Genomic DNA, 126,829 nt, shown 5'->3' with positions numbered 1-126,829 from the left:
GTTAATTTGACTATTCTCTCATCATCGATTTTATTGACTTGTTTCAAAAATTGAAGGGCTATCTGCATAGTTGTCTAATCTTGGTGGGGCATATTAACCTGTTTTAATGATACTTCTGAATCACTATAATTAATGGAGAAAAAAACATTCAGTGTACTTTTAACAGAGCTGAGATTTACTTCAAAGTGCATTCCCCGTATTGCTTACACCTATCAAATTGTTTCAGATCTGCACCCGTGGAGGGGGTAGGTGTCACGACTTCTGCCGAAGTCAGTCCCTCTCCTTAATCGTGCGGCGTTCGGTGGTCGACGTCACCGGTCTTCTAACCATCGCAGATCCACCTTTAATTTTCCATTTGTTTTGTCTTGTCTTCCCACACACCTGGTTTCAATTCCATCATTACATGTTGTGAATTTAACGCTCTGTTCCCCCCATGTCCTTGTCTGGAATTGTTTATTGTAGTGCTTGTGCACGTTATGCTGGTGTGTAACGGGTTTTGTTTACCATTGATTTATTGTTCTGTTTACTGTGGTTTTTGTTTATTAAACTGAGCCGTTGTAAATCAGTTTTTGCTCTCCTGCGCCTGACTTCTCTGCTGCCAGTACACACCCCCTACAGTAGGGTTTCTTCTGGACATGGCCTAACTATACTGGCCCAATAAGCACATTCCCTAGAGCAGGAATCATAAATTAGATTCAGCCACAAGCCAATCTTTTCTTGAGCGGATGATTGGGGGGCCGGGACGTAATTCCAAATCATTTGTAAATTAGCCGCAAGAAGCCAAAACAGACATATTACTAAAACATAATAATTTCAAACTTTGCTTACATTTGTAGACAATCACGTGTCTCTAAATTATGCGTGGGAATATTGGGAACAAATTTCCAAAATTAAAATGACTTAAGCTGATTTCCTGGTGTTTTTACAGAATTTCATGTTCTTTTTTTTTTAAATGTAATTTTACCCCTTTTTCTCCCCAATTTCGTGGTATCCAATTGTTAGTAGCTACTATCTTGTCTCATCGCTACAACTCCCGTACGGGCTCGGGAGAGACAAAGGCTGAAAGTCATGCATCCTCCGATACACAACCCCACCAAGCCGCACTGCTTCTTAACACAGCGCGCATCCAACCCGGAAGCCAGCCGCACCAATGTGTCAGAGGTAACACACCGCTAACCTTGGTTAGCATGCACTGCGCCCGGCCTGCCACAGGAGGCGCTGGTGCGCAATGAGACAAGGATATCCCTACCGGCCAAACCCTCCCTAACGACGCTAGGCCAATTGTGCATCGCCCCACGGTTCTCCCGGTCGCGGCCGGTTACGACAGCCTGGGCGCGAACCAAGAGTCTCTGGTGGCACAGCTGGCGCTGCAGTACAGCGCCATCCGGGAGGCCCAGTATTTCATGTTCAACAATAAAAAAACAAAAGAAAACTTGGGGGGCAAAATAAAACCACCTTGCATTTCTGTCTGTAACATTCCTAATATGCTGCTGAAACATGTCCCAGAAATGTGTATATTTACAGTACCATGTCTGTACTTTCTCACATTTTCCATTTAAACAATGATGATGCCAGGTATACCAAAACAATACACAACACAGTTCCATCTCCAAGTTTTAATGTGGAAAAACAGACAAATTGCAACAGAATCACTTAGGACAAATCACAGAAATCACAATATGTTAAATCTCCAATCTGCAGTTGCTACATCCATTTTTTTTACTTTTAAATGAATAATATACATGGTATGTGGTGTGGATTTCAAGAAGACAATCGAGAGATGCTCAGCTATATTGAATGAATCAATACTGATAACATATCAGAGTTAGTGGAAATGTGGTCATAATTCGTGCTAAAGGGGTAATCCTACAGATTCCCATCTTTCAATGAGAAATTAATTTGAATTAGATCAGATAAGGGTGTTATAACTGTTGCCAAATAATGACATTAACGTACATTGCTATGAATGCGACAGTAGAGTGACTGCCAGGTCTTGAATCCAGGCCGCCAGCACCAACTACAAGCACCCTTATCGCTGTCCCAATGAAGGATATTTCCAGGGTATGTGCTTATTGGGCCAGTATAGTTAAGCCCTGTCCAGAAGAAACCCTAAACCCTTCTCCCTAGACACTTGTGTAGGTCTGAAACAACTTGATAGGTGTAAGCAATGGGTGTGAATGCACTTTACAAGTAAATCTCTGCTCTGTTAAAAGTAAAGGACCGAAAATATTTTATTGATCATAATGTTTCAAGAGAATCATTAAAACAGGTTAATATGCCCTACAAACATTATACAGAAGGCCCTTAAATTGTTGAAATAAGTAAATCACATCAATGATGAGAAAATAGTCAGATTAACTGATACCTTACACAGATATGGTGGCAAAGCAGGTAGATCAGAGTACTGTGATCAGAGAAGCTGTAAATTAAAATCCCAGGTGACAATGTTGAATAATAATTACTGATTTATTGAACATGCAATGTAATCATGTAGAGTACCAGTGAAAAGTCAGGACACACCTACTCATTAAAGGGTTTTTATTTATTTTCTACATTGTAGAATATTAGTGAAAACATCAGAACTATGAAATAACACATATGGGATCATGCAGTAACCAACAAAGTGACTTGTTACTTTTATTTCTTATTATTACTCATATTTTTTTAAACTGCATTGTTGGTTGGGGCTCGTAAGTAAGCATTTGACTGTAAAGTCTACACCTGTTGTATTCGGTGCATGTTACTAATGACATGTTATTTGATTTGAACAAGGTTTTCCAGGAAACACAGCTTGGCGCCTGCTACAGTACTTGGCCAGGTATTGTACTTCAACCGGTATATTCTTACTCGTGTGATGGGAAACCTAGAATTGATAGGGGCATAAATTAACAGGTCAGGACCTATTGGCATAACAGGTCAAATGTAGGCTAAGGTTTTGGGGTGGAGGGTTAGTGGCTGTAAAGGAGGGTCGACCCTGGTTCAAGTCCATCCCTCACTAGTTGAATAAGAAAAGATGCGACCTTATCAGCATATTTGTAGAGAAAGATTGCCTTAAGGCTAGCTAAATCTAACTCTGTTAATTAACATTTGGCTGAGGGGAGGAGGTGGCGATGCAGACACTATATCGCCCGCTAATACAGAACTACTAAAGGCCCAGTGTATTGCTTTAGTGAAAAATATTTGTTCAATATTTTTTTATTCTGATTTTTCAGCACCCCTACTTCCCGAGGCTATGCTTATGTCCATTTACCAAGCTAGCTGCATGGTTGGGTAGATTACTTTCTAAATGTAATCTGTTACAGTTACTAGTTACCTGCCCAAAATTGTAATCAGTAACATAATTTTTGGATTACCCGAACTCAGTAACATAATCTGATTACATTCAGTTACTTTTAGATTACTTTCCCCTTAAGAGGCATTAGAAGAAGACAAAAATGTACCTTACCAATTGAATGACATCTATTGAAGGATAAATCCATGTTAAAGATGACATAGCTGGCAATATATGGACGTTACATTTTACTTTATGGGTTGGTTATGTAGGCTTCTATCTAACCCATCGTTTTCTACTACGTACAATAATATGATTAAATTAGATATTTACATTAATACATAGAATTTATGTATACATCCAAAAATGGATGTAGCAACTACAGATTGCCCCTTTAAGTCTATCAAAAGTTTGCGAGTTTTAGCACGTGTCCATCAGGACTATTTTTTTTTATCAGCATGAATTAGATTGAGCAATAAAAGTGGGGCTTTTATTCCATAGACTGGGATCAGCTCTATGCAGCTGTTGCAAGAGCGCATTTTTCACTGGCTGTCCACTGGTTAGAAAAACTATGACTGATAGGTAGATTCAACTTTTTGAATTAAACTATTCAATAATAGTTCAAATACTCACTTAGATTTGTGAACAGCCATCCACAACAACCACAATCCGTAAGGCGCAAATAACTAAATGAGAGCGCAGCAGTGTGATTCACATCAATGCGCTATGTAGATATCAATAATAAGTTATATCCGTATCACCGTAGACTACACCACTGCTGTCATCCTTACCACCAAGCGTTTATTCAAATTGGATAATCTTTGGATGCCGACAGCAGTCACACCATTGGAAGACATAGCTTGGACTGTAGCCTACAAAAGCCTATTCCTGCTCTTTCCCCCGATCCATCAAACACATTTAGTGTGTCATCATATTGGTCCCTGACTTGTGGTCAGACTCGTTCAGGTGGAATCAATTTAAACTTGCGCCTTTTTCAAAGCTGATTTGAATGTCATTGAGAAAACAGAGAAGTGTCAAATATTTTTTTTTGCAAACATCCTTTCTGAATTTAAAATTAATACTCGAAGTAATCATCTCATTTTTCAAAAGTATCTGTAATGCGATTGTATTTATTTGCTGGTAACGTAACGGATTATACAGCTACCGTTTTTTTTGCAACCCCTTACATGATTACATGTACTCCGTTACTCCCCAACCCTGGCTAGCTGCGATCTGAATTGAAAATCCCTACATTTAAAGCCTTATTTTTTATGATCCATTAGCTACAGTTGAAATCGGAAGCTTACATACACCTTAGCCAAATACATTTAAACTCAGTTTTTCACAATTACTGACATTTAATCCTAGTAAAAATTCTCTGTTTTAGGTCAGTTAGGATCACCACTTTATTTTAAGAATGTGAAATGTCAGAATAATAGAGATAATGATATGTTTCAGCTTTTAATTCTTTCATCATGTTCCCAGTGGGTAAGAAGTTTACATTCACTCAATTAGTATTTGGTAGCATTGCCTTTAAATTGTTTATCTTGGGTCAAATGTGTCAGGTAGCCTTCCACAAGCTTCCCACAATAAATTGGGTGAATTTTGGCCCATTCCTCCTGACAGAGCTGGTGTAACTGCGTCAGGTTTGTAGGCCTCCTTGCTCGCACACGTTTTTTCAGTTCTGCCCACAAATTTTCTACAGGATTGAGGTCAGGACTTTGTGATGGCCACTCCAATACCTTGACTTTGTTGTCCTTAAGCCATTTTGCCACAACTTTGGAAGTATGCTTGGGGTCATTGTCCATTTGGAAGACCCATTTGCGACCAAGCTTTGACTTCCTGACTGATGTCTTGAGATGTTGCTTCAATATATCTACATAATTTTCCCTTCCTCATGATGCCTTCAATTTTGTGAAGTGCACCAGTACCTCCTGCAGCAAAGCACCCCCACAACATGATGCTGCCACCCCCGTACTTCATAGTTGGGATGGTGTTCTTCGGCTTGCAAGAATCCCCCCTTTTCCTCCAAACATAATAATGGTCAATATGGCCAAACAGTTCTATTTTTGTTTCATCAGACCAGAGGATATTTCTCCAAAAAGTCCGATCTTTGTCCCCATGTGCAGTTGCAAACCTTCGTCTGGATTTTCTATGGCGGTTTTGGAGCAGTGGCTTCTTCCTTGCTGAGCGGCCTTTCAGGTTATGATGATATAGGACTCGTTTTACTGTGGATATAGATTATTTTTTCCTCCAGCATCTTCACAAGGTTCTTTGCTGTTGTTCTGGGATTGATTTGCACTTATCGCACCAAAGTACATTAATCTCTACGAGACAAAACGCTTCTCCTTCCTGAGCAGTATGATGGCTGAGTGGTCCCATGGTGTTTATACTTGCGTACTATTGTTTGTACAGATAAACGTGGTACTTACAGGCATTTGGAAATTGCTCCTAAGGATGAACCAGACTGGCGGTCTGGCTGATTTCTTGGCTGATTTCTTTTGATTTTCCTATGATGCCAAGCAAAGAGGCACTGAGTTTGAAGGTAGGCCTTGAAAAACATCCACGGGTACACCTCCAATTGACTCAAATGATGTCAATTAGCCTATCAGAAGTTTCTAAAGCCAACTTAGTGTATGTAAACTTCTGACCCACTGGAATTGTGATACAGTGAATTATAAGTGAAATAATCTGTAATTATTTTCTGTAAACAATTGTTGGAAAAATGACTTGTGTCATGCACAAAGTAGATATCCTAACCGACTTGCCAAAACTATGGTTTGTTAACTAGAAATTTGTGGAGTGGTTGAAAAACAAGTTTTAATGATTCCAACCTAAGTGTATGTAAACTTCAGACTTCAACTGTAATAGAAAATAATGCTTCAGAAATGCACAAGGTGTGTTAACTCTAGCTAGCTAGATACAGAGTATTTGTCTTAGAAATAGACAGATAAATGAAGGCTCTGGCTACATAGAGCTAGAGGTTTTGAGAACCAGAAAATGACATCGACTCCAACCACACATTCCCAGACTATGACTTTGTGTGGTATTTAGACTCCAAGCGAAGAGAAAGGAAATGCAAGAGTTCTAGGTCAGTCAACTCGAGGCAAAAAAAAGTGAAGATTTGCAAATGTGAATTCACATGGTCTGTACTCATTTTCCATTTCCTAAATCAAGGTATTATGGAAGCAGGCTAAGGAACAGGAAAGGAAGCAGGAGCAGAGAGAGGTGGTAAACAGAGAGCTGATGGAGAAACCTCTGAAGCAGAACTTGGAGCTGGTCTGCAGACAGGAGAAAGACCTGGCAGGAAGCCTCTACTAGGCTCTGCAGTAGGATATTATAACAATCATCAAGCGTCCTGTCAATAACTGTTTTTGACCATTCACCGTTGCTCCCAACCTAGAATATTACATTTCCCAATAATGTGTAATGAATGTGCAATATTAATGTAACATGAATGTTACAAAATTAATATGTAAATTGTTTGTCCCTGTGTGTGTGAAAGAGCTGCACGCTGAAGTCAGCTGTCCAGAGGAATGGAAGATACCTAGTCAGTTGTACAACTGAAATGTGTCTTCCACATTTATCAGAGTGGTGCAGAAATCAGAGAGGTGCAGGAGCTGCCTTAATCGTCATTGACGTCATCGGCGCCCGGGGGACAGTGGGTTAATTACCTTGCTCAGGGGCAGACAGCTAACTGTCCAAAATAACTTTGTTTTTGGTAAATATAGATTTAAAATAAGGTATTATTAACTGAACATCAACAACAAATATACAATATTTTTTTTTATGAACCAGAAAATCATTTATCAGTTATATGTGGCTGTTTATAAAAGTTAGCTGGCAAATATAATAGTCCTGTTTTCTGGAATAGCCAACAGCTTGCCATTTACACAAGAGAGGTATACATTATGGAATTATGTTTCCATTATGGAAACTGGAGGAGAACCTTGGGCACGAGTCAACTGTTTGAGCATTGCCTGGACGACCTGCAAATCTCAACACAACTATTCACCCACATTCAGATAGATGGCCATATGTCCTGATGTATTGGCAGCATTAAGGGATAGGCTACTATCTCTATCTTTTCACTGTCTGTCACATTGTGTGACATGACATGTCATGTTAGACTGAAACTGGATAGCCTGGTCCCAGATCAGTTTTGTTTTGTATAGCCAACTCCTGTGGTCAATGTCATGCCATTTTTAGGCAAGACAGCCCAAACTGATCTGGGACCAGGCAATCAATTCTATGCAATGCTATACTATTCATACACTCACCTGTGGTAAAACAGCGCTCTCCTTGCTTTCCACCTGTGGTCTCACTCATCTCTCTGCTGTCCTGTCCACAGAAACGTCTTCCTGACTCAAGCGGAAGGACTGGTACCCTCTGACTCCACAGAACAGGAGACCATCATAAAGAAGAACGCTCTGCTTGGTCCACCATCAGGGGATGACAATGTTTTTTATATTTTATTATTATTTGACAAATCCTTGTACAAATGGCAACAAAAATCTGAACTAAAAGTACCAGTTACAATGAAATAATTAAATATGAATTATTACAAGTTAACAAAACACAGTTAATATACAAAACAAAGCTATCTTTAACTGTTTAGCAGGCGAACCAATGCTGGGATGGCACTGCAATGATCACTCTCGGCTCGATTTAGGATGTCTTTCCAATTGAAATTATACAATATTTTTTTGTTGTTGCTATAAGTGATGACATTTGTCCAATGATGCCAGTAGTGTTGCTCCTTGACTCGAAGAAGGGAAGAGCACAAGAGGGACAGAGTAGTGACTCCTTGTGACTTTTGGAGTTTGTCTGTGCAACAGTTGCTGCCACTGTCTTGACAAGCATATAGCATAAATATAAATATGTTAGCCTTTCTGAAATACACTTACAAGTTTCTTTATCATCTGATATTGCAACTTCATCTGTGGAGTAGTGCCCAGATGATACAAATTTAAATGATCACAATCGTCTGAAAAAATAATATGAATATTGATAATGATCAATGCACAATTTCACATTTGAAATGGGAAGCATAGCGGATGGGCAAACAGAAATATACCTGATAATTTTTGATCCACGATTAAACGTAAAAAAAAATGACGACGACAATTGTCCTATGATTGTTTTACTAACCAATCTGACCATAAGTGGGCACCAGTGTGGGAACGGGAAGCCACTGAGTCACACCACCCTTCCCAAGACTATTTGGCAACACTCATTTCCCTCGGAGACAGCATGACCTCTCAGCTAAACTCAAGATAAAAACTTAAACCAACAATGGCTACCACCAGTACGTTCCTCTCTTGGAAAATTGTGCTTTCATTTACTGAGCTTCTAATTATTTTCGACACCGAAACTCTAAACATTTTTTTCTCCATGTTGGGTACTGTACGGGCTTTTTTTTCAGTCAATAATTAATGTAATTTGAACCCCCTCCCTCCTCCCCATTTCTAATGATTTTCATGGTTCCCACCAGACAGGGTAAGCAACAGCCCCGTATCTCCCTTCCACCCAGCAACGGAAGCATAGCGGTCTCAGAAGCAGGCCAAAGAGCTGGAGAGGGATGAAAGGAGCGGCAGCTGCAGCGAGGCATCCCACGGGCCAACAGAGGACCTCAGTGTGCTACTCTACGGCAGCCAGACCCACCTGCAGGCAAGACCCCATTAGGTCCTCCTCGGGCCATTCTTGTGTTCAACACATCAACTGGAGTCAAATTATAATTGATGTCTAGACTATGGGCGTATCTCAATAATCATATGGTTTCCTCTACTTGCTTTTCCTCCATTTTCTTAGTAGCCAAAGTCCAATAGAAATATAAAGCTGTGCTGGCAGCCTCCAGTGTCATCTGTCTATGGATATATAGGTCAGCCTCAGCTGAGGGGCAGCACAAGCTAAAGATTACTTTGTTGTTTGGGTTGGGTGTTCCTTATGCGTGCTGCTAAATTGGGTTGGGGGACCGAGTGAAGCAGCGGTCTAAGGCACTGCATCGCGGTGCTCGAGGCATCACTACAGACCTGGGTTTAATCCCAAGCTGTATCACAACCGGTCGTGATCGGGAGTCCCATAGGGCGGCGCACAATTGGCCCAGCTTCATGAGGGTTTGGTCAGGGTAGGCCGTCATTGTAAATAAGAATTTGTTCTTAACTGACTTGCCTAGTTAAATAATGGTTAAAAATCACTCCTGATTCACTTGTGATAACACTTCATTTGGGAATTTCATTTTACCACAGTATTGACGAGAACATGATTTCAGTATGGTGCTAAAACAAAGTCATGAATGTGACATAGAACTTGGCTATCCTTTAACAAATATGCCATTCATTTTAGACTCAGAAGGTATTGAATCAGACATTCAGCTCTTTATTGAATCCTCCCCCCCATAAAAAGTCCAAGGCACAGAGGCTATGGAGAGTGAAGGGAGGGACGGGTGGAGGGAGAGCCTTAGGGATTGCCTCTGTGCCACTTCCATTTGGCAGTGGACACAATCGGGAAAGAGTAGCAATCTGAGAGTAACAATGTCTTTCCTTGTTGCGATGGGAAATCTCAAGCCAAACAGGATGCATCTCTTATATGGGACTACTTCTCCCCTTCTTTCTCCCTCCCCACTTGGTGCTGTCCAGCAGGGATACATGCACCTGGGACCTCTGGAGCAGAAGCCGAGTGTGGTGGGCCCTTCCCTATCCAAGACCCCGGCTCCGAAAGCTCCTTCTCAGCCCCAGGGATGCTCCAGGCTCCTGAGAACTAGCCCCCAACTGCCCACATCATTTAATTTATTTATGAACCTTTATTTAACTAGGCAAGTCAGTTAAGAACAAATTCTTATTTACAATGACGGCCTAGGAACAGTGGGTTAACTGCCTTGTTCAGGGGCAGAACAACAGATTTGACCTTGTCAGCTCAGGGATTCGATCTAGCAACCTTTCAGTTACTGGCCCAGGCTACCTTCCGCTACCGGCTACCTGCCAGCTACCTATCATCCACAAGAGGTTCAAGTAGCCAGGCCAAAGCATGGATACACACACACACTTTTGTAAATCTAGCATTGGCCTCATGTTGGCATCAGAGACATGTATTCCCATTAAACATGCAATGAAACTACAAAGCAAGGATCCGGGAATGCTTTCTTAAACAAATATGCCACATGATGCTTCACAGGGTTAAATCTGCCCTGGTTATAACCTGGGGGGAATTAGAGCAATTTATTAGTCTCCCTCATATAAAACCCATCTACCTCATTTGGCCACTCGTGTCATGACCTGTATGTAATACAGTGGATTACAATGAATTATTATTCATCATCCATTCACATACACCCACACAAACTCAAGAAACTGGGGCAAAATACTATGTGGAGAAAAAAAAAGAAAGAATTAAAATAAAACCCACTGGAAACTGCACTTTATTGGAAAATCAACCAAAAGTCTGCATACAACAATTTATTTATATTTAATATAAACAAAAATATACTCTGCAGGGACAATGCAGTAAATATTTGATGAATAGAATAACCTTCAGGTTCTGACCATCCTGCACATATCCTTTCCATCATGGGATAGGCTCTCTTCTATATACACACACACACACAAAGCACCGATCAACAGTGTTCCATTTCTCCCTGCTTAACTGGACCCTTCTGCCCACTTACCAGACATGGGATCAAATACTAATTTCACACTTTCTGTGCTTGATTGAGCTCGTCTGGCTTAATGGACCAATTGAATCGTCCCAAAACTGCTAACACAGCATATCTGGCACTCTAGACAGGCTAAAGCAAACAAAGTATTTAAAAGATGTCCAATAGTAGCTGAACCCAGGTCTGCCACTTACACAGAACTGACCTTCCAGTGACACAATCACGACTTTTCCCCCTGCCTCCTGTGAAGATCACCTCCCTCTTTCCCCCAATCCCAGTGCCGGTCTATGTAAAGATGGCCCCGAGCCTGAAGGACACACTGCACATTCAGGTTGGAAAGGCAGCCATGTAAAATAAACAACATGCCAAGCGTAAAGCAGAAATGCGGATCCATCTCAATGCCGCCGAATCACAAATGTAGTGCTTTGCTAGTGCGTGAAAATGTTCCCTTGCAAAAAAAGAAAAAATACCCTAGCTCACAGAATTGACTGTATTGAATGAATACCCTTGTTTGACGTCCATATCACCCCTTACACATGGAGGGTTGTAACTTTGAGCCACAAAGAACTGTGCTTGACATTATGCCAGTTCAGTGATTAGAGCTAAACTGTCTGTTGACAGTGAGTTACATTTTTTCATCTTTATATTAACTATTTTTTACTCTCACTCTCAAACTCCAATCATACAATCAATCATAACCATGTATAAACCTGAATACCTCCCACAAGGAAGAGTTCAATGACATTATTTTTATCCCCCCCCCCCCCACACACCCCATTTCCTCCATGGGTAATTATAAATAAATACTAACAATACACAAGGAATGTCTACTGCAAATGTAATAACTTTTTTGAAAGAAAAAAATATTGAAATCATGGTATAAAACAGAGGTTAGCGTTACTAATCAGTGATGGTTAAATTAGATAATGCACGATTGATGATCAGATCAAGCAATTCTTCCACTCGTCCCACTTGAACCCACGTCCTCACCCCAAGAACATCAAGCTGTGTGTGATAACCCACTATTTTTATACATAACAGCAAAGTCAAATTATCTCCCTTTCCACACCCATGTTTATCTTTTACAGAAGACAAATGGGATGAGTGATCCCTGTAGAGGGGTCACATACTTTCTCATAAGACAAATTACAAAATGGGATCCTTGTCCTATGTATACTTGACACGTCTTGGACATGGCTTCCTCCCCTTGATTCCTTCAAGTCCTTTCTTATTTGGGCTGATATTCTCAACGATGAGTAAAAACAGAATTTTACTTGAAAGTGAAAGTTTAGCTGCTTCTTGGTTTGCCTTCAGAGGACAAAAGCCTCCCTTTCAGGTTACATGAACTGCATCTGAGAGAGAAAGAAAGGTCATGCTGAATACAGTCACTAAGACGGGTTATCATTCAAAGCATTTGTTTTAGAAAATTATTATGCCAAACATTCATACTCCTTGCTTTCCTTGATAACAAATCAAACTCTTTCACAAACATAGGCCAGAATACAATAAAAAAATAATTTGATTGTGTTTTTTAATGAATTTTTTTACACAGGTGTTCTCAGCTGTGTGTTTGATTTGCACAGCAGTGTCCATAATGGAGGGCATTGACACTGATTCAGGAATCCCCAGTCCCGTGTCATGACCTGTTGAGCGGTCCCCCGGCATACAACAGGACTGACTATTCTTGAATCCAAAATGCCCTCCATCCAGGACATACTGCTGGCCAAATCCAACACACCTGAAATTGCAGTGCAGAACAATCTATTGAATTCTGGCCTCATTTAGATTTAATTTGATGCAAATATGATGTATGCAAACAAAAAATGTAAATTGCAGCATGATAAACATACATATAGGGCTCCAGTCCACTCTGGAGAAAATAATCAACATATTTAGCAGTCTACATTTGACTTAATTAACTGTGTTCATTTTTTTTTTAAACAGTGGCATTTAACAGTCAACTTCCACAACATAATTTATGCAAATGTTGATTTGATATTTGATGCAAACCAAATTGGGCTGTGTTTTAAAAGAAATGTCTCAAAGGTTAGTCAAGTGATAGACATGGTTTAATAACAGTACTACTTTTATTACACTGTCAAAATGTCACATGGACCAATGTACTTTTTGAAAAGTGTTGTTTCGCAGTCTCGGTCAGACTTCCGTGCAGACATGCAAGGCATCTTACAGGTGGTTGAGTGACTATAAAGGGAATGACTGAGCCAGTGTTAGTTTTTGAAACACAAATAAATCAACAAACTCACTGTGTACACGACAAGCGGAGCAAAAGTTTGCAGATATGAGCATGCAGCACACACGCCAAGACGCACACAGGACATGTACCTAAAGATGTTCTACAAGAAATCCTTGAGAGAGAGCTGGGCAAAAGGGTCCTTTCCTGGTGCTCTGAGAGGACTCTGACTGGAGGGACTAGAAGCTGCCGAGGACTAGTTCAGAGAGAATGACAGGGTCAGGGGAATGGAGGAACAGCTAAAGAGGGAAAAAGAAATGGGAGGAGGGGAAAACCTAGCTACAGATATGAAGGGAGTAGAATGGAGAGAACAAGGTCAGGTCCAGAGTGTAGCTGCCTAACATGTTCAGTGTGGAGGTAAAACCTTACAACTCTTGACATGAGGACAGCAGATCAGAGTATCGTGTCAGAAAAGATACCCTGCTTCCCCAAAATATATTCTCCTAAGGTTGCTACCATTCTGATTTAGAGCCTACTGAAGAGATGACAGGGATGAGGGTGTACATATCCATAGAGACTTACAGTAGTGAGTGCATGCATACATTTTCACAACATCACTGAAATGGCATGAGGGTGAATGTGGAAGCGCATTCTGAATAGAAGTCCCAAAACACAGAATTCCAATTGCCCTCCGGAAAGGAATCTTTATGCCACATTACATCATTTAACAGTGATATATGGAATACCTATGTGTGTATTCCAATACCACTTTTATGGAGAATGGGTTGTGGTGCTGGATGCTTCCTGCTGACAGATTTTTCCATACATACAACAGGCAGACCACCTCAGTGGGAGTTAATTTGGCCACAGAATCAGACTTAGATAGCAGAGATCAAATCCAATTTTGGAATTAAATTTAAATAAACTTGCCGAATTTAAATGGATTGACCCCATTCTGATAGATACTAGTTCAAGGACGTGGACAATTTAGCCAGGCACCTCTCCTCAGAAAGCAAGAAGATTTGGGATCTGCTCCAGGGTGAAATTTCCCCTATGTACAGATCTATGATCAGCTTCCCCTCACCCATTCCTAGCCATAGCCATTAGTGGGGGAAATTCTAAACTGATCCAAGATCAGTGTCTAGAGGGCAACTTCACCCTACTCCTTGGCATCCGTTCAGATGAAAGCTCCTGGGGAAGGGAGTAGAATGGAGAGCACCTGTACCTGTGCTCCTGGGGCCGGGCCAAAGGGGTTGGCCGGCCTCACAACCGGTTGGCTGTACATCATGGTGGGTTGGTTTATCATGGCCATGGAACCCATCTGGGGAGGCTGAAGAAAGAGAAACAAGCAAACAAAATTAAAATTGTGAAAATCAAAATGACATCCTGCTGAAGAAATGGCCATCATTCTGACATAACTGCTTGTGTTATTCCAGTGAGACATGACGGGTTATGTAGTAGTACGATTTCTCAAGTGCAGTGGAATTTGAACAGAACAAAATAGTTTAAGTTCCTCGGCTGATTTCACTCTGGTGACTAATTAACTGTAGTTCAAATATACAGTAGCTCCTTAATGAGACAAGCATTGGGCAGTAAAAGTTAACCACTACAGCTGAATCAGCCCATCTTGTGATGCATGGCATTGTCAATCATTACAAGACATCTGTCACTTTTCCATTTGATTCGTCATGAACCCTTTGGCTCGTCTATGGATGTAGAAATTAACGAGACCATAGTTTACACTATACTGTGCAATACACTGCCACAAATTGGTCCGGGTGTTACATGCTTCAAAAGCCAAACAAACACTGATTAAAAACATAAAAGGTATTCCCCATAGAAATATAATGAAAAAACAATGGCTTAGAAACCTCTATCCCTGGCAATTTGACTGGTAAAATCATGGGTACACTCACAATGGCTACCTGGTATTGAAATGCAATTATTTCCATGGTAATGTAGGAATGTTCATTCAAATGATGTGGCTCATGCAACGGAATATTTTTTGCAATATCAGTTGAGTTGAATCAACAAATCACAGCACATATTGATGGGTACACTTCCTGTTTTACTTCCTGATTTGCACCTATGGCCGTTATTCCATAATTGCCTTGAATGTGGACGCCTGTTCTATTTATTCTATGGTATACATGCGGTAAAGAGGTCAATCAAACCCGACCAAAACAATGGAACTGCAATGGAAACGGTGGGGGAAAGATCCCGAACCTCCTTGTTGCCCCCCCAAGCAAAATTTGCCTAGTTAGGTTATTGTTTATATGTGTATTTTACACTATGTTGAGGTAAAAATCAAAGTATAATGCTTGTAAGGATGTCAACCCCAATATATGTTCATGTGATCTTAATCAACTGCATTACAGTTAAAAATGACTGACTATCACCACCGATTTCCAAGTGCTAGCTTTGCCACAAGCATATACGAATGGGAGTTAGCATTTAGCAGTCACTTCTTCTAAACCCAAAAAAGGGACAACTTACAAATATTTTGCAGCGTAAACAGCCAAATGTATATCCAAATCAGACTGTAGTAACCACATTGTGGGCCTGTTACAATACATCAATCATAACGGACACAGTGGAGTGGCACTTTGGTCTGTAGCTCTAAGCAGCTCTTTAACCACCCACAACATCACCGCCGCTGACAAGAACACCAGCTCTCTCACCACCACCAACTCATCAACACATCACTAGAGTTGGGCTCTGATGGTCATGGAATTTCGGTTATACGATTATACATTAATTGTGCCAGCCCTACACTGGAAGTCAACCAAATCTGTGCTACTGCAGTATTATGCTGGTGAAATAGTACATTTTAATTATTGTAAGGACTTGGCCTTTTAGCTTCTTTAAAAGCACAGGAATGGTCACCTTTGCATTGGAAAGGCCTGTATTCATAAAGTGTCTATAAGAAGGAGTGCTGATACAGGTTCAGGCCCCCTCGGTCCATTCATTATAATCTAAAAAGGCTAAATTGATCCTACTATGATACGCTTTATGAACCCGGAACCTGGAGTGAACCAGTGTTAAAGGATTTCTTTTTTTTTGCAGAAGTCAACCTAGCAAACAACAATTGTCATTGGTTCAAAGAAAGGGGAATGATAATTTCTTTCTGACAAACAGAAGGCTTAGAGATGTAAACAACATCAATTAATGTACTGAATGTGGTACTCACAAAGCTCCAAAAAGGTCTCCTACAGTATGGTGCAACATTCTCAGAACGTGTAAAAAATAATGTTAGATATACAGTACCAGTCAAAAGTTGATACACCTACTCATTCCAGGGTTTTTCTTTATTTGTACTATTTTCTACATTGTAGTATAATAGTGAAGACATCAAAACTATGAAATAACACATGTGGAATCATGTAGTAACCAAAAAAAGTGTTATACAAATAAAAATATATTTCATATTTGAGATTCTTCAAAGTAGCCATCTTTTGCCTTGATGACAGCTTTGCACACTCTTGGCATTCTCTTAACCAGCTTCATAAGGTAATCACCTGGAATACATTTCAATTAACAGGTGTGCCTTTTTGTGGAATTTCTTTCCTTCTTAATGTGTTTGAGCCAATCAGTTAGGGGTGGTATGTATACAGAAGATAGCCCTATTTGGTAAAACACCAAGTCCATATTATGGCAAGAACAGCTCAAATAAGCGAAGAGAAAAAGCAGTCTATCATTACTTTAAGACATGAAGGTCAGTCAATCCAGAACATTTCAAGAACTTTTAAAGTTCCTTCAAGTGCAGTCTCAAAAACCATCAAACGCTATGATGAAACTGCCTCTCATAAGGACCGCCACAGGAAGGGAAGACCCAGAGTTACATTTGCTGCAGAGGATAAGAGGATTCAGAGGATTCATTAGAGTTAACTGTAACTCAGAAATTGCAGCCCAAATATATGCTTCAGAGTTCAAGTAACAGACGCAGCTCAACATCAACTGTTCAGAGGAAACTGCGTGAATCAGGCCTTCATGGTCGAATTGCTGCAAAGAAACCACTACTAAAGGACATCAATAATAAGAAGAGACTTGCTTGGGCCAAGAAACACGAGCAATGGACATAAGGCAGGTGGAAATCTATCCTTTGGTCTAATGAGTCCAAATTTTAGATTTTTGGTTCCAACCGCTGTGTCTTTGTGAGACGCAGAGTAGGTGAACGGATGATCTCCGCATGTGTGGTTCCCATCATGAAGCATGGATGCAGAGGGAACACCCCCCTATCCACATCGATGGAACAGTAGTGGAGAGGGTAGCAAGTTTTAAGTTCCTCGGCATACACATCACAGACAAACTGAATTGGTCCACTCACACAGACAGCATCGTGAAGAAGGCGCAGCAGCGCCTCTTCAACCTCAGGAGGCTGAAGAAATTTGGCTTGTCACCAAAAGCACTCACAAACTTCTACAGATGCACAATCGAGAGCATCCTGGCGGGCTGTATCACCGCCTGGTATGGCAACTGCACTGCCCTCAACCGTAAGGCTCTCCAGAGGGTAGTGAGGTCTGCACAACGCATCACCGGGGGCAAACTACCTGCCCTCCAGGACACCTACACCACCCGATGTCACAGGAAGGCCATAAAGATCATCAAGGACAACCACCCGAGCCACTGCCTGCTCACCCCGCTATCATCAAGAAGGCGAGGTCAGTACAGGTGCATCAAAGCTGGGACCGAGAGACTGAAAAACAGCTTCTATCTCAAGGCCATCAGACTGTTAAACAGCCACCACTAACACTGAGTGGCTGCTGCCAACACACTGACACTGACTCAACTCCAGCCACTTTAATAATGGGAATTGATGGGAAATGATGTAAATATATCACTAGCCACTTTAAACAATGCTACCTTATATAATGTTACTTACCCTACATTATTCATCTCATATGCATACATATATACTGTACTCTATATCATCGACTGTATCCTTATGTAATACATGTATCACTAGCCACTTTAAACTATGCCACTTTGTTTACATACTCATCTCATTTGTACATACTGTACTCAATACCATCTACTGTATCTTGCCTATGCTGCTCTGTACCATCACTCATTCATATATCCTTATGTACACATTCTTTATCCCCTTACACTGTGTACAAGACAGTAGTTTTGGAATTGTTAGTTAGATTACTTGTTATTACTGCATTGTCGGAACTAGAAGCACAAGCATTTCGCTACACTCGCATTAACATCTGCTAACCATGTGTATGTGACAAATAAAATTTGATTTGATTTGATTTGATTTAGGATGTGTGATGGTGCTTTTCTGGTGACACTGTCTGACTTATTTAGAATTCAAGGCACACTTAACCAGTATGGCTACCACAGCATTCTGCAGCGATAAGCTCAAACCAGATGGAATGGCGTAGTGGGACTGTCATTTGTTTTTCACCTCCAGGCTGTGTAAGGGTTATTTGACCAAGAAGGAGTGCTGCATCAGATGACCAGGCCTCCACAATTAACTGACCTCAACCCAATTGAGATGGTTTGGGATGAGTTGGACTGCAGAGTGAAGGAAAAGCAGCCAACAAGTTCTCAGCATATGTGGGAAATCCTTCAAGACTGTTGGAAAAGCATTCCAGGTGAAGCTGGTTGAGAGAATGCCAAAGGTTTGCAAAGATGTCATCAAGTCAATGGGTGGCTACTTTGAAGAATCTCAAATATAAAATACATTTGGATTTGTTGAACACTTTTTTGGTTACTGCATGATTCCATGTGATATTTCATAGTGTTGATGTTGTCACTATTCTTCTACAATGCAGACAAACATTTTTTTTTTAACATTTAAAAAAATATAAAAATCCTTGAATGAGTAGGTGTCCAAACTTTTGACTGGTACTGTATATATAAAAAGGGTTCCGAGGCATGGCTTCATGAGATTGAAAAGATAAACCCCCCCAAACTACTTACCATTCCATATGCCATCATTCCCGTCGGCGTCGTTGCAGGGAAGGCCATGACAGATGGTGCCTGAAATGACACAAGCAAAGATGATCACTCAATGAACCAGGACACTTTTACAGAAAGTTAGTCATCTTATATGCAGTCAGTTACATGCTAGTTACAAGTCTCTTTGGATAAAAGCATCTCCTAAGTGGCAGTGCCTATATAAAGTCTAGGCCCCCTCCATAAAAATGTATTAACTAAAATGGTTGTCACACAAGATTTCATCCCCTTGGTTTACGCAAGCCTAAATCAGTTCCAAAGTCTAATTTGGCTTAACGAAGTTAAATTATATGGAATCACTCTGTATGTAAACTGCTCTCGAGGTCATGCCACAGCATCTCAATCGGGTTGAGGTCAGAACTGACTGGGCTACTCCAGAAGGCGTATTTTCATCTGTTGAAGCCATTCCGTTGTTGATTTACTTCAGTGTTTTGGGTCGTTGTCCTGTTGCATCACCCAACTTCTGTTGAGCTTCAATTGGCAGACAGATCGCCTAACATTCTCCTGCAAAATGTTGTGATAATCTTGAGAATTCATTTTTTCATTGATGATAGCAAGCAGTCCAGGCCCTGAGGCAGCAAAGCAGCCCCAAACCATGATGCTCCCTCCACCATACTTTACAGTAGGGATGAGGTTTTTATGTTGGTGTACTGTGCCTTTTTTCTCTCCACATAGTGTTGTGTGTTCCTTTCAAACAACTCAACTGTAGTTTCAACTGTCCACATAATATTTTGCCAGTAGCGCTGTGGAACATCCAGGTGCACCTTTGAAAACTTCAGACGTGTAGTGAACAGCAGTGGCTTCTTCCATGGTGTCTTCCATTCTTGTTTAGTGTTTTACGTATCATAGACTCGTCAAAAGAGATGTTAGCATGTTGCAGAGATTTCTCTAAGTCTTTAGCTGACATTCTAGGATTCTTCTTAACCTCATTGAGCATTCTGTGCTACGCTCTTGCAGTCATCTTTGCAGGATGGCCACTCCTAGGGAGAGTAGCAACTGCTGAACTTTCTCCATTTATGGACAATTTGTCTTACCGTGGACTGGTGAACATCAAGGCTTTTAGAGATACTTTTGTAACCTTTTCCAGCTTTATACATGTCAACAATTCTTAATCTTAGGTCTTCTGAGATCTCTTTTGTTCGAGGCATGGTTCACATCAGGCAATGCTTCTTGTGAATAGCAAACTCACATTTTGTGAGTTTTTTTTAATAGGACAAGGCAGCTCTAACCAACGTCTCCAATCTCGTCACATTGATTTGAATCCAGGTTAGCTGACTCCTGACTCCAGGTTAGCTGACTCCTGACTCCAGGTTAGCTGACTCCTGACTCCAGGTTAGCTGACTCCTGACTCCAGGTTAGCTGACTCCTGACTCCAGGTTAGCTGACTCCTGACTCCAATTAGCTTTGGAGAAGTCATTAGCCTAGGGGTTCACATACTTTTTCCAACCTAAACTGTGAATGTTTAAATTGTGTATTCGGGCAAGAAAAATACAATAATTTGTGTGTTATTAGTTTAAGCACACTATGTTCATCTATTGTTGTGACTTACATGAAGATCAGATCAAATTTGCTAACAAATGTATGCAGAAATCCAGGTAATTCCAAAGGGTTCACATACTTTTTCTTGCCACTGTGCACACACATGCATGGTCCCTCAGTCAAGTATTGAATTTCAAGCACAGATTAAATGACAAAAACCAGGGAAAGCATAAATTACAAAAACCTTTTTGAAACCATGAAGAAGGGCAATGGTTGGTAGATGAGTAACAATAACAAATCAGACATTGAATATATCTTTAAGCATGGTCAAGTTAATAATTATGCTGTGGATTATGTATTAAACCACCCAGTCACAAAGATACAGTTGTCCTTCTGAACTGAGCTGCAGGACAGGAATGAAACTGCTCAGGGATGTCACCATGAGGCCATTGGTGATTTTAAAACAGCTACAGAGTTCAATGGCTGTGATGGAAGAAAACAGAGGCTGGATCAACAACACTTTAGTGACTCCATAATTAACAACCTAAATGAGTGAAAATAAATAAATATACAGAATACAAATATTCCAAAATATGCATACGTATGCAACAAGGCACCAAAGTAATGCTGAAAAAAAAACAAAAGCAAAGGAATAACATTTTTGGCCAAAATGCAAAGCCTTATGTTTGGGACAAATCCAACACAACATCAGAGTAACTGCCTCCTTATTGTCAAGCATGGTGGTGGCTGCATCACAGGGAGAGGATTTCACCTTTCAGCAGGACAGTAACCTACAACACAAAGCCACATTCACACTGGAGCTGCTTACCAAGACAGTGAATGGTCCTGCTTGAAAATCTATGTCAAGACTTGAAAATTGCTGTCTATCCATGATCCTGAACAACTTGACAGAGTGCTTGAAAAATCTTTGAAAAGAATAATGGGAGAATATTGCACAATACTGGTGTGCAAAGTTCTTATGAGACTCACCCTAGGAGACTTACAGCTGTAATCACTGCCAATTGTGTTTCTAACACCTATCTAATGAAGGTATATTAGTCTTTTATTTTTCATTCACCTTTTTAATATTAGAGTTGTGTATGTTGTGTAGATCGTGGACAAAAACATGGCAATTACATCAATTTTAATCCCACTTTGTAACACAAAATGTGAAGAAATCCAGGCGGAGTGTCAACTTTCTACAGGCACTGTAACTTAGCATAAATAAATAGTTTCATATTCATGTTTAGTTAATGAATCACTTTTACAAAATAACAGGTGCAAACTTAGTAAATTTGGTCCTCTCCAGAAACAACCCACCTGATCAATGTTCTCTTTGTTCAGCTCTCTGACAAGCTACAATTGTCCAATTCACATGCAACACGTCATACTCAATGCCTGCCTGCTTCCACTTTGGCAAGGCTAATGGAACATCTGGGAACCATTTGTTGCATGCTTGTCCTTATTTCCCCTAGTTTACCCTTACAGTGTATGTTAGGGCTAACCAGAAGAGCTGTGTGGGAATCTTAAGCACAGAGAGAGCGAGAGAGCCCTGAAGCAAGAAGCTGTTACTTGCAGGTGCAGAGCTGCTCTGCTGAAAAAGACAGAGGGAGGCTTTTATAGAGGAACTGCTAGACTATCACACAGCCCCCACAGTAGTAAGTAACAAACCCTGATTTGTTCAACATCACAGGCATTCAGTTGCATGAAAAAGGCACACTTGTGAAGGAAATATTTAATCAGCAATCAAGCCATTGAAAAGGGTCAGAATTATGGATGTACAAAGAATAAATGTTGGGGTAATTACAGTCGGCACTTGTTTCGAACACCCAAAAGTCCTTTTTCCAACTTCTCACTTTGATCAGAAATGCTTTGCATAAAAGCATACTCAGCAGGCAATATTTCCGTCATTGCAGAAATTTGCTTGAATAGTAAAATATGGGAGGATCACCAGATACTATTTAGAACGACCAAATGGAAAGCAGTCATTTTCAACAAAAGGAGGTGATGTGCGAAACATTGACTGTTGGTGATGTTATCCGAGTTAAGGTAGAATTTTATACAAATCAGGGGGTGATAACCAAATCGGGATAGGGTATGTCTCGCTAGCCAGCTTTGACACTGTGGTAGATAGGCTTCCAGTCAACATGCTGTTTTGCACCCTGTTCAGAAGAAACAACCACGAGGGGAGAATGAGGAAAAGCCTTACGGCAAAGTAATATCTGGTGAAAACGTTTTAAAAAAGAAAGAAAAAAGTGTGAGTTATCAACCATGTAGTTACCTAAGATCATACCCCAGTTTATCGTTTCAAACCAGACTTGTCCGTATCAATAGACAAATATACCATGGTCTTTCAGTATATTTCCATAAGCGTTCACTTGATAATAGCTGAAACGTTCTTTTGGGGGGGGGGGTTCTGAATGTTAACCACTCACAAAACATGCTTTTTTGGGGAAACCCTTCACTTGAGTCATTAGGCTTAGATGAACAAGTCTTAATAATGATGTTTGAAAGTGTTGTGAGCAGGTGAGATCAGCTTACGGAAACTGAGTTTAATAACTAACTGAGTTGGGGTGGCCTAGTGGTTAACAACACACACGAGAAGGGCACCCAGTGGCTAAAAATGTGTTCTTATTGTAGAAATTCAGATATATCCTAAAAATTTTCTCACGGCTCACGTCATGTTATAACTGTCATGATGTCACACCAGTCATGTAATTATTATACAGACAGTATGTGACCCTCGTGACGCAGGCACTGAGCAAGGTGTGACCAGAAGTTCAATAACAAAATACGACAAAGGATGTTTTTTTTCTACAGTAGGTCTAAGACTGTCCATGGACACTTGTCCCATTCTAATGGTCTACAGACATGTTGTCAGACCTAGTATAAACCAGCCTCTGGAGAACAAAGGGCTGCAATAAGGAGGAGAGGAAAGCCAGGACAGGTCATGCTGTGGGTTCTGTGTTAGATTGAGGTCAACAGGTCAGAAGAAGCCCATGGTGCAGACCACACCGGTCAGAGAGAACACGTGGCTGGGTGAATGTGTGGGGTTAATACCAGGCATGCCAGCTTTGGTCAAAGAGCAGGAAATAGTACAACCATTGAGACTTACGTATTGTGGGAAATGCATGCCGTTCTGTATTTTTTCCCCAGGAGAACATTTATACAATGCAAAAGACATTTGAGAAACAGATTAGAAAATATTGTAACAACAATGTTTAGTGAACACAGAGCAAAACCACACACACACACACACCATTGGTGCTTTCTGTCCATATGATCTGAATGCATCAGGAACTTAAACCAAGCAGTGTTTGTGTTGGATAAACAATTCCCAAAGCAGATGAGGAAAAAGCACATTTCTTTTCATAAATCATATTATTTTATAGGATCCATTAGCTGGCACTAATGGTGACAGCTTGTCTTCCTGGGGTCTGACAAAAGGAAAAAGACATACAAAATACTTTACAATTTACATATACAGTGTATTCTGAAAGTATTCAGAATACCTTGACTTTTCCCACATTGTTACATTACAGCCATATTCTAAAATTGATTAAATTATCCCCTCCCCTGACGCTTCAAAATTCAGGCCAAAGAGTTCAATCTTGGTTTCATCAGACCAGAGAAGCTTGTTGCTCATGGTCTGAGAGTGCCTTTTACTGAAGAGTGGCTTCCGTCTGGCCACTCTACCATAAGGCCTTATTGGTGGAGTGCTGCAGAGATGTTTGTCCTTCTGGAAGTTTCTCCCATCTTCACAGAGGAACTCTGAAGCTCTGTCATAGTGACCATTGGGTTATTGGTCACCTCCCTGATCAAGGCCCTTCTCCCCTGATTGCTCAGTTTGGCCGGGCGGCCAGCTCTGGGACGAGGCTTGGTGGTTCCAAACTTCTTCCATTTAATAATGGAGGCCACAGTGTTCTTGGGGTCCTTTAAAGTTGCAGAAATGTTTTGGTACCCTTCCCCAGATCTGTGTCTCGACACAATCCTGTCTCGGAGATCTACAGACAATTCCTTCGACCTCATGTCTTCGCTTTGTCATTATGGGGTATTGTGTGTAGATTTATGAGGAAAAATATTAATTTAATACATTTTAGAATAAGGCTGTAGCGTAATAAAATGTGGAAAAAGTCAAGGGGTCTGAATACTTTCGAATGCACTATATTTAAAAACATGTAGTGTGCATCTATCAGTTACACACACAATGGGGCAAAAAAGTATTTAGTCAGCCACCAATTGTGCAAGTTCTCCCACTTAAAAAGATGAGAGGCCTGTAATTTTCATCATAGGTACACTTCAACTATGACAGACAAAATGAGATTTTTTATTTTCAAATTATGGTGGAAAATAAGTATTTGGTCACCTACAAACAAGCAAGATTTCTGGCTCTCACAGACCTGTAACTTCTTCTTTAAGAGGCTCCTCTGCCCTCCACTCGTTACCTGCATTAATGGCATCTGTTTGAACTTGTTATCAGTATAAAAGACACCTGTCCACAACCTCAAACAGTCACACTCCAAACTCCACTATGGCCAAGACCAAAGAGCTATCAAAGGACACCAGAAACAAAATTGTAGACCTGCACCAGGCTGGGAAGACTGAATCTGCAATAGGTAAGCAGCTTGGTTTGAAGAAATCAACTGTGGGAGCAATTATTAGGAAATGGAAGATATACAAGACCACTGATAATCTCCCTCGATCTGGGGTTCCACGCAAGATCTCACCCCGTGGGGTCAAAATGATCACAAGAACGGTGAGCAAAAATCCCAGAACCACACGGGGGGACCTAGTGAATGACCTGCAGAGAGCTGGGACCAAAGTAACAAAGCCTACCATCAGTAACACACTACGCCGCCAGGGACTCAAATCCTGCAGTGCCAGACGTACTGGCTTAAGCATGTCCAGGCCATGTCCAGGCCCGTCTGAAGTTTGCTAGAGAGCATTTGGATGATCCAGAAGAAGATTGGGAGAATGTCATATGGTCAGATGAAACCAAAATATAACTTTTTGGTAAAACCTCAACTCGTTGTGTTTGGAGGACAAAGAATGCTGAGTTGTATCCAAAGAACACCATACCTACTGTGAAGCATGGGTGTGGAAACATCATGCTTTGGGGCTGTTTTTCTGCAAAGGGACCAGGACGACTGATCCGTGTAAAGGAAAGAATGAATGGGGCCATGTATCGTGAGATTTTGAGTGAAAACCTCCTTCCATCAGCAAGGGCATTGAAGATGAAACGTAGCTGGGTCTTTCAGCATGACAATGATCCCAAACACACCGCCTGGGCAATGAAGGAGTGGCTTCGTAAGAAGCATTTCAAGGTCCTGGAGTGGCCTAGCCAGTCTCCAGATCTCAACCCCATAGAAAATCTTTGGAGAGAGTTGAAAGTCCGTGTTGCCCAGCAACAGCCCCAAAACCAAAACATCACTGCTCTAGAGGAGATCTGCATGGAGGAATGGGCCAAAATATCAGCAACAGTGTGTGAAAACCTTGTGAAGACTTACAGAAAATGTTTGACCTCTGTCATTGCCAACAAAGGGTATATAATAAAGTATTGAGATAAACTTTTGTTATTGACCAAATACTTATTTTCCACCATAATTTGCAAATAAATTCATAAAAAATCCTACAATGTGATTTTCTGGATTTTTTTTCTAGTTTTGTCTGTCATAGTTGAAGTGTACCTATGATGAAAATTACAGGCCTCTCATCTTTTTAAGTGGGAGAACTTGCACAATTGGTGGCTGACTAAATACTTTTTTTGCACCACTGTACATGTCAGTACATACACACAAGTAGCAGTACGATTAATATTGATCAATGCATTACAATTTTGTGATCAGAACTTTGGATACTATAGTAAAGAAATACTTATTCCAAACAAACTTACCATAGTGGCAGGGTTCCATGTGGTAGAGGGAGCACTCTTTGGTTGCCAATTGTATCCACCTGTCAACTTCTTCTCACCAGGCTGACTCCAATGAATATCACTACATAGGAAATGGAAATGGTAATTATTTTCATTCAACTGCAATATATCAGTATGGTAAAAAATTATAATTAGTCACTCCAGTTCCGTTATCATTGCATTCTTACTTTTTTGCCACACCATTGCCAATTCCCAAATCTAAAAAGGAGAGAGAATACATTGTTAGTTGAGCGCATAGTGCCGCTGACTTGACCATCTCTCATTAAAATACACCAAAAGAGATAGCATGTGACACTTCATCTGGCAGCTGGTCTGCTAAAATGTTAAGTATCAATAGCACATGTGCAGCAGACCATTATTTCTAGCACACCAAGACAGTCGTGAAGAGGGCACAACAAAACCTATTATATTTGGCAAGGGTCTTCAGATCCTCAAAAGGTTCTACAGCTGTACCATCGAGAGCATCCTGACTGGTTGCATCACTGCCTGGTTTGGCAACTGCTTGGCCTCTGACCGCAAAGCACTACAGAGGGTAGTGGGTACAGCCCAGTACATCACTGGAGCCAGGCTTCCTGCCATCCAGGACCTCTACACCAGGCGGTGTCAGAGGAAGGCCCAAAAAATTGTCAAATACTCCAGCCACCCTAGTCAAAGACTGTTCTCTCTGCTACTGCACGGAAAGTGGTACAGGAGAGCCAAGTCTAAGTGAAAGAGGCTTCTAAACAGCTTTTACCCCCAAGATATAAGACTCCTGAACATCTAATCAAATGGCTACCCAGACTACTTGCATTGCCCCCCTTTTACGCTGCTGCTACTCTCTGTTATTATCTAAGCATAAGTCACTTTAATAATTCTACCCACATGTATATATTACCTCAATTACCTCGACTGACTGGTGCACCCGCACATTGACTCTGTACCGTTACCCCCGTATATAGCCTCACTATTGTTATTTCCCTGCTGCTCTTTAATTATTTGTTACTTTATTTGATTTATTTAGGTATTTCACTGTAAGGTGAAACAGGTGTAACCTGTTGTATTTGGCGACAAGCAAAATGTGATCATTACAGTATGGTGGGAGTAAGACCTAAGGAGCGCGTTGATGATACATACTGCCCACAAGGTTGGCCAAGGACGAGTCCAGGTCATCCGACACCAGTTTCCCAAGCTGCTGCCCGTTTGGGATTAGCCCCTGGCTGGGCGAGGAGGCCACTGTGGGTTTGAGGACACCACCTAAAACATTATTAATAAAAAAGGAAGAAGGGTGGGAGAGGGAGGGAGGGTGTAAAAGACAGAAATCCACAGACGAAACAGGAAATATGATGTGGTTAACGTGAGCAGTGGGAAGCAGATGTCGCACGTGAAAATGACAATAAGTTTGCTGGCGCAGTCCAGGGCTGAGGAGTGTGTCATCAACTCACCCAGTCATGTGCCATAAAACAGCCAAGGCCCAAAGTGTGTGTTCACCCAATGGACAAGGGAGAGAAACAAAACGATGGTGAGATTGTGAGTGAAGCACCCCAAAACCCACACATTAGATACATGTACACCACCGGTCAAAAGTTTTAGAACACCTACTTATTCAAAGTGTTTTCTTTATTTTTTACTATTTTCTACATTGTAGAATAATAGTGAAGACATCAAAACTATGAAATAACACATATGGAATAATTTAGTAAACAAAAAAACAAAAAAAAGTGTTCAACAAATCAAAATGTATTTTAGATTCTTCAAATAGCCACTCTTTTCCTTGATGACAGCTTTGCAAATTCTTGGCATTCTCTCAACTAGCTTCATGAGGTAGTCACCTGGAATGCATTTCAATTAACAGGTGTGCCTTGTTAAAAGTTAATTTGTGGAATTTCTTTCCTTCATAATGTGTTTGAGCCAATCAGTTGTGTTGTGACAAGGTAAAGACACGAAGGTCAGTCAATACGAAACATTTCAAGAACTTTGACAGCTTCTTCAAGTGCAGTCTCAAAAACCATCAAGCGCTATGATGAAACTGGCTCTCATGAGGACCGCCAAAGGAATGGAAGACCCAGAGTTACCTCTGCTGCAGAGGATAAGTTCATTAGAGAGTTTCCAGCCTCAGCAACGGCAGCCCACATAAATACTTCAGAGTTCAAGTAACAGACACATCTCAACATAAACTGTTCTGAGGAGACTGTGTGAATCAGGCCTTCATGGTCAAATTGCTGCAAAGAAACCACTACTAAAGGACTAAAAGTTCCAACTGCTGTGTCTTTGTGAGACGCAGTGTGGGTGAACGGATGATCTCCACATGTGTATTTCCCACCGTAAAGCATGGAGGAGGAGGTGTTATTGTGTGGGGGTGCTTTGCTGGTGACACTATCTGATTTTAGAATTCAAATTCTAAATAATATTTTAGAATTTGTAGCGATAAGCCATCCCATCTGGTTTGGGCTTAGTGCGCCTGTCATTTGTTTTTCAGCAGGACAATGACCCAACACACCTCCAGGCTGTTTAAGGGCTATTTTACCAAGAAGGAGAGTGATGGAGTGCTGCATCAGATGACCTTGCCTCCACAATCCCCCAACCTCAACCCAATTGAGATGGTTTTTGATGATTGGAGCGCAGAGTGAAGGAAAAGCAGCCAACAAGTGCTCAGCATGTGGGAACTCCTTCAAGACGGTTGGAAAAGCATTCCAGGTGAATCTGGTTGAGAGAATGTCAAGAGTTTGCAAAGTTGTCATCAAGGCAAATGGTGGCTATTTGAAGAATCTCAAATATAAGATATATTTTGATTTATTTAACACTTTTGGTTACTACATGATTCCATATGTTGTATTTCATAGTTTTGATGTCTTCACTATTATTCTACAATGTAGAAAATAGTACAAATAAAGAAAAACCTTTGAATGAGTAGGTGTTCTAAAACTTTTCAGTAGTGTATGTGTATATTCTCCACTCTTCACTATACACTTTATTGAGCACCAAAAGGCACTTTGCTGACAAATGCACCTTTCTGTGATGTACTTATGACTTCGTAGGCATAACTACTCAGGGGCAGAAGGCTATGTTGAGAGAAGTTGAAATGGTGCCAATACTCATTTCCTAAGCTCTTCCATTTCATGCAAGATTAGACAATGTGATGGAGAATTGTTACATTGCAGTGAGAAGATGAGGACAGCACTACCCTGACTCTTTGGGTTCTGTTCATGACAAACTGTCATGTTCCAGGCCCTGGCCGTGGCAGTGAAAGAATCAAGAATGTATGGCTAAAGGAGCTCGGAGGCACCGGAGCAGACCTTGCCAGTTATGAAACCCGCCATGTGTCGAATGACAGACAGGTAATTTAAAATCCCTGAGGGAAGGCTGCGCTTTCCCATGCAAAATAGCAACAACAAAAATAAACATGAATGCTACTTTTGGAACATTTCAAAGCAAATCATTCATGACCATATCTCATGGGGGTACATTTCCTCAATCATTGATCAAGCACTCACTGCAAGTATTTTGAATTCCTTTCCAAAACATCCAAGCCCAGCGATGGCCCATGAGGTGAGACGCCCCCAGTCACGAGGTGAGTTGGGCCCAGTGGGCAGCAGTGCGGAAGTGATCTAATTGCTGATCCTAGATCTGTGCCGAAGGGTAACTTCTATGTGGCACTTGTGCATGTGAAGAGAGGGATGGGGAATTGGGAGAGATCGGGGAATGTATGATCCTTACCAGCAGAGTCAACATTGTTGGCGGAGGCTGAGTTATTGCCAAACACAGAGTCAAAGTTGACGTTAAGGCCTCTGGCGGTCTGGGGCTGCGTGGTGGAAGACACTGAGAATCCTGGTTAAGAGGAAGCAAGAGTGTTGATATTAGCTGAGGCATTAATCGAGCTATAAAGCTTTCTGATGCAAAACAGAAGTCTTTATTTCGCTTGTTAACTTAAGTATGATGGTGCCGTCATCTTTGCAGACACCCTTCTTGTCCATTTAAACATATTCTGTACACCCAATAAGTTTTATTCAGGCCAGAGAGTAGACAGGGGGCAGTAGGAATGGCCAGCCCCAGGTACCTACCTCCAAATAGACCAGCTACAGCAGAGGGCTCAGACTGGAAGAGAGGAGTGGTAGGGTATGATGCTGGCCCACAGAAAGAGTCTGACACAACCAGAGGCAAGCAGGAGGGGAGAAAGGCAAAGAGATGTTTTAGAAACAAGATTAGAAACAAGATTAGAAATAACGAAAAACACAACAAATGAAATGTAGTATAGCTCCAGAAAAGTAAGCAAGAAGATCAAGTCAAATGATATATATCTAGCTCAGCAGTTTGAGAAAAAGGAAGAGAACTAACATTTTTTTTAAAGCCACCTCAAACAAAACGCAAAATACTCAAATGTTAGCACTAAAGGCAAACAGCAATCAGGGAAGCAACTAGACTAGAGCAAACATGAACCCGGTGTAAGTTCAGGGTCCTATGCTTCCAGGAGTTTTCAGAAAACAGGTCAGTCAGGTTCCCGGTCATAGTACCTGAGACAAACTGCTCTATCCGCACTGTGTGCTCAAGATCAGATGCAATGGAAGAGCTCGAAACAATAAAGGGATTGTAATGATCTGGAAAATTAAAAATACAATTCAAATTCAAATCAACAATGTGGATTGTTTTTCTTAACACTTAAAAAAAAAATGCAAAAAAAAAAAAAGAGACAGAAGTTGTAAAGTGACATGCGACGAACACACATAGGTAAGGAAACGTAGTGAATGTAAATATTTTAAGGCCCATGCTATAAATAACCTAATCAGTCAGCGGCCTGCCACGGCACACAGTCAAACAAAAACAAATATACAGTAACAGCAAGGTTTAGTTAATGGTGCTAGCAAGCTTTGACAAGGACCACACAGCTGAAATGCGTCAGCTTAAAAAAAAAAGCATCATAAACTTAAAACCTTGTACAGTGCCTTGCGAAAGTATTCGGCCCCCTTGAACTTTGCGACCTTTTGCCACATTTCAGGCTTCAAACATAAAGATATAAAACTGTATTTTTTTGTGAAGAATCAACAACAAGTGGGACACAATCATGAAGTGGAACGACATTTATTGGATATTTCAAACTTTTTTAACAAATCAAAAACTGAAAAATTGGGCGTGCAAAATTATTCAGCCCCTTTACTTTCAGTGCAGCAAACTCTCTCCAGAAGTTCAGTGAGGATCTCTGAATGATCCAATGTTAACCTAAATGACTAATGATAATAAATACAATCCACCTGTGTGTAATCAAGTCTCCGTATAAATGCACCTGCACTGTGATAGTCTCAGAGGTCCGTTAAAAGCGCAGAGAGCATCATGAAGAACAAGGAACACACCGAGATACTGTTGTGAAGAAGTTTAAAGCCGGATTTGGATACAAAAAGATTTCCCAAGCTTTAAACATCCCAAGGAGCACTGTGCAAGCGATAATATTGAAATGGAAGGAGTATCAGACCACTGCAAATCTACCAAGACCTGGCCGTCCCTCTAAACTTTCAGCTCATACAAGGAGAAGACTGATCAGAGATGCAGCCAAGAGGCCCATGATCACTCTGGATGAACTGCAGAGATCTACAGCTGAGGTGGGAGACTCTGTCCATAGGACAACAATCAGTCGTATATTGCACAAATCTGGCCTTTATGGAAGAGTGGCAAGAAGAAAGCCATTTCTTAAAGATATCCATAAAAAGTGTTGTTTAAAGTTTGCCACCAGCCACCTGGGAGACACACCAAACATGTGGAAGAAGGTGCTCTGGTCAGATGAAACCCAAAATTGAACTTTTTGGCAACAATGCAAAACGTTATGTTTGGCGTAAAAGCAACACAGCTCATCACACTGAACACACCATCCCCACTGTCAAACATGGTGGTGGCAGCATCATGGTTTGGGCCTGCTTTTCTTCAGCAGGGACAGGGAAGATGGTTAAAATTGATGGGAAGATGGATGGAGCCAAATACAGGACCATTCTGGAAGAAAACCTGATGCAGTCTGCAAAAGACCTGAGACTGGGACGGAGCTTTGTCTTCCAACAAGACAATGATCCAAAACATAAAGCAAAATCTACAATGGAATGGTTCAAAAATAAACATATCCAGGTGTTAGAATGGCCAAGTCAAAGTCCAGACCTGAATCCAATCGAGAATCTGTGGAAAGAACTGAAAACTGCTGTTCACAAATGCTCTCCATCCAACCTCACTGAGCTCGAGCTGTTTTCGAGCTGTCTCTCGATGTGCAAAACTGATAGAGACATACCCCAAGCGACTTACAGCTGTAATCGCAGCAAAAGGTGGCGCTACAAAGTATTAACTTAAGGGGGCTGAATAATTTTGCACGCCCAATTTTTCAGTTTTTGATTTGTTAAAAAAGTTTGAAATATCCAATAAATGTCGTTCCACTTCATGATTGTGTCCCACTTGTTGTTGATTCTTCACAAAAAAATACAGTTTTATATCTTTATGTTTGAAGCCTGAAATGTGGCAAGAGGTCGCAAAGTTCAAGGGGGCCGAATACTTTCGCAAGGCACTGTAGCTGTGGTCATTAATGGGAGATGCCATCACCGTTCCTTGTTTTTTTAATACCAAGGATCTACAACGACCAAGATAAGCATTCCTGAAAAACCTTTAGTAGCAGCAGTACATCTAAATACCACATCATATACCGTATGTAAACACAAATTGTACGCACCCACACACACAATGTGAACAGCCCCAAACATTCACTGTTGAATTCTATATTCCCCTTCAGAATACTGGAGTTCTGAAGCAAGCACTTTTGACTCTGCATCAACTCAAGGGGCAATCTGCAGTGCTACATCCATTGTTGGCCTTCAGTCATATGTACCCACTGAGTCTTGAAGAATATACCTTAGAAATACCTCATGAGCTTAGTTTAATTTCATACCGCATCAGAACACAAAATAAGCGTGTTTTATTTACTCCAATGTTACTCCATCATGGATGGTCAGTCCTTGCATCCATAGCTCTGTCTATTAATTTGAGAGTGGTTTAATTTCTCCAGCCACATCTCTCAGCTCTTTACGAAAAAAAAGGGGCGGGGATTAAGCTTTTGCGTTATTGTTTAAATTGCTGATTGCCGCTTTAGTATCACTTTTGAGGCACACACACACACACACACACGACAAGTAATGGTGCAAAGTCCCCAGTGTCCGGTCTGGAGCATTAATTCACGAGTTCTGCTGGCAACTTCAAACTAGCAGTGCCAAAAGCCCTGGTCTGCACTAGAAAGCCCCAAAAATTGATGGATGTATTGGGCTATAGAATTTGTTTATTATGATTAAGTTCGATCCCCACAGTGAATGATTCATAAGATCGCTACAAATGGAGATAGTTAATTAAATAGTGATCCATTCTGATCACTGCGTTTGTTGTCACACAGACCATGTGCCGAAACAGACCAATCACAGGCCGGCAGGCTATGAGGAGGCTCGCGCCCTCATGCCATAGACACTAAGGTTAACCCGCTCAGGCACGATGAAAACGACTACATCGACCATGATCCTTTGCTAGTTACAGGCACTTTCACCATGATTTTAACTTTTTTTTTTGTGCCATTCAGTAATATTTCTACTTTGCACAGTCTTCCATTGCAAATCTACCATTCCAGTGTTTTACTTGCTATATTGTATTTACTTTGCCGCCATGGCCCTTTTTTGCCTTTACCTCCCGTATCTCACCTCATTTGCTCACATCGTATATAGACTTGTTTATACTGTATTATTGACTGTATGTTTGTTTTACTCCATGTGTAACTCTGTGTCGTTGTATGTGTCGAACTGCTTTGCTTTATCTTGGCCAGGTCGCAATTGTAAATGAGAACTTGTTCTCAACTTGCCTACCTGGTTAAATAAAGGTGTTCTCAACTATCCTACCTGGTTAAATAAAGGTGAAATAAATAAAAAAAATAAAAATATGGCGCGCTTCAAATGTAAATAGTTTCCGGCTTCATGCACCATCGGGAGTTTTCCATAGGAATACATGGCTGATGTCAGAGTTATCACCATCTAATGGTTTTTATGTCTATGGAATGGTGCATTCAGGCTGAATATGACAATGGGAGACATTTCTGACAACACCATAACAGACAAAGAAAACGTAACACTAAAAAAATGTAAATGTTGTTTACCACCAAACATTTCATGAGTGGATGTCCTAGAACTAACACCATCGAAAGACACAACAGGCAGATGAACCACATCGACAACAGGATGTGTAAGGAAAGGGTTAACGTTTGGAATGGAGTCTTCGATAGCTTCTGTATAAGTGAAAGGATCTACACAGGCAAAGGGGACAGAACAAAAAGAAGTTAGAAGAGGACGGCGAGTCAAGTCAAAGGAAAGCATGCAGAAACACAACACCGGGTGCGGCTGAACATAAACCCCATGCCCCAGACAGAATTCTCCATAAACTGTGATAGTATCACAAATACTCCAAGTAGCATTGCAAGGAAACAAATATTGAAGTAGACTTGGAAACAAACAGCCTTATGTTGTCATCTAGAGTCACAATAATCTTTGCCAAGCTATAACAAACAATATTTTACGTAAAGCAGGTTATTTCATCACAGTGGTTATACCAAAGGCCATACTGAATTTTAACATGACATTTAAGTAATTTAGCAGAAAAATAGCGACTTAGTTAGTGAATTCATCTGAAGATAGCCAGGTGGAAAACCACATCTCAGTCATAATAAGTACATTTGTCCTCAATAAAATAGCTATCAGCAAAGTCAATTCTAGTGGAAAAGAAGAAGAAACATGTGCACCATTCGATAATGTTCACTTCTAGACATGACACAAACCAAGACAGCCTTAATCCATGTAACCTACACTTTACCGTCCTTATTGGAAATATTCAATTGGAACAAATGCAGCACATTTGCTTTAAAAACGTTTTTGAAAAGTATACTTTTATCAAGTAAAAAAAAAAGTTGTGTACAATTATAAATAACAAGAATACAAAAATAAATAATTCTAGCTTCAAGTTGATTAACCTGAAACTTTGCAGGACTGACAAAAAGTAACAGTGGATTCATACTGTGACTACAATTCATAGTGACTACAAGAACCCGAAAAGTATATTTGTAAGTGAAAAGGAAAACACAGTTAAGTAGGTTTATCTAATAATTTCAACCCTATCATTATTTACTTTCCATTGACACATGACCCTGAATTCCAAAGCACACACAACATTACAAGGCACTCTAGATAAAGGTGCCTCTTAATTTGGCACCTGCATCACGAGGTTTAAATACAAATGCCATGAATGGTGGACAACAGGTGTCATAACGAATCAGAAAAGGTCCGTTACTAACTTTAATGATATGAATAAATAAGGTTACAGTCATGATACAGACCGTTATTTTAGAGTTGCGGACAAACTGGCAAACTACTAAACTGATAATAAGATTTCAGGAGCTGTTTCATTAGACTTCAGTGCAGCTTTTGACTTGCCAGACAAACACTACGCCACACCCACTGATGTTAGTTTCTTCTCCGCAATGAGTCTCGATCTGAGTACCTCCCATACGATTTCTAGAATGGAAATACGTTCTAGACCATCTGATTGGTCCTAGAAACCGATGGATTGAGTCAGAGACAGCACACACGTGGGTAATGCAACGTTTTGAAAATTTGTCATTGGCTTTGATACTCTGATTGGTTAGAGATGATCCAATCGCTGATTACTTTGTCTTATACAACACCCCTCATTTTGACATCACCACAACCAACTTCAAAGATGGCAGTCTCAGACTGAGGTATGTCTTTTTAAAAGAATGTAACTAGGAAGTTAGTTAAGAACAAATTCTTATTTACAATGAAGGCATACCCCGGCCAAACCCTAACGACGCTGGGCCAATTGTGCACTGCCCAATGGGACTCCCAATCACAGCCGGTTGTGATACATCCTGGAATTAAACCAGCTTCTGTAGTGACGCCTCTAGCACTGAGATGCAGTGGCTTAGACTGCTGTGCCACTCGGGAGCCCTACAAGCAAATGATTCAGTGGAATAATTCAGTTGAGTCATCAGGCAAGCTTATGACATTATTGATCATAGTCTGCTGCTGAAAAAACCCCTGTGTTATGGCTTTACATCCTCTGACATCTTTAATGGAATTCTCTAACGTAAACCAGGTATTTAGGCATACCTCAAGATCTTGGCCCCTTACTTTTTAAAATGTTTACTAATGACCTACCATTAGCCTTGAGTAAAGCCAGTGTGTCTATGTACACTGATGACTCAACATTACACATGTCAGGTCAGCTACCACAGGAAGTAATAACTGCAACACTTAAAGAGCTGCAGTCAGTTTTAGAATGGCATCCTAAATATATCAAAAACTATCATATTTGGGACAAATCATTCACTAAACCCTAAACCTAAACTAAATCTTGCCATGAATAATGTGTAAATTGAGCAAGTTGAGAAGACTAAACTGATTGGTGTAACCCAGGAATGTAAACTGTCATGGTCAAAACACATTGATGCAACGGTAGCTAATATGGGGAGAGGTCTGTCCATAATAAAGCGATGCTCTGCTTTCTTGACATGACAATGAACAAAGCAAGTCCTACAGGCTCTAGTTTATCACACCTGGACTACTGCCCAGTCACATGGTCAAGTGCCACAAATAAGGACATAGGCAAATTACAGTTGGCCCAGAACAAAAGCAGTACGACTGGCCCTTAAATGAAAACAGAGAGCTAATATCAATAACATGCATGTCAATCTCCCCTGGCTCAAAGTAGAGAGATTGATAGCATCACTGCTAGTCTTTGTGAGAGGTATTGACATGTTGAAAGCACAAAACTGTCTTTTCAAACTAACACATCCAAACATACCCCACAAGACATGCCACCAGGGGTCTCTTCACAGTCTACAACAGACTCTGGGAAACATACCCCACAAGACATGCCACCAGGGGTCTCTTCACGGTCTACAACAGACTCTGGGAAACATACCCCACAAGACATGCCACCAGGGGTCTCTTCACGGTCTACAACAGACTCTGGGAAACATACCCCACAAGACATGCCACCAGGGGTCTCTTCACGGTCTACAACAGACTCTGGGAAACATACCCCACAAGACATGCCACCAGGGGTCTCCTCACAGTCTACAACAGACTCTGGGAAACGCACAATAATACAGAGCCATGATTACATGGAATTTTCTTCCACATCAAATAACTCAAGCGAGCAGTAAAATCAGATTTAAAAAACAGATAAAACACCTCACGGAACAACGCAGACTGTGAAGAGACACGCGTAACCCACACACACTAATATTTTAATGCTGTACATTTTATGTTGATGTTTTTTTTTATATAGTAATTATGTCTTACATGAAGTATTGTTTTATTTATGATGTAGGCTGTTGTTTTGTTATCATGTAATTGTTATATTCCTTTTTGAATCCCAGGAAGTATAGCAGCTAATGGGGATCCTAATGAATACCTAACTGTGATTTGATTGTTGATCAACTTTACCTGATTTTATCAGTGGTCTTAACATCCAATTTCAAATTCAAGCTCACCGATAGCTTTCAGGAGTGAGGTCAAATACACCAGGTACTGTATATCCACTACCAGCAAGCTTATCGAGTTAATAAGCTGTTTGAGAATGCTAAGGGTTGTATCCACTATGACCTGTGGAGAGGCCCATCCCAGTTTACACAGAGGAATCTGAATGAAAAAGAGTGTGTGTGAGAGAGAATCAGGCGTGTAAAACAGGCAACCGGCGGTGTGACGGGAGCTCTCACCTCCCCATGTGTTGGCTGTTGGTAGGCCAGTGGAGAGTAGCAGTGCCTGCTGCTGAAATGCAGGCTGCAAGTCCAGAAGGTCACTCGCCGCCTTGGAAGTGCTTGAGGGGGGAGGAGGAAGGGAAGTTAAAAAGTCTCCCAAAAACAAAACCCCAACTCTCCCATAGCCTACTCAAAAGGTTTTCCTAACGCTCCAGGTAGAAGTTTCACCTAGCAAAGGGTAGGGGGGGAACATTCTACCTACTCCTTACTCCCACCCTTCACCTACAAAAAAATAAATAAAAGTCAAAAACACTTCACGTACACTGAAGGCAAACTTGGCAGGCTTGATTAAGCAGCCAAGAGGGAGAAACAATGGAGTCTCTGAAAGTCACATGCAATCAATACCCTCTGTACAGCCATGGAGGCTCCGTAAACAGCTACCCCTGAGCTTCATGCCTTCAAACGGGGGAATGCACCCTTTCCATCCACCTTTAAATTGGCGCTACGATTTATTCATTTTTCTTCTTATTTTGTAATGCTCACATTTATGTACAATATTATTTTTAGAAGGCCATTGTAGAGCAGGGTGATATGGACAGAAATCCATACCCGATAAATGTCCTGAATTGATGCAATAATGATAAATAGAAAGTCTATAACATTAATGTGTTGTTGTTTTATTATTATCCTGTAAACTACTACTATGGTTGTAGCCATCAATTTTCCCATTAACAATCACCCATATTAGCAAACTTATTTCATTTCAAACTTCACATTTCTCTAGTATAGGCTACTTATCGTAATGAACGATATCAGCATAATGCCTGCGATGTGATCGGTACGGTCGGTGTCCATTGATCATCCCAGCTTTAGTACACTGACATGTGTGCAGCTGGGGCACTACAGAATAGTTCCACTAGCATCAAATTCATTAGGTGGGCAAAGGCATAGGGAAGAGTGGGTAAGAATAGATGGGCAGGCCAATTAATAGCAATGGAGTCTTTGGCTCTATGGATACATGGCATTGACGGTCTAGTCTGGCTTCAACAACCCCAACCACTACGCTATTATTAATACTCCCTCAAACATCTGAAACAACTGCAAATGTAAACATAGTTTGCATCTCAAATGGCACCCTATTCCCCATTTAGTGCACTACTTTTCACCAAGGTTCATAGGGCTCTGGTCCAAGGTAGTGCACTATATAGGGCACAACCATAAACTCAACAAGGAGCTATGAACCGTGCCTGGGCACTATACATGTAACCTAGCATTTTGGCAAAGTCAGTGGGGGAGTGATAAGGGTAAGGCCTAGGAGAGAATGGGTGCTCTAACCTGTTTGTGGAGCTGGGTGTGGAGAAAAGGTCGATGGCCGGTGCTGTGTTGATGGTCCGCCCGTCAGTGGACACAGGGGAGGCAACCGTGGTGGCATAGGAAGAATGACCGTTCTGGAGTTCCTTCAGACGCTGCTCCTAGGTGGAACGGGCAAAAGTCAACAAAAACAAGCACCCGGGCCTACCTACAGTACACTGGCCAGCTAACATTTTCTGAGAGCATGAATTTTGACTTAATTTTTAACCAAGGTGGTGGGGACTCCGTGGCCTGATGACCGCTGGAGAGCAACTTATTAGCTAAAAAAATATCCCTTCTTTGGATGACCTCGGGCTTGATGCTTGGTTGGATACCATAGCATTAATTTAGATTAAAACGAGAACAAAAACCTAATTGAAGACTTGATCGCTGTAGTGTGAATACTGCTCAATAAAATGTTCGACCAACTTAACGGCAGCTTATCCACTCCAAAACAAAATAAAGAAACTCCCTCGACATTGCCTTTCCCCCCCCCCCAAAGGCAGAAAATCATTTAATTTTTGTTCATTATCACTGAATGTTCAACAGATGCTGCTGACCAGTCAGCACAGATTAAACCCAGTAGGGCAATAAGCCGAGAGGATAGTTGAAGGGGAGAGCGAGAGAGATCAGACAGTCAGAGATAGAGAGAGGAGCACAATGGAAGGAAAATGTACCTTCAGCGCTTTTAGGCGAGCCTGCTCTTCCTCCAGAGCTGCCTGCTTTTCCCTCTCGTCCACTTTGGTGAAAGATATGCCCGTGTTGGCCAGAGAAGAGACAGCGTTGGAGAGAGTGCTAGCCCTGGATGGACAGAGACATAGGAAGAGAGAGACAGTGGTCAGTTAGTGGGGGCTATGGTAAAACGGTTTACTGATCATTGTCAAAAATGCTGTGTTCTACAAGCTCAGTGAAAGAAAGTGGCACATCTTTTTACAACTGCACTTTGATAGATACAGGCTATAATAGTAACAGGAGGTTGGAATAAAATAGAAAGGATTCTGCTTGACAGGGATAGTTTATAACACACCTTTCCCACTAAACAGAGAACCTGAATGAGCACTGATGGTACGTGCATACTATTATAGTACATTGAAAGACACAAAAAGGAAACTAATTCAAATGCTCCTGGCATTAGCCACAGACAAGTAGGTCTTTATTAACAATATAGGGCTTTCATAAATTGAGGGTAAAAACACTGCAACTGTGGCATTCGTCAATATTTTCTCAGAAACAACTGGCAAAACACACAGGAAATAATACTTTGGACCGCAGTACAAAAACATATTTTTGAGATTGCTGCCCACCAACAAACACTTCAGCTCCAGCTCACACCCACTTGCTAAATTTGGTACCTGAGCAAAACAAGCTTTGTCTGACTGGACTGTATTGAATAGGCAGTGAGTAAATGGAAGGGAAAATAACAGTACCTGCTGGCTGCTGTGGAATCTTTCACCTTCTTCCCTTCTAAAGAAGCCAAATGCTGCTCTAAGGCATCCAAGAGGCTACTGGGGGCCTATTAAAATGGAAATAAATAGTGAGTTCAAAGGTTGGGGGGAAAAATGCAATCACAAAGGTGGAATAGCAGACGGAACACAAACAGTAAGCATGCCTAGTTATTTCACAATGCACACAAAGAAAACAAACTACCCTTACAAACACTTAAAAAGAGTGGGATACAGATACTTACACAAACTGTAATCTGAAGATGGAACGTTAAGGAAAAATACAGAATACAAAGGTGGCAATTATCAGCGATGATAAAGATCAGCGATGATAAAGTTTTGGGAGAAAGGTACTATCGAAAGGCATTATTTACAATCCAAAACTGTCCTATTAAAATACAAATCACAAAATGAATGCCCTTGCAAAATACCATTTGTCTTGCTAAAGCACCATCTGAACATGGTGAGAAGAATAGTAAAAACATAATACCATTTTATTGTAAGACTGGATACGCAAGCGAGAGATGTAGCTAACCCCATACAACATGTGGCCCTTCTTGAAAGTTGACATGGAACAGTATAATAGCATACAGTGTTTATAATTTGCCATTTTCAATGTATACAAAGTGGAAGTACATTTTTCCTTTTATTCCTTTCATCTCGGGTCTAGCCTACTCTGTGTATGCCTTGACAAAGGTCGATGTTAACACCTTTATGTGCTGTATGCCGTGCAAGGTCAGGTGAGAGGGAGTCCCTGTTCGAATGCAAATAAAGTGCACCCTTCCTTCCTCGATCACAGATCTAGAAGTGATTGGAAAGATGAGGGCAGGTTTTCATCCTACTGCTTTCATCAATCCAACCAAATCAGATCTGTGATTTGATTACTTGAAGGAAAGAAGCATTTTGAAAGTATTTGGGCTGGGCCTGAGTCTGGCGTTTCCTTTAGTAAGGAAACATGCAGTGTGCGCCCAAGAAAGCAATGTATGATAGCTAGGGCTGTGCAGAGGTAACCATTTGGAAGGTCTGAAACTGCAGGAGGTGGCAGGGTGGTGAGAGAGGCTGGCAGCCAGCACACTGAGGAGTGTTGAAATAAAGTCAAGCTGAGGGGTTCAGCAGGACTCCATCTCAGACCCGCTGCACTTTCGGGCCACAGAGATACGAAAGCGATAGATAGCATCAGGTCTTACCTGGGAGAGGTCTGGGATGTCCCCTCGATCTATCCCTACTTGCTGCAAGGAAGGAGGGAGGAGGGTCAAGATAACATGGAGGTAAAAGTGAATATAGGGGTAAAAAATCTGATCACACAGAAGTTAGCAGGGTTGGATCTTACCGCCGCTACTTTAAGGAATTCAGAGATTCTTGTCATTCTAGTGAGGAATTTCTTGTAGATGTCAAGGCCCTCTTTGCATTGAGTTTTCTTCATGTCAAAATACTTCTCTGTGAAGTGAAAAGAGTAACATAAAAATGAAGCACTGGAACTTAAATGTCATCAAATAAGGATAAACTATCAAACTGTATCAAATTAATCAAACTGCCTTTGCAAATTAATGGGGGAGGTGTTGAATATTCCATAGTATAATTCTAATATTACACTTTTCTCCAATCAGAAAATCGTCCCTTAAAATGTAGATGTCTGCAGGAAGTATACAAACTCTCCAGAAGGGTGCATGAATCCTAAACATGTCTCACTAGCTGGTAAACGTTCCACTGATGTTTGCACATATCCAATTTGCTCCTCCACCCCCCCACAGGCCTGCTCAGTCCCCCAAAAGGAACAAGGCTCTCACCTGAGTGAGAGAGGCATCCATCCTCATAGCAGAGAATACAGCCTTGACCTGTATGTAATGACCAGCAATTTATCATAGTCTAGGAACCAAGTGCAATTCTCTAACTCCAATCTAATGTCCAACTTTGTGGAGAAATAGAATGTTAGTGTTCTGGAATTTCTATTTCCAACACTATTGACATTATTTTCATTTCCAACTTGTGCACTGAACTACATGTGCACTAAACTACATGTGCACTGAACTACATGTGCACTGAACTACATGTGCACTAAACTACATGTGCACTGAACTACATGTGCACTGAACTACATGTGCACTGAACTACATGTGCACTGAACTACATGTGCACTGAACTACATGTGCACTGAACTACATGTGCACTGAACTACATGTGCACTGAACTACATGTGCACTGAACTACATGTGCACTGAACTACATGTGCACTGAACTACATGTGCACTGAACTACATGTGCACTAAACTACATGTGCACTGAACTACATGTGCACTGAACTACATGTGCACTGAACTACATGTGCACTGAACTACATGTGCACTGAACTACATGTGCACTAAACTGCATGTGCACTGAACTACATGTGCACTGAACTACATGTGCACTGAACTACATGTGCACTGAACTACATGTGCACTGAACTACATGTGCACTGAACTACATGTGCACTGAACTACATGTGCACTGAACTACATGTGCACTGAACTACATGTGCACTGAACTACATGTGCACTAAACTACATGTGCACTGAACTACATGTGCACTGAACTACATGTGCACTGAACTACATGTGCACTGAACTACATGTGCAAACAGATATGCAGAGTAGTCGAATAGACTGTGTGCAAGACCAGTCTCTCCACCAGCATTGGGGTGCAATTTCATTTTAACACAGTCCCTTCAGGAAACTAATTTAGAATGAATTGGAAACTAGATTTCTTCCCCAAAGTGTTTCAGACATTGTCTGAATTTCAAAAGGCAATTCAACCAACCTACAAACCTTATGACATCTTGCAAACCCAGTTCACTAAAACAAAGCAGAGCAGTAGTAGAACACTGTCGTTTATTGGCCCTCGTTAAGTCAACCTGATAACATGGGGCAGGCTGATAGTGAGTTGTGTAAAATAATTTGAGGCCAGAGATACAGTATCAACCCAGAACGACAGGGTGCAAAGGTGTCTCTGCATCAGCGCTGCTCCATGGTTACGATGATATGGCAATAATGACTGGCAGGCCAGAGCCTCTTGAGAGCCAGAAGGCAGAAGTACTTACCCAACAGGTTAATAATGCCTTCGTTGTAGGCCGCAAACAGTCGAATGGCATCTTTGAACAGAAGCATGAAGGCCGCGTTTATCACTCCGTTGGTGAGCTCATTGGCATTGACCTGGAGATGGAGGGGGGGATCCAAAGCAGACCAATTGAATTGACAGACGACCCATCAAACATTCTCATTGGTCTGACTCAGCGGTAACTCCTAACCACACGATAGAGCTACTCATTCACCGACAGTTTTTTTTGCAATACTGTTATATTCGAGAGCTGGAGCGTTTATTCAGGCCATAGCAGTACAACAAGTTACAAGGAACTTACATTGAAATCAAGTAGTGCATCCATCTGGTTTTGGATAATGGGTAGGGTCTTCAGTAACTTCTCTGTGTTCATGGTTCTCATAACGCCATCCGCCCTTGGGGAAAGAATATTTTCCAATCATTAGGAGCCCAATATTATTGATGTTGGACTGTCATCAATGTCATGAAGTATGCAACCTAAAATAATGAATTTGAATTAGGCTTAGTGAACGACACTTCACTTACTCAGATGCCCAATCCCAAATCAACCTCTACACCATGTGCACTTCATGCAGGAGTAAGCAATATACCCAAAAATATATCCAAAACACACTTCCCAGGAGTCGACTGTACATTGTATATACAATATAGGACAGACTAGGTAGATCTGGGCCAGATGCTATAAGAAAACATTTGAACAGAAAATTAAAGTCCTTACCCTCGTTTTACTTTGGTGAAGTCAAAAGCGACCTGTCGATACGATACAGCCTTCTCGTTCAGGTAGCGACTATACCTCCTTATGAACGTCGACATGTCATAGCCTGAAAAAGACAATAGGGGAATAAATGTTTTAGCATCAGCTGCATCGTGATGGTGATACACATCTCACTGTAGAACTGCCACATAATAATCTTTTCAAACAACTAGCCTATACTCTTAACTGTTTATTTGTGGAACTAAGCGATACAATAAGCAGAGGCAAAATCTTTCCATTGATTTTGGAAATGAAGACAACTTCAGAGTTTATTGGTGGATATACGAGTAACTGATAAAATAAAATAAATACTAACAAAGTGTCTTAAATAGGACATTGGGCCACCACGAGCCGCCAGAACAGCTTCAATGCACCTTGGTACAGTTTCTATAAGTGTCGAACTCTACCGGAGGGATGCAATACCATTCTCCACGAGAAATTCCATCATTTGGTGTTTTGTTGGTGGAAAACGCTGTCTCAGGCGCCACTCCAGAATCTCCCATCAATGTTAATTTGGGTTGAGATCTGGTGACTGAGACGGTCATGGCATATGGTTTTCATCGTTTTCATGCTCATCAAACCATTCAGTGACTACTCGTGCCCTGTGGATGGGGGCATTGTCATCCATTGTAGCAAAAAGGAATGGGCAACTGCATTTTTTAAAAATATGGTCTGTCCCGTATTTTCTTCTACTGTCAAAGACAGCCCAATAGGCTGTCTTTGACAGCTCACCATCTTGTAGATTTCTGTCATGAGTGCTATACTCCCCAACCAAGTCATCATCCTTAAACAAACTGACAGCTCCCTATTACCGTGATTTATCAGTAACACAATCTGACAAAAGGAATGTGGGTTATTATGATTAGGGATGCTTACTCTTCCATTATACTCCCACTGGTCTGGGCTGCCAGGCATCTTGTTAACATTTATTTTTATTTAAACTTTATTTAACTAGGCAAGTCAGTTAAGAACAAACTCTTATATACAATGTCGACCTACCGGGGAACAGTGGGTTAACTGCCTTGTTCAGGGGCAGAAAGACAGATTTTTACGCTCTAACCACTAGGCTACCTGCCGCCCCATGGGACATATTTACCTTGAGTAAATCAATTCTGCTGCGCTTGATGTGAGCGGAGAGTCTGCCATGATGCCTTAACCATTCCATTGGGAATAGAGCGGAGGGAGAAAGGGCAGGACTGTCTAAAATAACATTTCTCCACTCCTCTCAGTCTTGCTAGTCTCAATATTACACACAGTGTAGTAAGCAAAAGTTACGGAAAGTTGCATTTCTAGAATAGAGCTGACGTGATTCCTTATTCTATTTCAAATGTATTTTCTAGAAGAAGCATGCCTATCTGAATGTTCAGTGACATTGTTCCCTGCTGAACGCAGCCCTGTTGATTGACCTGAAAGAATAGACCTTAAAATACTGTATGAGATCAAATGCTCCAGTGAAGACGATACTGAACCTGTGATAAAATGCAGAGTGCTGCAGAGCTGACTTCACTCACCTTGTAGGCCACTTTTGTCCAAAAAGTTACTGAGGTTAAAAAGTGTATTCCTTGAAGCCAGGTACTGTATAAATCTCTGCAACACAGAAACATGTGTAAAAACTTTCTGCAATACAAAAGGAACTCCTAGATTGCCAATAATTGCATTCACCAACAGCAATTGAAAATGCATAGCAATGTTACATACAGTTGAAGTCAGAAGATTTACATACACCTTAGCCAAATACATTTAAACTCAGTTTTTCACAATTCCTGACCTTTAATCCTAGTAAAAATTCCCTGTCTTAGGTCAGTTAGGATCACCACTTTATTTTAAGAATTTAAAATGTCATAATAATAGGAGTGTGTGATTTATTTCAGCTTTTATTTCTTTCATCACAATCCCAGTGGGTCAGAAATTTACATACACTCAATTAGTATTTGGTAGCATTGCCTTTAAATTGTTTAACTGGGGTCAAACGTGTCAGGTAGCCTTCCACAAGCTTCCCACAATAAGTTGGGTGAATATTGGCCCATTCCTCCTGACAGAGCTGGTGTAACTGAGTAGGGTTTGTAGGCCTCCTTGCTCGCACACGCTTTTTCAGTTCTGCCCACAAATTTTCTATGGGATTGAGGTCAGGGCTTTGTGATGGCCACTACAATACCTTGACTTTGTTGTCCTTAAGCCATTTTGCCACAATTTTGGAAGTATGCTTGGGGTCATTGTCCATTTGGAAGACCCATTTGCGACCAAGCTTTAACTTCCTGACTGATATCTTGAGATGTTGCTTCAATATATCTACATAATTTTCCCTTCCTCTTGATGCCTTCTATTTTGTGAAGTGCACCAGTACCTCCTGCTGCAAAGCACCCCCACAACGTGATGCTGCCACCCCCGTGCTTCATGGTTGGGATGGTGTTCTTCGGCTTGCAAGCCCCTTTTTCCTCCAAACATAACGATGGTCATTATGGCCAAACAGTTCTATTTTTGTTTCATCAGACCAGAGGACATTTCTCCAAAAAGTATGATCTTTGTCCCCATGTACAGTTGAAAACTGTATTCTGGCTTTATGGCGGTTTTGGAGCAGTGGATTCTTTCTTGCTGAGCGGCCTTTCAGGTTTAGACGATATAGGACTCGTTGTACTGTGGATATAGGTACTTTTGTACCTGTTTCCTCCAGCATCTTCACAAGGTTCTTTGCTGTTGTTCTGGGATTGATTTGCACTTTTCGCACCAAAGTACATTAATCTCTAGGAGACAGAATGCGTCTACTTCTTGAGTGTTATGACGGCTGCGTTGTCCCATGGTGTTTATACTTGCATACTATTGTTTGTACAGATGAACGTGGTATCTTCAGGCGTTTGGAAATTGCTCCCAAGGATGAACCAGACTTTTACAGTTTTACTGGCGCTGTTACTTTTTAAAGTCATAATTCCCTAAATCTCAGTGAAAAGATAAAGACAAGACAGATGTGTGCTGTGTTTTATTCTGAAGCCTGAAGGTTGATTTTATTATTTTTTTAAAGCAGCTGTGTGTACTGTTCACGTGAACAGGGCATGTGGAATCCCAACAAATCAATCCTGGATGCTCACGTTGACAAAAAGGGCAGTGACAGCCATGGAGCTAGCGGAGGAGCTGAAGAACTGGAATTTTGGCTTCCCTGTCAAATATGATGGCGGAAGAAGGGTGGTGGACAACACCATTACGGTGTGTAGGTATTGTGCCACAAGAAAGCCGTATGATCATTGAGCATGGCCACACATTTAAAGCATCATCACCTGTCATCACAGTGACAGGAGCCTTCTCAGCCAAGAGACAACAACTTCTCACCGTGGCATTTAAGCAGCCCTTCGCTGCAGAATCAGACCGGGCTAAAGCCATCACCAAATATATTGGGATGTTTATCGCTGCAGACATGAGGCCATACTCTGTTGTGGAAAACAAGGGTTTAAAAATATGTTGAAAGTGCTTGAGCCACGCTACGAAATCCCCTGGCGCACCCACTTCAGTATGAAGATCGTGCCAGATGTTTATGAACAGGAAAATAGCAAAATTGTCGACAAATTATCCAAGGAATCCTCTGTTGCCCAGACGGGTGGACCTCCAGGGCAACGGAAAGCTACGTGACTGCTCACTACACCACAGAGGAGTGGACCTCCAGGGCAACGGAAAGCTATGTGACTGTGACTGCTCACTACACCACAGAGGAGTGGACCTCCAGGGCAACGGAAAGCTATGTGACTGTGACTGCTCACTACACCACAGAGGAGTGGACCTCCAGGGCAACGGAAAGCTACGTGACTGACTACTCACTACACCACAGAGGAGTGGACCTCCAGGGCAACGGAAAGCTACGTGACTGACTACTCACTACACCACAGAGGAGTGGACCTCCAGGGCAACAGAAAGCTATGTGACTGTGACTGCTCACTACACCACAGAGGAGTGGACCTCCAGGGCAACGGAAAGCTACGTGACTGACTACTCACTACACCACAGAGGAGTGGACCTCTAGGGTAACAGAAAGCTACATGACTGTGACTACTCACTACACCACAGAGGAGTGGACCTCCAGGGTAACAGAAAGCTACGTGACTGTTACTGCTCACTACACCACAGAGGAGTGGACCTCCAGGGTAACAGAAAGCTACGTGACTGACTACTCACTTCACCACAGAGGAGTGGACCTCCAGGGCAACGGAAAGCTACGTGACTGACTACTCACTACACCACAGAGGAGTGGACCTCCAGGGCAACATAAAGCTATGTGACTGTGACTGCTCACTACACCACAGAGGAGTAGACCTCCAGGGTAACAGAAAGCTACGTGACTGTTACTGCTCACTACACCACAGAGGAGTGGACCTCCAGGGTAACAGAAAGCTACGTGACTGTTACTGCTCACTACACCACAGAGGAGTGGACCTCCAGGGTAACAGAAAGCTACGTGACTGTTACTGCTCACTACACCACAGAGGAGTGGACCTCTAGGGTAACAGAAAGCTACGTGACTGACTACTCACTACACCACAGAGGAGTGGACCTCCAGGGTAACAGAAAGCTACGTGACTGACTACTCACTACACCACAGAGGAGTGGACCTCCAGGGCAACAGAAAGCTATGTGACTGTGACTGCTCACTACACCACAGAGGAGTGGACCTCCAGGGCAACGGAAAGCTACGTGACTGACTACTCACTACACCACAGAGGAGTGGACCTCCAGGGTAACAGAAAGCTACGTGACTGTTACTGCTCACTACACCACAGAGGAGTGGACCTCCAGGGTAACAGAAAGCTACGTGACTGTGACTGCTCACTACACCACAGAGGAGTGGACCTCCAGGGTAACAGAAAGCTACGTGACTGTTACTGCTCACTACACCACAGAGGAGTGGACCTCTAGGGTAACAGAAAGCTACGTGACTGTGACTGCTCACTACACCATAGAGGAGTGGGAGATGCGAAGTCCAGTGCTACAGACACGCCCCTATGAGAGTCACACAGGCACAAATCGGATGCAGGTACTGCTAGGAGCAGTAGCAGAGTGGAAGCTAGAGAGGCCCAATAGCAATATCCCAATCACCACAGATAATGCCAAAAACCAAGTAAATCCAGTGATAGAAGCTGGACTGGGGCCACAGATAGCTTCCTTTGCACATGTGATCAATTTAGCATCCCAAAGGGGAATGTATGTTGTTCTGTTCTTGTCTAATGATGTTCTGTATTATGTTTCATGTGGACCCCAGAAAGAGTAGCTGCTGCTTTTACAACAGCTAATGGGGATCCTAATAAAAAAATACCAAATCTCAGTGAACCAGACTGCCTCCTTGGGAGGATCAGGAAGGTGGTTTCCTTTTTCCACCGAAGCACAACAGCCACTCATGTGCTTAAGACCAAGCAAGAAATGTTACAGCTACCGACCCACAAGCTCGTACACGATGTTACAACAAGGTGGATCTCCACTTATGACATGTTGGAGCGCTATCTTGAGCGGCAGGCAGCTGTATACTCTGCACTGACAGACAAGACCCTGAAAAAATATAAAGACATCGTCACCTTATCTGATGATGACGTGAAACTGGCAGAGGAGATTCTCCAGGTGCTCAAACCCCTCAAAACGGTTACAACCTTATTGAGCACTGAATCTGCACCGTCTGTGTCCATGACCCTACCTCTGAAAACAAAAATTCTACAATACATGGCCCCAAGTGAGGAAGACAGCACCATCACTAGAGATGTCAAGGCTGCCATTAGAGAGGACCTGAACCCCAGATACCCCCTAATGTACAGGACTACCCTCATAGAGCACCTGCACTTGATCCAAGGTTCAAGTCCCTGTCTTAACCTAGACCCTGCCCTTAACCTAGACCCTGCCCGACATTCAGTGATGTCACCACTGAGATTGTGGCCACTGAAGAGGTAAAAAAAATGAATTACTTAAATAATAAATATAGTGCAGTCTAATCTTAGTCTATGCTATTGCTATTAGAATATATTTTTGATTTGGAATAAGAATGAATTTTATTAAATGTTATTGCAACAATTATAGTTCTATGAAATATGAAAATAAATAATTAGTTAGTTTAATAGATCAAGTAATTTTTCTGCAGGGTCAAGCCACAGAGACGACAGGAGCAGGGGCATCTCCTCCACAAAATAATTTGGCCATGAAGGAGCTTTTCGGGGAGACCTTTGTGAGCAAGAACACGGGCAAGACGTTTGCCAACACCATCAAAGAGGAGGTGGCATCCTACAAGGCAGCAAGCAGCATTCCAGTGGATGGTGATCGACTGGCATAGTGGAAATGCAACGAGTGTAAATACCCTCACATTGCCAAGATGGCAAGATGCTACCTGGCTGTGCCTGGCACTTCAGTTCCTAGAGAGAGGGTGATCTCCACGGCAGGGGACATAGTGACTTCAAAGAGGTCTACCATCTCCTCAGACAATGTAGACATCTACATCTCTTTGAAAAATAATTTGAAGTTAAGCTCAGGTCTGATTTAAAAATAATAATAATAATTATGTGGACACAGGCTATTTTTTCATTCACTCTTGTTCAAAGGAAGAAGCTATCATATCAATACAATGTTTTTCTAAGTAGTGGGAAGGTTCGGGAGCTGGCAATGTTAAAAATACATTTGTAGACATGTACTTTTCTTACATGCAATTCTGTAATTTACAAAAACAAAAAACAACAAGAAAACCGTGTTTGAAAAAGGTCAAGTTTTTGCTGTGAGCCAATGGGAAAACCTAGGTAACCACAGGTTGTTTTCCCCACGACTGGGACTACAAGTGCCAACAGATCAGAATTGGGCTGCCATTGGTACCATTACAGTATGAAGGGAGGGATGGAGGTTGATTTGGAGTTCGGAGTCCGTGTCTTGGATGACATGCCTCTCTGATCACCTGGGAGTCAGATTCATTATATAATATGTAGCTCAGCTGGGAGTGTGGAGTTGCAGAGCTCCAGGGTGAAGTTTCCCCATGTACAGATCTAGAAGAATCAGCTTCCTCTCCCAAAACTAACCTTCACCATGAGTGGGGAAAATGCAAAACTGACCCAAGGTCAGCGTCTAGAAGCAGCTTCACCCTACTCCGTGGAGTTGCAGACAGGTTTTGCTCACCTCGTTGCCGTAGACCATGAGGTGGTGTGTGGCGGTGAGAGACTTGAAGACCACCACCCAGCTGGTGCTGGCAGTCCTTTCAAACAAGGTGTCTGCCAGCTGGGGGATGTTCACGTTCATCTCATTGGTGCAGTGGATCAAGTCTGGGGGAGAGAGTGGGGGAAATGGTGGTTAATGTAGGGTCCTATAGGCATATTATTTTAAGTGATTGAGACACAGACAGACAGTCTGCCTTAGAGCAATAGGAAGTGTGACTGTGTGAGCATAGGCAGATGTTTTAAACAACCAGTTCCACAGAATCAAGCTGTTGTTGTGAGAAAATGACAAAACTTCCTGGTACAGGCTTTCGTCACATTGACCGACCGGGTTCGAGAGAGCACAAAGCCCTTAGCACAGCCCAGGATAGGATAGGCCAGGATAGGTTGCACCCAGGGTATATATTTGGCAGCTATGGTCACAAACGTCTGTCTGAGGATAGCACATGCATTCTGGGCATTATTTTGGACTTTGGCAGGGCCCCCATGCCATCTGGCCTGTAGTGAAAGCCGATGCCTTCTGGCACCTTTCCATCAGTGCCATGAGAATGTGCTCTCATGCCAGATCTCACAAGGTCGGACACACACACACACACACACACACACACACACACACACACACACACACACACACACACACACACACACACACACACACACACACACACACACACACACACACACACACACAGCTAAAAAGGAGATCAAATCAAAGTGTACAGATTTGCAGATGCAGCGAAATTCTTGTTCCTAGCTCCAATAGTGCAGTAATAATACCTAGCAATACACACATAATCCAAAAAGTACAAATAAATAAATATCCTAACGAGCAATGACAGAGTCCGGAATCTAATATACACCGAGTATACAAAACATTAAGAACACCTGCTCTTTCCATGACAAACTGACCAGGTGAAAGCTACCCCCTTATTCATGTCACTTGTTAAATCCATTTCAATCAGTGTAGATGAAGGGGAGGAGACAGGTTAAAGAAGGATAAGCCTTGAGACAATTGAGACATTGAATGGCACACATACACAATCCGAGGGTGAATGGGCAAGACAAAAGATTTAAGTGCCTTTGAACAGGGAATGGTAGTTGGTGCCAGGCGCACAAGCTTGTGTCAAGAACTGCAGGGTTCTTGACACTGGGTTTTTCACACTCAGTTTCCAGAGTGTATCAAGAATGGTCCACCACCCAAAGGACATCCAGCCAGCCAACTTGACACAACTGTGGGAAGCATTGAGGTCAGCATGGGCCAGCATCCCTGTGGAATGCTTTCGGGGGGGGGGGTGCTCAATATTAGGAATAGATTTTTCAACGCCGATACCGATTTATTGGAGGGCCAAAAAAAGCCGATACCGACAATAATAACAATAATGACAATAACACTGAAATGAACAATGAACCATTTTAACTTAATATAACACATAAATCAAATATATTTAGTCTCAAATAATTCATGAAGCATGTTCAATTTGGTTTAAATAATGCAATAATACAGTGTTGAAGAAAGTAAAAGTGCAATATGTGCCATGTAAAAAAAGCTAACATTTAAATTCCCTGCTCAGAACATATGAAATCTGATGGTTTAATATTCCCAGTTCTTCAATATTCCCAGTTAAGAAGTTTTAGGTTGTAGTTATTATGACGCGTCGACTATTTCTCTCTATACCATTTGAATTTCTTATACCTTTGACTATTGGATGTTCTTATAGGCACTTTAGCATTGCCATCCTAATCTAGGAGGTTGATAGGTTTGAAGTCAAAAACAGCGCTGTGCCTCAAGCATTACTAAGAGCTGCTCGCAAACGCAGTAAAGTGCTGTTTGAATGAATGCTTACGAGCCTGCTGCTGCCTACCAACGCTCAGTCAGACTGCTCTATCAAGTCAGACTTAATTAGAATATAATAAACATACAGAAATACAAACCTTTGGTCATTAATATGGTCAAATCCAGAAACTATCATTTTGAAAACAAAACGTTTACTCTTTCAGTGAAATACGGAACCAGTCCGTATTTTGTCGAATGGGTGGCATCCCTAACACAGAACCCAAACCGGCTGCATGCGTGTGCCATCGTGCATACATTTATTTTGTCCCCCCACACCAAATGTGATCACGACACGCAGGTTAAAATATCAAAACAAACTCTGAACCAATTATATTAATTTGGGGACAGGTCGAAAAGCATTAAACATTTATGGCAATTTAGTTTGCACTTGCTAGCTAATTTGTCCTATTTAGCTAGCTGCTGTTGCTAGATAATGTGTCCTGGGATATAAACATTGAGTTGTTATTTTATCTGAAATGCACAGGGTCCTCTTCCCCAACAATTAATCCACACATAAAACGGTCAACTGAATCGTTTCTAGTCATCTCTTCTTGACTTTATATTGCCAGTGGAATAATTTTGCACGCGCAATTTTTCAGTTTTTGATTTGTTAAAAAAGTTTGAAATATCCAATAAATGTTGTTCCACTTCATGATTGTGTCCCACTTGTTGTTGATTCTTCACAAAAAAATACAGTTTTATATCTTTATGTTTGAAGCCTGAAATGTGGCAAAAGGTCGCAAAGTTCAAGGGGGCCGAATACTTTCGCAAGGCACTGTATGTGAAGATTGGTTGTTTTTCATGAGATAAGTTTAATGCTAGCTAGCAACTTACCTTGGCTCATTGCAGCCACAAGGTCCTTTTGACGCTGCACTCGCCACGCAGTTTCCTCATGGAATGCAATGTAAGCGGCCATAATCGGCATCCAAAAATGCCGATTACTAAATGTTATGAAAACTTGAAATTGGCCTTAATCAAATCGGCCATGTCGATTAATCGTTCAACCTCTAATTAGGAAGGTGTTCTTACGGTTTGGTATACTCAGTGTATATAATGGTGTAGATACAGACAGTATGGACAGTATATGAATATAAAAGGTGTGTACCGCAGTAGTTATATAGGATGAGTCATGCATAGAAAACAGTATATCCATATAAAGTGAGTAAACATTATTAAATAGGGGCAGCAGTCTCTATCTAAGGTGCAGGGTAGAGTACCGGATGGTAAACGGCTAGAACAGTAACTAAGGTGACTGGCATGGAGATAGAAGCTGTTTATCAGTCTCTCGGTCCCAGCTTTGATGCACCTGTAGTGACTCCTCCTCCTAGATAGTAGTGGGTTGAACAGGCCGTGGCTCGGTTGGCTGTGATCTGCTGCTAGCACGGTACAGGATTGGTAGCATCAAGGTGAACAGAGTAGATGGCTGATCAAACATCGAAATATACTTTTTAATCTATTTCAATAGTTGACAACACACTGATTTAACGTACAAATTTGTAATCATGATTCAACTGTTCTACTTGTTCCTCTGAAGCGCTGACTGTTGCCATTGCCTGTTAGTGCAACATGGGTGGTCTACAGAGCACCTTTACTGACTGCAGAAGCTATTCTGACATCCACAAAAGGATGCCCATGTGAAAACAAAAGGCCTTTCAGGTCTGACAGAAATGACTGGTGGTGATGCACACATGCATCAACAAGTCCCATCAAAGTGATGCATAAGAACCAGATGGTGTTATAACCTGTTTGGAGTCTTCTCCCTTTAACAGGGCGTTGGACATTGACACACACCGCGTTCAAAACTGGGAACTCGGAAATCTCAGACTTCCGTGCATTCAAGACAACTAACTGAAAAAAAAAAAAAAAAAAAGAGCTCAGACTGGGAAAAATATTTTTAAAACGGTCGGAATTCCAAGTCGGGAACTCGGGCCTCTGTCTAGAGCTTCGACTTTTCAAACCTGATTTGACCTCGTCCCCCTCACACACTATCTAGGTGCATTGAATGTGCAAAATACTTATTATACAAGTACCATCCTTCTTAATGTGTGATCCATTAATTTCAGTTTGAAAGCAAAAAAGTTAGCAGCAGGATGATTTTCACTTCATGAGAGGATACTGAATTGAAATGAATCCCAGCTGCACAAGCACCTTATACAGGCAAAAAGCAGTCATATAGATGCCGCTATAGAAGCCTAAAGAGAAGAGGTTTGTGCTCAAACACCTAGACCTAGAGGTGCCATCTAAAATTAAAGGGATACTGAACATGGTTGAATGTATATCACGCCTCTTCATATAAGAATACTTTATCCCTAGATAATGCAATAAAAACACTTCACCGGGGTAAACCTTCAGAAAATCCTTCTATATCTGACTGGCACATCCCCAAGGGTAGTAGAGAGGAAACTGATCTACTCACAGGGAGTATTGAATGCCTTCAAAATCCATAAGACATTTGTCAACCTAAGCATAGCACCTTGTGGTAGACGGATACAGCTGACGGAAACGGAGTACTGAATAATGGCACACCGTCATCTCTCGTTGCTCTGCTTACTGACATCTGGATACAAAGTTGCTGTAAGTGCAGCAGGGGAAGTGGACGAAAACGAGCTTGACAGAAATTGAATTAGGCAGAGTGCCTGACATCTTGGCTCAAAAGGAGAGCCAGACAGAGCCAAGTCCAGAACATTACCTTGGTTTCACTCTATTAAGAAAACCAAGCCCAATTTGCATGTTCTTTCATCTGACCCATGTATTCCCAGTAACAAGTCAGATTCTGTTAAACTCACAAGATGTCACGCTGAATTCAGAGATTGTCTATGTGTACAGTAAGCACTGCAATCATGTAGGCCTACATACATCACAAATCTTATGCAACAGAGATATAGGGTCTCCTTGTGAGAGCAGTCTCTCTACCCAAAATAACATGGTTGGTCATCTGTCCTTTATTTTAGTTACCCAACCAAGGTTAAACAATCTGTCTGAAGTCAGCTGAAATTGTAAAGGACTCGAATCCAAAGCATGAAAAGGAAGTGAGTGCTAAGAGCAAACTGGTGGGAATCAGACAAAGCTGGATTTTGAATACTTTGTGGTTTGGGAGGGTTGTGTGGAAAGTAAAAAAATTAAAACCATGACAAAGGATTCCAGTGATGAACAACCAAGTTATTTCAGGGAGATGTCCGCAAAAGAAAAGCTTGCATCAGCAACTGTAACCACATGGCAAGTCATAATCACACATGGGAAAGAAAGTGAAAAAAAACTAAACCTTCCTATAAAATAAAAGCTAGGTCACATTCATAAGCTACTGTGTAGAATTGATTTGTAATCAATTTATTAAGAATTATAATACACTTTACCATTAATACATGTAAGTCATGAGTCCAGATTTAGTTTGATGACACTAAGTGCTATGTAATGCTCATGCAGTAGTTGACCTGGACTTCCTGTTGAAAACTTTTTTCCCACCATCATTTTCTCAACCGTCTGTCATCGAGTCTATGCACATTTATTCCAATTGTAAGGGTCAAGGCCAAGGGCTTGTACATAGGTCATGTTGGGTGGCTCAGTTTGCACTTGCAACACCAGAGTTGTGGGCAAGTCATTCTGGATAAGAGCATCTGCTAAATGACTAAAATGTAAATGTGAAAAATGTTGGGTGGTGTGGTATTCACTTGATTTTCCTGTGTTTTGTGGACCAATGCTAACGTTCCCTTAATGTACATTAGGGCATTTAATAGCCATTACAGGCTACTAGTGATGACATGGCCGGTGCAGCTGACATGAACTAAAAGCATTCAAATTAACTAAACATGAACTCTGGAGCAACGATCGGAATGCAATGGTCGAAGCATTTCCGTAGCTCGCATTCCTTTGAGAGTTCCTTCTTAATAAACACAACAGATTTCAAGGCCCAAAACATGCAAGGAACACATTGATGGCTTTGGCAAACAGTTCCAATAGGCTCAGCATAACAAAACGGTTTAAAAGATTATAATAATTCAAGTTTGGAAATATTGGGTAGCATTAATTAAATCAAAACAATTCCAAAAAGAACACCGACATGAGAATGCTGTTCAACGACTACAGCTCAGCGTTCAACACCATAGTGCCCTCAAAACTCATCACTAAGCTAAAGACCCTGGGACTAAACACAGACCCTCTGCAACTGGATCCTGGACTTCCTGACACCACCATGGGGCGGCCTAAGGGTGGGCAACAACACATCAACATGGGGGCCCCTCAGGGGTGCGTGCTCAGTCCCCTCCTGTACTTCCTGTTCACCCACGACTGCGTGGCCAAGCACGACTCCAACACCATCATTAAGATTGCCGATGACACAACAGTGGAAGGCCTGATCACCGACAATGATGAGATGGCCTATAGGGAGGTCAGAGACCTGGTAGTGTGGTGTCAGGACAACAACCTCTCCCTCAGGAGGAGGCTCAAAAGATTTGGCATGGGTCCTCAGATCCTCAAAAAGTTCTAAAGCTGCACCATCGAGAGCATCCTAACTGGTTGCATCACCGCCTGGTATGGCAACTGCTTGGCATCCAACTGCTAAACGCTAAAGAGGGTAGTGTGTATGGCCCAGTATAGAGGTCGACCGATTAAATCGGAATGGCAGATTAATTAGGGCTGATTTCAAGTTTTCATAACAATCGGAAATTCTTATTTTCAATGACGGCCTAGAAACGGTGGGTTAACTGCCTTGTTCAGGGTCAGAACGACAGATGTTTACCTTGTCAGCTCGGGAATCAATCTTGCAACCTTACAGTTAACTAGTCCAACGCTCTAACCACCTGCCTCTCATTGCACTCCTTGAGGAGCCTGCCTGTTACACGAATGCAGTAAGCCAAGGTAAGTTGCTAGCTAGCATTAAACGTATCTTATAAAACAATCAATCATAATCACTAGTTAAACTACATATGGTTGATGATATTACCAGTTTATCTAGCGTGTCCTGCGTTGCATATAATCAATGCGGTGCGTATTCCCAAAAAAGTACTGTCCTTGCTCCAATGTGTACCTAACCATAAACATCAATGCCTTTCTTAAAATCAATACACAGAAGTATATATTTTTAAACCTGAATATTTAGCTAAAAGAAATCCAGGCTAGCAGGCAATATTAAACAGGTGAAATTGTGTCACTTCTCTTGCGTTCATTGCACGCAGAGTCAGGGTATATGCAACAGTTTGGGCCCCCTAATTTGCCAGAATTTTACGTAATTATGACATGACATTGAAGGTTGAGCAATGTAACAGGAATATTTAGAATAATGGATGCCACCCCTTAGATAAAATACGGAACGGTTCCGTATTTCACTGAAAGAATAAACGTCTTGTTTTCGAGACGATAGTTTCTGGATTTGACCATATTAATGACCTAAGGCTCGTATTTCTGTGTGTTATTATGTTATAACTAAGTCTATGATTTGATAGAGCAGTCTGACAGCGGTGGTAGGCAGCAGCAGGCTCATAAGCATTCATTCAAACAGCACTTTCGTGCGTTTTGCCAGCAGCTCTTTGCTGTGATTCAAGCATTGTGCTGTTTATGACTTCAAGCCCATCAACTCCCGAGATTAGGCTGGTGTAACCGATGTGAAATGGCTAGCTAGTTAGCGGGGTGCGCGCTAATAGCGTTTCAAACATCACTTGTTCTGAGACTTGGAGTGGTTGTTCCCCTTGCTCTGCATGGGTAACGCTGCTTCAAGGGTGGCTGTTGTCGATGTGTTCCTTGTTCGAGCCCAGGTAGGGGCGAGTTGAGTGACGGAAGCTATACTGTTACACTGGCAATACTAAAGTGCCTATAAGAACATCCACTAGTCCAAGGTATACGAAATACAAATGGTTTAGGGAGAAATAGTCCTATAATTCCTATAATAACTACAACCTAAAACTTCTTACCTGGGAATATTGAATATTCATGTATTACCATTCTTCATATTTTCAAGCATGGTGGTGGCTGCATGTTATGGGTATCCTTGTCAATGGCAAGGACAAGGGAATTTTTCAGGATAAAAAGAAATGGAAAGGAGCTAAGCACAGGCAAGATCCTAGAGGAAAACCTGGTTCAGTCTACATTCCAACAGACACTGGGAGAATAATTCACCTTTCAGCAGGACAATAGCCTAAAACACTAGGCCAAATATACACTTTAGTTGCTTACCAAGACGACATTCAATGTTCCTGAGTGGCCTAGTTACAGTTTTGATTTAAATCTGCTTGAAAATCTATGGCAAGACTTACAGTGCCTTGCGAAAGTATTCGGCCCCCTTGAACTTTGCGAACTTTTGCCACATTTCAGGCTTCAAACATAAAGATATAAAACTGTATTTTTTTGTGAAGAATCAACAACAAGTGGGACACAATCATGAAGTGGAACGACATTTATTGGATATTTCAAACTTTTTTAACAAATCAAAAACTGAAAAATTGGGCTTGCAAAATTATTCAGCCCCTTTACTTTCAGTGCAGCAAACTCTCTCCAGAAGTTCAGTGAGGATCTCTGAATGATCCAATGTTGACCTAAATGACTAATGATGATAAATACAATCCACCTGTGTGTAATCAGGTCTCCGTATGAATGCACCTGCACTGTGATAGTCTCAGAGGTCCGTTAAAAGCGCAGAGAGCATCATGAAGAACAAGGAACACACCAGGCAGGTCCGAGATACTGTTGTGAAGAAGTTTAAAGCCGGATTTGGATACAAAAAGATTTCCCAAGCTTTAAACATCCCAAGGAGCACTGTGCAAGCGATAATATTGAAATGGAAGGAGTATCAGACCACTGCAAATCTACCAAAACCTGGCCGTCCCTCTAAACTTTCAGCTCATACAAGGAGAAGACTGATCAGAGATGCAGCCAAGAGGCCCATGATCACTCTGGATGAACTGCAGAGATCTAGAACTGCTCTGGTCAGATGAAACCAAAATTGAACTTTTTGGCAACAATGCAAAACGTTATGTTTGGCGTAAAAGCAACACAGCTGAACACACCATCCCCACTGTCAAACATGGTGGTGGCAGCATCATGGTTTGGGCCTGCTTTTCTTCAGCAGGGACAGGGAAGATGGTTAAAATTGATGGGAAGATGGATGGAGCCAAATACAGGACCATTCTGGAAGAAAACCGGATGGAGTCTGCAAAAGACCTGAGACTGGGACGGAGATTTGTCTTCCAACAAGACAATGATCCAAAACATAAAGCAAAATCTACAATTGAATGGTTCAAAAATAAACATATCCAGGTGTTAGAATGGCCAAGTCAAAGTCCAGACCTGAATCCAATCGAGAATCTGTGGAAAGAACTGAAAACTGCTGTTCACAAATGCTCTCCATCCAACCTCACTGAGCTCGAGCTGTTTTGCAAGGAGGAATGGGAAAAAAAATTCAGTCTCTCGATGTGCAAAACTGATAGATACATACCCCAAGCGACTTACAGCTGTAATCGCAGCAAAAGGTGGCTCTACAAAGTATTAACTTAAGGGGGCTGAATAATTTTGCACGCCCAATTTTTCAGTTTTTGATTTGTTAAAAAAGTTTGAAATATTCAATAAATGTCGTTCCACTTCATGATTGTGTCCCACTTGTTGTTGATTCTTCACAAAAAAATACAGTTTTATATCTTTATGTTTGAAGCCTGAAATGTGGCAAAAGGTCACAAAGTTCAAGGGGGCCAAATACTTTCGCAAGGCACTGTAAATGGTTGTCTAGCAACAACCAACTTGACAGAGATTGAAGAATTAAAAAAATAATAAAAATGGGCAAATATTGTACAATCCAGGTGTGCAAAGCTCTTAGAGACTTACACAGAAAGACACAGCTGTAATCGCTGCCAAAGGTAATTCTAACATGTATTGACTCACGGGTGTGAATACTTATGTAAATGAGATCTTTCTGTATTTCATTATCAATACATTTGCAAAAAAAAAAAATAATAATAATGTTTTCACTGTCATTATGGGGTATTGTGTGTAGATGGGTGAGAAAAAAAACATTTAATACATTTTGAATTCAGGCAGTAACAACAAAATGTGGAATAAGTCAAGGGGTAGGAATACTTTGAAGGCACTGTAGCGTACAGCTTTGAATGAAGGCTCTGCCTCCTCCAGCAAATCTAGATAAAGCAGAACAGTAACACCAGTAACGGTTGGAGTCAATTCAATTCATTTATTTTCAGAGAGGAATTTTCCCATTTTAGAATTTATTTAAATTCATTTTTTAAATTCTAAAGGGAACTGTTCCAGGTGAATACAATTAGGTTAGTTCATTATTTGATCTAGCAGTGGACAGATGAGAAAGCAATTGTAAATGTCATTTCTTGTCAACAATCTACACATAATACTCTGTCAAAGTGGAAATAAAAAATAAAATAACATTTTTAATTCTTAACAAAAATAGTCGCATAAGTATTCAGCCCCATGGTTTAGTTTAGGAGTAACATTTGGCTTAATAAATCCCTGTGTGTGAAGTAGTAGGGGTTGACATTTTTGAATGACTAACCCTTCCTCTGTCCCCCATACAACATCTCTAAAGCTGCATAAAGAAGGGCAGTGGTTGGTAGATGGGTAACAATAACAAATCAGACTTTGAATATATCTTTAAGCATGGTCAAGTTAATAATTATGCTGTGGATTATGTATTAAACCACCCAGTCACAAAGATACAGTTGTCCTTCTGAACTGAGCTGCAGGACAGGAATGAAACTGCTCAGGGATGTCACCATGAGGCCATTGGTGATTTTAAAACAGCTACAGAGTTCAATGGCTGTGATGGGAGAAAACAGAGGCTGGATCAACAACATTGTAGTGACTCCACAATAATGACCCTAAAATGGCAGAGTGAAAAGAACACAACTTTAGACAGACTGCCCACTTCACTTCATTGCAGACGAGTGGCTGCTGATGTTTATCTATGAAAGGTCAATTCTAGCTCTGAATAGTGGCACTGGAGCTTTTTGAGGCTAGAGAATAATGGTTTGGTGGTAGTGCCCGGTTTGCAGCCTTTGAATTGTGATATTGATTCTGAAAGGCTTTTTGAGAGTTACAGTGGGCTCTATTCAGTTCAGTGGTGTGTCAGCACTCTGATGGACAGTCATTCGATGCCACTGCGGTCACATGCGTTCCATGGGGGGGGGGGGGGGGGACCTGTGGGCAGAGCCTCTCATGCACAAAGACTGCAGACATGTGTTAGTGTGTCCTCTGGCCTGACTCGCATGACCCACCAACATACTGCTGCCTCAGTGGTTACAGTGGACCCATGTGCTCTACATTTTAGCTACACCAGGGAGAGACTCTCAGCTTGTCATGCACCCTTGTTTACTTCATTGATCAACTTCAGTCACTAATTAGCTAAATTGCACCAAGAAAGATTGTGCACACTGCTGAAATTGTTCTCAAATGTGGATTTTAGAACTAGAATTGATTAAAATTACCATAACTAACCCGTCCAGAAAAAGCTTTTAACCCAAAGTCATTTTTTTGCTAGTTCCTATTTATGAGTGAACCAGGTTAAACACAAAACCACAGGTGATGATGAGAAAGAACATTCACACATGTATCATCATTACATGTCAATGAGCTTGCAGGCCTTGGGTGTGAGTGGGTGAGGCCTTATTTTATAACTTCATGTAGGCTATACAGGTTAGTTGATAGATTGGCATACAACCTACTGAATATAAGCCTCAAAGAAACAGCAGTATCATTTCATTATTTTACTTTGAAATCATTCAAGCTGTAGGCTTAGGCAACCTAATGGGATCTAAAAACAAGGCCCACTAATGTGCCACATTGTGCAATATACAAATGATAAGAAAGAGAAAAAAACAAGCAAAGAAGAGCAGGTTTAACATTCAGTGGTTCAGAGTTGAATTCATACTATCTATGAAAAAAACTAAATGGCGTCTTCATGGCACATGAACGTGGACGTTTACACTTATCATTACCACAGCTAAAAGAGAGGGCCCAATTCAACCAATCCCAGCTGTAACAATTATCCTTGTGGATCACTTTTATCAATCAACTTTTGGTTTCATGTAGGCTTGCTCAACATGCAAATGATAAAACTCAAATGCACATAATTCAAACCTGCTCAGCAAGGAGAATATTATTTCTCACTTTATTATCACAGAAACATGGTCACCAGTTTGATTGAATATGGTTGTCTCCATTTCAAATCCTGATGGCAAACAAGAAAAGAGCTCTGGAAAACTAAATAGATTTAGAATGTTCCTCTCCAAACACTGCAGTGGTTTGAAACCTACGTGGATCATGCCCTTTACTCTCTGCTGATTGTAGGGCGCATCATGTTGAAGTGTTGACTCATGAGTTGAGCTTCCAGAACAAGCTTGGATCCAATAGAACATGTTTGCTCAGTATTACCACATGCACAGAGAGGAGAAGTCCTCACAACTTAACATTGTACTAAAATGACCTTTTGCCTATTTTATTAATAATCACATTTTTATTTATTTTATTTGACCTTTATTTATACAGGTTTTTCTCATTGAGATTTTCTCTTTTCCAAGAGAGACCTGGTCCAATAGCAGCAGGGGGAACAACATTTCAGACAAAACTTACATACACTAACACAACATTAAACAAAACTTACATACACTAACACAACATTAAACAAAACTATAAAAACACACATACAGTATAACTAAAACATTTTACATTAAAAACACAAAGGTGTTGACTAAAAACAGCTGGCCTAAAAACAATTACACTCTTCTATGATATATACATCGATCAAGTGATTAAACTCCACAAACGAAACTAGATCATCGAATTTTTAAATGTTCAGGAGAAAATTCCAGGACCACGGAGCTAGGTAACTAAAACTATTACTACCATGACCTGTTCTAATTTTTGGTACTGTTAGAAGCAAATGAGAATGAGACCGTAATTGATATTTATTTACCGACCTGACAAAAAAAAAGAACCTGGCCTCAAAAGAAAAACAAGCCTTATGCCAGTAATAAAAACCTATTTTTAGCTTGAGCTTCCTTCAAGATCTCTTCATGCACAGTGAAGCTCAGCTTATCATCAACCCACACACCCAAATATTTGTACACTTTAACTTGCTCTATAGTATGTCCAGTCAATGTAGCAATGACATGATTATTAACGTGCCTGGCATTTGAAAATACCATGCATTTTGTTTTACCTGAATTTAGAACCAGCTTTAAATCATACAGATTCTATTGTATGATGTTAAATGCTCTTCGGGCATTTTCAAAAGCTAAAGATAAACTACTACCACTTGAATAAAGAACAGTATCATCTGCATGTAAAATGAACATCCGCTGTTTCAATAAGATCCCCAATCTTGTTGATATACAAAATGAACAACAGTGGGCCCAAAACAGAACCTTGCGGAACACCTGAGCACACCTCTATGGACTTATTTGCAACCATCCGCCATTACACATTGTGTACGATTTTATTGGCTTATAAATGACCTATCTAAAGCATGACCAGTAATTCCACAACATTTTAACCTTTGCACTGACACAGCATGGTCCACGGTGTCAAAAACCTTAGAGAGGTTAGAGAGACACACAATGTAACTTCTTATCAACAGCACAGTGGATGCCATTTAAAACCTTCAATATTGCTGAAACAGTGCTGTGGCCAGACCTAAAACCTGATTGCATTCCATTTAAGATGTTGTTTTCTTGGAAGTAGGCCTTTAGCTGCCTACTAACTAAGGACTCCAGTACCTTTGACAGTACAGACAATTTTGATATAGGTCGATAGTTGTCAAGTAGCGAAGGATCTCCACCTTTCAGGAGAGGCAGTACAAAAGCAGATTTCCATAACTTAGGCATTTCCTTTACATCAAGTGTGAGGTTAAAAATACATGTTAAGGGGGAGCAATGATGTCTGCAACTAGGTGTAGGAAGCGGTGGTGTAGTTCAGCAGGGCCAGGGGATTTTTTCCCCATCAATTTCTTTCAGGGCTTTACACACTTCTGAAACAGAGAAGGATGAAAAGGAGAACCTGGTGAAGGAGTGCACAGGGGTGTCAGGTAAATTCATAGGGGGCTGAATTATACTTTTGACCTTTTCAAATAAACTGCCTGCATCTAAAAGATGCTGATTCAAGGCTTTCAGAATGGAGGTTCTCTCAGTTACAATCTGTGTGTCTACCAAATTTTTGGGGGGAAGCTGTGTATCTTTTATGCACTCCAAAACCCTTCACTACTTGCCAAAATGTAGATGGATTATTTAAATGATGTGAAGTAGATTTCAGGTAGTGGTGCGCTTTCAATTTGCGGATCATAGCCACACCCATATTTCAAAGACGTTTAAAAGCCATTCAATCATCTGCCAAACCAGTCCCTCTTGCTTTAGCCTACATAGCATTTCGCTCCCTTATGATGTTTGTAAGTTCCTTAGTAAACCAAGGGTTCTCTCTGCCCTTAATAATGCATTTTTTAAAAAGGGGCATTGAAACCACTCCTGGCCTTGAGTAGGAGGTGGTTGAATTCGACTGAAACCACTCATAACTAACATATTGTCAAAATAGGTTCAGGAATCAAAACAAGTAAGGCTTGTACAAAACAATACAGATATTGTAGGCCTACATTTCAAAGTAAGACTATCAGGTAAACTAACACTTCCTAGTTTCAGTCTGACTAATACACCCAGTATTCTGACAACCTTGTTTCAGTACGGTAGCAACAATATAACTGAGACCTGTATTTGCATTGTCATAAAAGGAAACTATAGGAAAGCCAGTGTTGAGGTTTCCTCCCCAAAAGTAGTTAACTGATTCTGGCTGTGTGTCCAGATCATTAGGACCACCGAGGTACTATGAGTTGATTACCATCACTGCGGGATCTACTTCCTCCAGTTCATTTTGGTTTAGAGTGTGTGGAGTATGGTCTCAAGTTTTATGCTTGAGGTCAAATAATAAATCAATATTTCAGAATACTGCATCTCAAAGTAAATTCCTTCCGGAAATAAACAAAGTTTAACTTTCATCGTGTTTGCCAAATGATAAAGAACTTGGCATAAATACAAAAATACACAGGTAATTGTTTTACTTTATTGTTCACCAAAATGTCACCAGGTGTCAGGTGATGTGGGAAGTTGGGAACCATAGTTTCATTACCTCATTATGATCACACATCCTGTTTTGGGATGCCAAACAAGTCAAGTCAAATGACACAATAAAATAAACTTCCCATTTACAGGGGCTGAAAAGTCCCTAAAGCATCAAATAGGCTATACTTGCGATTGAACCTTGCACTTTGGGACTGACAAATGGGTTTACATAAATGGTCTAACATACAATAAAAGTGCAGTCTTTTTCCTCTCTCTATAAATAGATACATCAATATTGAGTGGATAAGTTACACCGATTATAACAAACTGGAATCTAAAGTGGTAGCTTGTCTATATTTTTAAAATGTCAGGAGCAGTCGTCTCTGAGCTCATCTCTCACCAAAGCAGACCAGCGTTCAAAGCAGGCTCATAGCCGGGAAAAAGACAATTGTTTGACCTTTCCCTATTTTCTTTCTCTCTGGTAACAAATTATTTGGTGGAGTTTCTTTAACAGGCCTGTGCTAAAGAATGTGCACACTGGCCGGAAACTCAACCCAAATCAAAGGAGCTAAGAGGGAGCCATATCTTGGGTACAAATCAGACAGGAGGAGAGCTAGACACGACACTGCTATTTCAGTCGGAGAGGAAACTCCAACACAAGTGCTACCAGCCCTCCTGAAATACCTAGAACCTTTGTCACATTCCTGCTCTGCTCCTGCAAGCCCCAGACTACAAAAGAGGTCTTAAGAGGTCCTCTCTAGCAGCATTCTCATGAAGGAGAAGTCCATCAAGAAGCCTTCTATGCACAGGAGTCACTCACTCAGAGTTTCATACATGCCCTTCAAGACCCCCCAACAAACACCACATATGGCATTTCTTATTCTGGAACCAATGCTAAAAATAGTGCCCAACAGGAAATTGGTTTCACCATCTCTCCCCACCAAAACGTTGTATGGGGGGGGGGGATAAGCAGCGGGGTGTGAACAGCTTGATGTGGTGATGCCTGCAGTCGAACTGCAGCACTGATGCTAGGGCACTGAGGTCAGCGCAGAAATAAAACCCATTGAACGGGAGTAACCCAACACAGAGAAGGAATGGAGAAGGAAACTGTGAAACTGTGAATCAACAATGGTAAAATGTCAGGAAGTGCAGAGGGTGTCTTTAACATCCGTAGTCAGACCATCTTGCGGACAACGACACTAAAAGTTGTTTCTCTTGAAGTTCCCCATTGAATGCCTGTGAAGAACTGAGTCAGCCAAAAACACGGAGGGGAGAAAACATCTACGTATGCTAAGCATAAGATCATGTAGGGACACTCACTGGACGGTAAATTGCCTGTAGGCATGTACCGTCGCTATTGAAAGACAATAAATAGGTAGACATCTCAATAGAAGACTGCATAAACAAATCACGGAGCAGTTAAGCGATTTATTTTATTAAATCATTGCATAAATAGCACTTTAATAACCATCATTCATAAGACGGCACCGACAGATAAGGCAGCTCTGCTTCTAGCACCTGAGCAACTTTCCAGTATTTTGTTTTTTTGTGTTATTTCTTACATTATTAGCCCAGAAAATGGTTTGTTTTATTACATACAGCCGGAAATAACTTTTGGATATCAAAGTGGCAGTAACTCCGGCATTATGACAAGGAATGCGACTTTCCCAAATTGGATCCTTGTTCGTAAACCCCAGGGCAATTGAACTTATTCCAGAGGGTGCTCCAAAATACCGCCGGCGGAGAAGGTGTATCAGGAGGAGTGCACACCATCCACCGCTTCAGAGTATATTACCCGCTAATGTTCAGTCTCAGGATTATAAAGTAGACGAGCTCAGGGCGAGGATCTCCTTCCAGAGACATCAGGGATTGTAACATACTATATACTGATATACTGCGACAGTGATATGTTCTGGGTAGCCTCTAAGAAGAACATTGACGAATAGACAGATACGGTGACTGAGTTCATCAGGAAGTGTTGTACCCACTCTGACTATGAAAACCTATCCAAACCAGAAACCGTGGATAGATGGCAGCATTCTCGCAAAACTGAAAGCACGAACCACCACATTTAACCATGGCAAGATGACTGGGAATATGGCCAAAAACAAACGTTGTAGTTATTCTCTCAGTATTGCAGTCAAACAGGCAAAACATCAGTACACAGAGACAAAGCGGAGTCACAATTCAACGGCTCAGACAAGAGACGTTTGCAGCAGGGTCTACAGACAATCACAGACTACAGGGTGTCATCAAGGCAAAGGGTGGCTACTTTGAAGAATCTTAAATATGTTTTGATTTGTTAAACACTTTTTTGTTTACTACATGATTCCATGTGTTATTTCATAGTTTTGATGTCTTCACTATTATTATACAATGTAGAAAATAGTACAAATCAAGAAACCCTGGAATAAGTAGGTGTGTCCACAATTGACTGGTACAATATATACTGTATTCTATTCTACTGTATTTTAGTCAATCTAATATTTCTATATTTCTTAATTCCATTATTTTACTTTTAGATGTGTGCATTGTTGTGAAGAGTAAAAAAAAAATAAAGATACTGCTGCACTGTTGGAGCTAGGAACACAAGCATTTCGCTACACCCGCAACAACATCTGCTAAATATGTGTATGTGATCAATAAAATTTGATTTGAAGTCAGACCATTTCTTGAAGTTCAAAGTCTAGGCTACAACCTCATCATCCAGTTAATCACATGATTTGCATGCCAAGCACAGCGCTAATTTCCATTGTAAAGATGATAGCATTTTAAAACAATTACCCTACATCATGCTATGAAATCTCGCATTGTTTCAGAGATAAGCAGTTATTTTCTGATGTTTGCCTGATTATAGCCTACCCACATGTAAAATAATAATAATAATAATACTACAGTGTACTTACTATATAATGTATATGTAATAAGCTGTAGTATCCCTTGACCTCCACACTGTAGTATACCCCTCGATCATGTAGTGCTCGTAGAATTTTGTAGTATAGTGACGAATACTATAGTAAATACTACAGTATTGTCCACAAAAACACTCGTTTTTTAAATTATAGTAATACCACAGTATGACATTTGCATAATCCACCAATTCCCCAATTTGTGCCACCCATGGGTGAGAAACCTTCATGCCAAGTATATACCATTATATTATGTTCCCTACAGGTTACAGAAAAGAGCAAACTCTGAACGATCCGTTCAGACTCCAGTCCTACCTACGTACAGGTTATGAAAAAGGTGCACATTTAGTATTTGTTCGGTAGGTTTCCTACTGGAAAAAGCCCGCACTTCTATGTCAAATATAATAAAGCAAAAACACTACAGTGTACTAGTTATGTCTGCAAAAAGACTGCAGTAAATACTACAGTGAATACAAGTGTATAAATATTGTAATACTACAACATTTATACCATAGTACTATATTTATATACTATAGTATGCACTATAGTATTTTTTCATGTGGGTTTGTAGGCCTCAGCCACAGTTCAATACCAAAGGAATAGACTACACACACACACACACACACACACACACTTGAACAGACACAACAATGTAGCAACTCGCCGACATATTAATACTTACAATCTAAATGTTTCTTTTTTGGTCCCATAATTTCATGTGTGGTCGCCTTGCACACAGTTTTGGACACCGCGGAGCCGGTTACACTGTGTTGAGCTGCAGTTATCCTATCCGTAATGCTTTGTCCAGACATCTTCGTACTTTTGTATAAAGTATAGAACAAATGTTTCAAATCCTGTGGAATCGATATTGTCCTCTGTAGCTTCCACAGTTCAGCCACCTGACACAAAATAAAGAGAGGAGAGAAAATTTGACGTCAGGAACGTTTCTCGTGTAGCTAAATCCCAGGGTGAAATATGCACCCCACATCCACGACTTGATTTGAGGCTGTAATTTAAGTTTGGGTGTATCGTCTACGTCGGAAAACCACGAAGATACAAACCCAGAGTGTTTTACTTCCGTTCAATTTCCGAATGTCATCTAACTCCTCTCCCTAGAATTACTTTGTTCGCACTGACGCCCCCTCTCGTTTCGTTCTCACTGAAGAAGTCTGTGCTCTTTTCTACTTCGCCTCCCCCTGCTGGGTTTAAATGGACTGGAGGTTTTCAGGAAAATGGCGGGTCTCATTCCTCAATAGAATTGGAGCCTTCATAGAGATAGATAGAGGACTTATCTTTGTATCCGTGCCATTGACGTGCCTGTGACAGCATGGGCAGCGCCTTTTAGGCTATCTCCATTTTAAAGTAGTACATTTTCTTATTTTTCTTCATTGGCCCGACTTCTAGGAATCCCCACCCAGTTGACTACTTTAAACTAGTGGAATCCCTCAATGGCAATGTCCACGATAAAACACATCATATCCAAGATGAGTTCTCTATCTATCTCTATGGGAGCCTCCCAAATTTTATGTGGGTGTTGCTGAGTTTACAGCAGGGCCACCATTGTGGCTCTTAAGCTTCAATTGATTGATTGTTTCGGTCACCTACTTGAGCCAATATGGATGGGCAGGCGACAGTTTTGCAGCCATTATAATTTCCTTGCCACTTGCTTTCCATTCTTTTCACACAGGGACACTGTTTTTTGCAATAACTTTTTTATTATATTTTTTATATGAATCTTTATGTAGGCCTATAGTTAATCAACATGGTCATGCCCCATATTGTCCTAATCCTTCCATTTTCTCATGGCATTGCCCCTGATTCTCCTTTAATATCCATGGTTTCCACATTGAATATCTTTTAGATTTTTTAAAGTTTTATTTTAACATGTCATTATCTTTGTTGTTGAAAAGGAAAAGTCGGAACTCTCGCTCACCTGAAACCCAATGTTTAATTTAAGCAAAGTAAAAATAATATTTTCACATTGCTTAAATTAAACATTGAGTTTTTAATGGCAAGCCAGTGTTGCGCCTTTTCAATTCTGATCACATTTTTTGGTTGCACCTCGACTCATATTAGTTGAGCGTGTCAAACTCACTCCACGGAGGTCCTAGTGTCTGTAGCTTTTTCCTTTCAATTAAGACCTAGACAACCAGATGAGGGGTGATCCTTACTAATTAGTTAACATAATTAATCAATCAAATACAAGGGAGGAGCAAAAACCTGCAGACACTTGGCCTTCCGTGGAATGACTTTGACACATGCGATCTACAGCTATTAATTTGGTGTCCCATCCAGGGTTTTAACCAAGCCCTGCTTAGCTTAGCTTTAAAATTTGACACTGACTATTACCAATGTGCTATCATGAGAATGATTTTTGATAGATCTCTTAATAACTAAATATAGTCACTGTTCCTATCAAACTCATTCCAAAGAGTAGGTTTAACAGAGCAAATTAAATGTAACCATACTTTATAAGTCATATCATCAATGATACTATTTAGGCCTATATAGCATTTGCAAAGTCATCAACAGCTATTGTTTCAATTCAACCCAGGGTTAAATTAAAAATACACAATACGTATAGGCGTAGAGTTTCAAGAAAATAATAATTGATACGTTGGATTCATGTCTCCATCTCAACCTAAAATATAAGTTAAAGAATAGGACCATTCTTTAACTTTGATTCTTTGTTGTCCAACATAACAATTATTAACTTGTAGACTAACTGGAATTAAAGGCAGACCAAGTCAGTGGCACACAAGATACATATCCTTCAAATGTTGAAATTTGGTTGCATTGACAACCGAACACAATTCAATGTCATTTTTGCGATACAGTAAATAGCTTATTAACTGAAAATCCAGCCTTATGAATGTACAGTAACATTCAAACGTTTGGACGTTTCAAGGGTTTTTCTTTATTTTTTACATTGTAGCATAGTAGTGAAGACATCAAAACTATGAAATGACAATCATGTGGTAACCAAAAAACTGTTAAACAAATCAAAACATATTTTATATTTGAGATTCTTCAAAGGAGCCACCCTTTGCCTTGATGACAGCTTTGTAAACTCTTGGCATTCTCTCAACCAGTTTCAGCTGGAATGCTTTTCCAACAGTCTCGAAGGAGTTCCCACATATACTGAGCACTTGTTGGCTGTTTTTCCTTCACTCTGCGGTCCAACTCATCCCAAACATTCGGAACTGGGTTGAGGTCAGGTGATTGTGGAGGCCAGGCCATCTAATACAACACTCCATCACTCTCCTTGGTAAAATAGCCCTTCACAGCCTGGATGTGTGATGGGTCATTGTCCTGTTGAAAAACAAATGATAGTCCCACTAAGCGCCAACCAGATGGAATTGTGTATCGCTGCAGAATACTGTGGTAGGCATGTTGGTTAAGTGTACCTTGAATTCTAAATAAATCACAGACAGTGTCACCAGCAAAGCACCCCCACACCATCACACCTCCTCCTCCATGCTTCATGGTGGGAACCACACATGCAGAGATCATCCGTTCACCTACTCTGCGTCTCACAAAGACACGGCGGTTGGAACCAAAAATCTCAAATTTGGACTCATCAGACCAAAGGACAGATTTCCACCAGTCTAATGTCCATTGCTTGCATTTCTTGGCCCAAGCATGTCTCTTCTTCTTATTGATGTCCTTTAGTAGTGGTTTCTTTGCAGCAATTCAACCATGAAGGCCTGATTCATGCAGTCTCCTCTGAACAGTTGATGTTGAGCTGTGTCTGTTACTTGAACTCTGTGAACTCTATTTGGGCTGAAATTTCTGAGGCTGGTAACTAATGAACTTGTCCTCTGTAGCAGAGGTAACTCTGGGTCTTCCTTTCCTTTGGCGGTCCTCATTTCACGACTGCACTTGAAGACACTTTCAAAGTTCTTGACATTTTCTGAATTGACTGACCTTCATGTCTTAAAGTAATGATGGACTGTCATTTCTCTTTACTTATATGAGTTGTTCTTGCCATAATAAGGACTTGGTCTTTTACCAAATAGGACTATCTTCTGTATACCACCCCTACCTTGTCACAACACAACTGATTTGCTCAAACGCAATAAGAAGGAAAGAAATTCCACAAATGAACTTTTAACAAAGCAATGCATTCCAGGTGACTACCTCATGAAGCTGGTTGAGAGAATGCCAAGAGTGTGCAAAGCTGTCATCAAGGCAAAGGGTGGCTACATGGAATAATCTCATATATAAAATATATTTAGATTTGTTTAACACTTAATAATAAAGAAAAACCCTTGAATGAGTAGGTGTCCAAACTTTCACAAACAAAAATTATAATAAAAAAAAAAAATCCTTTTAACTTGTCGACAAGTTAACAAATTATACTATAAGTCTCCAACAGACAGTATCTGTTAGGACAGACGCTGGGAGACGAGAAGCAAGTACATGGAGTAAAGATTTCATGGATAAACAGACATAAAACAAAACAAGAACAGCATCTGGACAAGGGGAAGAAAATGACATTACGACACCAATGCTGACACGTGGAACAAACTGAGGAACAGACATAAAATCAAGTGTATTTATGAAGCCCTTCTTACATCAGCTGATATATCAAAGTGCTGTACAGAAACCCAGCCTAAAACCCCAAACAGCAACAAGGTGTAGAAGCACGGTGGCTAGGAAAAAATCCCTAGAAAGGCTAGAACCTAGGAAGAAACCAAGAGAGGAACCAGGCTATGAGGGGTGGCCAGTCCTCTTTTTGCTGTGCCGTGTGTATATATAGAGGGGGCAATCAACAAAGTGAAGGAGTCCAGGTGAGTCCAATGGAACGCTGAAGCCGATGGTGACAGGTGCGCCAGGGAGGGGGAGGGGGAGTGGGAGCGGGAGCAGGTGTGACAGTATCTTCATCATTCAATCTCAGATTGGATGAGAATAATTCAACCTCACTTTCAATTGAGGAATGCACTTTTTAAACTTTTTGGGGAGTAGGCTACATAGGTCTCACAAACACAAGTCAAATCGTTTTGGTGGCCTTGACTGAAAAAAAAACTCACATGGGCCACAGGTACAAGGACTGTCACAATGCACTTTGATTAAACCTGAGACATTGTTCATTCAAAGAGTGCTGTTTAAAACATCCTTAAAAAAACTCCCAAATTGAATGAACAGGTCTTTCAGAAATGTGCAATTGGTTGATGGATTTGAAAAAAAACATACATCTTAATCATCTCTTTCTTTTAGCTTTAGTTAGTTTTACATTATCATTTAGAATCACTGACTGCACATAGGCTATATCAACTCTAAAACAAAATAATTCAGATGAGCCTTTCTTTTCACTCCCATGCAGCCAACTGACTAGACTAAACTGTTAACAGTGACCACCTACATTTAAAACAAATACTGTTGCCTACACAGGAACTATAAAACATTCACATCTGTAAATCAAGTCCACCTATGTATTTGAAAGAAATAATACAATTTAAACCAAGGTGTTATTTACATACACATTAATTGTATACAACCCTGAATAACGTTTCAAAACCAATTTGTCATTACAAACAATATATTCACTTAGGCGGACACCTAGTGGCCAATATCTGCAATTACCTTAGATGATTTATCCACTTAACATGGCTGTTATTATGTAGTCGATTCCTCAAGACAGTTTTAGGATAATGCATTTCGTTTATATTTTTAAAAGTCACACAGCATTATTCTTGCTCTAACCCACAAAATAACACACACAAACTGTTGATGCTAAGAATTATTTGTATATTTTTTAAAGAAGTTAGTAAAATACGGTATGGGTTCATAGCTCACTTGCTCCTCTCCGTGACTATCCTCTTTAAATTAACTGGGTTCTCTTTCAATACATGTACAGGGCTAACAGTGACCAATAAATGTTTGACGTTGAATGGCTAGGCGACAGACCATAATGCCCCGTGTACACTAGTATGCGGTACCGCGCAGTGAAACACCGCTTCCCATTCATTTTCAATGGAAGGAAAGCGGTGAGAAGCGGAGAGAGCAGGGACCATTGGCGGCACGAAGGTGGCATAGGAAGTGGTGAAAAAGTTCTAAATTCCCCAACTTTATGCAAATCACCAGCAGCGACCAGCGGGCGATGATCAATCATATGGAGTGGTTCCCATGACGAATTTGACTCTCTGCGACCCAATGTAACAGTATAACTTTAGTCCATCCCCTCGCCGGGCTCGAACCAGGGACCCTCTGCACACATATCGCTCCACAAAAGCCACGGCAGTACTTCAGGGTCTCAGAGCCAGTGACGTCACCGATTGAAACGCTATTAGCGCGCCTCACCGCTAACTAGCTAGCCATTTCACATCGGTTACACCAAGGCTGGAGACTTTCTTCAGCAAAGATGGCTGACAAAAATACTAGGATGGAAGCAAATATAAGTAATTATGTCATAACGAATCATGCAAAAACGGTACAATTGAGAGGAATATGTTAGTTAATGTAGAGACAAATGATTATGCATATTTGTCTTTGTTAATTTACGAAAATCGCTATTTAGCAAGCTAGTTGACTAGCTAACATTATCCGGCTAGCTTTATGGGTGTTGTGACATCAGTATGAAATTGTAATTCTGGTTGTTTAATGTTTTAGGGACTCCTTAAACAACCAGCAAACCAGGCTGACAAACAGTGGATGTAAAGAATCTAGCTAGCTAAAGCATTTACTGCAAATTGAATGTACAATTTTGTAGGCTTGCCTTGATATTTGCCATGCAATGCAGCTGAAGTAACGTAGCTAGCCAACTATTTTCTTGCTTATTGCGTAGCCGATCTGTGTATGGACCCTAAAACGTTTGGTATACATATTAGTTCAGAACCTAGCTACAGAACCTCAGCTATCATAGCCAGTTATATCAACTTCAAAACAGTCTGAATGACATTAATCCTATGGATTGAGTAGAATATATTATAACTTTGTGCCAAGGACACAAGTCATATATACATGTAGTTATTACCATGCATGAGATGGCAAATAAAGGTGCAGTTCAGGTATGAATGTCTGAGATTCAATCATATCCAATACCAGGAGTATCAAATTCCAGTCTTTGAATGATGCAGTGTCTTTATGTATGTATTACAATTATACACTTCAACAGTGTATACCAATCCTGGTCCAGGGACATCAATGGTTACACATTGTAACTATGTAAAAGACTAGAAACATGATTTGACTAGTTAAAGGCTGATTTGTCATTCATGTATAAAGAAATAGAATAAAAAAAACAGTACACTGCACTTCTTATGCATCATGTAAATACTCTAAAACCAGTTAATCTCAAAATCTAATTTCCTTAATCTGCATTGATCTGATAAACACAGGATAGGTGTAGTATTTCATCAAATGAGAGAATTAATTTCAACCAGTAGAGAATGTGAAACACTTTATTGAAAGAAGTTCATTGTCCAAGTGTTATAAATACATAATACATGCATTAAAAATATTATAATTGTAATATTATATTATAAATACAAATTAAATCTGTACTTCAATGCACATCTGGTGTGCATTATAAAAACAGAGGAAGAAAGCAGAGGTGATGAGAGAGTAAAATACAGAAAGGGAAAGAGGGGCAGGGAAGACAGCATATGATTAATGATTCATAATATACCATAATATTCTCTCAGTTCATCACAATTACATAATAGTGTCTCTAGTGGTGTCTCCTAACCAGCCTTGGGCTCCCAGTCGGCCCGAAGGTTATCTTAAGAGTGGGTGAGGTGGCGATGACGGTACTGGGGGTTGGCATCCTCTCTCACATCAAAACATACCTACAGACAAGAGACAGATGGATAGAGCAATAGCATGCTTAAGCCTTGTGTTTTTTTTATTTTAACACGGTCAATCAACATAATCTTCAGGAGGTGAAATGCAAAACTGACCTTGGATCATAAACTCTTGGACTACTACATCTCTATCTGTATTTCATTGTAAAGCATCTCTTTCATAATACTTCCTGTTGACCCGAACAAGTGACCTCTCACTTCTGATCATGCTGTGCCCTCTATGTAGCCAGTAGGGTTGGGTAGATTACTTTCTAAATGTAATCTGGTACAGTTACTAGTTACCTGTCCAAAACTGTAATCAGTAATGTAACTTTTGCATTACCCAAACTCAGTAACGTAATCTGATTACATTCGGTTACTTTTAGATTACTTTCCCCGTAAGAGGCATTAGAAGAAGACAAACATGTATGTTACCAATTCAACAACATTATTGCATGATAAATCAATGTTAAAGTTTACATAACTGGCCATATATGGATGTTAAATTTTACTTTATGTGTTGGTTGTGTAGGCTTCTTCTAACCCATCGCTTTCTACAACATATTATTAAAGTAGATCTTTACATTAAAAACCAAAGTCTATTAGAATTCCAGTCATTCCAATAAATGTTATACACCTTGATTTTAGGACTTGGAAATATGGGAGTATAGATTAGACAAATTGTTTTACCTGAGCATAATCCCAGAACTAAATATTTATTAGCCAGCCCTACTCTGTTGTTTATGATTTTGTTGTCATGGAGGACTGATTGGGCTCATTGATTCAAGTTAAAAAATAAATGCTGCGCTCATGGAATGGTATGCTTTGAGCACTACTGAAAAGAGCTATTTACATGTGAAAAATGAATGCCATATGCTGCATTCGCTGTAGGCCTATTGTTTACCTTTTAGTTGGTGACACTTTGATAATATGCAGCTTTTTAAAGGGCAAATCCACAGATGAAACAATAACAAAACAGTCACCCCTGTAAAAAGCTTAGGGATTGGCCTGGAGAAATGTAACCACTCTCAGATGAATAGACAGAGATATGGATGCAAGGATTGACCATCCATGATATCAAAATTATTGTTTTAACCAATGTTTACATATTTATTTACAAACATTGGATAAAAACAAGCTTATATTTTGGGTTCTCATGAAGTGTGACAGTTGAACTAAGCTCATGAGGCATTTATCAGTTATATTCCTCAAGAATCAATGGATGTACACTACCGTTCAAAAGTTTGGGGTCACTTAGAAATATCCTTGTTTTTTAAAGAAAAGCACATTTTTGTCCATTAAAATAACATCAAATTGATCAGAAATACAGTGTAGACATTGTTAATGTTGTAAATGACTATTGTAGCTGGAAACTGCTATTTTTTTTATGGAATATCTACATAAGCGTACAGAGGCCCATTATCAGCAACCATCACTCCTGTGTTCCAATGGCACATTGTGTTAGCTAATCCAAGTTTATACTTTTAAAAGGCTAATTGATCATTAGAAAACCCTTTTGCAATTATGTTAGCAAAGCTAAAAACTGTTGTTCTGATTAAAGAAGCAATAAAACTGTCCTTCTTTAGATTAGTTGAGTATCTGGAGCATCAGCATTTGTGGGTTCGATTACAGGCTCAAAATGTCCAAAAACAAAGAACTTTGTTCTGAAACTCGTCAGTATATTCTTGTTCTGAGAAATGAAGGCTATTCCATGTGAGAAATTGCAAAGAACAGCACAGAACAGCGCAAACTGGCTCTAACCAGAACAGAAAGAGGAGTAGGATGCCTCGGTGCACAACCGAGCAAGAGGACAAGTACATTAGTGTCTAGTTGGAGAAACAGATGCCTCACAAGTCCTCAACTGGCAGCTTCATTAAATAGTACCCGCAAAACATCAGTCTCAACTTCAACAGTGAAGAGGCGACTCCGGGATGCTGGCCTTCTAAGCAGATTTGCAAAGAAAAAGACACCAATAATAAGAAGAGACTTGCTTGGGCCAAGAAACACAAGCAATGGACATAAGAACGGTGGAAATCTGTCCTTTGGTCTAATGAGTCCAAATTAGAGATTTTTGGTTTCAACTGCTGTGTCTTTGCGAGATGAAGACTAAGTGAACGGATGATCTCTGCATGTGTGGTTCCCACCGTGAAGCATGGAGGAGGAGGTGATGGTGTGGGGGTGCTTTGCTGGTGACACTGTCTGTGATTTATTTAGAATTCAAGGCACACTTAACCAGCATGGCTACCACAGCATTCAGCAGCGATCCCATCTGATTTGTGCTTAGTGGGACTATCATTTATTCTTCAACAGGACAATGACTCAAAACACACCTCAAGGCTGTGTAAGGGCTATTTGACCAATAAGGAGAGTGATGGAGGGCTGCATCAGATGACCTGGCCTCCACAATCACCCGACCTCAACTCAATTGAGATGGTTTGGGATGAGTTGGACCGCAGAGTGAAGGAAAAGCAGTCAACAAGTTCTCTTCTTCAAGACTGTTGGAAAAGCATTCCAGATGAAGCTGGTTGAGAAAATGCCAAGAATGTGCAAAGCTGTTATCAAGGCAAAGGGTGGCTACTTTGAAGAATCTAAAATCTATTTTTATATTTGTTTAACAGTTTTTTGGTTACTACATGATTCTATATGTGTTATTTCATAGTTTTGATGTCTTCACTAATATTCTACAATGTAGAAAATAGTACAAATAAAGTAAAACCCTTGAATGAGTAGGTGTGTCCAAACCTTTGACCGGTACTGTATATATAACTTCTAAGTTATAAAATGGATGCAGCAACTACAGATTGCTCTTTTAATCTTTTAAGTCTATCAAAAGTGTACGAGTTTGAGCATGTGTCCATAACATGCTGACCAGACCGGACACATCGCGTGCGTGAGCGTCACAAAATAAATGTAGAAATCCATGTTATTCAATTATTGCACCCACACTGCCTGCGCGAGCCAATGAGTCTGCGATGCCAAGGGCTAAAATAGAACTCCTTTCTATTTCTGACGCAGATCGCACTGAAAGTCCTGCCTCTCCCATCTCCTCATTGGTTTATAGAAGCAGGTACCCACGTGCCATCTCCTCATTGGTTATAGCCATGTGGGTGATTGAAAGACGAACTGTTTTGCCGGTCGTCGTGGTAATACTATGAAAGTTTAGATGCCGATCACCATATAAGTTCAAAGATGAAAAAGCCTGGAAGGAGGAGAGATGACTTGAAACGATTCAGTTGGCCGTTTTATGTGTGGATTAATTGTCGGAGTTGAGGACCTTGTGCATTTCAGGTAAAGTAATAACTCAATGTTTATATCCCAGTACAATTTAGCTAGCAAGTTCACACTAACTAACTAGTTCACACACCATACATGTTTAATGCTTTTCGACCTGTCCCCAAATGAATGTCATTGGTTCAGAGTTTATTTTGATATTTTAACCTGCGTGTCGTGATCGCGTTTGGTGTGGGGGGACAAAATACATTTCTGCACTATAGCGCACGATGGTGCGCGCGCACAGCCAATTTGGGTTCCGAGTTAGGCCTATGTATAATTGTTTTTTATCAGCATGAATTAGATTGAGCAATAAAAGCCCCACTTTTATTTCATAGGCTGGGATACGCACAATGCAGCTGTTGCAAAAGCGTATTTTTCAATGGCTGTCCACTGGTTTCAAAAACAATGATTGAGAGGCAGCTTAAACTTCTTGAATTCAACCATTATTGGGTTGAAATATACATTTAGATTTGTTAACAGCCATCCACAACAACCACAATCCATGAGGCACAAATAGCTAAATGAGAGAGCAGCAATCTGATTCACATCAATGCACTATGTGGATATCAATAATAAGTGATATCCGTATCACAGTAGACTACACTACTACTGTTATCCTTACCACCAAGCGTTTATTCAAATTGGATAATCTTTGGATGCCGACAGCAGTCACACCATTGGAAGACATAGCTTGGACTGTAGCCTACAAAAGCCTATTCCTGCTCTTTTCCCTGGATCCATTAAACCCATTTAGTGTGTCATCATAGTGGTCTCTGACTTGTGGTCAGACTCGCTAATTTGGAACAAACTTAAACTTTCACCTTTTTTCAATGCTGATTTGAATGTCATTGAGAAAACAGAGGATTGTCAGAGGAGTTTCTGAATTTAAAAGTAATTGTCAACGAGATCAACTAGTTTTTCAGAAGTATCTGTAATCTGATTAAAATATTTTTGCTGGTAATGTAACAGATTTTTTGGATTCCCTTACATGTAACGGATTACATGTAATCCGTTACTCCCCAACCCTGGTAGCCAGTTCAGATGCTGGAGGGGTTCACCAACACAGCTGATATAACCTAGAGGATTTAGGGAGAAGGGGAGAGAGGGATGAAGTGAAGGAGAGAGACTGTTATTGAGAAAATAAGGTAGAGACAGGGTTCAACAGGAATCTGTGTGTGTGGCCTCAACTGGTGTCCACACTAAGTGGCTGCAGAGTACTTTATGCTGAATAACGTGTAGTTTTAGAAATAATGAAGTGTCTTACTATTCTCAATGGTTGGCCCTCTTGTCTATTCTTTGAAGGTTGAAGGAGCAACAATTGTACACCTGAGCCTGCTTACTGCACAACACAAGCCATCAATCAGATTGATACATGAGTGTGTAGGTGTGGGTTATAAGGTGTCTAATTGTTCTTCAATATGGGTAAATTAAAATAGCCTGTTTTTTTTTTTTACAGACATCACACCCTTACCTAAACACCCTCACCTGAGAAGTAGAAATCAAAGGGAGAGAAACTGTGAATTAAATAAATGCAGTTGCTATTAAATAAATGCATAGCTAAGTAGATGGAAGAACACTCTTATTGCAATGTGGATGGCTCTTAAAAGAGCCTTTGGTTCTGCATAGTTTAGTCTATGGTGTTGCCAGGGAACAGCACCCTCTTCGAAGAAGATCTCCCGCACACAGAATGCCTCTCTTGCTGCGTTGTTGGACCCCATCCTTGAAACATCCTGCAGAGTAGCAGATTCTCCTCTGGCACACGGCGGCGAGCTGCAAATCTACTCCTGGTCCTCGTGTCCATCCTCATGAAGTTATGCAGGACACAGGTAGCCTTCACACACCTGAATTCCCTCAGGAGGCAGTCCCAGATGGCCCTGGTCACCCAACCTTGCAGTGCCCTACACGGTAACTTTAGGGAATCGTTTTGAAGGAATATCCAGTTACAAGGCATCTGTAGGATTATGGAAGATAATGTCATTATTAGACTTTACATCACCAGGTCATTGTGGACTACTAAAGTATAATATCCCTCATAAAAAATCATGATAACATTGGATAGATAGATGCATGTGCATACACATGTGCATGTGTAGCAAGTGACAATAGCACGGATCATATCAAGGATGGCGTCACAAATGAATAAATAAATACTACTTGAAGCTTGATGATGACTTGATAATTTGAAACAGCTGCGTAGTGCTAAGGCAAAACAAAAATGTGCACCCCTTTGAGTTCCCAGGACCAGGATTGAGAACCACTGCTCTTCATTGGGACCTCTTCATCTGCAGGCAGGCTTTCACAGCTCTCTGTATCTGAGGACAGACAACCCCACAAGAAACAAGACTTCATTATACTCAAATTAGACGGCACTGAATATTATGTTACTATTATCTCCGGCCTCACTTCTATGGACTGGAACTACACAAAAGTACCTGTCTTATCCAGAATAACCCACTCTCTCACTTTGACAGTTGGAGTTGCTATCCTTTCACCCTCCTCTATGGCTGTTAGCTAGCTACCTACAAATGCATTTTGAGTTTTTGTTTTTACAGTGATAAATACATCAAGATAACTTCATATTAGCTAGCTATCTGGTGATATGTAATTCACTTAGCTCGCTATCTATACAGTATGTAAAGTTGGCTAGCTAGCTAGCTACGTTAGCAGCTCATTTGAGTTAGCCTGCACTGTAGCTAGTTAGCTAATAATACATTGTTTTTTTTACATTTTCGAAATGTATTAACTTACTTGAATAGGTTCTCCCAGACATGTGGATGATTGGAAACAGGGCAGCAAAGTTTGTTTGTCACCAGAGCGTTTTAGAGGATATTACTATTTACCTGTGAATAAATTCATTAAATGATGATTGGATTAAACTATTTACCCATTTAATAACCAGACCTTAATACAAACGAGTTATGCTGAATTCTTGACCCACAATCGAACGTGCTGCTATATGCTGCCAGCATGCCCACAAGCGAGCCACACAGGGCGGCCTAAACGGTACGCGGCAATTTACCGCGTGCTAGTGTTCAAACCAAAACGCATGTCTGGGTTCATAGCTCACTTGCTCCTCTCCGTGGCCTCTCTCTCTACATTCACTGGGTCCTCTTTACATTTACAGAGCTGCTATCCCATTGGTATCCCATTGGTATCTACGGCACCCCCTCACCACCCTTAAGCAGACCGGAAGTGTGAAGAAAAGAATTCAATGAGTGTCAGTGAAAATCAGTGAGTTCATGACAACTGGGAAGTCAGGAATAAACAAACTCCGACTGGGAAAATACGTTTTGAACAGTCATCCAACTCGGAATTTTAAATCCAGCCTATTTCTAGAGCTACAACCTGAAGACCACTGATGACATCATGATTCAACCTTGTTTTTTTTCCCAGTTGTTTTGAAAGAACCATAAATCCAGAGAATGCCAGACTTTGATGACAACCTTTGCCCACGAAGAACCGCCACTCCACCTTCTTGTTCAAGTGAGCACAGCTCAACAAGGTGAGTTCAAAAATGTATTGTATGCTGCTGCATAAATGATGCAATATGCCAGGGAGATATGTAAACTGTAGCTAAGAAAGTAATACTAAGTGTATGTTGTGTAGTAAGATGTTAGTAGCCCATGTGCCTCACCCTTATAATTTGGTCTACTTACCCCTCTTCATTTTGTCTACTGTTCTGACTTGGTGGTGCACATGTAGCCTATAGCCTGTTTTAGAGAAAGGTATGAATATTGAATATTGTAAGAGCTTTCATTGTCTGCTAATATGCCCCTTTATTTATTTTACGGTTCTGAATTGGTGTGGGAGGGAGAACACTATAAGAACGGCCCATATTCAGAATTATGTCGCTGTACATTTCAAAAGTGCTAAACAAATAGTTATATTGACTACATCCGTAATAGCTCACTCATTAATGTCTTAATCAGAATTCCGGATGGCCTCTTATCCGTTTGTCATCCCCTTATGCCATAGTTAGTACATCTCAATTGTCATTAGAAACCACATTTGTTTAAGCAAGTCAGCCATATCTGCTATGTTTTTTTAAAAGGCAGTAAATAAGGCTGAATGAACTGTTTCGCTGCCAGACAAGGCTCTACTGATTGCCAGGTGTAGCAGTGGTAAGATGTTGGGACTGCTGTTGGGACAGCTTTATGTAGACTCTTTGGTATGTGAGTCGCCATTTAACTCGGTCTGGTTTTCTCCCGCCCAATCTAGCTAATGTTCCTGTCAGTGGGCTAATCTAGCTAGCTCCCTGTCAAGTCTCACCGTATTCATAGTTGGTTGGTCTATTTTTTTCAGTAGCTATCTCCTTGGTTTCATACTGTTTCTTTCCTACACCACTATTCATAGCTGGTTGGTTTAAATAAACATATTTATTTTCCATTCAGTACCTCCTTGGTTTTATACTGTTACCAACCCCTACACCAGTATTCATGGCTGGTTGGTTATACTGTTACTAACCCCTACACCAGTATTCATGGCTGGTTGGTTATGCTGTTACTAAACCCTACACCAGTATTCAGAGCTGGTTGGTTATACTGTTACTAACCCCTACACCAGTATTCATGGCTGGTTGGTTATACTGTTACTAACCCCTACACCAGTATTCATGGCTGTTTGGTTATACTGTTACTAAACCCTACACCAGTATTCAGAGCTGGTTGGTTATACTGTTACTAACCCCTACACCAGTATTCGTAACTGGTTGATATACTTTTGGTTGGTATACTTGTCTCTATTGCCTCAATTTATCAGTTACACCTATCTGTAGCAGTTTGGTTTCTTTAGACTCACACAGGTTTCTATACTGAACAAAAACATATACGCAACATGTACAAATTTCAACAATTTTACTGATTGACAGTTCATACTGCATATGGCAATCAGTCAATTTAAATAAATGAATCTATGGATTTCACAGGACTGGGAATACAGAAATGCATCTGTTGAAAATAAAGTAGGGGCCTGCGACACATCTCCTTCGCATGAGTTGATCAGGCTGTTGTTTGTGGCATATGGAATGTTGTTCCACTCCTCTTCAATGGCTGTTCAAAGTTACTGGATATTGGCGGGAACTGGAACACGCTGTCGTACACGTAAATCCAGAGAATCTCAAACATGCTCAATGGGTGACATGTCTGGTGAGCATGCAGGCCTTGGAAGAACTGGGCCATTTTCAGCTTCCAGAAAATGGGGGAAGATCCGCGCGACATGGATTATCATGCTGAAATATGAATGGCACAACAATGGACCTTCAAATCGATTAAAATGCAATTGTGTTCGTTGGCCGTAGCTTATGCCTGCCCATAACATAACCACACCGCCACCATGGAGCACTCTGTTCACAATGTTGACATAGGGCAAAACGCTCGCCCACATGACGCCATACAGGTGGTCTGAGGTTGTGAGGCTGGTTGGACATACTGCCATATTCTCTAAAATGACGTTGGAGGCGGCTTATGATAGAGAAATTAACATTTATTTATCTGGCAACAGCTCTGGTGGACATTCCTGCAGTCATCATACCAATGGCACGTTCCTTCAAAACTTGAGTGACAAAACTACACATTTTAGAGTTGCCGTTTATTGTCCCCAGCACAAGGTGCACCTGTGTAATTATCATGCTGTTTAATCAGTTCTTGATATGCCACACCTGACAGGTGGATGGATTATCTTGGCAAAGGAAAAAATGTGCACTAGAAGAGGTGTAAACAAATTTGGGCACACAATTTGAGAGAAATAAGCTTTTTGTGTGTATGGAACGTTTATGAGATCTTTAATTTCAGCTCATGAAACATGGGACCAACACTTTACATGTTGTATTTATATTTTTGTTCAGTATATATAACTTTGGATCCATGTGACCGATTTATGACCGTCACTGTCCATTATCGCTAGGAACCTGTTTCAGCGTTCCAGATCATTTTTATTTATTTATTTTATTTCACCTTTATTTAACCAGGTAGGCTAGTTGAGAACAAGTACTCATTTGCAACTGCGACCTGCCCAAGATAAAGCAAGGCAGTGTGACACAGACAACAACACAGAGTTACACATGGAGTAAACAATAAACAAGCCAATAACACAATGAACAAATCAATGACACGGTAGAAAAAATAAAGTCTATATACAGTGTGTGCAAAAGGCATGAGGAGGTAGGCAATAAATAGGCCATTGGAGCGAATAGTTACAATTTAGCAGATTAACACTGGAGTGATAAATGATCAGATGGTCATGTGCAGGTAGAGATACTGGTGTGCAAAAGAGCAGAAAAGTAAATCAAATAAAAACAGTATGGGGATGAGGTAGATAGATTGGGTGGGCTATTTACAGATGGACTATGTACAGCTAGAGTGATCAGTTAGCTGCTCAGATAGTTGATGTTTAAAGTTGTTGAGGGAAATAAAAGTCTCCAACTTCAGCGATTTTTGCAATTCGTTCCAGTCACTGGCAGCAGAGAACTGGAAGGAAAGGCGGCCAAATGAGGTATTGGCTTTGGGGATGATCAGTGAGATATACCTGCTGGAACGTGTGCTACGGGTGGGTGTTGTTATCGTGACCAGTGAACTGAGATAAGGCAGAGCTTTACCTAGCATAGACTTATAGATGACCTGGAGCCAGTGGGTCTGGCGACGAATATGTAGCGAGGGCCAGCCGACTAGAGCGTACAGGTCGCAGTGGTGGGTGGTATAGGGTGATTTGGTAACAAAACAGATGGCACTGTGATAGACTGCATCCAGTTTTATTGATGGCGGTTATGATATCGTTTAGTACCTTGAGCATGGATGAGGTGCACCCGTGACCGGCTCGGAAGCCGGATTGCATAGCGGAGAAGGTACGGTGAGATTCGAAATGGTCAGTGATCTGTTTATTAACTTGGCTTTCAAAGACTTTAGATAGGCAGGATGGATATAGGTCTGTAACAGTTTGGGTCTAGGGTGTCACCCCCTTTGAAGAGGGGTATGACCGCGGCAGTCATTCCAATCTTTAGGGATCTCGGACGATACGAAAGAGAGGTTGAACAGGCTGGTAATCGATGTTGCAACAATGGCGGCGGATAGTTTTCGAAAGAGAGGGTCCAGATTGTCTAGCCCAGCTGATTTGTACGGGTCCAGGTTTTGAAGCTCTTTCAGAACATCTGCTGTCTGGATTTGGGTGAAGGAGAAGCTGTGGACTTTACAGTGTCCCAAAACTTTTTGGATGTTTTTGTGCTGGTCAAGGGCAGTCAGGTCTGGAGTGAAGCAAGGGCTATATCTGTTCTTAGTTCTGCATTTTTTGAACGGGGCATGCTTATCTAAGATGGTGAGGAAATTACTTTTAAAGAATGACCAGGCATCCTCGACTGACGGGATGAGGTCAATATCCTTCCAGGATACCCGGGCCAGGTCGATTAGAAAGGCATGCTCGCAGAAGTGTTTTAGGGAGCCCATTTGCAGTTGCAAACCGTAGTCTGGCTTTTGTATGGAGGTTTTGGAGCAGTAGCTTCTTCCTTGCTGAGCGGCCTTTCAGGTTATGTCGATATAGGACTCGTTTTACTGTGGATATAGATACCTGTTTCCTCCAACATCTTTACAAGGTCCTCCTGTTGTTCTGGGATTGATTTGCACTTTTTGCACCAAAGTACATTCATCTCTAGGAGACAGAACACGTCTCCTTCCTGAGCGGTATGACGACTGCGTGGTCCCATGGTGTTTATAATTGTGTACCATTGTTTGTACAGATGAACGTGGTACCTTCAGGTGTTTGGAAATTGCTCCCAAGGATGAACCAGACTTGTGGAGGTCTATAATTTGTTGGCTGATTTCTTTTGATTTTCCCATGATGTCAAGCAAAGAGGCACTGAGTTTGAAGGTAGGCCTTGAAAAACATCCACAGCTACACCTCCAATTGACTCAAATTATGTAAATTAGCCTATCAGAAGCTTCTAAAGCCATGACATAATTTTCTGTATTTTTCCAAGCTGTTTAAAGGCACAGTCAACTTAGTGTATGTAAACTTCTGACCCACTGGGATTGTGATACAGTGAATTATAAGCAAAATAATCTGTCTGTAATCAATTGTTGGAACAATTACTTGTGTCATGCACAAAGTAGATGTCCTAACCGACTTGCCAAAACTATAGTTTGTTAACAAGACATTTGTGGAGTGGTTGAAACACTTATGTTGGAGTCATTAAAACTTGTTTATGTAAACATCTGACTTCAGCTGTATGTATATTCAGTATTTTGGGGGTAAATAAATATATAAACATAGAGATATATATTATACAACTTTTTTAATTAATGTAATGTCAAAGCTAAGTGAGAAAACCACTCTGGAAAAGGGTGGAACAGCTCTTTCGGATGTGAGCATGAAAGAGATTTTAAATTCACTGTCTAGTGATATAAAAAGCCATTTCAAAGTAGAGGAGGAGACACGGGTGAAAAAGTCAGACGTGACCCCCACCTGTGGCCTCTGTTCTTAAATCTTCTATTCTCACATTGAGTTGTGTAAGGCAGATCAGGTTTCAAGCAACTGGTCAGCACTACTTGGCTTTGAGTCAAGAGACTCTGACAACAGTGACGAACGATGTCTTAGGCCAACCAGAACACAGGCTGTAAAAGGAAGGAAAGACAAACTTCTAGTGACAGTGATCACACATAAATCAGCATCTCCAAAACAAAGCATCCACGAGACGTGGTTATCAGAGTTATGCAGGTTCCGAGTGAAACCAACAACATTATCCATTCAGTTAAAAAGAAACCTGGTGTATGTCATTATTGCGGGATTTCTGGTCATCGGCAACGAGAATGTCAGAAAATTAAACAGGATTTTCTGAGAAGTGGCCACGAGAAGCAGGGACCGTCTAAGGGAAAATGGAATCAAGACAACAGCCCAAATTACACAATGTTAGTGCAGAAATGTAAGAAGCTCTGTCTGACTCAGCAGCAGAGTTTGCTGGATGCTGTGGAGGTAAAGTAATAGACTCCCTCTTACATCCCATCTCAGCTGGTGTACATATGAAATCAGGTGGAATATATGTGAACATGATGGTTAACAACTTTGCAGTAGATCTTTTTAGTAGATACGGGTGCTGAAGTCACAGATTTTTCCATACAGTATCTTGTGCAAAAAAGATATGTCCTCAGTACACGGGCAAGAAGATGAGAGCAACAGGAGTGGGACACACACACACACACACACACACACACACACACACACACACACACACACACACACACACACACACACACACACACACACACACACACACACACACACACACACACACACACACACACACCAAACCATTATCAATTTATATTGGTCCAATAAAGATTGATGCAGGAATCTACAGTTCAGAACCATGCTATTTGGACTATGAAGAAACATTTGTGTGGAACTTTAGATATGGAATCAGTGTGCTTGACAGGTGTTGCCCCACCTTGCACAAAACAATATCCCATCAGCAAGGAAGCTATGGACGCTACTAAAGTATTGATTAAAGATCTATGGGACATGGGTATAGTTGAAAAGACACCATGTAATCGAGCTACTCTGATGTATCCTCCAGATACCACATTACTTGAACATGACTGTTATGAGTTGTTTTGGATCATCTCTCTGATGGGTTTATAGAGTTATTCGTTGGAAAACCCTGAGTTTATCTTATACACAGACGGCAGGCTACACAGGCAGGCTGGACATGGGTAGTTACTACAATGGACACCGTGATAACACAGGCATGTTAGATTTGAGAAAAGCAAACGTTCACTTTGAGTGACACAATGTTTAACTATTGCATACAACTCTCTAATTGGGAGTAACTCCCCAGGGGGGACATGATGTAGTGCCAGGACAGTGGGTGATGGTAAAAAAATGTGAGAGTCAGTAAAAGTTCAGGGTAAATCAGGATGGATACCGAAGTGTTCAAGATCACCGAAGTGTTCATGAGCGAAGTCCTTATCAACCAGTGGAACGGAAGAAGAATTCCTCAGTCCCGGCAGACTGTCAGAACATAATTTTTAATAGTTATGTGGGACTGATACCAGTGCGGAAGAGCTGGTCACTTTTAAAGGACTTTGTGAATGATTACCTTGACAATAGGAATCTTACTGTCTTGAAGATAGGTGAAAGATGTTTTCTTGTGAATTTCCACCTATGTACACTCAGCAGGCCTACACATTGCACACCCTTTGGTTTGTCCATTTTCATCCCACACGTTTTTACATACATTTTCCAAAATGTAACATTTCAATAGCTCCTTGGTCATGTGACCTACTAGACTCAAACAAGGTTCAGAATGGCCACTGATTACCCTTCTGTCACACCCTTTGGATTGTCCATTTTGGCCACTGATTACCCTTCTGTCGCACCCTTTGGATTGTCCATTTTGGCCACTGATTACCCTTCTGTCGCACCCTTTGGAGTGTCCATTTTGGCCACTGATTACCCTTCTGTCGCACCCTTTGGATTGTCCATTTTGGCTACTGATTACCCTTCTGTCAGTCCATTTTAATCTCACACATTTTTCATTTTCCAAACGTTCTAATTTCAATAGTCAGGAAACCTAAAACGTACTCTGCCCATCCATGACAAATCACAACTACGTTTAAAAAGTCCCAAACATTTTATTAGCGTCATTTCATCTTCATACTAAAATTAACAATTCTTTACCATTATAATGGAGTATTTTCAATATACAAGTATCAATAAGCATGATTAAAAGATCACAATGGCTTTGTTATATGTCCGTGTTAAAGAATTTCCCATATCCTATTATATTAAAATATTTAATATATAGTGTCTGTATTTAAACAGTTTCAATAATAAAAAGTGAGTTCCCATACAAGGCAATAACAGTATTTAATCAGATCGGGAATCTCATAAATTAAACTAAAAACAAAAAAAAGCTAGTTGTTTTGAATGTCCATGAGGAGAGGAGAATGGGTGAGTGAGTCTTTGAAGGAAAGACCTGACCCAAGAGATGAGACGGCATTCCATTGCTTAGGGGCAATTCCAATTCCACAGTAACAGACATCATGCATAGTTATGGTTTTGTTTAACTTTGCAATCACTGGTTTTTGTTTGAAATACTTTGTAAAGTGAAATATTTGAGTCTCAGTGTCACTGTTACCGTGGAATTCCCCTTAGTCAACAACATTCAAGGCAGGAAATTATAACGAGCTCTGTTCACCTTTAAAAACATCTACATTTCGGACTTTACATTAAGTCTAGAGATTTGTTCGACACAATAATAACCAAACTTCTGTCCTTTACCACTAATTGGTAGATGACTATTGTCATCATCGTAGCTGAGATATACTGTATTCTTATGCATAAGGGGACATCCAATAATAAACAGTCCGAGGTTAGACGATACTCCTTCAACATGGCCTTCAGCATGATACATATATTACTTTATTAACAAATACAACGGTGCTTTTTGAACAAGACTTCACATCCATAGCCAGAACTGTATCTGAAAAGATCTCTTAGAAAGCATAGTTCTATGAGAATAAACACTGATTTGCTCAATCACTGATGTACATAATATCGTGTCATGGATTCCCTGGTCTTGACAACATGTTCCATCTGAAAACAAAAAGAGCCAAATCAGAATTAGCCAAGTTGTCTCTGTCCATGTCCTGCTCACCACAAAGTTTGATCTGTTTGAGAGAAAGTCTGCGGATGGGGGGGCAATCTTTAAGAAAGGCAATGCTAGACAAGAATAGTGCGCCATAACTGAAGATGCTGAGAGAGGCAGCCGTCCCTGACAGGTTCAATCTTCCCAACGTTCGTTCACACACAGATGCACATCCTGTCAGAGTTCCCAGGGCTGACTCCATACGCTGCGTTTACTTGGAGACTTGCTGTTGGACGTGGAGTAAAAACTCATAGTAAGATAGGGCCGACTCTGTCCGATCCTCAATCATGTTCTGCATAAAGCTGGCTTTCAGTGGGCTCTCATCCCTGGAAAGGAACAGAAAAGGGAAGGTTGGATCCACAACATTTACACAGTCTCTTGCAGAATTGAACTCAGTCGTTTGACAGGTCAGCAAAACTCGCTGTCAAAGAGTTCAACCTGATCTTAATACTTCTCATTTAATTTTGGGCTTCAAACTCTAAACAGTGCACTACTTTTGTACCAGAGCTCTACGGGCCCTGGTAAAAAGTTATGAACTATTAAGGGAATAGGGGGCCATTTGGAATGCAGACATTGCCTCTGAACTCCCCCAGTGATCTCATCTAGTTACTACTGCCTACCTAATGACATGCAGGATGGGGAAAAAGGGCCTCTGTTCCCTCAGCCAGCCAACAAACGCTCTGGTTCTCTGGGACTCTGCCGTGTCCAACTCTGGGAGAAGGTTCTGGGAGATACAACACATTATAATAATATCTTTATGGTCTCCCTTTCAGGAAATGTGTTGCGCATTGCATTTTAAACAGCCTTATAGTGCAATATATACACACACACACAGTACAATATGTCACAAACAAAAGATACAACCAACACATGTGAATGAAGTGGTACATGGCCAATACACCAGGGCTAAGGGCTGTTCTTAAACACGACGCACCGCAGAGTGCCTGGATACAGCCCCTAGCCGTGTAATATAGGCCTTTTACAGCAAACCCAAGGTGCCTTATTGCTATTACATAAACTGGTTAACAATTTAATTGTAAAAAAAAATGGTGTCATACCCATTGTATATGGTCTGACATACCATGGCTTTCAGCCAATTGGCATTCAGGGCTCGAACCACTGTTTATTATACTGTGTTATAAACAGAGGTCTTGGTGAGCAATACAGAACCTTGTCAGGAGCAGGGGAGCTGGGCTAAGAGAAACAGTTGAAGGGGGAGCAGGTGCTTAGGTTCCTTACCATGTTCTGAGGCACAGCAGCGTAGTCTGGGACCCCCAGGACTTGCGTGAGGAAGTCGGGGTTGCAGTTTCTTCCGATCCAGATATAGATCACCTGTTGGAGAATGGAGAAGACTGAAGTCAGTCACATTGTGTTCGTGTTATGCATCTGTGTGTTTGTTGAGAAGAATCCACTGTAGATGTGTTGTAAGTCTATCTATTTTGTACGCCAAAATCATGCAAATTAGCGCAAGCTAAAGCATGATGGTAAAATGCATCCGACTGTTGATGATGCAATGTGTCAATGCTGTCATTGTAGCTGTCCCTAATAAATTAAACACCACATGACCAAATGTATGTGGACACCTGCTCATCCATCATCTCATTCCAAAATTATGGGCATCAATTTGGAGTTGGTCCCCCCTTTGCTACTATAACAGCCTGCACTCTTCTGGGAAGGCTTTTCACATGTAACATTACGTAAGGGACTTGCTTCCATTCAGCCACAAGAGCATTAGTGAGGTAGGGTACTGATGTTGGGTGATTAGGCCTGGCTCGCAAAGGTGTTTGATGGGGTTGAGGTCAGGGCTCTGTGCAGGCCAGTCAAGTTCTTCCACACCGATCGACAAACTATTTCTGTATGGACCTCGCTTTGCGCATGGGGGGCATTGTCATGCTGAAAACAAAAAAGGGCCTTCCCCAAACTGTTGCCACAAAGTTGGAAACACAGAATCGCCTAGAATGTCATTGTATGTTGTAGCATTAAGATTTCCCTTCACTGGAACTAAGGGAGCCTAGTCCGAACCATGAAAAACAGCCCAGACAACTGTTCCTCCTCCAAACGTTACAGTTGTGCATTGGGCCATGTAGCATTCTTCTGGCATCTCCCAAACCCAGATTCGTCCGTCGGACTGCCAGATGGTGAAGCGCGATTCATCACTCCAGAGAACACGTTTCCACGGCTCCAGAGTGCAATGGTTGCAAGCTTTATACCACTCCAGTCAAAGCTTGGCATTGCACGTTGATCTTAGGCTTGTGTGCGTCTACTCGGTCATGAAAACCCATTTCATGAAGCTCCCAACGCACAGTTCTTGTGCTGACATTGCTTCCAGAGGCAGTTTGAAACTCGGTAGTGTTGCAAATGAGGACAGATGATTTTTACACCCTATGCGCTTCAGCACCCGGCGGTCCTGTTCTTTGAGCGGCCTACCACTACGCTGCTGAGCAGTTGTTGCTCCTAGACGTTTCCACTTCACAATAATAGCACTTACAGTTGACCGGGGCAGCTCTAGCAGGGCAGGAGTGCCACATTGACAGTCACTGAGCTCTTCCCTTAAGGCCATTCTACTACCAATGTTTGTCTATGGATATTGTATTGGCTGTGTGCTCTATTTTATGGCTGAAATAGATGAATCCACTAATTTGAAAGGGGTGTCGACATACTTTTGCATATATGGTGTACATCATCATCATGCTACTAACCGAGCCAGCATCCATGAGGAAGGCCCCCTCTCTGCTCAGCTTCTCCACAGACAGCTGCTGGACTCTGGGCTGGGGGATGGCACGCTCACTGATGTTCAGGGCTCCCTGTGGAGGGGGTGGAAGGAGGGGGACGAAAAGAGAAGTTTGGTTAATAAAAGAGGAAAAGTGAAATATATCCACACGTCAGATGGAAGCCGAAGCGTAGACCTGAATATCCGTGTTCTTTCTTTAAATGATCTGAGTGTATAAGAGGTGATAAACTATAAAGTAGAGAGTGCTCTTCTCATTATCTATGCGCTGTTCCCCTAGCCCTCACCTCGTCAGTCAGGTCGTCCACGCGGTACAGCGCTGGGTGGATCATCAGCATGACGTAGGCCAGGGGCTGGTACTTCAGCTGACACATGGCAAACACACGGTCGTCCAGCCTGGTGCTTGTACCGGTTCGGAAGGCTTTCTGTGGACCACAGAGAATAAAAACAACAATAAGCCATGAAGCCAATAAAGGTAGCTTGGTCAGTTTCTGACTGACTGGATTTCTTATGGTGTTTTAAAGCTGGTTTTTATGCTATGCTGAGTTGTAATAACTACAGGAATAGCCTCTCTTCGGTGAAAGTTGAAATCCCAATGGGAAGTAGGCTTCATCCCACATGGCACCCTATTCCTTATATTGCACACTACTTTTTACCAGAGCCCAATGGGCCCTAGTCAAAAGTAGTGCAGGGAACAGGGTGCCATATGGGATGAAGCTGTAGACTGCCAGGGTACTAGCCAGGGAGTGGGTGGGTAGTGTACCTGTTTGAGCAGGGCCAGGATGTAGAGGGGGAACAGCCTGAGGCAGGCGGGGGCCAGGAGGCCAGGCTGCTGGATAGTGAGCACAGAGGTGCGGTAGGATGTCAGAGAGTCAATGGAAGCGTTGGTCATCGCGTCCCGGGCGTCACTCAAACTGGACGTCACCGAGCGATCCACAGCTAGAGGGGCAGGACACATCAGGAACATTTTTACCTCAGGGATTGGGATTCACAAGTTACATGATTGTACAGTACAAGTTTGCAGTCATGGCCTTCATTACAAAAGCAACCATTGGGTTCAATCATTTCTTGTTGCATATATAAGGGTAAACCAGCAATAATAGTACCTTATATTACAGTAGTTTCTCTTTAAAACAGGTAACACCATTTGGATAGTCCATCTGTAGATGCTCTACACACCATCTACTAACCCCCATTCTAACCCTAAACTTAGCCCTTACCCTAACCCTTATTCTAAACTTAAGCAACTGCTCGCTAAGTTTAGAGTTATCTGTAGAGCTTCAACAGATGGACTTTCCAGACCATCCAAATAATGTGACTGAATAACATGTAGAATAATAATATTTGATCAGTGACTGATACTAATAAAACCTCCAATACATTATAAGAAGATTAGTCTTCAGTCAGTTTGATTTAGCCACTTGGATTCCACAAAGGTCACAGTAACCAGGCAACCATCTGACATCACCATCTGTCCATGCAAATGAGGCAGCTATGGATGGCACTGTGTGGATGACAAGCGTGTTCTCACTAAAGACCACAGGATGATGGGACAGTCTAAGGACTTCACCTGGTACTGATGGAAATAAACATGCCTTTAATAACTACACCAACACTGCGTCCCTGGAACTACCTACCCATGCTAGCCAGCAGACCAGTGATGGCCTGGACATCAGCCCCAGCAAAGATGTCCGACAGGGAGTTGACAACAGGCAAACACATGGTGTGGACTCGAATTCTTCTCTCTCCTGTAGAAACAACACCAAGCGACAAGTTATTATTTCAGCATTACAATTGGTATGCATCGGAAATATATTTGTCAAGAAAGGAAACAAAACAAAACTATTTGGGACGCACCCAGTGAATCTAAACCAAGTAAATTCCACAGAAAAATAATGACAAAAGCTGTGTTTGAATACCCATACTAACATACTGTATACTACATACTTAATGAGAATATACACTACATACTATTAGTTCATTTTAGTTTACTGTATTCCAAAGGAAACCTTTCAGTTGAGTGTACTTGCACTTCGCCTGTCTACCGGAATTCGATGCAGTTACTATGCAACTTCTTGCTAGCATAACAAATACTAGCTAGACATCTTACGGACTTCATTAACAATGCCCATAGAGAAAGCACAACAACTATACCACGTAACTAAGCTATGTATGACGTGAATAATCAAGTCAATAAAAGTTATATAGTATATAGTTAATATACTGGCAAGTTCAATGTATTAGTAGCAAACCAAAGTTAGGTAGCTAGCCAACATACAAGCAACTGCTGTAATGATATGCTATGTGGTTCATAAGGTTAGCGTAGCTAACAAATTGTCAGACAACATAACATGTAATGTAACTTATTTGAAAAGTCATTACTTTATTACATTGCTCAACATTTTAACATTTGTCATTATTAGTTAAATGGATGAATTTGTATCCGCTCTCGGACTTCGGCAGCATCCCCCCCCCCCCCATTTTCTTCTAAATCTGAAAATGTGAAGCCACGCTCATTCTGAAGAATTGCATTATGGGCCCTAAAAGCATAGAAATAGTGTCCCACTTCTTGTATACTTTGAATTTTGGTGAATGTAGTACAACATCCAGGAACTTCTGGCATACTAACTATATTCATAGTATGAGCTATAAGCACACTACATACTCAAAGTACGTCACAAATAGTATGGTTAGTGTGAGTATTCGAACACAGCTAATCTTTTTATGGTAAAGCTCCCTACACCCCCATCACAGCAGCTCCAGACAGTGTACCTTTGCTGGATGTGTAGAGCAGCGCAGCCTGGAAGGAGACGGACTGCATGTCCACCAGGTTCTCCTCAATGGACATCTGCACAGCAAAGCCCGCGTCTGGGTTCACATTGGGCAGGGACAGCAGATCCGTGGAGCGCACAAAGAAGTTCCCATGGAACGTGTGGATGGACAAACCTGCATGGAAGTTGAGGGGTCAGAGTTATATATATATTATTTTCACAATAATCAACATACAAAAGAAATCATCCCTTTTTCAGGACCTGGTCTTTCAAAGATAATTCGCAAAAATCCAAATAACTTCACTGTAAAGGGTTTAAACACTGTTTCCCATGCTTATTCAATGAACCATAAACAATGAATGAACATGCACCTGTGGAACGGTCGTAAAGACACTAACAGCTTACAGACGGTAGGCAATTATGGTCACAGTTATGAAAACTCAGGATACTAAAGAGGCCTTTCTACTGACTCTGAAAAACACCAAAAGAAAGATGCCCAGGGTCCCTGCTCATCTGCGTGAACGTGCCTTAGGCATGCTGCAAGGTGGCATGAGGCAGATGTGGTCAGGGCTATAAATTGCAATGTCCGTACTATGAGACGCCACAGATAGCGCTACAGGGAGACAGGACGTAACGCTGATCGTCCTCGCAGTGGCAGACCACGTGTAACGACACCTGCACAGGATCGGTATATCCGAACATCACACCTGCGGGACAGGTACAGGATGGCAACAACAACTGCCCGAGTTACACCAGGAACGCACACTCTCCATCAGTGCTCTTACGGTCCGCAATAGGCTGAGAAAGGCTGGACTGAGGGCTTGTAGGCCTGTTGTAAGGCTAGGACTGGCAAAAAGTGCTCTTCACTGACGAGTCGCGGTTTTGTCTCACCAGGGATGATGGTCGAATTCGCGTTTATCTCCAAAGGAATGAGCGTTACACCGAGGCCTGTACTCTGGAACGGGATCGATTTGGAGGTGGAAAGTCAATCATGGTTTTGGGCTCTATGTCACAGCATCATCGGACTGAATTTGTTGTCGTTGCAGGCAATCTCAAAGCTGTGCGTTACAGGGAAGACATCCTCCTCCCTCATGTGGTACCCTTCCTGCAGGCTCATCCTGACATGACAATGCCACCAGCCATACTGCTCGTTCTGTGCATGATTTCCTGCAAGTGTTCTGCCATGGCCAGCGAAGAGCCTGGATCTCAATCCCATTGAGCACGTCTGGGACCGGTTGGATCGGAGGGTGAGGGCTAGGGCCATTCCCCCCAGAAATGTCCGGGAACTTGCAGGTGCCTTGGTGGAAGAGTGGGGTAACATCTCACAGCAAGTACTGGCAAATCTGGTGCAGTCCATGAGGAGGAGATGCACTGCAGTACTTAATGCAGATGGTGCCCACACCAGATACTGACTTACTTTTGATTTTGACCCCCCCTTTTTTCAGGGACACCTTATTCAATTTCTGTTAGTCACATGTCTATGGAACTTGTTCAGTTTATCTCAGTTGTTCGATCTTATGTTCATACAAATATTTAAACATGTTAAGTTTGCTGAAAAAAAACGCAGTTGACAGTGAGAGGACATTTCTTTCTTTGCTAAGTTTTGATATAGAAGTGGGTCCGAGAGATTTGAAATAAATACATTTAATCTGACAGTTTTTACTCCCAGATACTGAAATCAACTGGAGCACAGACAGACTCACAACCATACGTTTACAGGGTTCACAGTATCCTTCATCAATTGTCATTGAGATTTCCTTCAGCGAACACTTTCCACAAGGACGTTATAGAATATAATGTCTGACATTTAAAGTGCTGCTGCTTCCATGTGAAATAACATAATGCAAGGCAATCAACATAGTGAGAAAATATTGAGTGATGACTTGTTACCTTTAGTGCAGCGGATCCTCATTACAGCCTCCAAGCCAATCTTCCTGGTGAGGTACCTCTTGAGATCCTTCTGGAAGCACTCAACCCCGGCTGGGTTGTGCTGCTGCTGGTATGAGGGGTAGTAGTACACACTTCCTGCTGAGTACCTGGATATGCAAGCTGAGAGAACGAGAGAGAGAAGATGAAGCAGAGATTACACATGAGTCCAACCAGAGTAAGATGTTCTATACGAAGGGCCTTGTGGCATTTGAATAAATGAAAATTAAAAAACACAACATCTAACAATTTAAAAGGTTTTACTGGGTGAGACTTCATAAGAAAATCTGTCAATTGAAATAAATTAATTAGGTCCTAATCTACAGATTTCACATGGCACCGGGAATACAGATATACATACACCTGTTGGTCACAGATCCCTTAAGAAAAACCAGTCAGTATCTGGTGTGACCACCATTTACCTCATGCAGCGCAACTAATCTCATTCGCATAGAGTTGATCAGGTTGTTGAATGTTGTCACACTCCTTTTCAATGGCTGTACGGAGTTGCTGGATATTGGCAGGAACTGGAACACGTTGATGCAGAGCATCCCAAACGTGCTAAACTAAATGGGTGACATGTCTGGTGAGTATGCAGGCCATGGAATAACTGGGACATTTTCAGCTTCCATGAGGTGAGGGTGGCGGATGAATGGCACAACAATAGGCCTCAAATCTTGTCATGGTATCTCTTTGCATTCAAATTTCCATCGATAAAATGCAAAGTGTGTTCTTTTTCCATAGCTTATGCCTGCCTATACCATAACCGTACAGGCAACACAGGGCACTATGTTCACATCAGCAAACCGCTTGCACACACACCATATGCCCGGTAGAGTTGAAACCGGGAATCATCTGTGAAGAGCAAACTTCTCCAGCATGCCAGTGGCCATCAAAGGTGAGCATTTGGTGAAAAGGTGAGCATAACACTGAAGTCGGTTATTATGCCAAACCGCAGTCAGGTCAAGGACCCTGGTGAAGACGTCGAGAACACAGATGAGTTTCACTGAGACAGTGACAGTTTTTGCAGAAATGCTTTGGTTGTGCAAACCCAGTTTCATCAGCTATCTGAGTGGCTGGTCTCAGACAATCGCGCAGGTGAAGAAGCCGGATGTGGAGGCCCTGCACTGGCGTGGTTACACGTGGTCTGTACTGCCAAATTCTCCAAAACGTCATTGTAGGCAGCTTATGGTAGAGAAATTAACATGCAATTCTCTGGCAACAGCGCTGGTAGATATTCCTGCAGTCAGCATGCCAATTGCCCGCTCCCTCAACTTAAAACATCTGTGCATTGTGTTGTGACAAAACTGCACATTCAGAGTGGCCTTTTATTGTCCCCAGCACAAGGTGCACCTTTGTAATGATCGTGCGGTTTAATTGGCTTCTTGATATACCACACCTGTCAGGTGGATGGATTATCTTGGCAAAGGAGAAATGCTCACCAACAGGGATATCAACAAATCTGTGCACAGAATTTGAGAGAAAAGCTTTTTGTGCGTATGGAACATTTCTGGGATCTTTTATTTTAGCTCATAAAACATGGGATCGACACCGTAAAATGTTGCGTTTAGAATTTTGATCAGACATCAAAACAACATATGAAATCATGTCTTCACTATTATTCCACTATGTAGAAAATAGTAAAAATAAAGAAAAACCCTTAAGTAGGCATGTCCAAACTTTTGACAGGTACTGTATACAGCAACACAAACAGATAAAGAGCACTGCTGGCTGCTGAAATAAGGTGACTTTGTTAATAATAACACACTGAAGTTCAGATGTATCAGTCAGAAGGCACCACTCACCTAAAGAGGCCAGGTCACAGTACTGGGAGCTCAGTAGGAATAGGTCCACAGCCACCTGCTGTCCTGAACAGTCCAGGGCCAGCTTCTTATAGAAGTCTGTGGCAGGAGACAGGTTCGGGATATCCTGGGGAATCACCACCACACAATGAGCATAACAAAACATTTCTAAATGAGAATATAAGGCATAAGCAATGTCTGAAACTATATCTTGATTATTGAGAAAGATATCAAGTTTCAACCGCCACTGCAGAACAGATGTGCACACTGCATACTTCTCTTTACCAAGTAATTAAAAATAAATGTACAGCAAATGGTACCCCATTTCCTACACATGGGACCTTAAAAGTAGTTCACTGTATAGGTAATAGGGTGCCATTTTGGATACAAAATACATAAACCAGTGAGACCCAGGCTCTCGCTAGTCCCGACCTTGGCTGAAGCTCTCTGGTTGGGGTCCTCTCTGGACTTGAGGGCCCCCACGCCCAGTTTGGGCAGCTGGGTCTGGAAGACGGACACGCGCCCCCCGGTGGGCGACAGCAGCTTGAAGGCTGCCTGCAGGGCCGGGCCCAGAGCAGACTGGGTCTCCATGGTCTTGCCAAACATCTGGGGCAAGCTCTTCAGCAGATCCTGCACCAGCTGTACGAATAAAAACACATTTTTCAATAAAGTTATCAAATGCAATACAGTGTAAGAGGTTCAGGCAAAAAAAAGTTACCCAATGTGAGTGTGTCTTGATGCATTTTCACGATGTTGCTGTGAATAGTTTTACAGATTGGACTTGTAACATTTTCGTTTAACATTTTGTTGAGAGCCTGTCTCTGAGGAATCTGCACAGGAATGGTTTTAAGAGCTCCTTACCTCCTTGCATTCATTGAGGTTCACTAAAAGGCTGTCTGGTGTTGGTAAAAATATATCTGGGAGAAAGGAAAAAACAGCATAGAAGACCTTTAGACCACTGCAACCTCCTGAAATAAAGACTTTAAAAGTACAGCATCATTTATATTGCAGCCCTATCTATAGGGTGTTTTTCCATGTTGTCACAACTTATACACTGATGAAGCCCGATTGGGTGAGCATGTGTCACAAAATAACAAATACATTTTCCTTTCTTTCACTGCAAATAGTGAGTGTGGACCTTCCTCATTTTCCTAAGCATTTCTAGACAGCGAATTATTCTAATGACAAAGCTTGTAAGCACTTTCTGGTCTCTCACCTTCAATGTCCGAGACGATGAGCATCTGTGGTTGGGCCAGGCCTTCCTGGAGGTTGTAGAAGTGGATGGTGCTGTCAAAGGAGATGAAGCCAATCTTTGTCCTGGAGTCTCCAGGGAGCCTGGAACACACATGGTCAGTCAGCCGATACTCACAGGTTACAGTGATGTGTGGTCCGGTTCAGTTAATATTGACTTTCTTCTTATTGCTCAATACTTCTGTAAGTTATTTTATTTCTGTGTCTGAATCACTTTTTGTTATTAATCTTAATGACAAAAATGTGTATATAGTCACATTAAAAACTCAAATACACATTGTTTTAGGGCTATCTGATGCTAAACTGAAGTCTTTAAGCTACCTAGTATTGATCAGTACAGAATATGTTATTACATAGCTTAATAGGACAATACGTAATGAACCATCATATCAGGGCTGTGGACATTATCCCAGGAGTGTATTTAATCTGCATCCCAATGGCTTCCAGGTGCCATTTGGGAAGCATCCTCAGTCTGTAACTGATGTACACATACGCGTTGATGTTCTCCAGCAGTGACTGACAGACGACATCTAGGTATCCCGTTTCCACGGCGTTGTGGGATACATCCAGCACGAAGAGATAAACGGCAGGCTGGGGGGGTCTCAGCTGAGGATGACAGGTTTAACACTATCAATACAAACACACTGATACACCACACTCTCTTACCACATCCTAACAAAACATGCAAATGATTCCTAGATAAACAACTCCAAGAAATCATAAACAACATGGAGTCAGAAAGCCTGATGGAATCACTATGAACGTGGCAACAGTGGAACACTGCTCATTTCATCTGCATTTAAGTAGCAGATAAAAGGGGGGAATGTAACCACTTACCACAGATTCAGGCAAAATAACATGCAATGCTTTAAATAGACAAATCTTAAAACTATTTAATGTGTATTTACCATGTATTCTGAGGGTGCGATGAACTCGATGGTGGCGTTCTGGACCTCAGGTCTTTTGTGTGGCTCTCCGTACGATCTGGTGACTGGGTTGTACATGAATTCCTCTGGAACTGCACAACAAACATGGAGGTTGTCATCAGTCAGAAAATAACAGGACTGTCCATCACTACCGTCATCAGGTGAATGAAATTCTGAACGTTTAGGTCAAAGCTATGTGCTGGAATATATTGGTAGAGCATGGGTGAAGTTAGGCCTTGGTGCTCAAGTGAATGTCCTTTTTCCGCTTCAGACCAGCCTAAATTCTCACTTAAAACATGTGTTTGGAATTAACTTCAAATCTATGATACGCCCCCACTTAACATACTGCTTGACTAGTTGGGCCCAAGCTTGCTGTACAACATTAAAACCTATTCAGTCTGTCTACAAACAGCCTCTCAAAGTGCTTGATAGGAAGCCCAGTAGCCATCATCACTGTTACATCCTGAGAAAGCATGAGCTCCTGAGTTGGGAAAATCTTGTGCAATACACCGACGCATGTCTTGTATTCAAGATCCTAAATGGCCTGGCTCCCCTTCCACTCAGTATTTTTGTTAAACAGAAAACCCAAACATATGGCAGCATATCCACAAGGTCTGCCATGAGAGGTGACTATAGTTCCCTTAAGGAAAAGCACCTTTACTAAATCCGCTTTCTCTGTGAGAGCTTCCCATGTCTGGAATACACCGCCATCAGACACACAACTGCACCACCTTCACACTTTCACAAAATGTATGAATACATGGCTAAAGGGCAATCAGATTTGTGAACATAATCCCTAGCTGTGTTTTGCCGCTTTCCATGTTGTCTGTAGCTTTTGAGGTGTGGAAACAACTGTTGCTTTTATGAATTTTGTCTTGCTGCTTTTTGTTCTATGTTGCTCTGTCTGTATGCTTCATCTTGCTTGTCCTATGTTGCTCTGCGTGTGCTCACTGCTCAATGATTGTCTATATTGTAATTGTTTTTAATAACCTGCCCAGGGACTGCGGTTGAAAATTAGCTGGCTGGCTAAAACCGTCACTTTTACTGAAACGTTGATTAATGTGGACTGTCCCTGTAAAAATAAAATAAACTTAAACATTGGATGTGGTCAAAAGTGGTGCCGAATATGGGGAATAGACAGGGTGTCATTTAAGAGGAGCTCGTGGCTGTGGTCCTTACCGTCGTTGACCCGGTAGCACAGGTTACACTTCCATCTCCTCTGGTCCAGGAAGGTCACGAAGGGGTTGATATATGTCCTGCAGGAGCGACACCGCACTATAGTGCTGGAGGTGACCACAGGCAGTTGCTGCAGTGTACAGAAAGAAAAAAAAATAAAACAAATAAAGTACAATCGGATTGGTACATCATTTAAAAAAAAAAAGCTGTAACCATTGATTCTTGAAGAATAAAACTTAATACAGCTAGTTGCTGCAGTTCACAGAAAAATCATACCCTTAGGACATGTTAGGTTATGACAATCGTCAATGCCAAGTTCCATACAAATTAAAAACATAAAATTACATTTAAAAGACATGATCATAGATGCGTAGATTAAATACAGTTATTCTAGGCTAAATGCATTCTTCTATCTTTTACCAGAAGATGGAAGGGTTGAAGGAAGTCTACTGAGGGTTGGGAGATAGTGGGCAACATCTTACCGAGAGATCTTTGAAGGGGTGGAGCAGCAAGCCGAGTGGAAGCTTGGCTTTGTTTAACAGAGACTGGGTCTGGGGGATGTTGGTCAGGGTACTGCGGAAGACCCTGTAGAGAGATGAGGCAAGAGAAACAACAGGTCTAAACCAGTACATTTCACAGTAAAAGTACATTAACACTTTTGACAATATTCAACATTCTGGTGGGGATTGACATTGAAAAACAGTGCCAGACAAACTATCACTCACTCTGGGTGACAGTTGATTTTCTGCAGGTCCTGGGGCAGGCAGGGTGTAGGAGGGGTGATGGGGCCCGGGGGGAGCAGGTTCCTCTCCTGCAGCAGGTTAACCACCCTCAGGGTCTCAGGGGTCTGGGACTGCAGACTCAAACCAGCCAGGGAGGGGCTCAGCTGGGCTGGACCTGCAGACGGCTGTGGAGGAAACATAGTACAGTGGTGAGTACAATGAACAAAGGCCTGGTCAAAAGACATGCACTATATGGAATAGGGTGCCATATGGGACGCAACACTGGTAAGTTTCAATATTTGAACAGTCTATCCATGTACCATTTCAACATTCAGATTTCATTTTAAAATGTTTAAGTGTTCACGTGATCAGACAAGTGCTAAACTCTGTATATAATAGAGAAAGTTGAGCATTGTACTGTTAGTATGTCAGTCTTGGATTTGGTTTGAGAAAGCAGAGAGCAGTCTGGTGTTTTACCTGCTGGTATGACTGAGGTGCATGGCTGTAAGGCTGCGTCTGGGCCTGCATGGGGGAGGCGGAGGTGTTCTGGTACCCTGGGGGTAAAGAGGGGTAGGACAGACCCATGTGTCGAACAGGGGGGGCTGGCTGCTGGGGTGGGCCAGCTATAGGGACAAGTACCAAAACAGGCCTCATGTCAGTTCTGAGTGTTGCTAGCAGTAAATATAGGGGACTAAAATGTAATATTAGTCATTCATTTCTGATTAAACTATGGAGTAGTAGAGGACTTACCCATTTTAGGGCTTGTCTCCAAGTGATCAAAGCTGTTGGGAACTTGAGCGCCATTAGCAGGTGTGGGTATGTGTCCTGTTACAGAGCAAAGATTCCAGAGTCAGGATGAGTTTAGTTTAGTTTTTTTTTGGGGGGGGGGGGGGGGGGGGGGAGTGTTGACAAAATGTTTTTGGAGAACTTAGTAATTAGCATAGATGTTTTTGTTTTATGTTTCAGGTCACTTTGTTTCATTGCCACATGAGGGGAAATTTAGGATTTGCATCTTCAACGCACCTAATTTCAGTCACAATGAAAGACATTAAGACATAATTTAATGAAAAATCTGATACCCATGAGGTCACTAAAATGTAATAATGGCAAAAACTAAGACAGTATTGAATGTAAACACAGAATATCTGAAAGATCCATGGAAGTTCTCTAGGCCTTTTCTCTAAGAAACCATGCTAAAAATCTAATAGAGGACATCAAAAGTACACAGGGACCACATACACACAAGTACCACAACACTGATAGTTACTAAACCACACCTGGACACTCAATATCATTCTCCTGGTTGTCGTACTCAGTGTGGGCAGCATCATCACTAGCATCACTCCCACACTGAGCTGTCACGGTGGGAGGAAAGAGAAGGAAATGAGACCCCAAGGGTGGCTGCTGGAGATACTCGGATACAACCCCCCCCCCACTAAAACTTCAATTTACAACAAATAAACTACAAATATATGTGGATGCTTCAAAGACCAAGGTAAACAACATATTATTAGATGAGAGGATAAAAACAAAAAGTCTCAGAGTAGGAGTGCTGATCTAGGATCAGGTTACCCTCTAATTCATTATGATTTAAAATACAAAACTGAACATGGATCAGCACTCCTGCTCTGAGATGTAAGACTACGGTCCCTAAACTGATATTTACTTACCATCAGTCTTGGCGCCAAAGGGAAGGGGAGGGGTAGCATTGCCCATGGGGGGTGGAGTGGGTCTCATCGAGGGTGTGGGTCCTGTAGGTGGGTGGCCGTAAGGTGCTGTCATACCTGGCTGGTATGTGTGAGGAGCAGCCACAGGGTTCATTGGAGGAGGGGCAGAGCCTGGACAACCACAACAACATATCATTCAGGATAATTTGCCATACATATTAAAATGTCCTATCACAACCCTCAACACAAACCTTGGCCAATGTTAACATAACAATTAGATATTTACAGAAGTGGCTCCTACATAGTCTTGTGCTGCCAGCCCATGCATCACTGGCTTGGTCGAGGCTAACCTGTACATAGGCCTAACCTAAGGCAATAAAACTGGCACCTATAGGCTGCATGATGATACCTGATGCATATCATGACAATGTAGCCTATGGCTGCATTTACACAGGCAGCCCAACTCTGATTTTCATTTCACAAGTCTTTTGACTCTGAAAAAAAATGTGATATGATTTGTCAAAAGACCAATTAGCCATAGAGAAATTGAGTATATCGTATATGGTATGGGGACTATCGTGCATAAGAGGAAACTAGGCCCCTCTGGGGAGAGTAACATTATATCCCTACACTGGAGGTGACGAGTCCCATGACAGCTGATGCTGGTGACCCAGAGCTAGCTAATGTCACTGAACCCCAGTACCTACAGAGACTACACTGACTGGTGCATTTCAGACAAGAGTGAACCATTCTTCCAATAGCAAAAATCTGTCATTCAGATAATGTAAGTGTGAATATACTGTCATCAAATCAATTTGAATGAAAATAGTCAACTGGCCAAATTGGAGTGAATCCTATTCAAAATCAGTCATCAAGGAGTCATCCTTGATGCCTAACGTGATATTTCTTACACCACATTGTTACATAATGCGATGATCGTCATTCATGAATCACTGATGTCGTCTGACCACATAACAGCCACACACCAGAAATACCGCTAGTGGTGTGGGTGAGTCCTGAGTAAGTGACTAAACTGCCTATCTGAACCCAGGAAATGACGCTTACCCAGACTTGCACTGCCTCTACGGACATTCACAAGACTATATACGCACACACACTGACACTCTCACACACAGGTTTGCAAAGGGAAGGTGAATTACTAGAAACTTTACCAGATTTTTTAACCAGAATTTTATAATCTAAATCAGAATTATCCGATTTTTACAGACATCTAATTATCTCAGGTTCTCTGTGTGGGCTCATCACATAAAAATATATGAAATAATTAAAGAAGATGGTTTTCAATTTAGTGAATACTATTGGTGTTTAAAATGAGGGTTTCAGCATGATTCTATATAGCGCAGACATATTTTACTATGTTAATGTGTCTTTGTTTTGGTGGCAAACTGTTGTCAGTTGTGAAATAAGTCAATAGCTAGAAGGGTTGCAGAGTTAATTGAAAATAATGCCATTGCTGATTAGATGTTTTTTTTCATTAATTAGGCTATTTTCTCTATCTACTAGAAACTCATGAACAGACACAGATATAAAAAAGGAACACTATAAATGCATATTTATTTTCAGCTATTCCAGTATAAATTACCAAAATGTACTGAAGAACAGGCGCACACACCCCCTGCTGCTACTCTGTTCTTAATCTTATTATTATTACTACATATCCTGATGCCTAGTCACTTTACTCTGCCTTCATGTCCATATCTACCTCAAATACCTCTGCACATTGATCTGGTACACTGCCACCAGCCTATACCGTTGACACCAGGCAGGTTGGGGCCATGGACTCATGCTATTTACGCCATCAGCATGACGCAACAGGACCCGGGATTAGTCGGACCAGGCAAAGTTCTTCCACTCTTCAGTTGTCCAGTGTTGGTGATCGAGTGCCCACTGGAGCCCTTCTTGTGATCTATCCTGATGCCTTGTCACTTTACCCTGCCTTCATGTCCATATCTACCTCAAATACCTTATTACCCTGTTCATTTAATTCCTTGTTTTAATACTTGTATTTTGTATTATATGTTTGTTTATCTGCATCGTTGGTAAAGGTTTGTAATCAATAATTTCATGGTAATGTCTACACCTATGGTATTCAGCACATGCGGCAATACAATCTGTTTTTGATTTGATATTGGTGACGGATTTGAATATCACCAGAGGTTACTGGAACTCTCCATCGGTCCCTGGACAACTTTTCAAGAGTGTCTGCCAAGAAGATATGTGCAGCCAATTGGATGTGTGTGTGTGTGTGTGTGTGTCAGCAGGGGGCAATGTCCACTTCCAACATCAGCTTGCTAGAACACTTCTGGCGCTTCCCTGTGACATCATAGTGACCTGTTGTTACTGTTGTTACTCCTGATATGAAGTGTCACTACACAGTCAAACCACCAGTCAATGTCATAACATCATAATGCCTAAATGTTTTTCAACCAAGTGTTTTTCATCATAGGAAGTCAAACTGCTGTAGCATATGTAACAGTGTGTTAATCACAGAGCCCTTCTGCACTGCGTTTTACCTGGCTGGGTGGATCTGTGGAGGGAGGTAGGAGGCAAGGGAGGACCCGAGGGTTGCATGGCGTTGTGGTAGACAGGAGAAGGAGCAGCGCTGTACCCCGCCGAGGGGGCCTGGAGTGGTGCCAAGTTAGGCGAGGAGGTCACGTGATTATCCACAAACGCGAGGGGAGGAGTGGCCATAGGAGGCGGCGCCCCCATTGGTGGAGGAGCTCCCATCAGTGGAAGGGCCCCATACTGCCAGGCTGGGGGGTGCTGGTAGTAGCTGTTAGCAGACACAGGTAGAGCAGGGGTGACCTGCGCTGGGGGCATCCTGAGGCCTGGGCAAGGGCTGGTGGATTGAGGGGGTGTCATGGGGTGGGGAGGTCCCATAGGAGGCCTGTTTAACATGGGCTGACCTGGGGAGGCCTGGTAAGAGCTGACTGGTGGGATGGGCTGGTAGGGCCCAGAGTTATAGAGTCCAGGGCCAGGTGGCATGGGGCCCTTGGCTTGCATTGGGTTGTATGGAGGCTGGTGGGCCATGTTGTAACCCGGTCCTGGTGGCTGCAGCACTACTTGATTCTGTAAGGGACCTGGAAGACAGGATCATGACAGATTAGACTACAGGCCAGAATTTGACATAAAATACAGCAACACACTGACATCCCATGTGAATATCCCATGACTATAGTCTGCATTCCAAAGGCCTGAAGAGTAATAGCTGACTACCTCATTTGCCTGCCAGTTAATAAAAAAGATGAGAAAATGTTTCATTACTAGATGTAGAACTGCCTGGCAGTATTGATTACAATTGCAATTACAATTGTCCTACAACAGTTTGTGGCTCTGAAGAAGGATTTGGGCTAGATAACTTTGAGAGTATCAAAAACATCAGGCTAAATGCAATAGGGCTGGGAATTGACAGGGACCTCCCAATACAATATTTTCACAATACTTTAGGTGCCAATACGATATGTATTGCGATTCTCACGATTCTATATGTATTGTGATACGATACTGTGATTTCATTGCGTTTCGATGTCCAAACAATATGCTCACCATATATATGTCTGATGCAGAGGGACAAGAGAGCCATGAGAAAACAAGTTTAGATCAGTCACAGAAAGTGCTGAAAACAAATTGGCACCCCATTTCAAAAGATGGAGAATATGCTATAAAGGGCAAATACTGGAGTTTGTGCAGGTACAGCAAGCTTGCCCAAAATAATATTGCGATATTGTAAAAACTATATAAGTTATAATTTATTTAAATATATTGTCAAAAATAATATCCCGATATGTAACTATTGATTACCCCCCCCCCCCCCCCCATCACTAAATAGCAGTGAGGGAAATTGGGATGAAAATACAGACAAAGTCTCCAAAATAAGGCAAACGATATGTGGACAGACTGACACAGCAATCACATTTCTCAACACAGTAACGGTGCAGGATATAGTCTAATCTCACCTGGACGACACTCCTGTACTGACAGTGAATGTAAATAGAGGATCTGAACAAATGATACTAGACACAAAAACAGAACAGAAAGAGCTTTTCCAAATAAATACTCCTCCTAACCTTGAAGATTGTTAGGTAGAAACAGGGTTTACTATAATTAAATAGTCATGACTGACTGGCGGCAACAGCGTGCTACATGTCCAACAAGTCTTGAGCTACATTACAGGCCAGGATAAACAGGTGGGATTAGAAAACAACTCCTCAATGGTGAAGATTAACACCCATAATCCCTGTCTTTCCGGGCAGCGCCAGTGAAATCGCCAACATTAAGCTGCCTGCTGGCCACAGTGATTGTGTTGAAGGCTTCCCTCCAATCACAGTGAACCTGGCCTGTGCCGGGTACACATGCTCAGCCAATTAGAGGCAAGTATAAGAGTCAAACATGGAGACAAAATCTTAGCACAGCTGTACAGCAAACAGGTCACTGATAAAATATGCAATCATTTCGATAAGTGCACTGCTTAGGCAGTCAGAATGATCAGAGTTCAAAAACCTGTTGGAGTAGAGACTTTTTATTGCCTCGAATACAGAGACAAGGAAAATATGAAGCTTAATCATAAATCATCAATAGCCAAACCCAACAGCATAAAGAACATGTCCTGCTCTAATCGAAACACTCTCTGGTTATCTATAGACAAAGAATGAGTACTACTGGTTCTGTACAAATAACACAGTTTGACAGTTATGTTTAATTCAGTCCAGTTGGATGGTTAACATTCCCTCCAGAGATTATTGATATGAAACAGTTTTCAAACTGTACACAGTCAAAAGTTTATATACACATACTCATTCAAGAGTTCGTCTCTATTTTGACTTGTGTGTACTACATAATTTTTTACATTGTAGAATAGTGATGACATCAAATCTATGAAATAACACATATGGAATAATGTAGTAAGGAAAAAAAAGTGTTAAATCAATATATCGTATATTCTTCAAAGGAGCCACCCTTTGCCTTGACAGCTTTGCACACTCTTGGCATTCTCTCAAGCAGCTTCACCATCTCAAATTGGGTTGCGGTCAGATGATTGTGGGGGCCACGTCATCTAATGCAGCACTCCATCACTCTCCTTCTTGGTAAAATAGCCCTTGAACACCCTGGGTCATTGTCCTGTTGAAAAATAAATGATAGTCCCACTAAGCACCAACCAGATGGGATGGTGTTTCGCGGCAGAATGCTGTGGTAGCCATGTTGATTAAGTGTGCCTTGAATCCTAAATAAATCACTGACCGTGTCACCACCAAAGCACCTCCACATCACACCACCTCCACCACGGAGGGAACCTCACATGCAGAGATCATCCGCTCACCTACTCCGCGTCTCTCAAAGACGCAGCGGTTGGAACCAAAAATCACAAATTTGCTCTCATCAGACCAGAGTACAGATTTCCACCAGTCTAATATCCTTTGCTCGTGTTTCTTGGCCCAAGCAAGTCTTCTTCTTATTGGTGTCTTTTAGTAGTGGTTTCTTTGCAGCATTTTCCACCATGAAGGCCTGATTCACGCAGTCTCCTCTGAACAGTTGATGTTGAGAAGTGTCTTGTTACTTGAACTCTGTGAAGCATTTATTTTGGCTGCAATCTGAGGTGCAGTTAACTAATGAACTTATCCTCTGTAGCAAAGGTAACTCTGGATCTTCCTTTCCTGTGGCGTTCCTCTTGAGAGCCAGTTTCATCATATCGTTTGATGGTTTTTGCGACTGCACTCGAAGAAACTTTCAAAGTTCTTGAAATGTTCCAGATTGACTGACCTTCATGTCTTAAAGTAATGATGGACTGCTGTTTCTCTTTGCTTATTTGAGCTGTTCTTGCCATAATATGGACTTGGTGTTTTACCAAATAGGGCTCTCTTCTGTATACCAACCCTACCTTGTCACAACACAACTGATTGGCTCAAACACAATGAGGAAAGAAATTCCACAAATTAACTTGAGGCATACCTGCTAATTGAAATGCATTCCAGGTGACTACATCATGAAGCTGGTTGAGAGAATGCCAAGTGTGGGCAAAGCTGTCATCAAGGCAAAAAGTGGCTACTGATGAATCTCAAATATAAAAAATATTTTTATTGTTTAACACTTTTTGGTTACTACAAGATTTCATGTGTTATTTCATAGTTTTGATGTCTTCACTATTATTCTACAATGTGGAAAGTAGTAAATAAATAAAGAGAACCCCCTGGAATGAGTAAGTGTGTCCAAACTTTTGACTGGTACTGTATGTATGTATGTACTTTATATGTCATTCAGGGAGAGAAATGCCAGACAAAAAGTATATTTATACTACTGAATTTAAAAGTAAAAAAAAGTAATGCAACTAAAACGGATCGTCCCAATGTGCCACATGTGCACAGAGGTAGAGCACAAAAAAAGCGCTGTGGTACGTCATTCACTTCTGAGTAGATGTTGCAAAGCATAATACGATTATAACTATAATTTTACATTTTATGTGACACCAGCCAAGTGATTCGAAAAAGGCAACGAAGTACGCAACGAAGTCACGCGACCCTTACACAAAGAACCTCAACAAATGAGAGGAAGGTTTAGCCCTAAACAAAGACTAAATCAACTAGAGGATGAAAGTTTAGCAGTCGACAGGGTATCAATCAAATTACAAGACTCAAATTGTATAGCTAATATTTTTGGTCAATTACCCAAATATAAGATCCACGTACGCGTCAACTAGTTATAGCTAACTACAGTAGAAAATTGGCTAGCTCAACTGACAACTTGTAGCATCATCATGACCCAAACTATCAGTCTCTCCCCTGAACTTGATCTTCAATTGAGTTGACTAACGTCATTCAAGGTAGCACTAGTCGCTAGCTAACGTTAATTATCAGTTAGACTAGAGACTGACACAAATTGCAGCTATAACTAAGTGTAGATAGCTAGATACGTCAGTAAATTTGTCAACGACTAGCTAAAACAGATTATCCTAGCTAGCTCAAAGTTAGGTATCAATCAAAGCGATCACTTATATCCAAATGCTAACTTAACTAACATGAACAATGTTAATTTAAAACTGTAGTCTTGATAAGCGTAAATTAGCTCACCACTAACATTAGCCATCTTTTAGGTTAGCATTATTCGCAAGGCAGCAAGCTAATGTAGTTAGCTAGCCAGCTTGCTAACCAGCCAAATCAGATTAGGATAAAGTAAAAGCCTATCTTGTTAACGCGCTAGTTACTAAACAGTTGTGATTAGGTAATGTTAGCTAGCTAATATTAATGCGAAATTGCTCACCATTTGCGTATGGCTGTCCTCCTGGTCCATTCTGAAAGTTGAACCCCGTACTGGACATCTTGAAATAGACACCGACCGTAATCAAATTTAAAAGCTTCGTTGGCGAATAGTTAGCTGCGTCTTACTTAGCTAACCAGCTAAGATAGCTGTTTAGCTAGCAATGGGATATGTTTGTTTAACGGAGCGTCTTTCAGGTTGAAAAAAAAAAAAAGTGAATTAGTCGACTCGTTAGCTATCACAGACCATGGTTAGGACCGTTCCCCGTCCAACTACGGGTGTAGGCCTTGTCAATAAAATCGTGTGAGACTGTCCTTTCCGTAATATCTGTGTTCCTTCACTCTTCTTGGGATTCCCCACCCAGCACGAACACGTAAAACCTCTTCAAGCATGCGCAGTTGGTACACGTGGCACTTCCTGTGCATAGTGGATTTCTACAGTACTGGAAACACTCGCAATGTTGTACTGTCTTCGCTTCCTCTGATGTTTGAGTAAAAACATGTAGGATCGGTTAAATAGATGGTGACAGACTGTGTATTACAAATACAATTAGTTTATATAAAACCAGACTAATGGTTAACTTTTTAATTAATTCGTTTCTCCAGGGTTTCTCCTGGAGTTGAAGACTCTGGACTGGTAGGAGAAACATGTTCAGAAACATGTTCAGAAGAAACATGTTCAGATCAGAAATATAGACATACCAAACTGCCTTGTTATCAAATAACATTGCAGGATGAATATTATTATTTAAATAAAATGTGTTCTGTGTTAACACGTTTAGATGACATAAGTGCTAGAATATGGTTCACATTTATGTTCCCCTACCGGAAAGATGATTGTGAAACATAAACAGGAAGCGGCTATGCCTGGGCCTGGAGAGTTATTGGACACAGGTTGCATTGCTGTGTCGTGGCTCTGTAACATAACGCGAAGGTGGAGAAGAAGACGTGAATTGCGTGCTCTCATTTGACCGTAAAGCAAATTTTCATGATTCTAAGAGCAAACATATTTCCTCAATTGATCTACACTTAGATAACGGGTAAGTGTAAGCATAAATTATTTCAAATATTGGGTTTGCGAAAGTGTATTTGAACGTTCGGTATTAAGGCTAGCGCGGATAGCTAGCTAACGGTATATGCTAACGTGAGTTAGTCGGTCAGGAACCCTCAATCAAATTGCCGACGGTAGCTAATGAACAATTTCAAGTTACTTTGACATGTAATGTGGTAACCTTAAAGTAGGCCCATTTGTATGTGCATTTTTATATTGCTATGTTCTCTAGCTGTAACAAACAGCTTTACTGTCAATACACCTAGCGCTTCCTTATGTTTGCAATTAACTCGATGCTACTATAACTTAGTTATCTATGAAACTGACACGTATCTATGAATTCAGATGCACTAATTTAGCTAATAGCAATTTACCTGTGTAACTATGTCAACGCTACTGTAGCTAGATTTTAATGTTAGTTAGCAAACTAGCAAGCTACAACAATTGTGAACAACAAAACATATTCTCGCTGCCAGCTAAAGGTACAATTTGTGACTCACAGCTCGCTATCCTTTAGCTAGCTTGGCTATCAAATGTTAGTTAGCCAGCTGGATATAGTCGTCATAACTATATTATTAATCATAACGGTTTTGCATCGTAAATTAAAATTCAATGTTACGGACAGCCACCATTTCGAGCTCAAATTGTTTTTATTTGTAGTAAAAAAAAATCTAAATCGATAGGTGTCGGAGACATAATCCACATTGTTTGTGTGTGAGTTGGTGAATTCTTGCATTAGTTGGACACTTCTGCTCGCTGATTATAAATAGCTAAATCAGTCAAATACATGTTTATTACCAGGTTTTCCGCTATGTGACTGTCCTTTGTCTTCCAATTCCTGCCAATGTTAAATGTTTCAGATTAGTTTGATACGGACTACACTGAATTTAATCCCAGTAACATTACCTTTCCCCCATTTATAGCAGCTATTTTTTAGCTATCTGCTCTCACCTCAACTTCTACTAGGTCTAGAAAACGGTGACTTGATTGATCAGTGTATGTAAATTATAGCGAGCTGTCAGAACCTGTAGTTTGCTTCCGTTTTATAATTCAAATCCTTCAATTTGAGAGGCTCGAGCAACAAGGTGAGAACACGAGCCAGCTGGGCTGGCATTTAGATCTGTCAGGGAGTCTGGGGTGTAATCATTCGTCCAAACTGTAGAAAACGGTTGCATTAAATATTATTGTTGGGTTTATATTGATCAATGACATAAAGGACTGTGATGTTCAGAGGAATTAAAATAATTAAGTAGAACATTATTTAACCCCCTAGACTCTATTGATGTAAAAAATACTATCAAAATCTGCCAGTTTAAGCTAGAGATCCACCGCTTCTGCCTATGGTGGCTTTCTGCATTTGCAGTGTTAGGTGGCTGAGATACAGCTGTCAGACCATGAAACATCCCGACAGTCTGTCTTCTCATGAAAACGTCTGTAGCGTCCGAACGGTTTGGCCCCATGGTACTCGGCTGAAGTTGGTACCGCCGAGGTGCCAACCTGTTTGTAGCATCGGAACCGTTTGGGCAGACTAATGTGACCCCACTGTGGAAAGGGGAGGTTCTCTCCGTTTGGTTCTGTGAGTGTCACAGGAATCGTCTGAAGGTAACTGGTACTAGGTAAAAAAGTGTATGGGGGTGTAGTTGGTGAATTAGTTGGACACTATTCTGCTCGCTAATATACATTTGCAACCCAGTATCTCTACTTGCACATTAATCTTCTGCACATCTATCACTTGTGTTTAATTGCTAAATTGTAATGACTTTGCCACTACGGCCTATTTATTGCCTTTCCTTCCTAATCTTACCTCATTTTCACACACTGTATATAGATTTTGTTCCTTATTGTGTTATTGACTGTATGTTTGTTTTACTCCATGTGTAACTCTGTTGTTGTTTGTGTCGCACTGCTTTGCTTTATCTTGGCCAGGTCGCAGTTGTAAATGAGAACTTGTTCTCAACTAGCCTATCTGGTTAAATAAAGGTGAAATAAAAATTAAATAAATAAAGTAGTTTTGTGCCTACCCCCAAAAATGGGTTAAATATCTGTCATATATATTTATTTACTCCATGAGCTTTCTTATATCTCCTAGATATAGGACAGACACTTGAAAACCCTATTCCTTATGATAAAACATTTGACTGTCTTTTTGGCTATTTATGAATGTGTTATTAAATGCATTTCTATGGGCTATAGTAGTAAAGTCCAAAATCAATATTTTATATTTTTTTTATGGGGGATACCTAAAGGGGTCCTAAAATTCTAAGTCAAATATCAAATAGCCAAGTGATCCATGGTAGGATCATTTTAAAGCAATTCCATATGTCAGCATAGACCCCCCCCCCAAGCTGATGAGTGCCGTGCAGCAGGGCAAAAAACATTTTGAAATAGATATTGGGCTCACCTATCGCGTGTGCAGTGATGTCCAAGTGGGATAAAACAGTGTTTGTTCATTGTTTGCAGCTTCTTTGTTTTAATATCGCAAACCTACATGGCTGTTTCACCATTAGAGGTACACTCTAGCTATTTTTTAAAAACTTTTCCTGTTGAAAAACAATATCACATGTAATACAGTAATGTACATATAAATAGGTTGGAGTGTGCCATTCAAGGAGTTGGCTTGATGGTGTCCTTTGTCATCGGCCTCACCCCTTGCTTGAGAAGAAATAGTAGGACTTAAGGATTCCAGTTTTTTAAAACACAATAGAATACTAAATATATTGTATCTCTATGCAGGGTGACTACAGTAGTCTTTAAAATCAGAATGGTATGGTCGCCAGCTTAAAGTAATCAAGGTAACTGTTCAGAGTAGGGCTCTGTTATCTTGCTTTGATAGCTAGATGATACATCTCCACTAGCCTATATCTGCTGGCTACACTGTTAGACCAGCATCTTCTGCTGGATCACGTCACACACAGGGAGCCAGCCAGGAGGAGAGCTCCTGCTGACGTGTAGCCTAGTTCAGCTGTATTTCAAATCAAATGTATTTATATAGCCCTTCTTACATCAGCTGATATCTCAAAGTGCTGTACAGAAACCCAGCCTAAAACCCCAAACAGCAACAATGCAGGTGTAGAAGCTATTTGCATGGTCTTGACCTTTAACTCCCTTATACTTTAGCCCTGGAGCTGTTTGCATGTTGTGTAACTAGAGCCACAGGTTGGCCAGCCTACCTGGCACATTGTGGTGCCACACTAGCTAGGGAGAGAGTTGAGTCTGAGTGCTGAGACAAAAGTCTTGGTGTCGTGGAATTGCGGTGGAAAATAGCCTCCTCAGCCAGCCACGTTTCTTTCTTTTTTTCTCCCCCAGATATATTTTCTCCTGCTCAGTGCTCACTGAAGGAAGCGTTTATGTGTAGATGTTAGAGCACGTTTCATTTGTTGCAGTGAAAAATAGGAAAGGGAATAAGATATTCAAGGGTAACTGACCTTTTGAGTGTGAATTGCAGTTTATTTTAGAGGACAAACTTATTTTAGAGGACTTTTAGATGGTCATTGGTTTGTTTAGTCAAACAGTTTTTACGGATGTGCTATGCAGAAATCTTTGTTCTTTTGTCATGGAAAGTACAATAAGATAAAGTTTGGCAAACAAAATCTGGTGGGGGTTGGGATTATCCCAACTAAGACCCATGGTCCACTTCAGCATGCTCTGAGTCAGTGTTGTTAAGGCTATGTTCAGGAACACACGTTTTGGCTGTTAGGAAAGAGACAGTGTGAAGATTGGTCTGAACTGCATGTACTTCTGTCCAATTAATCCGACTGGAACAAGATGATACTTCCTGAGGAGAGCCAATTATTGTCATGGTTCTTATCACGTGTGGCTAAATCCTTCAGATAGGAGGGCCTCTCTCCTTGCAACTGTGCAACATGTACCATGTTCTTCAGGCTGAACTCTGATAGCAGGGATTGTATTGTCTTCTAGGTCGTAGACTCTTGGTTAATTGTTAGTTTATCTTTGGAAAGTCAAATATACTATCCTAATCGTGTCTTGTTACTTTGCCTGTGTCACTGATACTTCTGCTGGTTGACGTAGCCAACTCTTAGACTTGTAATATGGATTGATGATTATCAACAGTTTTGGAATCCGGGGATAAATAATTAATATTTAAAATCCACTGTTGGATTTTTAATAGATTTTTTAAAATGTAACCTTTAATTTAACTAGGCAAGTCAGTTAAGAACAAATTCTTATTTACAATGATGGCCTACATGGTGAAACCCTCACCTAACCCGAACGACGCGAGGCCAATTGTGCGCCGCCCTATGGGACTCCGGATCACGGTTGGTTGTGATACAAGCCCAGGATCGAACCCGGGTCTGGAGTGATGCCTTTAGCACTGCTATGCAGTGTCTTAGACCGCTGCGCCACTCAGGATCGCTGTCTTTGTGGCTGATTACATCATCTCCCTCTTTGAGATTTAGGAAACAGCTTCTACTAGGCCTAATGTTTTTTTGTGCATGTGTCAAAGGAAGTTTACAGAGCCAAGTAATCAGTCAATCGTTTTGTCATGTGCTGTACTTGCATGCCTGTTCATCACTTCTGTTCTTGCTTTCTTACAGGATTCACCAGCTCCGGATATGTCCTTCATATTTGATTGGATTTATAGTGGTTTCAGTAGCGTATTGCAGTTTCTAGGTAAGTACCATGTAAACATCACCTATTCCACTTTCAATACTGTCTGGTGTCTGAATGGCTTGAATAGGAAGCTGGATCTCAAGTTACTCTGTACTGATAACTTTTATTTTTCGTATTTCCTAATTACCACTTGTTGTAAAGACTGACAACAAGTGTGGTGCTGTCTGTCGTTCCTAGAAATCCATATGGTCCCTCTTGTGGTTGAACATGGTAGCTGGTGATTTGAGTAGTCTGGGACTAGGCCTATGTGTTGTTTTACAACGTGTGCCCACTGCCTAGCTACAGTGAAACACAAACAAGCTCACTTCAGGCTGCTGCTACCACTCCCTTTAGCCTCCCTCTAGAGCCCTCTCTAGTTTCTGTGACACTTGCTAGCTCTTATCTCAGAGAGGTGTGGTGGCACTCCTGCTTACCTTGTTAAACAGGTACTGCTGAGGTTCTCTTGGTGTTGCGTAATGATGATGACGAGGCCTAAGAGCTGACTCAGAAAAGACAGGCATTCATCCAGGGCTCTAGGTATAATGTTTGTGTGTGGTAGTGCAGGTCAGCAGTGTATTTTGAATCTCAGATAAAAAGTCTGGTTCACTATATTTTATGCACACCTGTTTTAACTTGATACTTTCAACTTTGACTTCTTTTGTTGGTGAGAAGATTTATTTCTTAGACTTTCCAAAGATTTGGTTTAATTGTGAATACATTGTTAGGCAAAGGACAGACAACAGGTCTCAAAAGGACAAGGTGATAAAGTCACAGCTTCTTTGTTTTCAATGTACAAAAAATGTTCAGAAACACATTTAAATGACATTTTAGGACTGTACAAGAAATCGGGCAAGTTAGTATTTCTTGGACTGGACAATGCTGGCAAGACGACGCTACTGCACATGCTCAAAGATGACAGATTGGGACAGCATGTGCCAACTTTACATCCAAGTGAGTAGATATTTTATAGTCACGTTTTTATCATTTTTCAATCCTGCTTCTTGACAGACCTAATGGTTTGACAATCAAGTGAAGTATGGATCATCCTCTCTGTTCATAAAAGGCAGCGCTATTTGATGGTTACTCAATTGACTGAGCTTGTCTAGTAGTTTCCCAATGTAAACATGACCCATTTTACCCACCAGCCTCGGAAGAACTGACAATCGCTGGCATGACCTTCACCACCTTTGACCTTGGAGGCCATGCACAAGGTATGTGTGCCCGACTGCCCGTGTGTGAGAGAGAATTGATTAGTTAATTTGTGTATCCCAGAAAAACTGCACTAATCTCTTTTATTTTGTGCGTAATGTTCACAAAGCCCGCAGAGTGTGGAAAAACTACCTCCCCGCCATCAACGGCATCGTCTTCCTTGTGGATTGCATCGACATCCCTAGATTGCCAGAGTCCAAAACAGAACTTGATGTGAGTGTCATTGATTTACAACCACATTGGAAAAACCTCATAAGATGGATAGGACTGAACACATTTCAACTTAAACCATGCCAAAGATGTTCTATGAAAAGATGGCCTTTTCATAAGCAGTTAATTTGTTTCATACTCATTTCTTTATATGCTTGATGAAAGAATGGTTTCTTTACCATTCCTAAAGTCTCATGAACCCTCATGATATCTGCTAAAAGTTAGTCAGTTGAGGGGCCTCCCGAGTGGCGCAGCGGTCTAAGGCACTGCATTGCAGTTCTTGATGCGTCACTACAGCCCCGGGTTTGATCTCAGGCTGTGTTACAGCCGGCCGTGATCGGGAGACCAATGATGCAGCGCACAATTGGCCCAGCGTCGTCCATGTGAGGGGAGGGTTTGGCCAGCCGGATTTCCTTGTCCCATCGCACTCTAACGAGTTGCAAGCTGACTTCAGTCACCTGTTGTACAGTGTTTCATCCAACACATTGGTGCAGCTGGCTTCCGGGTTAAGCGAGCAGTGTGGCTTGGCAGGGTTGTGTTTCGGAGGACGCACGGCTCTCGACCTTCGCCTCTACCGAGTCTGACCAGGAGTTGCAGCGATGGAACAAGACTGCAACTACCAATTTGGATATCACAAAATAGGGGAGAATAAAGGGGTAAAAATAAAAATATACAATTTTCAGTTGCAATGAAGGCATGCCTTGCCATTTCACAGGTAGATAATGTCGAAGATGTTTAGTGGACTATTGTGATAACTAACCAGACATTTCCGTCCTGTGATCCACGCAGGCTCTAATGACAGATGAGACCATTGGAAACGTGCCTATCCTGGTCCTCGGCAACAAGATTGACAAAACAGAAGCCGTCAGTGAGGAGAAACTACGTGAGATGTTTGGATTATATGGTCAGACAACAGGCAAGGTAAGGAGATCCCTGCACGAACACACATCTTCTGATACTACTGTGCCACCCACTTCTCCTCCCAGTAGAACTACTGAACTCTACAACAAATAACAGTGCACCTGTTTTCAGAATTATACAAACCCTCATCCATTCAAGGGTCTATATGTGCTCATAGGGACAAGACATGGCTATAACTAGGGCCTACAGTTTCACCCTGTCGGCTCCTGGCCCCACCATTAACCAAAGCAATATCCTGTTGAAAGGCCACCTCTGATGTAGTTAAGGTTTTTAGAACAGAAGAACAAAACAAACGGAGCCCCACAGCTGCTTAGAATAACCATACATTTTAATGATGTGGTTCCCTGACAATGGTTGTCTGGTCTCCAGGGCAACATTCCCATGAAGGAGCTGAACACGAGACCACTGGAGGTGTTCATGTGCAGCGTGCTGAAGAGGCAGGGTTACGGCGAGGGCTTCCGCTGGCTCTCCCAGTACATTGACTAGAGCCCCGGCACCAGGAGGTGCTACAGGGAGACACCCCACTTCTACCGCCACCATACTCAGTCCCATGTTTGGTTTATAAAGTCTGCCTCCGCCACCAGAAAAAAACAGTACAACTTGAACCCAAGACTTTTATTGGTCTCCAGAACACTTTTTTGGGGTTACACTGTCTCTTTTTTTCCCAAGAGAATTAACATAGCATTGGTTCTGCAGAAGTGTTAAAAAAAAATTCAAGCGGATTAATCTTTTCTATTTTGTTTCCATCTATTCGTGTGACAAATGCAGTATATAATTGTAAATCTGTAAATTAATCTAATCTGCCACCTTCCAACACATTTTGAGCAGTGAGACAGCTGATTAGTTGTACACATCGCTACACTTTTTTAACAGGAAAGGCAACATACAGACATGACTCGTGTTTAGTTTCATTAATGTCTTTTCTTCATCCTATATTTTTTACATAGTAAGAAGTGTGGCCAAGTAGACAGCAGCACTCACCTTAAAGAAAACACTTCCGTCTCTCTGGCTGTGTCATTTTCTTATAATAAACCGAGCCCTGCATTGATCTACATTAATGTATTGGAAATAGTTACATTTCTTAAGAGTTTGTCACTTGTATTGGCATTTAAGGTAATCCCATTTCCAAACAGCAATGTGTTGTCTGTGGACACGGACTAGTCCCATGCTCCAAGACTGGAGTGTAGGTAGGCCAATGGGTTGTAGGCAGCATGGAACTCTGGGGGTCGACATGCTGTGGTAAGATCGAAAGGACCATATACGACAATGGGAGAGGACATTTTAATTTGGAAGAATGAAAAGGAATAATATTGGCTATATAACCATCTCTCTGGGGTACGAGGTTCAAATTGTTAGCTAGCAGACAAGATCAGAAAGATATTTAACTGTGAATGAAATGATTGATGATAATATGCAGTAAAAAGTGGTTGGAGCTATGTAACATCTCAGTAGTTGGCAATGTTAGAAAGCCAGATGAGTTCCCTCAAGCAGAGCTGGGCCCAGGTTCACCTTAGAAACATAACATCCTTTTGGGAAACTGACCCTGAACAGGATGAATATAGTGTCCAAGTTAGATATGAGGAATAGTCCACGAGTGAAAACCTAGCAGAAAGGGACCATATGGGATTTTTTAAATAAGTGGTTTCCTTGATCAATGTGCATTATAAAACTATTATGCATGCCTTGTTCTTTGTTTTTTATCGACCATATACAGAAGTACAACGAGGGAGCAAATGCCAAATTACAGTGTAAGGAATTGAGTGCTTATCTCAAAACCTGTCATTTTTTTCCTGTTCTGCCCTTTGGTGTTTTCATTTCCTCATATTCCATGAACTGTTCCGATAAGGGAGAGACTTACTGTTTGCATCATAAATTGTAATAAACATTTGCAATGAATAACCGAATTAACAGTGGTCTGTAACCAACCGTTATTTTGGTGTGGCTCAGTCGGTTGACTTTGCAAGAAATTACACAACTGTTTTCTGCTCTGATGGACTCTTATCAAGGTATACCAATAGACCAGGAACATGATTTACTTTCTACTGACAATAGATCTGTCCCAAATGGCACCCTATTCTCTATAGTTTGCTGAATTTGTTCTTAACTGACTTGCCTCGTTAAATTAAGGTAAAATATAAAAGAACAGAGTTTTGTGGGACCTGGTCAAAAGTGGTGTACTGAATAGGGTGCCATTTGGGGGGGGGACACAAGGTGGTTTAGATCATTTGGTTGTTTACCCTGGGGAACTGTTGACGAGTATAGGGCAATATGATTTGACCTGTATTTGCGGAGGGGTGTGGACACAACAGTTAGCAGCAGTACATGGTCATGCCGATGCGTTGCCACATTAGTCCACTAGAGGGCATAGCTGATAAGGCAGAAAACTGATAAATGTTGGACTAACGGTAGCCTTTAAATTACATTTCAGACAGGTAGTCAGTAAACAATATATTTGATAGGTAAACATTGCTTCTTTAGTGATGCAATTTTCAAATGATCAAATACAGTATCAAACAGTTTAAGTACAAATGTAAGTGTTTTTACACATTTCTTTAGACTTGCCTGATTCAGCTTCTCTCTCACTATGCTACTGTCTCTTGTGAATACTCCCATCAGTCTCTTTAAACATATACAGTTGACAGTGATTTCCATTTTCTTTAAAATAAAAATGAATCAATTATGTGTCCTCATCTTGCTTACAACAGTCCTCTTTAACAACCATGCACAGTCCCACTGCTATGGCGGGAGAAAACAGCCAGGAATTACCGCCAGGAACATGTGGCCACACTTCCCACAGTGCCTCTGGCTGTTCTGGTCACCTCGGCCCTGCCACCTCCACCACCCCCTCACAGGGTTGCCCAGTCGGGAGTCCAGGGGGATGTTTCTGGGGCTGGGAGATGGCCAACATCTGGCTCTCCTTCAGGGTCACCCTGGTGGTCTTTCCTCCATATTGAAAATATGTAATTATTCATTATACAAAGACCAAAAGTATTCCTACCTACTCCTGTGAGTCTGCCATGATGTCTGTCCTGCTGCAGAGAGTAGTGTGACTGTTGTGGCGCATATAGTGACAGCACAGGACATACAGTACGACAGAGGTGACTTCCCATTGATTATGATATTCCCTTTGTCCAATTTCTGATTAAATCAGCATGAAGAGAGCACCATCCTTCCTTCTCAACAACTCGCCCATGTCTGTATTTTATTACCTAAAGCTATCTCTAGCAAACTACCTGCCCTCCAGGACACCTACACCACCCGATGTCACAGGAATGCCAAAAAGATCAAGGACAACAACCACCCGAGCCACGGCTTGTTCACCCCGCTATCATCCAGAAGGCGAGGTCAGTACAGGTGCATCAAAGCTGAGACCGAGAGACTGAAAAACAGCTTCTATCTCATTGCCATCAGACTGTTAAACAGCCACCACTAACATTGAGTGGCTGCTGCCAACATACTGACTCAAATCTAGCCACTTTAATAATGGAGAAATTGATGTAATAAATGTATCACTAGCCACTTTAAACAATGCCACTTAATATAATGTTTACATACCCTACATTATTCATCTCATATGTATATACTGTACTCTATTCCATCTACAGCATCTTGCCTATGCCGTTCGGGCATCACTCATTCATATATGTTTAAGTACATATTCTTATTCATTCCTTTACACTTGTGTGTATAAGGTAGTTGTTGTGAAATTGTTAGGTTAGATTACTTGTTAGATATTACTGCATTGTCGGAACTAGAAGCACAAGCATTTCGCTACACTCGCATTAACTGCTAACCAATTATCTGCTAACCATGTGTATGTGACAAATCAAATTTGATTTGATAGTGAACTTCCTAAACTTCTGATGACAGTTATTGAAACTCATGAATACATATGAGACTCATCAGTAATGGTTGAACGTAGAAGACACATTTGATATAATTCCATTTTAGTAACTTTAGCTATGTTTCTTATACAGTGCCTTGCGAAAGTATTCGGCCCCCTTGAACTTAGCGACCTTTTGCCACATTTCAGGCTTCAAACATAAAGATATAAAACTTTATTTTTTTGTGAAGAATCAACA

At 41.3% G+C, this 126,829-nt stretch overlaps 3 protein-coding genes across 53 annotated transcripts; 1 reads left to right on the top strand and 2 right to left on the bottom strand.

The window, feature by feature from the left end:
* Positions 1 to 10,670: 10,670 nt before the first annotated feature.
* On the bottom strand, positions 10,671 to 71,048 carry LOC110533412 (phosphatidylinositol-binding clathrin assembly protein). Of its 50 annotated transcripts, none has more exons than XM_090185961.1 (24): positions 70,505 to 71,044; positions 51,996 to 52,138; positions 46,388 to 46,463; positions 44,841 to 44,943; positions 44,424 to 44,517; positions 44,106 to 44,217; positions 42,360 to 42,466; positions 42,217 to 42,258; positions 41,015 to 41,100; positions 40,265 to 40,388; positions 39,573 to 39,709; positions 38,256 to 38,356; positions 34,620 to 34,766; positions 30,979 to 31,062; positions 30,529 to 30,609; positions 30,185 to 30,295; positions 27,605 to 27,724; positions 26,659 to 26,689; positions 26,453 to 26,552; positions 23,675 to 23,698; positions 19,045 to 19,104; positions 14,339 to 14,443; positions 13,266 to 13,369; positions 10,671 to 12,274 (listed from the first exon to the last, which is right to left on the bottom strand). In XM_090185961.1, the coding sequence occupies exons 1-23, from the start codon at positions 70,632 to 70,634 to the stop codon at positions 13,277 to 13,279; spliced, it is 2,211 nt and encodes a 736-aa protein (XP_090042087.1). In that variant the 5' UTR covers positions 70,635 to 71,044; the 3' UTR covers positions 10,671 to 12,274; positions 13,266 to 13,276. The 50 variants fall into 50 exon arrangements, 47 of the variants coding, with proteins under 47 accessions (XP_090042087.1, XP_090042043.1, XP_090042045.1 ...); XM_090185917.1 differs by lacking the exon at positions 34,620 to 34,766 and having other exon boundaries at positions 70,505 to 70,721; positions 70,884 to 71,038; XM_090185919.1 differs by lacking the exon at positions 34,620 to 34,766 and having other exon boundaries at positions 27,605 to 27,703; positions 70,505 to 70,721; positions 70,884 to 71,038.
* A 20,424-nt stretch (positions 71,049 to 91,472) lies between these two features.
* Positions 91,473 to 115,228, bottom strand: LOC110533411 (protein transport protein Sec24A). Of its 2 annotated transcripts, XM_021617569.3 has the most exons (24): positions 114,750 to 115,228; positions 110,012 to 110,578; positions 107,481 to 107,648; positions 107,088 to 107,165; positions 106,561 to 106,635; positions 106,288 to 106,433; positions 105,814 to 105,995; positions 105,571 to 105,673; positions 105,092 to 105,218; positions 103,895 to 104,004; positions 103,480 to 103,592; positions 102,952 to 103,070; positions 102,597 to 102,652; positions 102,168 to 102,374; positions 101,739 to 101,862; positions 99,898 to 100,056; positions 98,009 to 98,182; positions 96,874 to 96,984; positions 96,000 to 96,175; positions 95,524 to 95,661; positions 95,208 to 95,312; positions 93,748 to 93,840; positions 93,129 to 93,232; positions 91,473 to 92,834 (listed from the first exon to the last, which is right to left on the bottom strand). In XM_021617569.3, exons 1-24 carry the CDS (start codon positions 114,805 to 114,807, stop codon positions 92,720 to 92,722), a joined length of 3,408 nt encoding a protein of 1,135 aa, XP_021473244.1. In that variant the 5' UTR covers positions 114,808 to 115,228; the 3' UTR covers positions 91,473 to 92,719. The 2 variants fall into 2 exon arrangements, with proteins under 2 accessions (XP_021473244.1, XP_021473245.1); XM_021617570.3 differs by lacking the exon at positions 107,088 to 107,165.
* A 442-nt stretch (positions 115,229 to 115,670) lies between these two features.
* Positions 115,671 to 123,803, top strand: sar1a (SAR1 gene homolog A (S. cerevisiae)). Its single transcript, NM_001160665.2, is given in 7 exon segments — positions 115,671 to 115,785; positions 120,353 to 120,428; positions 121,239 to 121,358; positions 121,553 to 121,618; positions 121,726 to 121,829; positions 122,616 to 122,747; positions 123,117 to 123,803. Coding segments are annotated over 6 exon segments (597 nt in total). The 5' UTR covers positions 115,671 to 115,785; positions 120,353 to 120,370; the 3' UTR covers positions 123,234 to 123,803.
* The last annotated feature ends 3,026 nt before the right edge of the window (positions 123,804 to 126,829 follow it).

The sequence above is a fragment of the Oncorhynchus mykiss genome, chromosome 10, assembly GCF_057628025.1.
Source record: "Oncorhynchus mykiss isolate SJ-2025 chromosome 10, ASM5762802v1, whole genome shotgun sequence".
Taxonomy (NCBI): domain Eukaryota; kingdom Metazoa; phylum Chordata; class Actinopteri; order Salmoniformes; family Salmonidae; genus Oncorhynchus; species Oncorhynchus mykiss.
Note: the sequence above shows the minus strand (reverse complement) of the source record. Positions and strands in the feature narration are given on the sequence as shown.

Coding starts and splice junctions, on each gene's coding strand:
- LOC110533411 (XM_021617569.3), bottom strand. CDS start 114,807: ATGTCCAGTACGGGGTTCAACTTTCAGAATGGACCAGGAGGACAGCCA. Junction 107,166..107,480: donor CTTTGGCGCCAAGACTGATG/GTAAGTAAATAT, acceptor CCACCGTGACAG/CTCAGTGTGGGAGTGATGCT. Junction 102,375..102,596: donor ACCTCAATGAATGCAAGGAG/GTAAGGAGCTCT, acceptor TTATTCGTACAG/CTGGTGCAGGATCTGCTGAA.
- LOC110533412 (XM_090185961.1), bottom strand. CDS start 70,634: ATGTCTGGACAAAGCATTACGGATAGGATAACTGCAGCTCAACACAGT. Junction 39,710..40,264: donor CTCGCCTAAAAGCGCTGAAG/GTACATTTTCCT, acceptor CGTTCCACCTAG/GAGCAGCGTCTGAAGGAACT. Junction 26,690..27,604: donor CTTGGCCAACCTTGTGGGCA/GTATGTATCATC, acceptor TCTCCTTTTTAG/ATTTGGGAATTGGCAATGGT.